The sequence below is a fragment of the Melanostigma gelatinosum genome (genome assembly GCF_949748355.1).
Source record: "Melanostigma gelatinosum genome assembly, chromosome: 7".
Classification (NCBI taxonomy): domain Eukaryota; kingdom Metazoa; phylum Chordata; class Actinopteri; order Perciformes; family Zoarcidae; genus Melanostigma; species Melanostigma gelatinosum.
The window spans coordinates 9,511,197-9,631,937 of NC_136640.1; the positions used below are offsets into that span (position 1 = coordinate 9,511,197).

General features: G+C 42.3%; 6 protein-coding genes across 8 annotated transcripts in view; 4 read left to right on the forward strand and 2 right to left on the reverse strand.

Moving 5' to 3' along the window:
* The window catches only part of LOC306779433 (uncharacterized protein), a 12,236-nt gene extending 7,879 nt beyond the window's left edge, over window positions 1-4,357 (forward strand). Inside the window, exons 15-25 of one of the 3 annotated variants that reach the window (XM_079271351.1) lie at window positions 180-389; window positions 531-604; window positions 762-899; window positions 1,256-1,361; window positions 1,749-1,947; window positions 2,121-2,257; window positions 2,365-2,631; window positions 2,996-3,094; window positions 3,255-3,524; window positions 3,993-4,039; window positions 4,195-4,281. In XM_079271351.1, the coding sequence (XP_079127477.1) occupies window positions 180-389; window positions 531-604; window positions 762-899; window positions 1,256-1,361; window positions 1,749-1,947; window positions 2,121-2,257; window positions 2,365-2,631; window positions 2,996-3,094; window positions 3,255-3,524; window positions 3,993-4,039; window positions 4,195-4,198 (1,551 nt within the window). In that variant the 3' untranslated portion in view covers window positions 4,199-4,281. Of the gene's footprint in view, window positions 1-179; window positions 390-530; window positions 605-761; window positions 900-1,255; window positions 1,362-1,748; window positions 1,948-2,120; window positions 2,258-2,364; window positions 2,632-2,995; window positions 3,095-3,254; window positions 3,525-3,992; window positions 4,040-4,194 lie in introns of all 3 variants that reach the window. The other 2 variants (XM_079271353.1, XM_079271352.1) reach the window with 2 other exon arrangements.
* A 1,101-nt stretch (window positions 4,358-5,458) lies between these two features.
* nlrc3l (NLR family, CARD domain containing 3-like) lies at window positions 5,459-11,704 on the forward strand. Its single transcript, XM_079271300.1, has 12 exons — window positions 5,459-5,779; window positions 6,120-6,317; window positions 6,435-6,527; window positions 6,631-6,808; window positions 7,049-7,196; window positions 7,440-7,532; window positions 7,712-8,070; window positions 8,159-8,368; window positions 8,720-8,895; window positions 9,083-9,356; window positions 9,849-10,064; window positions 10,317-11,704. The coding sequence occupies exons 1-12, from the start codon at window positions 5,754-5,756 to the stop codon at window positions 10,707-10,709; spliced, it is 2,364 nt and encodes a 787-aa protein (XP_079127426.1). The 5' UTR covers window positions 5,459-5,753; the 3' UTR covers window positions 10,710-11,704.
* A 2,202-nt stretch (window positions 11,705-13,906) lies between these two features.
* Window positions 13,907-24,566, reverse strand: naalad2 (N-acetylated alpha-linked acidic dipeptidase 2). Its single transcript, XM_079272695.1, has 20 exons — window positions 24,444-24,566; window positions 23,761-23,872; window positions 22,832-23,018; window positions 21,430-21,531; window positions 21,158-21,283; window positions 20,788-20,868; window positions 20,052-20,157; window positions 19,865-19,958; window positions 19,461-19,556; window positions 18,623-18,708; window positions 18,029-18,148; window positions 17,727-17,809; window positions 17,587-17,650; window positions 17,427-17,494; window positions 17,187-17,278; window positions 16,731-16,821; window positions 16,166-16,430; window positions 15,943-16,024; window positions 15,513-15,605; window positions 13,907-14,693 (listed from the first exon to the last, which is right to left on the reverse strand). The coding sequence occupies exons 1-20, from the start codon at window positions 24,523-24,525 to the stop codon at window positions 14,504-14,506; spliced, it is 2,220 nt and encodes a 739-aa protein (XP_079128821.1). The 5' UTR covers window positions 24,526-24,566; the 3' UTR covers window positions 13,907-14,503.
* Window positions 24,567-27,690: 3,124 nt separating this feature from the next.
* Window positions 27,691-47,714, forward strand: nox4 (NADPH oxidase 4; the record flags this gene model as incomplete). Its single annotated transcript, XM_079271302.1, is given in 19 exon segments — window positions 27,691-27,747; window positions 28,180-28,275; window positions 31,922-32,032; window positions 32,323-32,407; window positions 34,057-34,154; window positions 34,464-34,491; window positions 34,884-34,956; window positions 36,392-36,472; window positions 37,277-37,436; window positions 38,467-38,631; window positions 38,889-38,951; window positions 39,707-39,767; window positions 40,353-40,434; window positions 41,602-41,721; window positions 41,821-41,929; window positions 42,810-42,878; window positions 44,570-44,670; window positions 44,970-45,057; window positions 45,059-47,714. Coding segments are annotated over 19 exon segments (1,680 nt in total). The 3' UTR covers window positions 45,092-47,714.
* Window positions 47,715-47,853: 139 nt separating this feature from the next.
* On the reverse strand, window positions 47,854-53,559 carry tyr (tyrosinase). Its single transcript, XM_079271303.1, has 5 exons — window positions 52,431-53,559; window positions 50,560-50,776; window positions 49,867-50,014; window positions 49,005-49,186; window positions 47,854-48,242 (listed from the first exon to the last, which is right to left on the reverse strand). The coding sequence occupies exons 1-5, from the start codon at window positions 53,256-53,258 to the stop codon at window positions 47,995-47,997; spliced, it is 1,623 nt and encodes a 540-aa protein (XP_079127429.1). The 5' UTR covers window positions 53,259-53,559; the 3' UTR covers window positions 47,854-47,994.
* An 11,923-nt stretch (window positions 53,560-65,482) lies between these two features.
* On the forward strand, window positions 65,483-108,587 carry grm5b (glutamate receptor, metabotropic 5b; the record flags this gene model as incomplete). The annotated part of the gene is made up of 17 exons (XM_079271408.1): window positions 65,483-65,635; window positions 66,179-66,616; window positions 66,809-66,923; window positions 72,709-72,783; window positions 73,441-73,615; window positions 97,417-97,652; window positions 98,402-98,523; window positions 99,224-99,348; window positions 99,471-99,639; window positions 99,941-100,067; window positions 102,754-102,871; window positions 103,084-103,270; window positions 103,574-103,732; window positions 104,098-104,223; window positions 104,701-104,883; window positions 105,315-105,481; window positions 107,507-108,587. 17 exons carry the CDS (start codon window positions 65,483-65,485, stop codon window positions 108,585-108,587), a joined length of 3,756 nt encoding a protein of 1,251 aa, XP_079127534.1.
* Window positions 108,588-120,741: the final 12,154 nt, after the last annotated feature.

The window sequence follows — 120,741 nt, forward strand, 5'->3', positions numbered from 1 at the left end:
TCTATTTAATACAACTATCCTGTCAAAAATGATTGATTGAGATCCTTTCCGGTCGTTACTTATTGTTTGCACTGCAGTTTCCTGTGCATACTTGGTTGGTCTGTCTGTTCGGTGTCTGATGACTAGTTTGGACTCAGAGATTCATACTGAAATATGTTTATATTATCGCAATACCGCAGATGGAGAAGGCAGTGAGTCATTACACTGGGAAGAAACAGCTTCTCCAGGACAGCCATGGGAAGGTGGTTGAACTCAAGCATTCCTTGGAGGTTAAAGAGCGAGAAGTAAAGGCTGCTACCGTGGAAAACACACAGCTTAAACTGGATTTGGACAAGGCCCAAACGAATGAGAAGGCCCTTTTGAGCAGGGTGGCCAGTTTGGAGGCACAGGTTGGTGTTGTTTTTTGAGGCACGAGTCTCTTTAAGTTACTGTAAAAAACAACAACAATGAAACGTTTATAGTTCAAGGACTTTTGATTGCACTTTTTTTTGCTGCGGCTCTGTCATTTTTATCAGTTTTTTCCTTTTTAGCTGTCTTTTGCTGACCGCAAAGGCTCCGACAGCCTGGACCAGAGCTCTCTGGAAGACTCTTTGAACGCCATAAGGTAATGCACCTCTCGGATACGTAAGCATGACGTCTTTTAGGGCCGTGCTGCTCGTAACAAAGTAAAGAAGAGACGAGAAGAAATCTTACATCGGAGGCATTGTGGGAATATATTGTGATTGCAATCTCGCACAATACTGTTTTTCTTACCGTTGCAGGAAACTGTCAGCGCCTGATGAGTCGAGCACACCGCTTGTTCGCAGTTCAGAGCGCTTGGCAGCCAAACGTCGAGGTCAACAGGCGGAGTCTCTGAAAACCCTGTACTTCACACCTTTAAACACCAGGCAGGTCAACCGGTACGTCACACAGTTTCACATAATCGCCACCTTTTTAGGAGGTTTTATAGTTTACAATGAGTGAGTGGAGGGTGTTGTAGAGTTCCCCTAAATTCATTTTCAGTAAATTGTATACCAACTGCGGACGTGAGTGTCTTTGGATCTCTTATATTTACTCAGCCTGCTCCAGGCTTTAACCATGCACAAACTAATCCTGAGTTACTCAAGTCGCAGACTCATTTGTCTATTTTAAATTTATTTTTAAACATTTCCCTGGAGTCTATACAGACACTTTCCAGATTTTCGTGAAACCAGAATCATTGTCTTTTCTCCACACTCTTTTTATTGAGATCTTTGTTTCCTTTGTCATCGCCTAGGACCGGCACGGCGCACACCATGACAGATGAAGATGGATTTTTCCGGGTTGAATCCAGTTCCAAACGACGCAGGACCACACAGGTTATAAACATCACCATGACCAAGGTGGAGGACACTCACTAGCACACTTACTGCATGTTCACAATAACACACACAGTTGAAGATGCTACATTTGAATAATCACAATGGGTTCTTCCTCACTATTTTTCAAATGCAGCCATTATGATGACGACGACATTGGATTATTTGTGTTTTTTGAGGATTCAGCTGACTCTTAAATTCAACTCTTAATTTGTTATCTTTAACATTGTCGTGGTAGGTTTTAACCATCCTGCTATAACTATTAGAGCTCTGTGTACCTTTCATGCTGTTGGGAGTACTGCTCCCAGAACACTCCAGCAGTGTAAAGATGCAGTCAAATGGCTGAACCCAAACATTTCCACACTCCAGTATTACTGTAGCCTTTGAGTGATTGTTGAACTGTTATCGTAGAAAACCCCAGGCGGCGTTGAAGATGATGAGACTTTCTACAGTCTGTCCTCGGCTCGCTCCCACCCAAACCTCGCCAGGTCCCACTCTGCTCTACCCGTGGCTTTGGAGTCGTTTGACACGCCTGCCAGAATGACCGGCGCTGCCAGCGACCAGCTCATCGGTCTTCCAGGTTACAGACGCAGCACAGTCCATTCACAGCGTAAGGGTGATGTATCTAAAAAAAAAAAAAAAGGGACAAAATTGTGATTCGACTATGGATCGACAACATTTAGGGGGCCGATCTACTAATTAGTTACTAATACATGGTGATTGATCCCAAATGGGTCTTACAGTTGGTGTGTATGTAACTTTTTTTTTTTTCTACATCTTCAGCCGCTAGTACGTTCTGTGCGGGGGTAGAGAACGAGCCGGACGGCGGACCTGATGATTGGAGGAGGATTGCGGAGCTCCAGACCAGGAACAAGGCCTGCCTTCCTCATCTAAAGAGCAGCTACCCCGTGGAGTCTGATGTCAGTGGAGAGGGACACTTGCATACACACTGAACATGATGGGAATACAGTCACACACATACATTATACTTATTTTTTATGAAATCGCTCTTTCTCTGTTCTCCTAGACTTGCCGTGGCAGTACATTCCTTTTCACGGACGAAGAACTCCGTATGGGTGACCCATCGGACACGATCCGTCGGGCGTCCACGATGCCCGGCCAGCTGCAAGACGCTCTAGCCTCCCATCGGGTCTCCTTCATGGCGGGACACTCGGGTGCCGCTGCCAGTACTCTTCCACATTGTCTGACCCTGATGCCGGGCCAGCTGCCATCAAAAACTGCCGGCACAAAGCGTTCTGCATCGACGTTGGCCGTACATCACGCTTCACCTGAGGTCCGTTTGCATTAGAATGCACAGGAATATTTGTTACATCTAGTGTAACCTCATGGTTGAGCTTGACTGAAGCGCAGTAGATAAATGTTTTATGGCGTACATTCTTTTTCTTCAACTTTAATGTTTTCCTTAATTTATAGTTATTGATAGTATAAATACTGTTCATTTAGCATTTAAAATTGACGTGTTTTTTTTTTTATAATGCTCATTGTTGCTGTGTTGGTTGCTTATTTCATTGGTAGTCTGAAAGCTTACTCTTTATGTTAATATAAAGGTAATAAATTACCATGACTCTGAAATGTAACTTCCTGAAACCCTCTTTGTCATTTTCTTGACTTGTCTTTCTCTTTTCTCCATCTGACAGAAAAGGGTGAAGGCCAGCAGCTGCTTCCCACGTCCACTCACTCCCAAAAGCAAGATCAGTGGACCTTCAAGCTCTCAGCTTCGCCCTGCCCTCAGTCCAGTGAGTTCAATACACACATACCCACACAGAGAATAATTTGGTCACTTGAAAACAAAGACGATGACTAACTTATTTTATTCATGTTGTCTTAATTAAACACAATCGTACATATAATGTTTTGCATGTATAAATCTAAGTTCCACCTCTATTGTTCTCTCAGGCTGGTCGGAGGGAGTCTATGATGTTCAGCATTGAAAACACCCCGCAGAAAAGCAACTACCTGACGAAAGGGCTGAGCAAACTGCGCAGCTCCACCCGAAAATCCCCAGGCAGGAGTTCTAAGAAGTCGCCTGCTCACACGTCTGCGTGCAACCTTCCTTCAGGAAGTCTCCGAGCAGGCAGAGGCTCAAAGTTACCCCAGGTGGACTCTAAAGGCCAGAGAGCCACCAGCAGGTCTGCAAAGTCTCCTCTGACGGCTAGTGCGCGCAAGGTAATAACTCACACAGACAAAACCACTCCGAATTTTTACAGGCCACACTTAGATAATCATCATTGTTGTAGAGTGGCAGGGGTGGAGAAATCTGCTTAGATGAAGTGCATATGAGGCAGCAGGTATGCTGTAGAATCTCCATCAGCTCATAATCAAACAGCAGCAGGTCGTGGAGATGCTGTGGTACCAATTTGGTGAATGTTGTCAAACCTGTGCCATTAACATTGCTCTTTTACTTCCTCATTGGTACTTTACAGTAACAGTACTGACCCTTTTTGTCCGCACATATACAAGTGTACCTCATAAACTTGTAATTTTGCATTTATTAATTTGGTACAAATGACTGGAGATGGATTATAGTTGTCTGTCCCTCAGTAGTGATCTCACTCATGAAACAAAACGACATGATGGTGAAAGAAAACTTGCTTTAAATGTGTTCAGTCGTTACATCTCAGTAACTGTTTTCAGAAATGCGCGCCTGTCGCTGAAGAGACTCTTGCTGGAAGTCTTAAAAGGTCATTAAAGTTCTCACGGTGTTTTCATTTGTATAACAACCTACGGGGGTGGTCACACAACACTAACGGCATGTGATTTCCACTTAATGTAACATCGTGTTAACATGTTTCTCTGTGAGCTTTGGTTTAATCTGATTTATTTTTTTATTCCACAGATGATGAGCAGGTTGAAGGTGTGAGGACAAGTTCCCAAATTGGGTTCACAATCGTCTACGGTTCTAATGGATTTTACTTTTTTTCACTCCCTGATGTTGTTTTTTGTTGTCTTAATCTACTTATTTCCTCTGTATTATATTTACATTTTTGCGAATAAAACTATTTAAAATGTCCCATTGTGTGAGCCTTTACCAGTTCTTGGAGTCCATGGATGGTCCAGAGCTTCACCTCATGATTTTATACACACATCTGTCACGGCATCAACATTTTCAGACACCATTGCTTGTAACAAAGATGGATTTTGATATCTGACAGGCTACAAATACAGAATTTGTATGATTTATTCATTCCGTTTTGACTGTGCTGGCGGGCCATAAATAATGCATTTTAAGACTGAAGGCGCGGGCCTTATAAAACCTGACCTCGGGCGGACTTTGGACATGCCTGATCTACATGTTTAGAAGTTGAAAAGTGGAGACACTGATGTTCCGTGTGTTTCCAAGAACATGACAGATTCATCTATAATTCAACAATTACCGGTACAATCCGTGTAAACCTTTGTAGAATAGTGCTGTTTCTTTTTAGCCATGGGTGTACTCTAATCTTAATCCTTTTATAATGCGTCCATGCTTTTATCGCCTGAGTTCCTGACTATTGAGCAACTCTTAGACTTCCGGTATGCGCATTAACACCTTCAGAATAAAAGGAAAATATTTTGTTTTGTAGTTCTAGCATGCATATTTCACCGTCGTACCTTGTAGAGTAGGCCATGCAGTATGATGGAACTTTTAACATTGTGCAATGATTACTTTGGTGTTTAAGTAATTTGATATCTGCTATATGCATCGAAAGTAAAGGGGGATTTTGAAGTGAAGTAATTGTGTCAATTCACCGTAGAATTTGGCTGGCTTTGAGCGCCTAACGTTTTTTCTACTTATAAATTGGACAACTACATTGTGACAACATGACTTGTATGCGAAACTGAGTATTTCGTTTGTGCCTTAGCAATCAACAAGGATTCTTTGACAAAAATGCTCAAATGCTTCCATCACACAGTATAGTTTGAGAATATATTTCATGTACATGCTAGACCGTGAAGAATGTGCCAGGATGAGTCATGTGATACATGTATGCATTCTTGTGCCGACTGCTTGTGGATTGACGTTTGTCGAGATAATGCTTTTATTTTGAATTGGGCCGGAAGTCGTACTGTTGCTATTGGCGGAACTCAAAACGAGCAGGAACCGAAAGTTGGAGCTGACAACGAAGAGGAAATAACTTAAAAATCGACGGCTGGCTCACATAGCCTTACAGTTTATAGATTATTTTATTTCTATTCATTATTTGCTGGTTAATGTTAATTTCTAACGCGGCCATTTATTCATAAACGTGATATCATGTAAACGTTATCATAACCGACAACCTTTATTTTACAGTAACGTTCGCACGCTGGATTAACGTCTTTTGGATGTAACGCACGTCAAAGTTATTGCGACACGTAGGATTTACATGAATCCATTCTACAGCTCGTGTGTTTGAGTGTATTGCTGCCGGAGAGATGGACCTGGACACTGAAGTGGAAAGGTGGGTGTTGTCGCACAGCTCTTTGGCAGCAGGAGAGGAGTTCACCTGCCATCTTTAATTCTCTGTCACTTTAAGGAGACGTTTCACAAGCAAAGTTACTTCCGTCGGTTGACGTTAGGCTTATCACACCCACGTGCGTTAAGTTCAACTGTCACGTATGGCCCAAATGTGTCACATCTTGTTCAACTGCTTGGTCTTTAATTGACCTGACTTCATATTGTCCACATGTATTATTTTTGACATGTAGCCCAGTAAAATATTGTCAATTAATAACCTATCAAACTAATTTAAAAAACCGTGTCATACCTCACATTTTAACTCCCACTTTTCGTCCCCTCAGGATTTTTAGGCAGGAGAATTCAGAGGAAGATGAGGAGGAGGAGGAGAAGATGAAGAGGCCTCCCTCCAGCTATGGTTCAATGAAGAGTGACGATGATGTGATGGAGGAGGAGGAAAAAATGGAAGAGGCTGACAAGGTCTCCTTCTCTTTCCCGTTTCCAGTGGCGCTACCTGCATCGACTGCTCATGACGGGACAGGGTACTGTGTCTCTTCGTTTAATATTTAAGCATCAACCGGATGTTTTCGTGGTTGGCCATTGTACCACAGATAACCTGGTCTCACCAAGAGGGCTGTTGTCCCTCATCTTTTTGCCAGGTTGCAGATGATTCGCTCAGCGTCTCCAGAGACCCTCTACACCATGACCACGCAGCAGACCAGACCACCGGGAGCTGTGGTCATTGACACCAGGTGGACACACATACAAAATCAAAACGTGACAAAGCATCATGGTGATCCTTGGAGGATATTTGCAGTGCTCTTTCTTAACCTTTCTTCCTGGTGTGTCTGTCAGGTCTTCTGATCTGGATTTCTCAGAACCCGACGACGATGAGGAGGAGGATGCAGATGAAATTTTGATAGCTAATTCCCCAGAACCACCTGAGCCTGTTGAACCGGAAGACGAAATGCAGGATGAGAACGGCCAGCCAGGTAGACTACACCCAGAGCAGGACCTGCCCCACATATTCAAGGTTGGTGTGATGCCTAATATATGAATATAATATTCTCCTTTCTTAACAGAAGTCATTTTTTGCTCTGTTCTCAGGGCTTTGTTTGACCTGATGATGCATTTCAACTTAGTTGTTTCTTTGATTGTGATACATCCTAATAACACAACAATAATGTAATTGTGACATCTACTTGATATGACCCAAAAGGTGCCCCCATCAACATGTTAACATGTGTTTTTACACGATTCTCTCTGTCTACAGAGCATCCAGAATGTTTTGACGTCGCTCACCAGTGACGACTTACTCAAATTTAAGGTGTCGTTTTACCAGTGGGAACCAAAGATGTCCCTGTCACAGGTGATGGAGGGAGACCTTCTTGATTTTGTGGACAGGAGCCTGGAGATGCTTGGTAAGAAAACACCGCTGTAGTACAAACAGTGTGAAGCTGTGACGGGAACGCTTTGTGAGCTGGATTGTTTAAGAAGTAGAGTTTAGCTGTAAGACAACTGTAAACGGGAAATCTAGCAGCTGGAATAATTATTGTTTCATTAACAGAAAAATGTGTTTATAATGATAAGTACACAGGGACCAATGTGCCGTTAGTGATTCCTCACTGTCTTTATTTTTGTTTTATTGTAATTCTGTTCTGCAGGCCAGGATCGTTCCCTGTTGCATACAATAAAAACCCTAGAAAATATCGCCATGAAACCAGAGGCAGACGAACTGAGGAATAGCTGCAAGAGAGGCAAGTAACCTCTGGTTTGATCTCAACACACAGTCTAGTATTGGTTTGATGAGACTATTATAACTAGGCAGAGAGGTGGTGTTGCAGCTAGATTGTTCTTCCAGTGTGAGATCCAGATGCCAGACCACATGTGGTTTTTTTTTGTTGTAACTATCCTCTTTCTCTCTCTCCACCACCAGCGCTGATCCGTTATCGCCTGAAGCAGTATTTGATAGAAAAACACCATATCATCCGCGAGGGGGTCGTTCGAGCCGGAAGGCAGAATCTCCTCAATAAGATCTACGTCGAGCCGCACGTTACGACCCGTGGTTACGGAGGAGTTGACCCCTCCCACGAGTATGGGAGGAGTCCCATGAGTCCGTCAACTCTCCAGGTCCCCACTGCCGACACCTTCGTGGGCTTGAACAATCTGTTCCGACTAAAGACGTGTGACGGCAAGCCGGTGAGGACGGTGGTGACCACTGGGATTCCAGGAATCGGTCTGACCGTCTCTGTCGGGAGAGTCTGCCTGGATTGGGCAGAACTAAAGGCCAATAAGGTGAATCAAACAACAAAAATGACGTTTTTGGTTTTTTGACAATTTGTTTGTGTGACTGACACCATTTTCCTGTCCATGTTTTTCTAAGGATATGCAGTTTGTCATCAAACTTTCATTCCGAATCTTCTGGCTCTTGCGGAAAAAAGAGCTTCCTCTTTCACAGACGTCGTCCATCGTGGAACTGATTCAATACCATAATCCTGAGTGCAAAGACTTGAAACAGCTGGAGGAGGAGGACTGTAAATTTCTCATCATAATGGACTCATTTGATTGTTACCCAGCCCTGCTGGACTGGCAGGTATCCCATCTGCACACATACACCTGAGACCCATTCACATTTGTGACAGTAAAAGAAATCTAGAGCCTGAATTATAACTACAATCAACAATATAACGAATCTCTTTATCAATTGGCAGTTTTTGAAAAAAAGCGATGGTCTAGTGAGCAATCCAGGCATGTTTCAAAGTCTACTTATTTGTTCCTAATCTAACAAATCAAACAAGAGTGCTCCGATTGATCGGCCACCGATAATCGGCCGTGGTCGGATTGGCCGATTCTACTTCCAGCGATCTGTGATCTGCCCCAAAAATCCTGATCGGAGCACCCGTACCAGAAACTGATAGATATGTATATGTGTCTTTCTCCACAGAATGCTCCAGTGATAAACGACAACTACACCCAAGCACACCCTGACGTCCTGATAGTAAATATCATCCGGGGTACTGTGCTTCGTGGCGCCCGCCTCTGGATCCTGGGGAGACAGGCCGCTGTCTCACAAATACCATCTCAATACATAGACGTTGCCACAGAATTACAGGTCTTTAGGTGTGTGTGTGTCTTAATTTACTTTTTTTATTGTATTTTCTGCTGTTTTTAGCATTGTGTTTAGTGTATATACCATCCTGTTAATGTTTGATTATGTTCACTAATATAATTGAATTAGTTAAATTCATTTCAACTTCTCTGTTTCAGTCCACTTGTGTCTTTTTGTTTTTGTTCCTCTTTCCTCCAGTGACGAGAAGGTAGATAAATTCCTGAGCATCCGCTTCTCCAATGCAGAGCTAAGGAGTAAAATCTTGGCACATTACAAGCGCCTCCCGTCGCTCTGCATACTAGCTCGACACCCGTTAGTTTGCTGGATGGTGGCCACGGTGTGCGAGCGCTGGTTCAAATACCGGCACTATGGGGTTCACCCCCCCAGGCTGACGCCCTTCCATGGCAGCATTCTGATTTTCCAGACCAATCGACACCTGGAGTATTACTACGGACTGCCGGAGAATGATCTGGTAACGAGCGCTTGTCGGTGTCTTTGATTGTATAAGTCATAGTTCCCAGTGACGATCACATCAAATCACATTCTTTTTAAGGATGAAAGTAAAACAGTAAAAAAAAGTTATGGTGCCACACATTTTCTTTATCAACCTTTCATTTTATTTTATTTGGGAATAGAATGCAATTAATATTTTGTAATTTACTTTTTACGAGCGGACTAACTAATAGTTTTATAGAATTCCACATCATGGACACTTGTACCATCTTATGCAGTCTGATGCAATTGACGTAAAATAAATATATTTATGAAGCTTATCATTTTCAGACTGTATTATAACTTCTGCCTCAACAATTACGCCAAGCTTTGAACACCTGGTGATATAGTATCAACAAAATCAAAAATGGAGCTTGAAAGACTGAATTGTTCAAAAATAACAAAAGAGTAATTTGTCAAGAAGCTAATCTAACGTCGTACTTCGTCATTTCGATGTTCTCTCTGCACTCAGAAATGGGGCGCTAATGAAAACAACCGGATCAATAAGATCGGCAAGATGGCCTTAAAGATGCTGGAGAGGAACACCGGCGTGTTCTTTGAAGAGGACGTGAAGGAGTTCGGTATGAAGGTGACGGATGTGACAGTGTTCTCCGGCCTCTGCACTGAGCTCCCCACTGCAGGCTCAGACAGGAAGAGGACGTACTGCTTCCTGCACTTCAACTTTCAGGTAGAACTCTTTCCATCTCACGGTACTCAAGTCTCAATATTCTGTTATACCTTTTTGTTTTCACGCTGCAGATAATAACAGACAATGTAACAATTAAAACAGGGACTCAAGATAACAACTTAAAGAAAGGAAGAAAATGTTTAAAAACATTCGAAAAATCATGCTGCTGCCGCTCGAAATCCACCTACTAGACACCGGCCCTTAGGCCACCAGGACACCCCTAAAAATCTCCCCCCGTCTTCTCTCCTCCAGGAGTTCATTGCCGCTCTGTACGTCTTCACAATGTTTCGCTCAGAGTGCAAGAACGTTCTGGACACGGCGTTGATGCACAAGCCCAAGCCCAAGCTCTTCGCATCCAAGGACCAGACCAAATCCACAGTGGCCCTGGTCCAGTGTGCCTTGGAGCGGACCCTCGCCTCCCCGCCGGGCCACTACGACATGTTCCTGCGCTTCCTGTGCGGCATACTCAATCCGGCCTGTCACGACAGTCTCCTGCGGGGGTGTCTCTACAGCCACCGCGCGCCGAAGGTGGCCGGACTGGAGGACGTGCAGCGGCTGCTTGAACAGACAATACTGACTGCTGAAGAAAACCGCGTGGAGAACTTAAAGGAGTGCCTCAGAGAAATGACCCAGAAGGATGAGTGAGTCGGGGTTAGATCCCATCGTGATAATCAGAGTCACTTTAAGGATATGATGGAGGGCACCGTTCCAGCTCCGTTATTTAAACCTTGAATCCATAAGTGATTAAAGCGTGACGCTCAAAACACTCAACGGTGACGTGTTCCAGTCTGTGTCATTTAAGCTTCGATAACAATAGACCCTGGCTTTCTGTGTCGGTAATGTTCCCGCTGCACCAGACACATTCAAATGTTTTCTGTGCATTCTAGTACAGCGGAGCTTATGCAACACTTAATTATGTCACTTACCGGTATGTCTTACAATGAGCACTAATGGAAAGGCATTCTGGATTTTAATTTGTCCAGCTGTGATTATTTTTTATTCAGATACGTTGGTCTGGGTTCTCGTCCACCAAACAGGTCGGAGAGACAAAAGAAGACGTGTGCTGTTTAGAGAGTTGTTGAAATGTAAACTGAGCAGAAGATGTGATGACACTTGAAGACGTGTGACTTTGTTGATTCACAGTAACCCTCATACTACATTGTGATATGAAACCAATGTGCCTGATCTGTTTATATCCAACATTTAACCATTAGTGCCAACACACCACTATTATTTAGATTGACGGAGGACCCTCAGATTTCACATCTTGTCACTGAGAGGTGTGTATGTGAGTTTTAAAATGTGCCTCTCTTCCTTGCAGTGGGTCTGGTTTCGCAGGGGAATCGGACCCGATGACGAGCATTAAGAATAACTTTATAGAAATAGCCAATATTCTCGCTGATGGTCTTGTTTACTTATGAAGGCCATGGAGAGGCATCAGTACTAATCTGAGACAGTTTGCAAACCCACTCCAAAGTTCCTTGTAGTAACTTTAAATAGCTTCAGCTTTAAATCGCAGTGTGTGTGTGCACGTGTCTGTTTATGTGTCCATATATGCTTTTTGTACTTGCTGAATTTTTTTTAATTGGTTGTTCTCTCTACCTTATCTGCGTCAATACAAACGATGTGGTGGTTCTGAATCTTTTTGCATTTGTGTGCGTTTGTTTTATAACACCTGACACAGAGGTAACTAGAACAATGCACTCAGTAGTAGTAATACTCTGTAGTGTTTGATTGATGAATACAACGAATGCTGTAAAGCGTAGATAAAAACAGACTTCATCCAAACTCAAAAACAAGAGGCGATGTGACGTTTTACAAGCATCGTGCTCGAAGTTGTATACTTAATAATACACTACATACAATCGTGCCAAAACACAAAGGTAAAGTCATCAAGCTGGCTGCTCAGCAGTGTGTGTGTGTGCGTGTGCGTGCGTGTGTGTACACGTTTTTGGCACTTGGCATCATTCTTATTAAGCACGTATAAACCAAAATATGGAGAGAAATGGGTGAGATAATGTGTTTTTTATTGGATGAATGATAACGATGGACATGAACCTACATTACATTACTTACAAAATTGGTTTTACAGGGAAGAAAGGCAGACCAGTCAGTTATTTGAAAGAGGATGCAAAAATCAGTAGCCCAAAATATTCAATTAAAGTAAACGTGTAAATGACCCTTGTAGTTTCCAGATCCCCATCTAGTCTTTATTTAGAACCTGCAGGATATATAGGAGACAGAACACTCTGCTGTTAACCTGGAAAACATAAACAGTTTTCACACATTGGTCCCCAGTGGTGACTTATTTATGGCAAGGCCTTTCATTTAAACCTACAATTTTAAAAATACACGAATTTGATAACAATTTCATGCCAGAAAGGGTGTTAATTAAACAAGTTTCCCATGGCAGATAAAAGGTAGCTCCTCATGGCAGTCGGTGTCCAGCAATCTGAATTCATCTTCTATCAGGATGATCTTTCCACAGCGGTTGTTTAAGGGTTCGTCTAAGCTGCTGTTCCACTTAAAATCCGCTTCCAGGCGACGCTGACGCCGCCAAAGATGGACCGCTCCACACCGCTCCAGACCGCTCCAGACCGCTCCGCACCGCTCCAGACCGCTCCGCGCCGCTCCAGGCCGCTCCGCGCCGCTCCAGGCCGCTCCGCGCCGCTCCAGGCCGCTCCAGGCCACTTTTTCCAAGCCCGTCTGATTTTGCAGGACAGAGTTCACTGCGCTCTGCTCTGTGCAGTTGGTGATTTGAAGCAGGGAGGAGTAGTTACTGCAGCAGTGCTCCAGGGCACCAATCCAGCTTTTGACTTCCTCATAGAACTGGAAACCTGCATCATCATGCAAAAAAAAAAACCAACCACACCCATGCAGGACCTGAAAAACCCACAAGACAACCCCAAATAAATGTATCTTTGCAGGCTGAATTCTCCAATGTAGTCTGATGTTAGCATCAGACTACATTTCATGATTCAACTAAATAAAGATGCATCGCTGATAGTATAACCAACAAAAGCTGCACTCCTGTAAGTGACCATCAGATGGCAGCAGTGTCTCTCCATGAACCGAGTGTAGAACAGCTCACAGGGAAACGTGCAGTGAGATAGATCTGATTTGGATATTATGAAATAACAAAACAACTGTTGTCAGGTTTACTATCCCGACACTTTCCATGCAAACATCTTCCAACACATTGAATATAGTTATCACATTTTACTTTTACATAACTAATTGTAACTTTTTAAAATTGTTACCCAATATTAAACTGGACTGGCTCATTCAACTGTTATTCAGTCACTTTAAATACATTTTCTTCATTCCCATAGTGATGTAGTGCTAACTGAGAGAAACATGCTGGCTCATTATGTTTATATGGCCACTAGTCCACACAGCAGATACACACACACACAGCACCTCTCTCACATATTCTCACATACATGCACCCCTTTACATGTCCATATAACTCTGGTGAATGTCTCTGGTAGTTTCAGGTGTCCAGTGTTGTGTTTGAGGAAGATAAAGAACCCGTTAATAGGGCGTAAGTGAACATCTTGCCTTTTAGTGACAGTTAAACCAAGTTCTTAGATAAAAGAACGGTTTAAGAGGAGATTTAAAGCCACCATGTGTTTGAAAAGTTCTGACTCTGGCGCCCTCCTATGGTGGTATAAAACTAAAACCACTGTGGCAAATGTATGGTCTTTTCTGGCCTCTCCTCATAAACCACGAAATAAAGTTAATGTTTTAATCCTGAAATTGAAAAATCAACAAAAAAAAAGAATCAAAAGAAACAGCTGCAGCACTTAGACAACAGGTTTGACACATCTGTTTAGTGGATTATGTATATTGCTAAATTTTCAATGTTGAGAAAACTATTTTTCTTTAAATATTAACATCTTCAAAACAAATCCACTGTAGTTGTGTTTTTAAAAGTAGAGTTGTGCGCTAGCAAAAGAGCCCAGCTTCATCTTCAGCTGTTCAGCTTACTTGCCACATGAGGACATTGCTCTTGTGAATATTGTTTCGAGAACCTTTAAAGAAATGAAGGGAAGCAATTTATCCAACAAATATCAACATGGATGTCAATGATTTTTCTCAGACCAACATGGACAGGATTTCAGTTGTTTTTTTGCCCACATACGAAGAATAGATTGATTTCATTTGGCTCCCTTGTAGACAGAGACTATTATTTAAAAAATTGCTGAAAAAAATACTGAAACATAAATTATAATTGTATTCACATTAAAAATGATGAAGTTGTATTCTGGTAATGGCCCCCAGATATTCACTGTATCGCTGAGCTCTGGACGATCTTGGAACATGACAGGGATTGTCCATCTGTGTGTTTGTTTTCCCTCTCTTCACATTCTGCCGTTATATAACATAATTATCAACAGATGGCTCAGTCACGTGGCTTTAGACTGTTTGTGCCTGCTTCATGCAGGTGGTGTTAGTGTCATGGCAGCAGCATGAACGGTGAATGCTGCGATGCTGATTTGATGCTTGACTTGGTCCCAGGCCTTCTCCGGATCAGCTGAGTTCTTGATGTCAAACAATGCATCATAGATTCCAGGGAAAGACACCCCAGCATATTTATTATGGCTGCTGGGAGCAAAAATCACATGCCTGAAACAGAGAAGAGGGGGCGTGGCCACGTTAAGGAATGTACTGGCGGTATTACAGATTCTATATTTTGGTGTGTTTTAAAAAAAAAAGCTCAAAAGTAGTAGTAAAGGCACTACACGTGTATTAGGCATGATTGTGAACACTGGACAAGTGGTCTGGCCTCCTCGCTGTGGAACAGACTAAAACTCCACAACATGCAGTTTTAAAGACAATGCTATATACCCTGTGTGGCTTTATCTACCGCTCTCATATGATAAACAAGTCTTTCCCACAGTCTGCTTTGAGTCAGCTGCAAAAACTAGGTCTGCTGATAAAAAAGATCTCAACTATGCTTAAATTAAAAGTGGGCGAGAGAGTGGGAGTGCTTTTATAGCCCTGTGGTTCTGTAGGATGTGCTACCTTGAACTAGTGGACATGGGTCACTCATGGAGGTGTTGTAAATGCTTTGCAGTAGAACTTTCCGTCCAGCACAAAGATGGCGGGACACTTTGCCTCCCGAGACTTCCCAAATTTCCTTTTCTTTTTTTGTAGAGGTTCATCTGGTTCTTTGTCAGTTGAATCAGTTCTCACATTTGTTTGATGTCGATGGGATAGTTGAACTTTTCACCCCGCAGTCAAACAACTTCATTTGCGTCGTCCTTGTCTCTTGCATGTGCACACGTGAGTAAACGTGCAACGCTGTCTGGTTCTGACTGTAATATTAATATTTAAATATCATGAAAAGTAAAATGCAGAGCACAATGCCATTTAGTGGTCATAGTACTCAAGTTGTGTGTGTGTGTGTGTGTGTGTGTGTGAGAGTCTCACAGTGAGACTAACCTGTAGAAGGGTCTGCCAGGTAAGCCCAGGGGGTCAATGAAGGCTCTCTCCAGATACATGAGCTGGTCATTCATGACACGTACCTGCAGAGGACTGATGCGCACGTTCACAGAAAAATGCCGGTCACACACACTTGGCTAGACTGAATTTCGTGGCCACTTTGTTTTTTACCACCTCCCCTTATATTTAAATATGAAGGACAATATAATGTAATTATGACACCACCTTTAACGATGACCTCATTGATATCACTGAAGTTACACATATCAGAACTGTTGTATTTGATTGCAATAGATTGCATTATGTGTATAGTAAAAAGTACACCGAGTGTACATTTCATAGCATATATGAACTAGAGAATACACACCGACATATTTCAGCATTTGTTTGGACACCTAAAACATATGAAACGTTATTGTTACACTCGTACTCTGCTCTGTTGAGAGTCTGCAGGCGCTCATGGAAGTCCCTGGCTGCAACGCTGAAGTTTCCCGCAGCCGAAAACAAGGAATCTGAAAATATAGGAAAACAATTATTGAATTATTATTATTAAAAGTCAGCGGGTTGGCTTTATAATTCAAACATTTCAACTTCAGTTAAACTTGATATTTAATTACCATAGTCTGAGCACACAGGGACCAAAATCAACTCACCCAACGACACCTCGTACAGCTTCATCTCCTCTGGGTGCCTCTGTGCCAGCTGCGCGATGCTCTGTGCGTACTTCACCAGCGAGTCTGCATACTGGTTGACGTCGAGAGGGAGCAGCTGGGAATCGGCCAATTGGAAGACAAGCCCACCTCTCACCTGGGCCACCGCCCGAAGCCTCTTGAAGGTGGGGTCGTAAAACCTCTCCACTATCTCAAAGGTTTCATACACACTGTGATAGACTGGATAGCTGCTGTAGCGCTCTGTTTTCTAAATGCACAGAGGACATTTCAATGAGTTACACTGACAACACAGAGGCTTACAGTAACCTTTACGATAGATACACTCAATCTCCTTGTGCTCTAACTTTAACTCAACCCTTAAATTACACAGAAATCACTTTAATTATATACCGGTATTCTAAGTTTCACAAGTATCATAAACATTAAAACTGATGAAATGCACCGCGTTGTATGCTCACAATACGAACAGACACACTGAGATATTATTTAGCACACACAGCACAATATAATACAGCAATGATCATTCTGTGAGTGCAGCGTGTCTCACCTTGTTCTTGGTGTATCTGGCTCTGGCTGCAGCAATTCCCAGACGGATGAAATAAGCCTCAAAATCACTGCCCGACCCGAGTTTACTGATCCTACAGCACACCAGAGTGGAGGACAGACTGATTTTGTGATTTGTTTCATTCATTTCTGGATCATTTGACTGAACAAATGTTACGTTCAAAACTTGTTTTAAACACAATGCCACACAGAGACACGGGATAGTGGAGTTAATGCTTTGCAATAGGCCCTTTACATCATTGCATAGTGCATCAAAACTGCAATATTTCTCCAACAGTTGCATTGAAGAATTAGTAATCATCTCATTGTCTTGTCTTCTACTAACTTCTGATTGCAGCGTTGTTCTCGTGGCTGCTGAATTTTAGTTTTCCATGACCCGTTTGTCTGTTATTGTTGGTTCTGTTGTTAGTTTGTGTACACCCTGCCTCTGACTTTGTACCTGGGTGCATCGCGGTCATCTGTCCAGTTGTCCCTCTTGTGCCAACTCTCATACAGAGAAACTCCCTCCTCTCCTTCTTCTGGACTGGCTATCTACACGCAAACAGAGAAAGAAAGAGAAAGAAGCAAGACAGAGAGAAAGACAGGGAGGAAAAGACAGGAATACAGCTTAAGATTGAGAGTAAAAGAACAAATTCATTTCAACTTGCACCATTATTTTTGTGTGTATATGTCTACTCACCTGCTTAGTGAGGTCGTACACCAAAGTGTGTAGCGATGGAGTGCAGTCAACCCTCAGCGTGTACATGCCTGGAATTCAAATAGATATACATCCACCCAGTCGTGTTACATCCAAACAAACTATTTATTGAGTATTGAGCTCTGCACTCATACGCACTCACCCTCAATGGCAGAGTCGGCGTTGACGTAGGCCACAGCTCTCTCCTGCAGCAGCTTGGCGTTATCCTGTGGAGAAGGGCGTGGTCAGTGTGTGTGTGTGTGTGCATGTGTTGTGAGGGTGTATGGGTTGGTTTATGTGTACCTCTGCCCATTCTGTAGATCCCTGCAGTCCAAACTCCTCTGCATCCCAGCTGGCAAATATCAAAGTCCTCCTAGGTCTCCAGCCTACACACACACACACACACACACACACACACACACACCTCCTTGATTTTGTGGCATTGTAAGGACACCAGACCAGCGCATGGACAACCCTTGCAGAAAAAAAGAAATCTGACAATGTCCTGGAGTGGACATAAACAGAGATGAAACTACACGCACACTGACTGAGTACTGAGTGACTATTGACACCCTTCTTCACAATCAACACCTGTAGAGACGGACCTTTACTCAGCAGCAAGCCAAAGCTCCTGACTGCTTCGTGGACCACGGCAGCACCAGACATGGGATCAATCCCTCCAAACACCCAGGCATCCCGGTGCCCTCCCAGAATTACATACCTGTCTACACACACACACACACACACACACACACACACACACACACACACACACACACACACACACACACACACACACACACACACACACACACACACACACAGAGACAACAGCACACATTATGAGAATTACCGGCCACACTTTACACCGTTAGTCTCTGTATTGAACACACGATTAGTTATTTCTTTCAAATAGACTGATACATTGTATTTCTTGCGAGTTTTGTTCAAAGCTGCAGCGTATAAAATAGATTGAGCAAGTTTTGTTTTTCTGAATGTTTCTTTAAAAAAAAATAATAATTGCAACATTTTCTGACCAAAGGCCTTTAAATTAGCTGGTCACCCTTTTATATCCTTTTATGATGAGTATTAGTGTCCAGACTGTCATTATTAGTGTTACACACATGTGTTGGTTGTGTGTTCAATGTTGCTGAAAGCTTTACTGAAGGATTAGAGCCGGCTGGATTGTGGTACTGTACCTGGCTCCAGAGCTCCTCTAATCCTGCCAATGACGTTGTAGATCCGGGTTATCTGGTTGTTAGTGTGGATGTTCATACGCACCTTCCTGAGACAGACAGGTGAAGGGAGAGGGGATTCACACAGGAGAGAAAAAGATACAGCGACAAACAAAGAGACAACAGAGGAACTGATCAATAGAGTTCCTTTTGACAGGAAATGACTAACGTGAACAGAATTTGATCATAGAAAACATTCACAAAAGAATGGCATTTTTCTATTGGAATTTACAATGTACATCAGCCTGTTCATTGTGTTCATCTCAAGCAATGACAGGCACACATTGACAAAGTAGAATAGAGAAGAGGAAGGCAGAGAATGGTTCCTTAGGAAGTGTTTGCCGCCTCAAAATTCACTTCTACAGAAAAATAATTCAGGCAAAGTAAGAGAATAACAGACAGTTTATTATATTTGTTGATTTGGGGATTGTTGCTTCTGAAATCCACAAAACGTTCACCACAGTTCAAACGCACAAAAAGACACAGGGGCTGTTCTCCATCCTTAATTTGTGCAGCTTGTTTGTGTGTGGATGTGCTCAGTATGTTTCTCACACACAGGAAGTACAAGTGCCTCCATTGTATGCCAGTTGGCTCCTTGCCACTGGGTCATTAAAGCTGAGAAAGAGACAAAGAGCAAGAAAAGTGGAGAGACATTTTAAACAGACAAGCAGTGAAGCAGGAGAGGAGAGACCATCAACTGGTGTGGAGAGTTCTACTGTGAAAAAAGTAGTTTAAAACAAGGTGAAGTGGACTCAAGTAATCATTGTTTAACTGGACATAAAAGTTGAAAGTAGAGACTTACCGGCTCTTGAAGTCATCCGTAAAGCCTGGACCAATCCTGTAGGAGACATCAAGAGTTCCTTTCCAGTTGTTGGGTGGAATCTGTCCTCCCATGTTCCTGTTGAATGGCAAATAATTCACATGTTCTGGAAAGAAATACAAATCAACAGCCCAATTTATTTAAGGGCCGCTATTAAAATTGTAGTTCAGTTCAGCCTGTTAGCATGCTAACAGGCTGAACTATGGTGAACGCTCCCCGATCATCTGCATCCTATCATTGTCATCGTGTGCACGTTAGCATGTTGAAGTCAGCTTCACAGAGCCGCTAGCGTAGCTGTAGGCTTTGTCAAAATAGCACTGCTCGGCATGATTGAGTGATTGAATTTTGGAAATTTGTGTCGAGAAGTAAAGAGAAATATTTTTTACTTCAGCAGGTGAAATGCATCATGGTAGCCAATTGGATGTACAGGAATCTTGGGAAGACCCACTCCGTCCTCAAGGCTCAATCTGTAGGTATATTCTGAAAGAGAGCAGACAATACGATGTTAAATAAACCGAAACACATGTTAACACTCATACAGGCGCGCATGTATCAGCACGCAGAGATACACACCCTTAGCGGGGTACCCGGGTGTGAGCGGGTCTCCTGCTCCATTCAGGTTGAGAACATTTCCTCTCTGAGCTCCTCCGCCGGGTAGGTTCCAGCCATCAGGGTAGGACTACACACACACACACACACACACACACACACACACACACACACACACACACACACACACACACACACACACACACACACACACACACACACACACACACACACACACACACACACACACACACACACACATACATAAATCATTAAAAAGCTTTATTTGAATCCACAGATTGCATTTGTATCCTGGATTCAAATATGTACAGAGATTATAATTTCTAATTGAGATTATAATATCTAATAGAATCTACTACTGTTTCCAGGCATGATCTGGTTCATCATTTTGTAGTTGTTGTTTGTTACAAGCGACTCTGGTGTTGTTTTCATCTTGTGAGTCTTTCCAGCTAAATGTGGCCCTGGAGCCTGTAGCAGGAACTACCACAGAGCTGGTTTGGACCTATTTTGTCACCATGATAATGCCACAACCGTGCAAGTTGCAGTCACACAACTTTACAGGTGTTGAGATCAATACGAAGGCCAAGGTTGAAGATGATACCATTGCCAGGTGTTCGCTTGTCCATGTCAACATTGTCCAAAACATATGTAACCTCTACTACATTAACAAAGGCTGTTAGCACACACAGAGTTTCATAATCCACACAACGTAAAAATGCTCTGCTGCAGAATACTCTACCTGGACTCCGGCAGCACAGTAATCTGCTGGGTCGGAGAACATAATGATCCCCTTTGCTCCGGCTAACATGGCGTTTTTCACCTGGTGGAGGAAGTCAGACAGAGACGGAAAATATTATTCATTGCCGTCCTTTTTTTGTCTGTGTGGATCACAAAATACGGGTGATTGGTTTGACAACGACGAATTGCTTCACATATTAAAAGATGTGCACAAATGAATGAAATGCCGAACTATATTCAGCTGCTTTTTAAACGCTATCTTCCATTACATTTAACCACAGGTGTAGTCCTTTAAATTACAATACTCAGTGAATGACAGAAATCCTTTAACTGGCGGTTTCATGTAGAATCAAGACCAAGACTTTTCTTACCTTATTGCCTCTGAATATTTTTCCATATCGGACGATGACAATCTTCCCAGTAACACTGATGTTCATCTCCTTCTGTAACTGGAAAAAGTCTTCTGTTCGACCATAGTTCACATACACCAAATCCCCCTGGAGAGAGAGAAGAGACATCTTAGGTTATCAGATAGGTGAGGTAATGTTTGAAATCCTTGTTAACTTCACTTTTACTGCTGCTGGGAAAATGTATTGAAACACCCCGGTCAGTATGATTATGTTGTTTGTATGTGTGTGTGTACCTCGGGTTGTCCTTTGGCAGAGAAGGCACTGTATGGAGGCACAATGTTAGAAACATCTTCATAACCCTCTGGAACTGGCTCAGCCAAGGAAGTGTTAAAAACCTGTGAAAGATGAAATGATCCTTTATTATATTTAGTAAATGCTTTGGAATGTGTAATGTATCCACTCTCAACTCTCTGGGAATTAGGCAGAGGGGGAAAGTATCTACATTTACTCAAGTACTGCACTTAAGTACAAAGTAAAGGTATTTTTAGATTATGTGCATTTCTCCTCCAAAACATGAGAGACCAACATGTGTACTTTTTACTTCAATACAACTGAAAGCTGTAGCTACTTTACAAATCAAGATTTTTGTCACGGATTCAACTATTACTATGATCAATTAATTAGCCGATTGATATCTTAATACAATTCATAAAAATGATGATAGTAATTTTCATGCAAAAATGCCAAACATCATGTCTCCATCTTGTCAAATGTAAGGATTTGAAAATCTAATTTCACCAATTATTTTCCCAAATACCTTGCTATCGCAAGGATATTGTCGGGTTGACCAGTGGTGCTTTTGCATAAATAATCATCAGTACTGTGAATATAATGACTAAGTGGATAAAATAACATAGCAGTCTGGTAAGTTCAGAAAATGACTTCACTTCAGTGTAATGCAGCTTTTAAAACAAGGAAAACACTGATGCCATAGAACATGACTGCGTTTCCTGAATGGATCTGAGCAGCATGCTGCAGTATGGCCGTGTAGTATACCCTGGTCTGTTTTCTCCTGTTTGCCTCTGTGCCGTATCATTATCTGCACTCATAAGACACATACAGAGAGATTTATCTCGCCACAAGGCTATAAAAGGACCTTGGACTTGAATGAGCTGTCTTGCAGTGTTGTGTTGAGGTGGAGCAGGCTGCAGCAGTATGCGGCTGTATTTCTCGTGTGTCTGTATGAGCTCTACCTGCACCTTTGTTATCTCGCCCAAACGGACTGAGAAGTAGTTGGACTGAATTAGTGTTGTTGTTCATGTGAGTGATAAAAATCACAATCCCTTTGAACTCATGATCAGCAGGGGGTTGAGTGTGGAGAATGGAACATTTCATCAGAGAGCTTCAAGTGGGGAAATGAGATTGTGTCACAATAAGTTTGGCAATCATGACACAAAAGCATTCATTTAAATTAGTTTCTCTCTGAGAACACAAGGCATGCAAATGGTCATTTTTAAATAATTGAAGTGGTAGCTGTGATTCCAATAACACACCAGAAACAAGCACAGAGGTTTGATGTCGTGATTACATGTGGGCAAACCATGCTTTGCTTTCTTGTCATTGTTTTTTTTTAATGTATTGATCTTTCTCAGCTTGAGTGCATTTGACTGGATGTGTCCGTGTTCTGTGCGGTACCTCACTGCCAAACTCATCAACTATGGAGATGTAATTCGGCTGTGATTTGTTGGGATAGGACAACAGCACGTCATAGGGCACCATCTCCACCGTGTCCAGTCCAAACTCCAGCCACTCTTTCCTGATCTGCTCTGCGTATCTCAGATTTTGCTCTGTACCAGCCAGGTGGGGGAGTCGTGTAAATTTCCTGTGGAGAGGATGTAAACAGTGCGTCGCGGGGCCAGCAGTCGATTACAGAATGAAATATGTTGTCTTTAGAATGGCTGGGCAAAGTGAGAGCCTCCAATGCATGCAAAGCTGTTGTTCTTGTTGTCTGACTTCACTTGAACACAGCATGATGCATGTATCTAAAAAGCCTTTCTAACAACGATCATTTGGACTTTGACTGGCTCTGCTTTTTGTGTTGAAGTGTCCCAGTAAGTCGTGACAGTGTGACAGTGAGCCAGCGTGCACAATTCCAGGAACCTGAAGCTGAAGCAGCTACATGGAATTCAGCCACCATTCATTTGATGATATAAACCTGTGCTTTTCTTGCATTGACATGTCACAGTAAGTAACATTTTAAGTAACAGTCAAGTGTAAATTATTTTATCCAGGAAAGCCCCAAATTCAATTTGCCTTTTGGCCACCTCAGACAGCCATGGCTATTAGTCGGAGTACTTTTGTTCAACAAACAAATCTTCCATGCGTGCAAGTAAAACGTTTGGCCTGTTGGTGGAGTTGTAACATGAGACATTAGGGGATCACTGCAGGCTCTAGAATGCATCCCTGTACGGCTGAAAGTCTGTGGAAAGGAACTCCTCCATGAGAGTTAAAGTATATTTTCTTTCCTGTCAAAATCTCTTTTAAAAGAAGACTTCCGTGTTTGTCATTTGGTTCACATGTGCTGATGAACATGACGGGTTAAGCGTGTTCGTCGTGCAGTTTACCTGAGGTGTTGTCTGATCTGGTCTGGCTTCATTCCCTCCAGTAACTCCTTCAGATATTTGCTGGAAGTACTTTTGTTTGAAGTGTTTGGATGTGTTGGCTTTGCAGCCCAGCCTACAGCACACGAACAAACAAACACAGTGCAGACAGTTACTGTGACCACCGGGTGACTTTATGATTTGATAGAAAGATCAAATTACAGTGGGAGAAAGGGGGAAACATGCAGGAGTTCCAAGTGTTACTCGCTGTCCAGCTGCTTTGCATTGTGTTGGAAATGATATTTTAAATGGAGTTGTGGTTATGGACAGCATGTGTTAGCCTGCAGTGAGCAGGCAGACGTGAAATGTGTCAGAGTAGTGAAAAACTAACAGCTCACACAACAACAACATACCTTCAAAACTCAACAAAAATAGCACCGAGTAGATTTGACAGTTGATGATAATGATTCTTGCGAAGACATTTACTGAGAAAACAAATCTTCATCATGTGTATCTATTTATGCTATTTCAGCAACTGCCTTTACTTCCATCGATACACTTGTCATAGTCAACTCTCCCCCGATCTTTTCATTGTTAAATAAGGGACTTTCATCCATTACCAGCAAACACACAGAGCACAGTAGATATCACTTGCAGATTGAAACTTACTGCCCAGTGTAAGTTTCTGTCGTGTTATCATGTCTTACCTATGATGAAGCCCAGCAACAGCAAACCCGTCACAATCACGGTCCACTTGATCCACCGTATTAACCTGGACTCCTTCCTCATTGTTGAGCAGTACGTCCCAGAGGCTTCCACACACCGACACGGCTGACTCTGCAGAGCAGGCTCGCAGAGATAGTGATAGAGATAGAGAGCAATTTGTTTAAGTAGTGCACAGTGGAGGCATGCAAGAGAGGGAGACAAAGAGAGGGAGGGAGGGAGGGAGTGGGTGACTTTCTGTGTCTGGCAAAGACAGAGGCGAATACAAAGAGGGAGCCGGTCATTGGTGGTATGTTTGGCCAGTCGACTGATGACTGTCTTTTGCACCCTGGCCATTTATGTGCTGACTCAGTAAAACTCAACACGAGACAAGATGGCCAAGAATCGAGAATCCGGCCAACAATAAGCTGTAAAAGTAATAATTCGTTGCAGAAAGGAGTCAAGAATGAGTTTCTACAGACTGACACTGAATCTGCAGACTCAGCTCATATAGAAAAGGCGTCTTACAGTAAAGAAGACTCATGATGGATCAGCATCTTAATAACACACTTTATGTTGGTTTTTCCTAATAAGTAAGCCGCCTCATATTGCAATTACCTCAAAGTAACAAATTAGACTTATTGCATATCCGTGGAATACCTTTACCAACAAAAGACAAAGCATCAAAATTAGACACAATATCGTGGAAACACTCACATTAACTATTTGGACTCACTAAGTCAAAATGATGAGATACTGAGTGAAACATTTCACGTTGAAACTTAGAAAGTCAACCTTCTGACGCGTCAAAATGGACTCACTCATTTACTTCAAACTTAAAGCACTGGTGTATATAATACTGTAGATGATCAGAAATATTTTCCCACACTAAAAGACACGGGCCGTGGTTATGCTCGACCCCTCCTGGGCCTGTGAACAGCTGTGAACAGCTGTGTGGGGTGGAGCACGGCTCTTTCATGAGGTGGGCTGGAGCGTGAAGCCGGGGGGGGGGGCTCTCTGCCCTCAGGAATGTGGGGAGGACACAGACCACAGCTCTCCCTCATCCTCAACACGCTGTGGAGAGAAAACTTTCATCAAGCCTGCAACCGTGAGCTGGTATGGGGAGTTGGATTTTGATTTCATTTGACATGTGTTGTTTGAGTGTCTAAGTTGTCCTGAAACCTGTGACGGAGTTTATTTACAGTTACATGATCAAATGAGCACGACGTAGGGTAATGATTCAATCACAAAATGTAACAGCAGATTCATATTCCGTGGTGTTTAGGCTCATGCCAGCTGTGTGATTGAAAGTGTATGTGTGTATTTGGTCACAACAGAGTATGACGGACTCTTCTGCTTGATTTAGGAAGCATTTTTTTCCGGCAAGTAAGTTTTACTATATTGAGAAATAAACCAATTTAGAAATGTCAGATAAATGTTTTGTGAAAAGATCACGTTTTTTTTGTAAGTTCACAAAATGTACATGTACATCTATATAAAATATTTCCACAACAACAATATATACCTTTACTTGACGATATTCAGAGGATATTTTGTCTTTTGTGGGGTTTGAACACAGATGCTCAGGGCTTCACACTTCTGGAACATAAAAAAAGCATGTGGTGGATGGAGCTATCACAACACGTGTCAGCAGGGAGAAACCCAGTGCATCTACAGAAATCAAACCTTAAATATGATAGTTACATGTTTAAACCAAATGACACGTTCACTCTGGTGAAGAACGTGAATATTATGATACAGATATCCCAAAGAGAACCCTGATCATGGCCAAGAACCTGATCGGATAATGCTGCCCCTTTTTCCTCCATGGGTTGTTAACTATGTACACTAAATGACAAAAGCCTGATGAAAAACAGCTGCTGAACAGACGAAAGTGAGATTGTCTTGTCAATTGCTAAGGAAAGGATACACTTTGATATTTGCTGTAATTGTGTAAAATATAGTTGAATGCTGTTGCTTTGAGGTTTCCCTTAATGTTGCCTGTTGTGGGTGCAGGTGTCCACATACTTATGATATTTTCATGTTTTTTTCCCTCCAGCGTGTACATCAGTTTGTAAATCTCGGGTCCCATACAAATCTCCTCTCATTACAGCTTCAGCTGCCTTCCTTTCTTAAGACACAGGATGGTGCCGACAGCCCACAGAGATGGCTCGAAGTAGGCTTCTTGGTGCACTTGCAAGGTACTTACACTTGCAGTCATGTGGCTCATTTCCCCCCAAAAATCTGACAATTAATCTACAAATCTATAAACTATAGGGCGATATCAGCGATTAACACATTGGTCAGAAATAAGCATTATCACTTCTGAAGCATTGATTATATTGCTTTTGCCACATTGAGGTCACAGTGAGGCAATCAATAAAGGGTTAATACGGTGTAATGAATGGGTTTATTATGATTAATAAATCATTCAGTGATGCTCTATGGATCAGTTATCAGACATTAATAAGAACAAATTTGTGATCAGCAGATTGTGAAAATCCCTTCGGCAGATATATTCCTTTTCAGTTTGTTGAAACAAATATTGTTAATAATCTGTTAATAAATGTTCTCACTATAAGTGAATAAGTAATTTATAAATCATCCTGTCTACTTCATTAATTCGATGTTAATAACACCTGAAATGAGTAATCATTGGTCTTGCCTGTCAATGTGATTGTTCACAACCTGATTACCAAAAATGAGTTTTTAAAGATTAGTTTTAAAGGATCTATTCCTCATTAGCAATGATTATTTCTGCAGCAGGCGAGGACACAAGCGCGCTTCTTTGTAAGACTATGGCGCCCTCTAGTGACAGACAGGAGCAGCGTGGCGTGATGTTTATTGTTCGGGACGAATAAAGTGAACCAACAAAGTCACTTCTGTTCAAGATGTTTCAACGACGCAGCTCGACTGGCGTGCAGGCATGCACACTGAAACGAGATGAGGGGTGAGATATGCGCTTCAGACGGACCTCCTCACCGCTGAGAGGGGGGGGGGGGGGGGGGCTCCGAGCAGACAGACAGTCAGCGGCGTAGCGAGGGCGTGCAGGGGGGGGGGCAGAGCGCACACCGGCCGGTCTGTGGACGCTGCAAACACAGGCAGTGAGACGGACGCTGAGCTGCAAGGGAGGACGAGCCTTTACCTTCTCAGCCACACACACACACACACACACACACGCACGCACGCGCACGCACGCACCGAGGTGTTGGTGGAAAAGTTCGCGGCAGCTGCTGAGCCAGTGAAGGCATCATGACTGTGTCGTTGCGGAGCTGGGTCGCCAACGAGGGAGGAAAGCACTTTGTCCTGGTGGGGAAACTTTTCTCTGTTGTGTTTTACATCTGTTCGTGCTCCACTCATCAGAGGAGACTGTTTGTTTTGCCCGCAACTAAAACTTCTACCAACTTCCATCCTGAGGAGGCACTTGATGAATTGACTCTCAGTCAGTTTGTCAATGCTCTGAAGTGAGTTCATTGTATCTTATGTGCTGTATCCATACACCCTACTACAACCATTATATGCCATGGTTTTCTTTTTTTGTTAAAGATCAAATGTAAATCCTGAAACATGAAATGTACAGGCACAGCCTGAGAAATGTTGTTTGGAATTTATTTTATTTGTGTGTGTTTCTATGTCTTGGTGATGAAAACAAGGATGTATCTTAGACTATACTGTCCATTCTGTGCTGTGTGTGTGTGTGTGCGTGTGTGTGTGTGTGTGTGTGCGTGCGTGCGCGTGTAGATGCTGTGGCTAGGGGCGAACACCTGGCTCTTCCTGAAGACCTTCCTGCTGTACTTCACTGGACAGCAGTATCACTACCTCTACAAGATGCTCGGGGTGAGACTCTACACATTTACACACTGCACGCTGGATTTATTATCAATGCTCAACACCCAATACTTTGAAAATGATTATCTTTAATCCTAATTTAAACAAAAAGTCTGTCCTACCACCAAACTTCAAACGGTTTGTAACCTGTGCTGCTAAATGTTTTAGGTATCAAAGTTATTGAAGTTTTTCAGATTCTGTCAAAGTTTTTTGGATCAGTAAACTGACAATCTTTGGAGATAGACAAGAAATGCTGTCTTTATCTGCAAGTGAAACTCTTCCTTGACTGTATATTTGTGAAAAGGTTCAAACAATACTACGCGGACCGTTAAATACCTAATATGTACAGAACAAAGGATTTGGTTTGAGGTGTGAAATATTAAGTTCATGTTGTTTTTTGTGTTTACTTATTCCCCCAATACAGACATTTGACTCATCACAGTCGGAAAAGCACAGGCGTAAACAATAAAATACAGGATGGCTGAATTCAGGGTCCTGGTTGTGTGCGTGTTGGCTCAACGTCACACTGACATCGTTAATGTTATGAGTAACACCTGAGTCAAAGTGTTTGCTGTGAAAAAGACCAACGCTGGGTCTGAAATCACCCCCCCCCCCCTTTTCCTATGTCGTTACGATGTTTCACCTCTGCCATCTATTTGAGTTTCTGCATGTACTTACTTTCTCTTAACAAAACCCACAATGCAATGCGTCACATTTTATAAATGCAAAATTGAAGTTATTGTTGGCAAGAAATGTGAGAACTGTCAATTTATTGCTAACTATTGAGTCAAATGTTGAATATCTCTGATATAGGCAGCAGAGAGCCAGTGAACAAGTGAGGGCTTTTGGACACAGTCCTGCTGTCAGATGCCATTTCTTAAAGCCCCTACACACCTGGCCCACTCGCACAGGTGTTTTCACTTGTTATGCTTGATTAGATTTCTACTCAGGACTGTGTTTGTGTGTACACAGTGTGTGATCTGTACAAAGAGATGAATCTAGACGGTTACTTATTAGTTCAGATGGAGGAAAATCAACATAGAACTTCAAATAAATCATAAATATGAACTAAATTGGCTCCCAAATTGGTCATGTGACACTTCTTAGTGGCTTCCTACTGTGGCAGCTATCAGACTGTAAGTGTTTCGTAAGTTAAGGGACTAAATCTTTGTTTTTGGATGGATGGTCGACTGTCACATGCAATTAGCCACATTTGTGTGTGTGTTTGTGTGTGTTTGTGTGTGTTTGTGTGTGTTTGTGTGTGTTTAGAGGTCGGCCAGTCTGTGCCGGTCCAATAGTGACACGAGCTTGGGCACACACTCGCACAAGCACAGAATCAGAAATTCAATTTTGATGTGCACTGACTCATGTGAGCATTGATGTAATTGTTGTCACAAGTTCATGTTAGTGCGTGTGTGTGTGTGTGTGTGTGTGTTTTTGTGCCAGAGAAAATGTTCCTCACCTCCTGAGAAAATCACACAAATGCCTCTGACTGTCCAATCACCTGAGACTTTCTAAGCTCAGACGCTGCCTGTTGCTGTCCACCAGCTATTTGCTGCCTAATTTTCAAGACGTGTGTTTGTATTCAGTCAGTGAAGAAAGTGCGAGATCAAAATTGATTGCAAGAGAGTTGTGTATAGTATGGAATAAAATAAACAGCATGTGTGAGCTATTCATGCTCTGCCTGTACAGTGGGAGGCACCGGGGAGAGAGGGGCAAGTATGGGCACGCCGCTAGGCTTTGACTGAATGCCTTGCCGGAGGCCTTAAGTTTACGTGTGTGTGTGTGTGTGTGTGTGTGTGTGTGTGTGTGTGTGTGTGTGTGTGTGTGTGTGTGTGTGCGTGTGTGTGTGTGTCTATGTGTGCACATGCAAGATTGAGATGTATTTTGAAGCTTCAATGCAGCTGAAGGGAATTTAGATTTATCTTCAAAAAGCATCTTCTCACATTCACCTGTATGGTTCAGTGTTCGTGTGTGTGTGTGTGTGTGTGTGTATTTTGGTTGTTTGGGATCTACAGACAGCAGGATATCAGATATCCTGCTTGTGGATTTGCCGTCAGCTACTTTTGTATGGAAAGCCGTGTTGAGTGAATGTTCTTGGGAGGTTGGGTATTCAACCTCGACTCGCTATATGTAGATTCTCACTCTGACGTGTTTGTGTGCTCCATTCTTATATTTCAGGTACCTTAAAGAATGCCTTGCACCTCTATCTGTTTCAGTCCAGGTTGTTCTCACACACCGCTCGTAGCTGTAACTACGGAAAGTAAATCGTAAATAGTCTCACACTAGTTGTTTGCGTTTCTTCGGGGTAATCAGAAGAGACGGCACCAGCGGTGCACAAAAGAGGCTGCCAAGAAAAGGGTTCAAATGTGCAGAGTTTAGTCGAAGCCAAAGCACATCCAGTGTTTCCGCGTGAAAAGATCTGTGATTATTGAGCTGTAAGCTTGAGATTTGTAAAGACAGGTAGCGGACATCGCTCCCACGTCACTTCAGGTAAACTGGTCAGGTGCCGTGTCCGCTCAGATGTTCTGAGATGTAGTAGAAATGCATAATTAACAGTTATTCATTTGGCAGATGCTTTCGCACAAAGGGACCGACAAATGAGATGCAGTTTACGCCACATTAGATCAAGGAGAAGCCCTTGAGAACAAGTGCCTTGATACTCAGGTCCATGTTCCACCTGACACAAGTGGCCACGAGGCTTGCAGGTACATGAAGTAGAGAAACTACAAGAAAGAGCGACAAAATAAAAACGACACTCTGGGAGGTGAAAGGCACAGGAATGCTGGTGTTTTACAACCGGAGGTGAGTTACTGCAGTGCGGCCCACTGATTTGGCAGTTGCTGCAGCAGCAGTGGCTGTGACACACAGCTCATGGAGGCAATTAAAGTACTTTAGCTGTTTCTTCTCGGAGTCACAACTCAGAAAAACATATTTTTGGATTCAGTGTGACGTAAAAACTTCCATGGGTTGTCATTATTGTATCATATAAATGTTCATGAATCGGCATAGAGAAAAAGATCCCTACAACTAGGTTTTCTTCACTGACAGTTGTCTGTACATCCAAATCAAACAGTGTCCGACTTTAAAATCGCTGGTTTATTGGAGCAGGAAAACAAGGAATTACGCAAACTTTCATGTATCTGTTTGCACAGAGTTTCTTGTGTTGGATGCAGAAACAATAATGAACTAATCTTTTGATATAAAACTTACTTTTGACGTATAAAATGTTGTTTTATTTCTTATTGATTGTCATTTAAAATTGATTAACCTCTGTCGATATCGATTTTTATGAGGATATCTTGAATTCTCTTGAAACAGTTAGTCTTTGTGTGTCATTATCCCAATCAAAAACTAAATTAGTGTTCTGTTTAAAGGCAAAGCCTCAGAAGAGAGACGGATAAAGGAAACCGATTAACAGCCTTCACACTGAGAAGGACAAAGACGGTTTTCAGTAACCCTGTGTGGCGTGGAAGTCATGCCTCAAACCCTCAGTGTGCACTTTGAATAGTCCAAAATCTGAATAGGAACAGCTCAAGAGTGTGTATCTTAATCCGCCAAAGCCTTATCAGGCTGCATCAGGCCCCATTTCAACAACCTGACTAACAGTGTGTGTGTGTGTGTGTGTGTGTGTGTCTCTTTCTGTCTTTCCCAGCTCGGGCTGTGCATCAGCAGGGCGTCTGCGTCCCTGCTGAACCTGAACTGCAGCTTGGTGCTGTTGCCCATGTGTCGCTCCCTGCTCACCTTTGTCCGAGGAACACACACGGTAAGAAAGAGGTGGGGATGGAGTGAGGAAAGAGGGATCGGATGAATGGGTTCATTGAGTTAGAGAAGTGGGCGGCGACACCACGTTTATCTTTTGAAAGACGTCAAGTTGAAGGATTTGTATGTAAAAATGCAAGAAAACGGTTATACTTTTGGTGCATTATTTGTAAAGTAAATGTAGTAAGGGAAAAGGGATAAGTTGAAATTGAGTTGTGCGCGTTGTATTTCCCTTGAATCCCAGCCCAAAAGATAACGCTATTGTCTGTGTTATAACGCCATATGCTCCTGTAGGTATCGAGCAGAGAGACTCGCAGACTGCTGGACAAGAGCAAGACCTTTCATGTGGCGTGTGGTGTTTCCATATGCATCTTCTCCGGTAAAAACTAATCACCACAGCTCATATTTCTTCACGTCTCACAGTGTGTGTGTCAGTATGTGTGTGTGTGAGAAGTGTGGATACATGGACCCAGGCTGCCTCAGCATTCCCGGCGTACCAGCTGTGATGTCCCTTCAGCTATCATGTGGTTTTGCTGTCTAGTTATGTGTGTGTGTGTGTGTCTGTGTGTGTTGTTTCTCTTGTGAGTCTCCTCTCATGACATCATGGGAGCTTCTAGCAGCTGTGTGTCTGCTGGCTCTCTGCTTTACAGGCTTCCTCCTCTGATTCATTCATATCTGTACAGTAACACGTGACTCTCTTGTTCTCACGAAAGAGACGAAAGAAACTGATTTTCAAAGCCTCTAAAATTTCAACAGGGACTTCTGAATTACAATGTCCATCAACTCCTCCACCAGACAGCATGTAGAGGAAGACAGAATTGATTTCAAAGGGATTCTTCAGCGATTTAGTACTTACTTTACTTACATTTAGGGGAATCGAAAGAGACGGATTAAAAATGCACGGTCAAAATCAAAGCAGCAGATAGCATGACTTTAGTTTCTAGTTTGGGTCAAACTCCAGTAATACGAGATCCTACACAGGATGCAACTCTAGTCTATCACAGTATACGATGTCTGCATGGTAAATGTGCATGTCTTGTTGCTAACATCATCATGCTAACATGCTAATAATGACACAGTGAACATGCTGATGTTTAGCAGGTCAACTGTTCACAATGTTCACCTTCTTATCTTATCTTGCGACCCGATGTTGAGGAACACTTTGTGCCAATCCACCCAAAACAATTGGGATTCGTCCTCTGTGCCAAATTTCATAGCAAACCATCAAATAGCTGCAGACACATCATTGCAAGCGTTGAGATATTTCAGGCTGGAGCAAAGCGGTGGACCGACCAAAGAGCATTCCCGTCATTAGAGCCAATAGAACGATCTGGCATCTGTTCTTCACAATTGCATCATCTGTGTGCTTAAGTCGTATTTCATCACTGCCATTCACTTCCTCAACTCATCAACACCACACACGCACACACACGCACGCACACACACACGCACGCGCACGCACGCGCACGCACGCACGCACGCACGCACGCACGCACACACACACACACACACACATACACACACACACACACACAAAGCTCTCATGTTCTAATATCAGAGTTCCACAGCTCTGAGACAACAAATAACAATGAAGACGGAGAGACAGCAGGAGGGAGACAGACACTGAGAGAGGAAAGAGAGGGGGGGGGGGTGTGGGGGAGTAGTGGGAGTGAGAAAGGACGTGAGTGAGAAAAAAGGACCCTTGTGTCTCATGATTACGCCCTCTAATTCCATCAGCTGTCGAAGGGCTGCATGGTTAGCCTGTGATGTCAGGGAGGTGTGTTAGTGTGTGTGTGTGTGTGTGTGTGTGAGTGAGTGAGTGTGCCAGTGAGTCAGGAAGAATGTTTTGCTGACTGTCTGCTGAATAGACAAAGAGATGTTTGTACGAGTGTCCACTAGCAGTTCATTTTGACCTTTATAATTAAATGTGTGTGTGTTTGAAGCAGAGGAGCTGTTCTGGTGGTGTCTGTGCACAAAGATGTGTGTTTTATATCAGCGTTGTGTCACCCTTTCTCTCTTCTTCTGTAGTTGTACACGTGTCGGCCCACCTGGTGAATGTTGTCAACTTCAGTGTAAGCTACTCAGAGGACTTTCCTGCTCTCAATTTGGCTCGCTACAAAGGAGAGGTGAGACACGGACACATGCAGATTTGCACTTTATACTCGTGAGGACCCTCATTGAGTTGATGCATCCTATGGCCCTCGAACTACAACCATCACAACGACATGTCCAACCCCCCATCTTGCCTTGACCCTCAGGCCCAAACGCGTTCATGGTGTTTCACTCAGTTGTGCACATGAAATTTGATGAAAGTAGTTGTTTGAAGAATGAAAAATAAGGAGCTTGAGAGGGAAATATCAATCCTGCACCTCACCTCTGCACAACTGACCAAACATAAAGTGAACAATTCTTTATTGTTTGTGTTTCCTTCTCAGGACCCCAAGCTGATCATTTTGACCACAAGTAAGAATAACTAATCTTTCTTATACAGTGTTGCGTAAAGACAAAAGATGTGTGTCTGCATGTGCATGCTGGTATGTTTTTTTCTTTTTGTTCTGGTGAAGCAGGCTAGGTGGCAAATGTGTTGCAGATTAGTGTGGCTTTATGCCAAGAGGAGAGGAGGTCCTGCTGCGTTGAGTCCTGTCTTTCTCCTCTCTGTATCTTTGCTGTTTAAGTGGGTAAAATAAGTTATTGTAGAAAAAAACTGAATTGCTTGCTTACTATTAAATTCAAGTTAAATTATGAGGAAATATCTAAGCTAGCAGACGTCTCCCTTTACATGTGTCTCACGTGTATGCGTCCTGGGATGTTGGTTGGACTTTGTCTCTGCTCTCTAATTGGCTGATTCTCATTAGTCCCAGGAGTCACAGGCGTCCTCTTGGTTCTCATCCTCTTCCTGATGTTCACATCCTCCTCCTACTGCGTACGGTAGGTCAACCACACCACCATCTGTAAAAGCTTCCTTAAGCCTAACGATCACGTTTTATTTGTCTTCTCAATGCATGCGTGAGAGAAAACCTTTTTTGGATTTGTTCGCTGCGTGAGCAACTTTCGTTGGAATGAATTGGAGCCATGTTGGAGCCTTGGTTTCTGTGCCTATGCAAATGTGTCTCTGCCTCTGTGTTTATCTCTTTGTGTCAGGTCTTTCATTTCTTCTCTTTTTCTTTCTGTCTGAGTTTATCTTGTGAGCGAGAGCGAAGAATATAGGATGGAAACCATAAAGAGACACGCTAACAGACGTCTGTTACAGAGCAAACCCTAGCTAAGTGCTCCACTCACAGCTCTGTCATTACTCAGGTCAGAGTGGGTCACACATGAGCAGCCCATGCTGGTTTGTGAGACCTGAAGTGTGTGTGTGTGTGTGTGTGTGCAGTTGTTGCAGTTGTCCTAATTGAACAGAGGATAAGAGGCTTTTCCAGACCTCTCAAGGCTTTAGATAAGAGTTGGGGTTAGTGTTGTCTGGAGAGGTGGGATGAAGGCCGCCGTGCACCAGAAGAATATGAGTCACAATGATCCAGTGATATGAAGACACCTTAGTATGTATACAGTAAAATAAAATGAAAATTGACATAAAATAACTTTAGTTTAATACCTTTAAACCTCTAATAGATTATAATGCATCTCTTCAATCATCATGTAATTTTTTTTAAATGAGAAAAAGAAAAGATTCAATCAACAATGCCTCTGCGTTTATCTCACCTTTTTAATTAATTGAACTTTGGTTCCTGGAAAATGATTTAAATCGATTGTTTTATGTTCAGCCCCAATCTATGAAAAATTGGACTCGAACCCAAGATCACAGTAAATACAAGGGCAGTTTTAATTCATTTTTGCAACTCCTAATCAACGTCAATGGATGATGAGGCACTGACCACCGAACAGGGTTGAACATACATTTTGATTTAAATTGAACCAAGCCGCTCAGTCCTCGTGGTGCCTCTGTACAGAAACCTGTGCAAAGAAAACAAACATGAAAGAAGTGGCAGTAAAAGAGGATCAATGCAGGGTTTGATGATGTTCAGTATTTGCAGTGTTTATTTGGGGGGGGGGGGGGGGGGTTCGTTGTGTGTAATGACCCCTTTAATATTGACCTCTGATGTCCTGCTTACTCAGGCTCTGAGCCGGGAGTCTGTGCGTCTGGTCCTGAACAAACTCTGACCTCGCTTTGTTCTTTTGTTGTCTGTGCTCTTTTTGTTGCTCTCATTCTCTTGTTCCCTTATATCTTGTTACAATGTTATTATTCATCATTTACATGGATTTTGAGTCATTATCTCTCTTATAAAACATCCTATGTGTGACATAGAAGTAACAGTTAATTTGAAAATAATTACGCATGTTGCTATTTTGCCTTTTTCCCCCCCAGGTTGTCCAACTATGAGATCTTCTGGTACACACACAACCTCTTCATTGTCTTCTACATCATCCTGATGGTGCACATGGTCGGGTAGGTCTAGAGGCGTAGCTGTCTATCTGTGTGTCCGTGTATGTGGGATTGTCTCAACATGATCGGTGAGTTTTTCTGCACTGTTAGTACAGTTTGTCTCCCTCTCAACCACTTCCTCCAGAGGAAAAGATAAGACTTATCTTCATATATGAAAGTCAGCAAATATTGGAGACAGCTGGAGACATTTCCATCAGCAACTTCAGACTCTGACTGAAACGCCATTTCATTTCTTGCTCTGACAAAAGTAAAGCGAAGTTTTTCATGGGAAAACAGTGTGCAGGCATTTCTTTACTTACCTGAACTGTAGAAACAGGGTTTGCTTGCACATGACTGCTCTCTTTTTGCAGTGTGTTGTGTTGTGTTGCCTTGTGTTTAGTGTGGTTGGTTTTTTAATGACAGCCTGTATCTATACTTTGAAGCCGATGTGAAACGGCAGTATTTGTTTTTGATATTTGCTTGCTGGCAATTTCTTGTTTCAGGCTGAACACACAAAAACATACAAACACAATCACACTTGCTTTACAGGAGAGTTTCTACTACACATGATCTGCACGCCTTAGACATTTTGAATGATTGGTATTGCCATTCCAACATATTATTGCCAACTGCACGAGTTAGTCTGTATTTTATTATATCAGGAGGTCTGAATGTGTCATTTAAAAGGAGATCAAAATGCTCCTTTTGGATAATGTGAACATTCGTATTTACTTACCGTAATGTTCTTTTTCTATAGCCACACCTCAGAAATCCTAAATGTTACTCTAAAATAAAATAACAAACGATGTGACTTTTCTTTTGTGTCAGAGGAGCGCTGAAGTATCAGACCAACGTCGAGGCCCACCCCCCAGGCTGCCTCAGAGCCAATCAGAGCAGCACAGAGCAGCAGGGCGAGGAGCTGGAGCAGAGTGAGGATGAAGAGAGGAGATGCGGAGAGGAGGCTCACTTCCAGCCACACTACCCCCAGGTCTGTGTGTGTGTGTGTGTGGTTGCGCACATGTTCGTACCTCTTAAGTATGTTTCTATTTTGTAGAGGGTGTGTACGTGTTGTGTTGAGTATTTGGGAGGTGTTGGAGGGAGTTGGTCCTGTTTATTAGAGGTGCAGTGCTGTAAGGGAGGGGCAGGCATCCTCTTTCTACATCAAGGCCTGTGTTTGTGTGTGCTTCTTCCCGAGTGTGTGATTATGTGTTTGCACACGGTCGTTAAGCAACGAGCTGGTTCCATAAAATCCCCCTTAAACCCGATCGTGCTCTGCAGGGTTTACTGGAGTTGTGAGCAATTAGTCTGCGACAGGGAACTGCCAAGAAAAAGAAACAGAAACACCACGCACGGTGATAGACGGGTCCAAAGAGTTTTTGCACGTGTTCTCATGAAAATACTTTCTTTTGGATTCAGAGCCCGCTTGTGTTCTTCGTGAAACAAGTCGGGAGAATACAACATATAGATACAACATAAGATTCCCAAAGCTTCCAGGGCTAATGTTGCAGTCTTTTGATATCACAGATCGTAAGGGTCGACCAGCCTAGTGGGAACATTTTTTTAGTCAGCCTCCTTTTGTATGTTAAGTAGGATTTTTTGACAATTCCGATGCGTTCACTTAGCAAAGAGAACGACTTAAGTGGGCATAAATCGGTGGCAAAATGGCTGCAATCGGCTAGGGATCAGTCACTGCATCCTGTGCTTAGCGCCGCCCACAGCGTTTGTGATTGGTTCACTGAAACACAAGCAAGCCCAGAGTGTTTTGTCCTCCATAACAGAATCGTAATGTTTGGACCTTTAGTGCTGTCACAGCGCTGTGGAGATATCTCTGGCTATGCGAGGCTACATCTATTTGAAATCCGAATTTAACACTAATGCTATGTTCAAACTACAAGCGTCAGGTTCATTGGTCATGTTCCTGTAACTGTGACTCCCTAAAGTAACTCCTGAGAGCTCTGAACGCGGCGATATCTGAACTGTGCTTTTCAACTTGTCTGTGTGTCTCTGTCTGTTTGTAGACATGGCTTTGGGTGTCCGGTCCTCTCTGTCTTTACTGTGCCGAGCGTTTCTACCGCTACATCCGCAGCAGCGACCCTGTTACCATCGTGACGGTCATCCGGCACCCTTGTGACGTCATCGAGTTGCGCATGCTTAAGAAGAACTTCAAAGCTCGTCCTGGACAGGTGAGAGGACATGACATGTGTCTGTCGCCAAACATTTTTTTTTTGGTACATCTCAGTTGTATTCATCACTTTACGATTTATTTAATCGTAGGATGTTTTTGAGGTGAATATAAATTCCTTCGGTTATTTTAAGTAAAAAGGTTCATCTTATTCTTTCTGATGTGACTCCACCTTTGTTTCTCTCCATGTGCTCCCTTTCTAATCCTCTCTCTCTGTGTCGGCCTGCTGTCTCTCCATCCCTCCCCTCTCTTTCTCAGTATGTTGTTCTTAACTGTCCAGGTGTCTCTTCATTCGAGAACCATCCCTTCACGCTCACAACGGTAAGACTTTATGGAGCACATTCCTCACTCATGACACAATGCAAACACACACACACACACAGACACACACACACACGTCTATATATATACACACACACACACACACACATATATATGTTTCTACAGTTTCTTAAACTTTCTTCCCCACGGCAAAGAACATGCAGTTCTTTGTCTCTCCCGCCCTCCTCTGCTGCTGGCTGGCACTTGAATGACAGCTGGGTCGCCCAGTAATATTCTGCTCCACGTTATTTGTTAGTGTTTTCACATTTAGTCCAGATTGTATGAGACAAAAGCAGAAGACAAACAAACAACTTTCCGTTTCGTCAGCAACTCAGCATTCAGGAATGGACACACACACACACACACACACACACACACACACACACACACACACACGTCAGCATGTGCATGCTTGTGCCTGATGTGTTCTGTAGCTTTGAGGAGGAAGGCAGGGAATCACACTGACAGAGAGCAGACAGACTCCTGAGGCTAGTCTGCCAACAGGAAGGCTTAGTGTGTCTGTGTGTGTGTGTGTGTGTGTGTGTGTGTGTGTGTATGCATTGTTACATTTATTGAAAAGAGTTTTAGCTGTGTACTGTGGATGTCCACTGGGTTGTGTGTGTGTGTCTTTGTGTTATTTGCTCATGTATGTTAGTGTTTCCTTGTACTCTCCAACAACTGAGAGTGTGTGTGCTTGTATACGTGTGTACTTGTATACGTGTGTGACTAACTGTCTGCTTTCTAACTCCTCGCAGTGTCCCACAGAGAACAAGGAAACTTTTGGCATCCATCTTCGAGTCGTGGGAGACTGGACTGGTGGGTACACACACACACGCACACACACACACACACATACACTCACATTACACAGTTAATTAACATTTACAGAGCTTGTAAAATTTCAGCTAAAGAGCTGGGAAAATTTGGGATGTTTTTGACCTTCAAACCTTTTTGCTGTGTTCAAGGCCCAAGCACTTTACACACACATGCAGCATGTCAGAGAAAAGGAAAAGTCAATGACAAAAAACACTAACCTATATCTTGCACTTTTACATTTGACTGCATCAGCTGCATTGGTATGCAGCGGACTCAAAGATGATCACTTCTGGAGGAAACCGTGGCCTTTACGACATATGCACGTTTGCACTTGCTACTGTACACACACACACACACACACACACACACACACAGTTTCAGAACACAGGACAGGAAGTGGGTCTGTTTGTGTTGGCCCCTTAATCTTCCATGAACACAAGTTTTAAGGGAACACTGGAAAGCATTGAGTTGGAATGTAGAGACACCTATCATGTTTGCATGATACTCTTCATGACCATGTCCATTCTTCGAGAGTTAGATCAGTGGGTGAAGTAATGAGAAATGCAAAACCTCTCCTCTCCTCAGAGCGGTTCACACAGCTGTTACTTCCTGAACCAAGGATGCACCTGGAGATCCTTCCCATGATGCAACAAAGGAGATACCCAAAGTACGTTTGTGTGTTTGTGCGTGCGTGTGTGTGTGTGTGTGATGTGGCTGACATGATTTCTCATGAAGGCTCAGAATCACAGAGGGGTCAGATGTTTTGATCTGCAGACCTCTGACCCTGTGCTCTTCCTGCTCTGTGTTTGAGAGAGAGAGGGAGAGTAAGAGAGAGAGAGCGATAGAGAGAGAGATGAGTTTGTTTTGTGACAGTAACCCCCCCCCCCCCCTGTAAAGTGGTCTGAGATGTATGACATTACCCACTTGTGGTCAGAAGAAGGGTTAGGGTTGATTTCCATTTAACTGGTATACTTCAACCAGTGTATAATGCATATTGTGTACATATTGTAAAGCCCTCTGAGGCTAATTTGTAATTTGTGATTTTGGGCTATACAAAAATAAATTGAATTGAATTGTGCTTATTTAATTCTAATAAATTGCCACTAACCTTAAATTAATTTCAATGAATTGAGTCAAATTAGTACAAGTGATATTACTTAACACTGAACTACTCCAATATGCTTTTATTTTGTTTCCAAGCAAAGAGAACAGTTAGACATTTGGGAAAATGTGCAATATCTGCAATATTGAAACCAGTTTAATGTTAACGTTGATGTTAGTTTCTGTTCATCAAAGTCGTCAAACCGGTATTTGTGTATTTTTACACAATGTGTTTTTGCCATGAATAGAACGCTCTTTAGTGTTACTGAGCACAGCGCTTGTGATTATGTGACGGTAACGTTGAGCCAAGCTTCACTTGGCCCTGTGGTGGGTGTCTGGGTGGGTGTCTGGGTGTGTAACGGCTGCTGCAGCAATACCAGCCATGTCCTGGGCTCAGTTTTGAGTTTCATGTCTCGTGTTATCTGAGCAGATTTGGGTATATTTCTGAATGCAGATCTTTTTTTGTGTTTGACCATGCTTGGTATTTTTTATATCTGTCCGTTTAGAGTGTGTGTGAGAAAGATGTATGTGTGTGTATGCATGTATTTTGACGACACAAGTGTTTGAGCAGCTGTTGTAGAGATGACGTGTGTGTGTGTGTGTGTGTGTGTGTGTGTGTGTGTGTGTTTGTGTGTTTGTGGGGTCAGACAAGCTGCACCCAGACTGTGATTTCAAATGCAGGATGTTTATCTGCTGATGAGTGTTTGTGTTTTTGTCCCCACTGTGCGTTCAGGCTTTACATTGATGGTCCCTTTGGAAGTCCATCAGAGGAAGTGTTCAACTACGACGTCAGTGTTTGTGTTGCGGGTGGAATAGGAGTCACGCCGTTCGCCTGCGTGCTGCACGCTCTACTGTGAGTTATTGAAAACTGACAAACTGATAAATGAACAATTGCAGCAAGCGTTCATTTGTTTCTTTCTCTCTCTTCCCTCCTCCCTGCTCTACCCCTCAGTGATGGCTGGACGGGTTTCAGGTTGCAGAGGTTGTACTTTGTGTGGGTCTGCAGGGAGCTCCAGTCCTTCTACTGGTTTGCTGAACTCCTGTGTGCTCTTCATCACAAGGTCAGGACAAAGTCTAACAAGCTATACTGTAGCCTCCAATCTACAATGATTAAAACACGTGGGAGCTAAACTGTGGTTCACGATTAAGTTTGGTAATTTTGTGTGCTTAAATGTCAACATTGTGTCAAAAGATTCACTTTCACAAAGGACTGTTGTAGTTATTTGGCTTTTAAAAAAACAACTAAATCACTGCTCCTCAAAATGTCTGCACAAGCTCTGCTTTTACTGTGAATTAACCCAGTTTACCAGCAAAGATAATCTATTTGACACAGACATCCGGGACTAGCAACCTTCCATTCCTCTGTGTGTGTGTGTGTGTGTGTGTGTGCTTGCTCTTATGCTTGCTCTTCCTCAGGTCAAAGAAAGTTTTCCAGGTTTTAAGGTGAAGGGAAAGGTCAGAGGTTAAAAAGCGTAAAAGGCTGCAGATTAGCAGGGGAGTCGCTACTTTGGCACTTGTGCTTTTAAATACTCATAACAGTAAAAGTTTATATGGAAATATGGATTGATCAAATACAAAACACTCCTAAAGTATCGATCTCTGCATAACTCCAACTCAGAGTTTACTGTCAATTATTTGTTTGTGGCAAATAACTTCCTTACTTCTACTGAAACAGTCAGCAGAACAGATGATAGATTTTATAAACAATATAAATGAACAATTTCAGGTTTTCATAGTGATATTGAGTAACAGACTGTTTGTTGTATTTCACGCCATCTTGTGGCTGGTTGTGACTTTACCTCTCCTATATCAGAAACCAAAGGAATATATACTTGTTATGTGTTATATATTTGATCCCAAATATCACTGTGTTGAACGAGACACAATGCATCACAGAACCACTAAAACACTGAGGTTTCCGTGTCTGTGTTTGTCTTTTAGCTTTGGCAGGAAAACAAACCGGACTACTTTAATCTGAAACTTTACGTCAGTCAGACAGACAACCTGCAGGTGGGTGTGACACACACACACACACACACACACACACACACACACACACACACACACACACACACACACACACACACACACACACACACACACACACACACACACGGTCTCGGAGGTTTTTGTGTTCATCTTTTCATTTCATTGTCTGTTATCTCTTTTTATTAATCCATTGCTGGTCAGTCTTTAATAATTGAACCCACTAGAGGGCAGTGTATGACAGACAGAGAGAGAAGCTTCAGCAGTTCACTGTCTGTCTGTTGCTCTCTCTGAACTGCACAATATTTATTGTTTCAGACGTCCCACCTTTCCTTGCTGTGGCAAACTGCTATTAGAGACCATGACTGGGAGACCTCAATAAAGACAGAGCAATAAAACATGACCTGTTATGAGAATATCATTGATTGTATCAATTGCTTGGCCATATTTTAAATCAGCAGCTACCGAGTGTTTATGAAATTATACGTCATTGAGCTCGAGCCAAACTCTTCAGGATCTATTCAAAATGTCAGACATGTATGTGGATTATGTAGAACCCGAACTCAGGTTTGTTTGACTCACAAGCTGCACTTGCTATTTTTGTTTGGTCATTTGACCAAGTATTATTTTCTCTTTGTTAGTATAGTAGTGAATATCCCCACCTCTCACGCGGGAGACTGGGTTTCAATTCCTCGACCGGGAGAACACCCTTTTCCACAGCACGCTGCCCCCTGAGCAAGTTTACGAGGAGCCTCAGAACCAGTCCGTCCTCAATCTGAGGCTTGTCAAAGGAAGCAGAACTACTGCAAGTGAATTAGCCGCAACAACCCATGTAGTGCTTTCATCCATGTTTATGTTTCGTGCTCCTGATTCAGGAGGGTTCCTGCTCTTAGTCTGCTCAGTGTGTAAGATAGGCAGGAAATCATATAACACCATTGTGTGTTGCCTTACACCTGCACAGAAAGATCCTGACCCGCATCAGAGCTGCTCTGTGAAAAAGGATTGACCAAGGGGATTAACTGGCTGACCACAAAAAGATGATAATACTTTGCCTGACCTTTTTTCTCACACCCATGTCCTATAGAAATGTCTTGAGATACAGTTTACTGGGCTGTCGCAAACGGAACCAGCGGGCTTTGGCTTCTGTCTCCTCTTTATATTGTAGATGTATATTGTGCTTTAGATGTAAACATAGTTAGCTATTAATGGAGACTAAAACGACATTGTCAACACCGTCTTCTGCTATTTACACAATGCATAAAGTAATAATATAATGAAATAATACTTTGCAACAAACAGGAGCTCAGATACATGTAATGGACCTGGTGTCTGATGGCTCTGTAAGGCAGATTGAAACGATTTTGATCTTCTATCAATTCAAGCAACCCATGCAGCTCATTATTATTTACTTATCATGACAGTGTGGGATCTTTAAAGCCATAGATATCAACTGCTTTTCTGATAAAAATAAGATTTTATGTGTCATCAATCTGCTGCTGCATTGTTCAGATGTCCTCAGTTAGGAAGATATTAAATGTACCATGAAGGACAATGTTCCTGAGTTACTGCTGGATTTAAATTTGCTTAAAAACATAATCAACTTAAAAAGAGATAATATGTCAGTGTTGTGTTGGCAGCTTGTTTTCCGCGGCCCTAAAATGACCAAACGTTTCAGGTAACACTGTCATGTTTTTGTTATCTACCGTATTCTCCAGAGCATGTCTGAGGAGAAGTACCGTCCACTCACCTCGAGGCTTCTGGTTGGTCGACCCAGGTGGAAGTTACTGTTTGACGAGATTGGGAAGACCAATAAGCAGTGAGTAGAGTGTGAATGTCCCAACCTGACCCGCCAGATAGTTTGTTACACAGACACATTTGAAAACTGTAAGAAAAGGCACTTTCAAAAAGAATATGTGGCAGGTGATTGGATGAATCCTCTCTCTCTCTCTCTCTCTCTCTCTCTCTCTGTCTCTCTCTCTCTCTCTCTCTCTCTCTCTCTCTCTCTCTCTCTCTCTCTCTCTCTCTCTCTCTCTCTCTCTCTCTCTCTCTCTCTCTCTCTCTCTCTCTCTCTCTCTCTCTCTCTCTGTCTCGCTCTCTCTCTCTCTCTGGTTTCAGTAAGCGAGTCGGGGTTTTCTGCTGTGGACCGAAGGGAATCTCCAGGACTCTCCACAAACTGTGTAACTCAGCCCGATCCTCTGGTACAAACCTTTGAATTCAACAAGGAGTCCTTCAGCTAATCGAACATCAGAGCTGGTCCTACACTCCAACCTCACTGAAAAACATTGACATAATATGAAACTGGCCACAAGAACTTGAATGTTCATGGACTGTATTATTATCTCATATGCATCTCCGCCCATGGTCACAAAAAGGCCCAGCAGGACAAGACCTTGTCCTGGCTTTAGGCCTGTTCCTCTCTACAAACCAGACCGACCCCCAACTGACCGCTCTAAAACCTTCAGCTTCAGCATCTGACCCAATCAACCTCTGAGAATCACTGAAGAGACCAGCCCACTGCTCGGATTCTCCACTCGGGATGCTCTGTGCTGCTGTTGGATTGCATCTGTTCCCCGACACACCCCTCCGTGTAGTAAATTCGTTTTCTCATGCTGGCGTGTAAAGTGTGAAAGAAAAACGTCTGACATAACCTGCAATTCGCCGACCACAAACAGAACAAGATAACGATACAAACAAGAGGGTATTCATCTTAAAGTGCACCAGGGCTGAAACATCACGCACTATTTTCGTGTCAGCGAAACATCATTTCATCTTTACTTGACACCAAACGAGCTCTACCGACCAAAAACATCTGTATGTCCCACTCATGGAATCAGGCTTTGTAGACAGCATCTTTAGACTCCCCCCGCTGAGAACACTTCCTGTGTCTGAAGTATTTGATTGGTGTGTGAGAACGTCACTCATCAGATCATGCGGTGATTGGCTCCTATTAGAGGAAAGGGGTGGAACCAAAACCGACAATGAACACTTGATTTGGTCTTTTTTTATATTTTGTTGTCCATCTGTTCGCTGTTCATGTATGTGCATCAAAGACCTGTCTTCATACAAAGCAAACCTACACCACACCTCAAGCCAGTATTCTTAGTTAGCTGTTTTTTCAATTTATTTATATTTTTTAAAGTTATTTTATGTTCTGTGAAAAAAAAACTTCTGCGGGGCTTTGGCAATTTCTCAACAAAGTAAGTGTCTTGTCCTTATTTTATACATATCTCCATAAAGTCAAGCAGTTACTGCAATAAGACAAGAGGAGGATACTGGTGAGTTGATAACAATCTATTTGTAAGTTTGACAGCACATTTGTAGTAGTTTATGTTTCAGAGTCAACTATTATTTTAAAAAGAAATGTGCCAAAGCTGGAAACACCAGGTGTTTGCAAACAATCAACATCTTGATATTTCTGTTTTTGTGTCTGAAACAACGGTATTCTCCTAAATTGTGCTTAATAACCATTTATTTAGCATTTGAAATTTGAATATATTTACATGTTGCACAGTATGTCTCTTTTCAGAATGGTCTTTTTTAAGAGCAACCCAAAGCCTGACATACGAGACATTTTCTATTCATTATATATTGAATATATATATATATATATTCCAATCCTGGAAAAATGTACATTATTATCACAAATATATAATTCATATTCACAAGCATATACTCAAGAAACAATGTCATTTTGTCAAACAACTTTGACTGTTTAGTGGCATTAACTACACCTAGTTCAGTTCTGTAATCTGCTGACTGAGCGACCTCTACTGTTGTGAAACTGAGTCGGTTTTTGTTCAAATTAGCAATAAGATATGAAGTTGACACAACAACCAAAAGCAACTACATCAGTGAGAATGTGAAGTAGCCATGAATTAAACAGTGGTACTCAATATACAAACTGCTAACAAACAGGTGCATAACCAAGAGCTGACAAAAAAATCACAGAGAAAAACTGGATCTTATTTGTCTGATTTGAATGCAGCGTGTACAAACTCATGATTCATCTTTGTTTTCATGATGCCACCGACATCGTCTTTGCTTGTGGAAGATCACAGTCCTCTGGGCACACTGTGGTCCTTTACCACCATCGCTAACACAAGAGAGTGTGTTGGAAATTTGGTCGGTGATTTCACTTCTGTAAAACCGTTTTGCACTCAAAGACACTTACACTGTATGTGATGAACTGTATACAATGAGGTAAATCTGTGAGTGGTTATACTTGTTCATTATTGCCTCTACAAATTCATAACCGAGGGGTACATAATATACTCTAGATTCAAACAGACTCTTTTTCTGGGCAATCTTGATGTTTATATTACATCTTGAAAGGCAGTTTGGCTCTCAGTTACGACAATGCAGTTTTACTAATGAGTATTAGGGGGCAAATAAACCCGAGCAGTCACTAAAGCTACAGTACTGCAGACCTGAGATTATCTAAAATTATTCATTTCTAACTTTTCCTTGAGCTATCGTCAATGCAGTTTATTTGACTCTACCTATAGTAGACTTATAGTATTTGCCTACAGTGTGTGGCTTGTACACAGAATAACAGTTACACTGTGAATTCATTTTAATTATGTATCAGGATGTTCTGTGTTTGATGTCAGTGAGGAAAGTCAAGAAAAAGGGAAGAATATCCACACCACTGTTGCTGTCATTGACTGCCGAGTAGTTTGTGTAAATATACAGTAAATGTACTCAAAGTCACAAATAATCACAAGAGAATGCTGTACTGCAGTGTATACATCTTCACATTTTCATTTGAACACTAACACGTGTGTTGCATTGTATTAATGAACACTTAATGGCTTTGTTTTTGATCTGTATTCCTTATTTGTATCTGCTGAATGCATAAACTATTAAGGACATCTTCCTGATGTTGGGGGGATGGTTTTTTAAATGTCATAATCATCACAATGAAATTCCCTTCACCTCCACTGAATTTGGGGGCCAAAGTCTGAGCAGTAAAAATCTCAAAGACAACACATCTGCTCGATACCTTACAATTTAAATAGATTTATTTTGGGAAATCAAAAGCAAATTTGATCTTGCACCAGGATTCGTCTCATGCATTTGCTACATGAAAACACTGAGTGTTCCTAACAGTTCATTCAGCTGTATGTACAGTATCTGTGTGTTACAGAGTAGTCTGATATGAAGACGAGCCTTCCTCCGAGCTGCTGTTCAGTAATGGCTGTCTCTCTCCGTAGCTCGTCGCCCTCTTCCTCCTCTGGTTACGCTTCCACTTCCTTCTTGCAACAATAAGCAGTGCGGCGACGATTGCGGCGATCAACGCCCCGAGGATCCCGGCTCCCAGGAGCCACTGCCAGATCTGCTGGGCCTGCTCGAGGTAAGGCGTCAGGAACTCCTGAACAAACCTCTGGCCTGTAGTGGAGATATGATGTTAATCTTTCTTTTTTATACATGACATCTTCAAAAAGGATGCAGAAGAAATGATGAAACCTTAGTTGCGAATATTTGGAAAAATGGCTATTTTTAAGTGAATGACTTATGAATTACATCACCAAAATGATGAGAAAACATCATGTAAACTATGCATAGCCAGAAATGATTTTCTATTTTGCGCTCTCAATCGCCATCTAGCGATATCAATATATCTGCTACACCTCTCTGGAACCGATACAGCTTGAATTATTTAATTATAAATGCTGTTGCCACAATTACCCATGGTAATCGATGCATGTTGCTGCCTCTCGTTATGAATCACATAAATACACAAGTGTATTGAGATTAAATCAGTCTCGTGTATTTCTGAAAGCTACTTTTGTTCACCAACAAACAAAGAACCTTTCAATGCAACGTAGACCTGTCAGCAGCCAAATGACCCGGTTTGATGTGTTGTATACATCATTGTCCCCTTTGAGAAACTTGTCTTAAGGTCACAATAAAGTTGATCTACACTTAAATAAAATAATATGTGAAAATATGATATATAATGAAAAATATATACAGTTAACGTGTGTTTAAATTTGCAGTCGTACAATATTAATGTAATGTTGTAATTCATACTCCAAAACATACACACACACATATATATGTATATATTTATACATATATATATATATATATATAGAAGAAAAAGTAGAAACAATCTTTAACTGAGCTTGTTTGTTATTGTGTACTGACCCGGGTCCAACAGGTAGGCATACTCAAATCCTAGAGCCTTGTCGGACAGGAAGTAGTCTCCGTTTCTGTGGAGAGGCAGGAAGGGCACCATGTAGTAACGATCATTGTGGCCAATGGGAGCATTGGCTTGTGGGTAGTTGGTCCGGACAGGCTGGTGGGCTCTGAGCCAGCGCTCATAGATGCTGGAGAAGAGAAGGAAGGAACAGAGAGATAAACGGGATAAATTGAGGGAGGAAGGGAACTGTGGGTAAAGATTGTTATCATAAAGATAGTAAAAGGAATCAAGAAATCATATAATGTTCATATCAAGGAGGTAGGCAAAGACGTAGAGGAAGAAAATGGATAAAGCGAATAATATTAAATGGGAGAGGTGGAGATCTTTAAATATTCTCAGTCTCAAATATGTTGGTTTCCTTAATAAAATACTTTTCATTAGAAACAATGTTTAAAATATGTTTATGTTTCATACTTTTAAAGAATGGTATAATTGAATTATGCATGAGTGTTCTAAGTAAGTATTTTTTATTAACTTTATAGGACAAATAACTGTGACATTTCTACATAAAGCTACCTGAATATGTGCAAGACACCATTATTCATACTCCCGTCTCACTATTCTTAAACTCCCGTCTCTCTTTTTTCCTTGTATTACTTTTCTCTTTTTGTTTCTGCCTCCTGTAACCCCTCCCTCTTTCTCCTTTCCAACACATGAATGTTTATTCCTCATCACAAACAGATGTGGCTATTCACTGCAGTGAATAGAAACAATTGACCAGATGACGAAGAGATTTTGTGTAAACACACCGTGTGCTCTCTTTGTCCTGTGTGCCATGAGTGGACATGCGTGTGTGCTTCATCCTACCTGTCAATGAAAGCATGGTGCAACAGGAATATGGGGTCGTTGGCCGAACCCTGCACTGAGGACATGGAGCCGTTCATGAAGACATGCAAGGCGTTGTGCATGGTGCTCTGGCCTGTCATTGCCATGCCTGACGTTGGACTGGCAAAACCTGCAGGAGGGAAGAAAAGTACTCACTTGTGTTTAAAGTGCTCTTTGTGTCACTTTTGATAGCAGTCTTTGAGATGGAATTGACTATTTTTGAGAGATGCTCTTGGAAAAATCTAAATTAGAAACAGAAATCCTCCCTTGGAATCTTGTGTCATGCCTTGTCAATACCATGTGACGAAAAACGGTTGCTATTAGTCTCAAGCAACAAGGTATTGCAAAAATAAAACAGTGTTTTATTAACAGAACATTGAATTAGTAATTATAAATAATCCATCCAGGATAGATGCATTTTGAGCATCTGGTGTCTCACCATTCATAGGTTTAAGTGTGTGTGTCTGTATTTGTGCTTGCTTCTCTTTGAATGTATGCACACAGACAGACAGACACACACATGTGACTGTATTTCTGACATTGTATAAACTAAGTGAGCCAAAACTCATCAGACAGATTAGACCGTTGATTAGGTTCAGGTTCGATGGTTCAGCATGGAAGTACATTAATGTTAAAGTATGTGTGTGTGTGTGTGTGTGTTTCAACCACTCCTACCCTCTATGACGTTTCTAAAGCTCATATTGGCAAATCGGTCCATGGGTCCCGTCTCGTACTGTGTGAGGCCCACAGTGAAGTCCACATCAGCTGTTGTGGGGAGTCTCACCGTGCGGTTGGTATCATGGTTCCCAGGGTTCCGCAACAGTGGACCCTCCCCGGTGGCGTTACACAAAGCCTCTCGGTTGTTGTACTCCTCTGGCTGGGTGCAGATCACCTACACACACACACACACGCACACACACACACACACACACACACACACACACACACACACACACACACACACACGCACGCACACACACACACACACACACACACACACACACACACACACACACACACACACACACACACACACACTGTGGTTAAAGAGCTCCACACGTCAATATGAAGTGCAAGAACTTTTGCAAAGTTTCAAACGGATTTATCTGAATAACTCAGAATAAAGTCTAAGATAAATTTTCTGCGATGTGAATACAAAGCCTCTGAAGTAGGATTTTCACTTTGATCTTTTATGCTGACTGGACCAGGATGAATTCATAAAAAAAAGTGTTTCAAAACATTTCATTAATTTCTTTTGATTAAGAGGCTTTAGAGCAGCGGTTCCCAAACTTTTTAGGCCACGCACCCCCTTCTACATCCCGACCGGGTTCACGCACCCCCAACCACCCCCCCCCCCCCCCCCACACACACACCTTAAAAAAAAACAACAACAGAGCCGCATAAAAATCGGACGAATGAGAGAACAGTTTGCTCGCGCGTGGCGTTTGTTTACAAGATAAAAAACACAAAAACTCTTCCTGCACCGTGCCTTCGAAAAGGTAACGGACGTAACGTTACGAAGGTAACGGACGATTGGCCAGATTGGCCACATCTGTAGACTCGTCTACTTGCAGAGAGTAAAACTCACTCTTCTTCACGCGACCGACCAATGTAGCCAGGATGTCTTCGGACAAAGCATCGATGCGCGCGAGAGTGTTGTTGGACACCGGGATCACGCGCAACTTTTTCGCTTCTCTCTCTCCAATCATACATTCCACCATCTCTTTAACATTTTTCCCTCTCCTTCTCCCTATTACGCGGTCAGAATACAACCACAACACGCCGCCTGTCTCCGGCAGAAATGCGCTCATCCACGCACGGGAACAACACCGAGTTGTAATATATACCTCCATAACACCCCGCCACTCTCGGCTCATACCTCCCCAGCAACGAGGCACATCACCCGGTCACAATACCTCCAGAATGTCCCCCGGGTGAAATCCGGGACTTGGTGTTATGGTTCCGAGTGGCGGGCGCTCACCCGTTGGCGCTGGGACGCGAGGTCTCCAGCCGTCCCCGCCGTGAGGCACCCGATCGTCGGGTCTGTCAGCCCTCGGAACAGGCCGCGGGTCAACAACTCGTGGGTGGCGGGGTAGAGGCGAGGCAGATCACAGAAACATAAAGACTAGAGTACAGCAAAGATATGTTGATGAGAAGCGTATTTGTACGTCAAAACACAAACGTAATCAGGGAGAAAATACGTTCGTGGTAAAACGTAATTGAGAATGCATTTTAGTTTTGGGGGAACGTAATTTTTAGGAGACAGGACTGCACCGCCATTACATTTTTCCTCTCGCGCACCCCCTAGAGGCAGCTCGCGCACCCCCAGGGGTGCGCGCACCCCACTTTGGGAATCCCTGCTTTAGAGCAACAGATCTGCTGAATGAAATTGAAATATAAAAAGCCTTTGTTTGTTTGGTGGGTAAAGGCATTTTTTGTCTCTTAATAATGGATAAGAAAGATTGGCTCATATATCTACACATCGATATCCGTACAGTTTGTGCTCACAGACACACTCACTGAGTCAGAGAGAGACGTTTTCTTACCTTCCACGAGGAGAAGACAGAAGCAGGGCTGATGAGGTTAGGATTGAGGGGGCTGCGTCCGCCCATCAGAGCATCGGTGCACACCTCGCAGGACTGGGCATCCCTCCAGTCCCAGTATGGGATGGTGAAGTTGAAATCTCCCGTCAGCTTCCTGATCTCATTCTCCCAGTGGATCAGGTAGACTCGGTGCCACGGCAGAAATGCTGCAGATTCATGGGCAAAGTCGATGTCTCTCCATACGTTCCCTGGCCCTCCCAAGAAGGCGTCCCGGGACACATAGTAGTGTATCCAGACAAACAGGTCATAGCTGTTGATGTCAGAGAACATGGGGTTCTCCCCATTTTCACCCATCTCTGCTCTTGTTGCCGTGGAGATCACATAGTCACGGCTGATGGTGTTCTTTGCCAGGTTCAGATACGAGATGAACTTCTGTTGCTCAGCAGGTGACATGGTCAGGATGTTCCTGCGCACTGACTCTCTGTACTCAGCACAGTTTGAACCCCAGTAACCAAACCTGCATTCACCACAGTTAACACCTCCATAGTTTCCAGCACAGCGACACGTCCGGTTGAAGAAAGCCAAAGGCCAGCGCTCTCTGTCATCAATCCCACTGTGTGGGTACTGTGGCCCATGGGGCTCTTCTGAGACCTCCACCTCAGTGCAAAAACCACGGCCTGACAGGGCCCCGCAGGCTGAGCCGTCACCGTCCCACACCGGGCAACACTCTTTGGTCCGGAGTCCCTCTGAGTTGGCACACGGGCGAGGGAATTGGCATAAAGAAGTCCCAATGAGCTGCAGCAGAACGACAGATACATACAAGCTCCTCATGGTGAAAGTCAGACAGCGTAAACTCCTGCTGCAAAGGTGGACACAACAGGACCTGATGTCCTCACAGACTTCAGCTGGCAAGGTCAGACGCAACTGTGGCACAGAGAAGTAGCTTCACCGCCGTAAAGTTACTGCTCGTCAGTACGAGCCAGATTTCACACAACCAAATTTGATCTAGAGATGGTTTCTAGTGAAAAATACACACTCTTCAGGGTACCTGTATGTATACAAGCAACCAATTACTAACTTTTGAAACTTGCTACCCCGCTATGCTACAATCTAACCCTCCACCGAACCTCCTTCCTCCGCTCTCTTACACCAAAAGACATGTTCTCTTGCCACTCATTGAGCCGTTTTAGGGGCCGTCCTCTGGCAAAGTGTGTGATCTCATTGTGATCTCACGCACTCTGTCAGGCACACACACATACACACACACGCACCACACACTCATACTCAAGAATGTGCACGTACACCATCACATGCTCAGGATAATATTCTTGATTCCTCTTACATTTTGTCTTGAGACCAGTTGGCCCCTGATCCACCTCAGGCAGAAACTCATGTGGTTTCTACCCTTGGCAAAGACCGGGCCAGAGTTCATGCATGATCAAGTGTGACGTTGATGTGAGGTTGAAGCAGAAAAAGTGAGAATTGGAAAAGAAACTGAGCATATATTAATAGGAATCTACCACAGTGACATCAGAAGTGAGCTTCTGCAGGTGTTCAGTCAAGCCAAACTCAGTTTCTCCTCTGGTTGAAGGAGTGCTGGTCAGTGTGCTCAGTGGTTCTGCTCTATTTGGCGTGTTGCATGGGAAATACGGTATATATTAGTCTGGGCAACACACATATTATGTCACTGATATCTTAAGCCATCATTCAGGGTGCACTTTTAGTTCTTTTTAGACAAAAACAATATCTCCATTTGGATTTAGTTATGTGAGGACATGTGAAACATATACAAGTTAAACGTTTTTGGAGCTCATTTCGTTTGTGAGGAGCATGTACAGCTGATGTAAAAAATATCTTGTGACAGTTTATGTTCTGTATTTGTATGAGAACAGACAGCAAAAGAGAAGCACGATTTGTTGCAAAATCCAATATTCAGTTTGTTTGTCAGGTGTTCCATGTGGTTCTTAAAAGTGAGCCAGATTACCAAGTATTTACAACACTCAATATAATACTCAATATTACACAATAAAAGTTATTCTATGGCACCAGAGCTATGTGTAAATAACAAAGCTTCAAAAAGCATCTGCAAAGGGGTGATATCAGTCGAAGCAGAGCTGTACAATCAACAATATGGACTACAAAAGAAACACTGAAAACTGCAATCCAACATGGTTGTAACTTGTGTGTACATCTTATGATCCCTTTATTGACTTGATTCATGAGTTCACAAGTTGTGCAGGCTTTAAGAAGCATTTAATTACATGTAGGCTGTTACAAAATAAGGGTCTCTTTGAAGGTGTCCTCACCATAGCGTGACAATCACCAGCATTACACAAGAATCTATAATATGTGGAAGCTAAGAGGAAGACGGACAGTGAGTGAGTTTTTTTCCTCCTCACTGTGCACTGGCTCCCTGTGATTCTGCAGACTATAGAAGTTTACAGTCGGGCCCAGGGCACGAAGTCATCCGCACAAACCTCGGGATCACAAGCCGGTCACATGCTGCCGTTGCCAGGCACGGGGTGCAGCTTATCCCGCTGCAGGAACGCAGTAGTACGCACATGAATGATCATCACAGGATAAACCTGTCTGCAGGGCTGCTCTGAAAAGTGAGCATGCAGTGCGTGTGTGTGTGTGTGCGTGTGTGTGTGTGTGTGTGTGTGTGAGAGAGAGAGAGAGAGAGAGCTTTGTCTTTGAACTTACTGAGAATTGCACCTTCTTTAAAGCTCTCAGGTTACAGCAGTTCACACCACGAACTCCAGAATATTTCAACAACCACGTGACATGAAGTAAAGCTTTCTCATAATTATCTTATTATTTTGTCCCAACCAGACACAAGAGGGCAGCATGACCCGTTTATTGCCTGAAACAGAGGAACAGCCACAAGGCGACTGGCTGTCACAGCAGGCTTTTAGGCTCATCAATTGTAATTAGACAGGAGGGAAGGGAGCACACTGGTCAGCTGACCAGCTGGTGGTGTTTCTTATGCTTATGTGACTTTTTTCTATTCGTATCAAAATCCACCCCGCAGCCCTGCACGGGAAGATACATCTTACTGGTTTCTACTACAAGGGGAGACATAACTTCACTGGTTCCAGCCTCTCAGGTGTGAATATGTTCTCTTCTTTTGTTTTGTTTTCCTTCACAGTAAACTGAATTATCTTTTGGGGTTTTCAACTTCTGATCAGACAAATCAACATCCATCACCGTGAGTTCTGGAAATATTGCGATGAGTATTTTTCCGATATTCTGTCGACAAAACTACCGTAGTTAAAACCAATGAATTAAGGTAACAATATTCATCAATAATAATCATTAGTTGCAGCCCTTGAATAGATTTTTTTCTGTTTTAAGGGTGGCTCCCTTTTCACTGGGACTGCAAGGTGAAATTGACATGCTGCAGCTTCCCCAGTTTGTGTGCCGTCCCTGTTATCAGGGAGTCCTGGTACTCAGAGACACCATGACAGCCTGTCAACCTGTGCTGACAGTTAACAATCAACGCTGAGGCTGCTCTTAGTTTGTATGCACCCAGACTCTGGAACAGCCTGCCAGCGGATCTGAGGACACTTGCTCTTTTTTAAAGTGCGTTGAATTCGCATTTCTCCTCTTAAAATGTTATAAATAAACAATAAACACAGTGTTATAGATTATATAACATGCTAAACCCACTTGTTCCAATGGGCTTCTCTTTTGAGGGAGATTCACGTCATTCTGTTCTCACAATAACTTTATACTTAGGTATAAATCTGCCAATGAGGTGAGACTTTGTCACCTGGTTACAGGGCGTTTCAACATTGTGAGGAGTTGCATAATGTTGAAGTAGGTGGACAGATCTGCCTTTTGTGTCAAACTGTCGACTGACACGAACATTGTTGATATTGTGACATTGTTCTAACCTAGTGGGACAGATTTTCAAAATCTATTTGAGATGTATTAAACCTTTTAAGAAGGCCGTAATGTAAATAATATTTAGTGAGTGTAAGTACCTGATGATGACAAGAGCAACACAATCAAGATGATGAGGCTTATTAGAAATTAATGTTTGCCACATGTCACAATCGTATTGTTTAGTTCACTTAAAAGTGACATTAATACCCCAATATTTACTTGTTCAATGAAGCAGCAATCACATTACTCGAGACTGAATGTTTCATAACTGACGTCCTCGTTTCTCTGTTGCCATTATTTTGTCTCTGTTTGTCCTAGTTAGAGTAGGAATATCACAGACAAGTGACAACCCTGTAAATCAGCGACGTGTCTGTGGCAACCGACTGTTATTTTGAAATGCCATTGAATAATTGATTTGTCGACTGTGACACTGACTCTGTTGTGCTTGTGATTTGCGGAGGAGTGTGGTAAAAAGTGAATTTTACCCTATGGATGTTTAGATGCATGTGCTGTTCTACACACCAGTCACACACACACACACACACGCACACACAGTGCAGGTGTGTCAGGGTGTCCTGGTTGCGTCACTGTAATCTAATTTTCCTCTAACCTGTCGCCGTGTGATGCACTCCACTGTTGCCCACGCACTCTGCTCAACAGTGTCAGTGTCAGACTACGCACATGCAGTGTGGTAACGGGATGATTTTCATCTGTCATACCTTTCAATCCAGTTCTTCGTGTTGCAACACACTCTGCTCGGTCACTTGTTTCAATCGTAATTTGCTTATTGATCCAAATTTGCATCAATCATGATGAAGAGTTGAATTTGTGTGTCTGTGTGTGTGTGTGTGTGTGTGTGTGTGTGAGAGAGAGACACAGACAGAGAGAGAGAAAGAGAGAGAGAGACAGAGTGAGAGTGTGAGAGAGAGAGAGAAAGTGTGTGAGAGAGAGAGAGAGAGAGAGAGAGACATTGACTTCATTGGCTGCTTGTTTTACTACAGCAGTGAACGGTTGCCATGGAACATTCTGTCATTTCATCCGTTTTAAACATTTCTATTTAGAAAATCAAAGACATGTTGTAGAGCGACAGCAGACAGGAACTGTGTCGGAGTCTCTTGTTCAATCTCCAAAGATCCTCCAAAAGTCTGCATTCTAACATCGAATACATCACACGATACATCAATCAAGTCAATTATTGATGCATCGCATCGTCGGTAAACGCATAATCCAGATCGATCAAAATGAGTAAATATTGGAAATCAGTTAGCAGCCTGGTGGTGATGTTCATGACAGAACTGGACACTATGGACACATTGACACTGATTGACCAATACCAAAGGCTCGTACATGACTACTTTCCCATGGGAAACTCAAACATCACAACTCGTACTGTAACATCTCACGTATTGTCATTTAACTTGCCAGATGTCCACTTTGTTAGCTGCTTGATTGAATATGTGACTTTGTGATCTTAAGACAGCTGCTGGAATCATCAACAGCTTTAGTCTCAGTGAGATTATAGCAGTCTGAGGAGGAAGGTCAGGTACAGGCTGGCCTTCAGGTCCCCTGTGTCCTTCGGAGGATCCAGCTCTTGACTCCAGCTCGAGCTCACACACACACACACACACACACACACACACACACACACACACACACACACACACACGCGCACACACACACACACACACACACACACGCACACACACACACACACACACACACACACACACACACACACACACACACACATGCAGGATAGCCTTACTAACCCTGACCTTTCTGTGTGTGTGTGTGTGTGTGTGTGTGTGCGTGTGTGTGAGAAAAACAGTGTGGGAATTGATGTAGTTGTGTGTGTGTGTGTGTGTAGCCTATATCTATGCTCTTTTAATGGTCTGCTAATCCCAAATGCATTTGGCTGGGAAATGAATCCAAGGCTTGTCAAAGCCAAGCTCTCTAAATCCCTTTCTATCTCCCTCTCTCCCTGTCTCTCCCTCGTTCTCTCATTCTTTCTCCCGGGCTACTCTCAATCGTTAGGCCTGTATCTCCAGATGGTACCTTGGAGGTAGGTGTGATATCGAGGCAGAGGGAAAAAGAGAGAGAGACAGAGAGAGAGAGAGAGAGACAGAGAGAGAGAGAGAGAGAGAGAGGATGACCTGTGACGCTATCGGAGCATCCTCATTGGAGGCGGAGAGAGAGAGGACAGGGGGGTTTGTTGCCATAGTGAAAAAGTAGATGACCCACCGACAGCATGATGCGCTGATGGACGAGTGAGGGATGCTGTGTTTCTCTAGGGGCATTCACCTGTCCTGCAAGCAAAGGTATGTAACTTCTCTTGCTTTTTGGGTCGTGGCGTGGAGTAAAAACAATTTCTCATGCATTTATTTCTCTATACAGCAGTCAAGTTCATGTATGGGGATGCATGTCAAAGTGACTGCAACAAGGGGATGCACAAAACATGACAAACAATCACTTCTTTAATATTCCCGGTGTGAAAAGGTGTCTCCAGGATACTCACTTGGAGCCGATGGTGACATCTGATGTTTTTTAATCTCCTATAATTCCTTCCTACTGCAAACTTTATGTAACATCAGTGACATGGTAGCTACTGTGGTTTTTATCTTATTTTTAAAAGGGAATATTGTTTAGCCCATTTGATGCCAAGACACATTTCCAAACAAAGAGTTGAAGAAAGCGTCTTTTTGTTGTTTTAATCATTGATTCAAGTCAAGTAAAAACAATGAAACAACTCAAATTGAAAAGGCCACAGTTAGATTAAACGTGCCATTACAAGTAAAAACAGGGGACAGCAAGTCTATTTCCGTGCAAAACAGATCGTCGTTGCTGGCAGTGGCAGTCAGTCAGTGACATATTTGAGTGGAGACGTTTGCAGGAAAGCAGGATGTTTCCATTATATTTGTATTGATTTTTTTTTTTTATCTTTAATGATTTGATCTCTGTGGGTATTTTAAGTGGACGCCATGCGAAGCTGTAAGCCCACAGCCTATTGCTCTTTACTCCCGTGACGGCTATGCAACTTCAAATGTTGTCGATCTCCTCCAATGCGTCATTGTCCCAGCGCACAGTGTCACCTCTGATATCTATTTGATCAGATGGGGAGACAGACAGTCCACCTCGTGCTACTAATTAGGCTATAAGAAGAACCATGGATACATTAAGCTATTATTTAACTCATCTATTTAAATCTGCTTTTAACCTGTGAAGCTATATACGTACGTTTTTGTGTCGTTCCTTGCTGTTATATCAGCTCTTTTGTTTGTATTGTTGCTTTTATTGTTTCTGTTTTACCATGTAAAGTGCCTTTGAGTACCTTTTTAAAGCGCTATACAAATAAAGTATTATTATTGTTATTGTTAATTAAGTATCGGCAGAGGGACCAAGACGGTGCTAGATAGACAGAGTGGGATAAAGGGAAATGACAAAACAAACATGTGCAGAGAGAAGAAGACACTATATCAAATAAATCAATATGCTCGGTTTGACCACACACTGCACAGTTTATGTCTATGTTGTTTGTTGTTCCCTTTGCTGGCGCGACTTAATAAAGCCTGCTTACGACAATGTGAACCTTCTACAACACCCGTTGGCAATAGGCTACTGTATATTCACGCCATTCAATCATATTTTAATTTGTTAGAATTAAACCGAACAGGAGAGAACGAAAGTGAATCCCGGAACTCAAGCTCTGATTGGCTGAATCGCGCTGGAGTCCGGTAACAGGTGTTACGTCGAATTATTTGCCCCCATTAAATAAAACCGTGTCTCCTTCACGGCGTTGTTTTAATGGTTGACGACTTGTTGATGTTAAATGGGAGAAAAGTGGAGTTTGGGGAAAGGTGGAATCACAAACTGATGGGGAAACAGGCTTTAGCAACGTATCGTTAGCTAAAGTCTGCTAGGCTAGGCTAACGTCTGCGGAATAATTTAAGCTAACGTCAGTTAAATGTGCGAAATCATAAAGTAGAGTAACACTAGCTTAACATTATTAGCTTAGCACATTTGTATTGATGACATAAATACGTTTTAAAAACATCTTCGCTCCATTGTTTATGGTATTGAGGTAAGAACATGCTAAGCTAAAGGCAAGACAATCAACGTTAGACACACAACAAGGCCCGTTCTCTGACAACTGCTCTCTTTTAATTAGTGGTCTGCAAACCATCTGCTAGCTTGAACAGTCTCATAAACAGGTTTTCTTCTGGTTTTTCTTCTGGAAGACATGAGATGAAGGACAGGAGGATAAGGCAAGATGGATGATGTGAAAGAAATGTTCCGAATCCAAACTGAGAGACCAAAAGGACGTACAAAGGAAAAGAGAGGAGGCTAACGTGATGAAAAGATGGGTTATTTTAGTGAAATTTATTTGAGGGAAAATTAGGGCACACTTGACTGGAGGATAAATTAATAAAGATCGAGAGTTGGAAAGGATGGATGAGAGGGGAAATAAGAGGGTACAACTAGCAGAGAGGTGGGATGAGACGGGGGTACGTGTGGAAAGACAGAGAGAGAGAGATGAGTGGAGGGCATGCGGAGTGAGGGGCTGTGGAGAGGAGGAGGAGCAGCGGAGAGGAAAAGGGGGCGGGACGAAGGAGAGAGGTGTTTGGAGACAGGCTCAGGTGTGCGTGACTGGAAAACGTAGGGAGCTCGGAGGCTGCACAGCAATCGGGACCGCTCCGGTGTGTGTGATAGTTGACATTGGGCTACACCGTTATCGGCAGCGTTGTTCCTCTGTGGTAATGTCACTTGCAACCTAATTATCAAGCGGGACCGTAGCAGTGGCGCCGGAGAGACATAGATTCATATAAGGTAAGGTTTGCAGTAGGATGTTACAGAAATGTATAGACCACCGTGTTTTATTCAGACTTATCCTCTCTACCCTACTTAATATTCTGCTCAGAGTGATTTTGTCGCACTTTGATAACACCTATTGTTCTTGCAGCATTTGTAAAGGGACTCACCTGCATTAAGATCTGGACTAGTTATCCTTAATTTACATTATAAGGTTATGTCCCGTAACGGTGTAACCTAGTTATTAAAAGAAAAGAGCAGCCCGTTGCACTGATATAGACTGTAGGAGATACAGTCATGCCAATAAGACGGAGAGGCATCACAAACTGGGTTTTCATCTGTGCATGCTGTGGCTATGTTCATTTCAGACGGTGTCTCTGTCATGCTTTGCACCATTCGCTTGTAAAAAGAAAAAAACAAATCGCGTGTGTGTGTGTGTGTGTGTTTGATTCGGTGCAAATGACGGACTCTGAGCTCCCATTGCGGGTTGACTGATGCACAGCGCTGCGCCAGTCATTGTTGTTGTCGTCTCTGGATTTTTATTTCTCCTTGGAGAGAGAGGCAGTCCGAGCAGACGCTGTTCGTGCATGTCAGTGATTACTTTTACAAAAAAAAATGACCACAGCAGTCAATCAATTCATGTATTGGGACTAAACAACAGCAGAACAACAAAATCAATAAAAATCAAAGTACAACGAGGTCGCAGAAAAAGGAGGCTGAGAAAGAAGGAGAGAAAAGGAGGCTGCAAGTGATGGAACATTAGAAGTGATTTAAGGTCAGAGCTCGTTTGGGAGAGTAAAGCAGTCGCAGCTGTGTCACACCTTGTCTGTGCTGCTGCAGCAGGTGAAGTCCTTATTAATGTGTTGGCACCCTCTGACGACGTATACATGCATGCATGGATTATTGAGACTATATAATCCCACAGAGTCAACAGTTATCAGCAGCACGTTTACGGTGCATTTTACTATGTGGTGTATTGTGTTTACCACATACTGAATTAGAGAGATTCTGATGCTGTGTAACATCTTCCGACCCTTTATTGTCAGATAAGGTGTGTATCATATCTTATTTATTTAATGAGACTTGAGATAGAATGACTGAGGAAATTGGCTGTGGCAGTGAGGGGAATATACACAAGGGACACACATCTTGTGAGTGTTTGCGTCTCCTGGCCTCAGCCATGTGGTGTGGGAGCCAGGAACAGCTCCTAGTGGCACTTAGAGAATTCCGGAAAACAAGGCAGTGGTTGATGATCGCAAGAAACCTTTAAACTTGAAACATGCTGAAAAAAACAACCTTGTTTCCCGACTCTCAGGTGCAAAAAATAGTACCTCCTGTCCACTCGGGAACAAGAGGCATGTGGAGAGACACATTGTCACATGCCCACTTAGCAAAAGCCTTCCCAGTGAATAACTGAAGCTCCCCAAAAATACTGCAGCTTCCTGAAATTGTGTACAACCGAAAAAGCAGTGTGACCCATTTTAGTTGCCAGAGAATAATTTCGGAAACACCACGATATGGTATCATGGTGCATATTTGCACTGTGCTCGTTCAGGCCCCCCGAGAATGAGTTACATTTGTCTTACTTTAATGTTCCTCATCCTGTCAAAATATGCAGGAAAAAAAGTTTCTTTTACAGTCAAAGTCAAGCTGTTCACATGACGAAAAGAGCAACGACAATCTATTTTGAAGACTCCAGACGCTGCCCCGGCGTCATTAATGACAAACACAAATGCCTGTGCGTCATACAGGGCAAGAAAGAGAAAATAAATGCGTTTGTGGAAAATGGATTGTTTCAGATAAACTGTTATTGTCTCTGTCTAATGCACAGTAAATTAAAGGCTTCCACAACAAAACACATAAAACAGTGTGTCAGCATTAGCAGCACTAATGCAACTCGGTGAATTGAAGCAAGACAGAGAGAAGGAGGGGTGTGTGTCTCTGCCTATGTTGTCTGTTTATGTCTGTGTAGAAGTTGATTTGGAAGGTTTTATAATGCCCCTCCTGCGTAGTTTGGATAGAACTAGAGATACAAATGCCTAATGGCGTGTGCAAGATGTTTGTTCAGGCAATGAGGATTTGATTTTCTTTTCCTTTGCAGCTACAGTTAGGCCTACGCAACAAGAGAGAGACACACAGAGGGGAGCGTGGCAGAGAGACACAGCATGTATGTGACCCAGTGTGTGAGAGAGGCATACGGGAGGACTGCAAATGAAACGGTGTCTTGTCTTATAGGGAGAGAGAGAGAGAGAGAAACGGGCGGTGAAAGGATTTTGGTGAGTGGGAATGTGTCGTAGCTGCGTTATCAGTGTAATCTTAAGTGAGGAGAGTTTAAAAACCATCACATTTTTACATGAATGTGCCAGTAGATATGGAGAATGGGAGACAGAGCGACGATTGCGTCATTGGTAGAGACGGAGTGTGTGTGTGTGTGTGATAGAGAGAGAGAGAGCAGAGTTTTGTTTGAATTGTTCACTATTGGAGCAGCAGTTAGCCCTGTTGCCATCCTGACACTGTTATGTTAATTACGTTCAGCGAGGCTCTGTCCCTTGATGCCTCTCTTTTTTATCACTGTCTCCTTCTTCTTCTGTTTCCTTTCTTATCTCCCTCTCTGGCTCTATCTCTCGTCCTCTCCCTCTTTCTCCATGCACTTCTGCCTTCTCTTCCCCCTCCCCCACCTCTCCCCCTCCCCTCTTCTCGCCCCATCTTCCCCTCATTCAGTCTTTTCATCCAATGCGCTCCGTTTCCTTCTCCTTCCTCCGTGCCCCTCTCGTCCTCTATTTCTATGTTTCTATGAAATTCACTACACTCCACCTTCATTTCTCTCCCTCTCACCCTTTCCCCGCTCAGCTAACATCCCTGTCACAACCTTGATCCTGTTTTGCATAAGCAGTGGATGCCATCGTCTGCTGTCTAAACTGTCCCAGCTCCCCTGCTGTTTACCGTCAATTCAATTTGTGTTGCTCTGAAGTGAAGCAAATTATAAAACTTGCCCCAGGAAACTGATGCCCCCCTCCCCTATTTTACACGAATGCTTGGTTTAGTTCTTGTAGCTATGTGTCCTGTATGTCTGTTTGAATCATGCAAAAGGGTTTCTTCACTACTTCATAACCTTCATAAATCTTCTATAATTTATAACGAGAAACTTGCAATGATCTCCTTTCTGTCCTGGAACAAAAGGAATATAAAATACCCAAATTTGCCAAAATCTTCGATTCAGTATCCAAAACAATTTATACGGAAATGATAACAACAACTGGGGCTCCAATTTGCAGAGAACACCCAAAAGCGAAAGTAATGCCATTACAGCAGCAGGAGCTGAAGATGTAACATGCCAAGTTTTAATTCGGTTCGCGTCAAGGGGCAGACACTTGAGGAATGACATGGAGTTTTCATTTGGTGCTCATCATGACTTTTCAATCTTCAAGGGACCATAAGAACAATAGATTAAAGAAATAAATGTGTCTGCCAGTCGTTTTATGTGACTTTGTTGGTGTCTCAAGTGAGCGCTGTAGAAAACTTGTGGGACAACCAAATATTCCTCACAGCAGCTGTGAAGTGTGATACGCCGCTGCGGTTATGTTGTTGATATTATGCTGACACAGTGGTGACGACGGTGACTCCGCTCAGCTCACAGTGATTTAGAGCTGCGCACCAGGAATAAGAGGGCAAGGCCGTAGAGCCGGGCCAGAGTCGAGAGACGATTCTCTGGTCATCATATTCAGCTTCATTAGGAACCAACAGTATAGCTCATTATGTTGCTCACTGTAATGGTCATTTTGTTGATTTTATTTGCACAGTTTGCATCCCCATTTCAATTAAACTTCAACCTCCGTAAGGTGAGAGGAAAGTATATGAGCATATCAGGCTTTAGTTTCCATAGTTTTCTCTACATATGTGAAAAAGTCTGTCAAGCTTAAGCAATGACTGTCTACGGACTGTGATTATTACAGTAGATGGATCAACGAGTAAACGACAAACAAGCCTGTGTGCCGCAGCATGCTACTAAGATGTGTTTTCTGCTCACAGCTTTATGGGAACGTGTCTGTCTGTCACCTGTTACTGTGAGCCTGAAGTTCTTTCAGCCAATGAGACTTAGCCCAGATTTTGTTTTGAATTTCCCAGGTTGCACTGCTGCACCTGTCGCCGCTGTCGCCGTGATGGTCCCACCTTGAAATCCGAGGGAGAGAACGACAAGTCAGAAGAAAGGAATACATTGTTGTCATCCATTCTGAACAGCTCCTCTGTGCCACAAGCTTGTGCCATGGCCAGGAAAAGTGTTTCTCGGACAAGTAGTTTCCTGTGACGGCTCTATGAAGAATTTCAGATCCGCTTCTCCTTTGTTACCTCAACGGACCAAGATGATTTCTTGTCTGCTGCTAGTTCTGTCCATTTGGGTTGGATCCTATGACGCTGACTCCAGCCAGTCCGAACGGCGAGTTGTGACACACATAGCTGGTGACATCATCATCGGAGCGTTGTTCTCCGTCCATCATCAGCCTCCTGCTGACAAGGTAAGCTCCTGTCCTGTCTGCAGAATGGTGTGTGTCATAGTTACAGTCAATCTGTTTTTGTGACTGCAGATTGTGTGTAAATCTGTAATCCTGCCTGGATTTGAACGAAGCAGAAGATGGATACCATTATGCTCAGAATAATTATTGGAGATCATTTTTGGGCAAATTTGCGATCGACTGGACAGAGAGTTATAACGCTGCTCTGCTTGTTGACAACACATTCAATTTGTACAACAGGTACCTCCATGCGAGTTCATGAACCACTTGCTTCCCCAGGAACCTATTTGACATTTAAGCTTTTTTTCCATCTAACTTTTAATAGTTGCAAATGGCCATGAGAATATAAAACCAACTTTAGCCCAGCAGTGAAGCAGACATGTGTTAAAGCCCAAGTTTTTAAATGTGTCTTAGTGTTCATCCAGGCTGCTAAAACAATAAAATGTGTCTGAAGAATGAATGTCATCATCAGTATTGACAGACGACATTGTTATCTAAAGGCCACTTCAATTTCACTTGATTTCTTCTGCCACCCTGTCTGCACAGGTACATGAACGCAAGTGTGGCGCGGTGCGAGAACAGTATGGCATCCAGAGGGTGGAGGCCATGATGTACACACTGGACCGCATCAACACCGACCCACACATCCTTCCCAACATCTCCCTGGGCTGCGAGATCCGGGACTCCTGTTGGCACTCCGCTGTGGCTCTGGAACAGAGCATCGAGTTCATACGGGATTCGCTCGTCTCCTCTGACGAGGCCGCGGAGTGGGCTGAAAGGGCGTCCTGGGGAGGCGGAGGAGGTGGAGGACCCACGATGAAGTGTGCAGACCCCTCTGCTACTCCGATGCGGGGGAAGAAACCCATCGTGGGTTTAATTGGACCAGGGTCAAGCTCGGTGGCCATCCAGGTCCAGAACCTTCTACAGCTGTTCAACATACCACAGATTGCCTACTCTGCCACCAGTATGGACCTCAGCGATAAGGTGAGCCCGTGTACCTGTAGACAAATATCTAGGCCATTGAAGTTGTACAGACGTAGGTCTCGGAACTGGAGAGAGAATGCATTTCTGCTACTTTAATGTGACTTTAATTGAATTAAACGTTTACTTGACTGAATGTTCTAGATGCTCCCGTGTAACTCTGCCACTCATTGATTTTTATCTCCATTGTTTCAGAGCCTTTATAAGTACTTTATGCGGGTGGTGCCTTCGGATGCCCAGCAGGCAAGAGCTATGGTGGACATTGTGAAGAGATACAACTGGAGCTACGTGTCTGCTATACACACTGAAGGTACAACCACCCACACACTCCGTCTCTGACTTTTAAACTCGTCTTCTAAGCTCAGACACACACACACACACACACACGCACACACACACACACACACACACACACACCGAGGGCTCTTGATCCTGGCCTCTGGCATTGCCTGAGGGCATTACAGCAGTATTTGAGTTGAGCTATGAAGGGTAAGTGTTTGTATTTGTCAACCTTGGTGTTATACACACACAGTGTATGCAGGTATATATGCATACAGTATATAAGGAGAGAGATTGGTAATGTAACGGACTAAACCCCAGTCACAACTTTGATTGATGCTAATTAAACCTTGCCTAATTGTATTATCATTAACTCTAATTCTTCCAATTGAAAATGCAAAGGGGTTTATTTGCAGATGTTTAGACCCTTTTACTAATCTGTCCACATTTGTTTCTGTCAATGATGGGCGACAGACAAATCACCCCGCATGTCGCTCACAATATGGTGTCAGAAACAACATGTGTCTTGTGTGTGACATTTATTTTTACCGTCCTATGAGATCTCCGTGTGTGTGTGTGTGTGTGCGTGTGGTGAGCTGGTGTGCTGCTATTAATCTTAGCTGCAAGACAGGGAGCGTTTTATGTGTGAAGGCATTTGTGTTTGTGAGAGAGTGCTAGTGGTTGTGTGCGCAATTGTGTGCGTTTGTCAGGGAAGTATTCAGTCTTTGTATTTGATCAGACATGTGGGTTCCACCTTGGAACTGGTCCTCAAGGTTGACTGCTGCCTTTTCGAGAGAGAGAGAGAGAGAGGGGGGGGAGAGAGAGGGAGAGAGAGCACGAGAGAGGGAGGAAATAAAGGGTTTATTGAGGAAAAGCTGAAGAAGAGAAAGGGGGGGGGGACAAGGGATGAAGAGAGAATTGGGAAACGCACGCAATGATAATGGCGCCAGAAAACCACAGAAGACCAAGTACTTGGGATAGATATGAGAGAATCTGCAGATTGAGGGGGGGGGGGGGGCTCATCAATTATCTGCATCAACATTTTGCATCTGGAGGCTACAGACAAAACACACCGATATGCAAGAAACTGAATAATTCATGTAATATCAGCACAGTAATTACATCGACATAATGCAATAATATGATTGGAGGGGGCAATACCGTGAGTCGTGCTTTCTCGTTGGTAAATAGTATGTGTCATACGCGTCTGAATTCCTGAATGTAACGTGTGGCTTTTACTTCACTTCCTGTTCCACTTGTAAAGCGAAGAAGTCTCTTCGGCCTGGTTTGGTATCGTCAGACCAATCGGACACAAAAGACAGATTGACGGATAGTCATTGTGCAGTTCATAGAGCAACTCAGATGAACTGTGTTGCATAAAATGTGATTCAAAACATGAAAACAGCATCAAGGGAATTGCATCAAACGTATGTGAACAGGCGTAACAACAAATACTACATGAATTTTCACTGAGCTGTCTGTGGGAGGTTTAGCAGAAACACTGACGCCTATGCTTTTTAGACAGAGGAGAAGCTCTAAAGTCTAACAGTTCCTGGAATAAAGTCTTTGTAGAGCACCTTGGGGAGACCAGCCTGCAGCTGAAGGTGCTCAACAGTTCCACCACCATTACGGCTCGTCCGGATATTCTGTCCAATATCGGTCTCGGCCTGTTGTCAGTCTGATCATAAAACAAACGAATAATAGTTCACACACTTGTTTGCAATTGGGTTTCAATCTTCATTTAGTATTTCTCTGAAGAGAACCATGATCGTCCTCCACTGTGTCGCTCTTTCGCTCTGCCTCCCTCTCGGTGCCCTATGTTCAGTTTAATTCAATTTGGCTGAAGGGGTTTTATTGACACGTGTCACCCAAGCACGCTCCAACCAAAATTGATCAATCTCTCAATAAATTAAGATGCCAACCGTCTCTTCACTCTCGCTCCCCTTCTGTCCTTTTACTCATCTCCACCTGCTCTCTTTTCTCTGTTTCCTTTCCCATCATCCCTCTCTCTCTCTATCTCTGACATGCCCCGTTTCTTTTTAGTTGCCATCGGCTGCACAGGATTGAGGAAGATGAAACTGGGAAGGTTTGGGGAGGGCAGTGTAAGCTACAATGAATGGCGACTGAAAATGCTCACGTATTTATTGTTGTCTCTGGCAGTGTAGCCTCAGGGTGAAGATTCAAAGTGGGCCAGTTTCTGTTGGGTCCCCATATAACAAGAACTTTGTGTTTTAATGAGCCTGGGTTAGAGGACTATATCTACTCAAATTGACTCGGGCTGCGATTGCAGAACTCATGTTCTGGGAATCCATTTGATGGCTTCTGTTAAGAAAGATAGATGGTGTGCCAGTCCTGAGGGAGTTTTAAATAGAGATTTCCGACTGGCACAGATGTTAGTAAGGTCATAAAGAGAGAGAAATGTCTGAGCTGTTGCCATTTTAAACCCCATTTTAAAAGGCTTTACCGGAGGATATGTGTGCTGGGAAATAGTTCACTGAACCATATGTAATTACCTGCACCATGTATAGGATCACATGCATGCATCAGTGCAGATAGTGTGTACATGTTTACATGTTTGTTTCTCTGTATGTGTCTGCATTTACAAGACGGGTTTCTGGGCACAGCCGTGGTATATTTCTAGCTCCAGAGTTTGCTCAGTAGGATAAAAGCATGGTGCAAGCAGAGTTTGTTACGGTTAAAAATAACTGCTGTGCATCCTTTTTACTGTTTTTTACCGCTGAGTATGAGATTTTCTGCTTCTCTGTGTTCAACATAATTGTATCCTGAATATTTTGGCGGGATAGACTCGTGGGAAATAAACAAGTAATTTGAAGACAATCGTTTGGGCTTCAGGAAACTGTGACGGGCATTTCATGCTCCTTCTAGACGTGTTTTAGACCAAACGATTAACCGATTAAAGGAGAAAAATAGTTGACGGATTAATCAATTCGGGAAATAATTGTTAGCTGCACTCCTAAATTAAGTGGCAACATTACAAGGAACAGCATGTCTGTCACCACCTTTACATTTACTTCATACTTCCATCAATAATGTCGACTGATGCAGAAACAAATACATTGCAGAGAGCGTGAGTCTGAGTCAGCCTGTGTGCTGATGCATGTTATGTATTTGTGTTTACGTGCGTGTTCCATTTGCCGTGTAATTCTGTCATCTTGTTTAACTCTGTGTTTGACACAGTGAGAGTGTCAGTGAGCATCTGCCCTGGGGTATTACTGTGTTTGTGACATCGCTGCACATTCTTGGAGACACTCCAGATGTGATATGCGGTGGTGAGTGCATTGGCGAGGAGGATGGAGGCGACCTTGGAGAGGACACGAAAAGGAGAGGGATTGTCAGGAGGCGGCTTTACGTCATGTTTACGTTTTTTTAGTGCGTGTCGTTTTTCTCTGGGTGAAGCCGTGACCAGAGTGAATGAGTGTTGGAAAGAAGAAACGGACAAGGAAGGGAGAGCGGGGAAAGGGAGAGAACATTTAATTGCATGTAATAGACCCGATAAGAGTGACAAGTGGTTGAGGGTGGTAATTGAGAAGGATGGAGGAAGGGCGAGAAGGAGAGTGGAGGGGTGGAAACATCGGGAGAAAAGACACAGCAGCACCTGTCTCTGTGTCTTAAAATGTACTGCCTGATTTACTGCTGCCAGAAAGCGGGCATAGATGAAGCAAGTAGCTAGAGGAGGAGGAGAGGGAGCTCCACGACGGGCAAGCAGAAGACTCTTCAGCTTTGCATTTGATTGCATGTTGTAATTTATTGCAAGATATCAGATGCACAACAAGTTGAGGAGGAGAGATCAAAGAAGAAGAGGGCAGAGGGGCATACATGAGAGGAGCGAGAAAGGGTTTTTGTTCTTTTTTTTCATCTTTCATGTTTTTCTGAAAACAAAAGTACTTGTTTTTGTTCTTTTTTTTGTTTATCATTGAAATTATAGATTTAGACATCGGGATTATATAGACACCGCGTTGTAGAGGAAACCAGCAAGAGGGGGAAAGGGACTAAAGCACAAAGGGGTTAAAGGGTTAAAAAGAAAACAGGTTGACGTTGTGAATGTGCAATCTCAGTGCTGGATGTCCCAGTTGTCTCTGTCAGACGGAGGTGATGACAGATGATGACAGGTGATGATTAGTTAATGACGTGGATGACATACATAGTGACATGCAAGACATATGAGGTCATATGAGGTTTATTTGGGGTTCAGTAGTGAGGAAGAGTGGACAGACTGACTCCCTATTCTGTTTGGCCCACATGATAAACTGATGAATGTGTGTCTGTGGGTGTTTTTTTATTTGCTAGGGATGGGAGCTTTAGTATTTGTGTGTGAGTGTGTGCTGGTATTATAAAGTAGCATGGAGTACATGTGTGTTAGAGAGATTGAGAGGCAGAGCTGGAGTGATAAAGAGACACATGATAGGCTTACCGAGTGTGCATGTGTGAGAGAGTGTGAGAGAGACGTCTCGCACATAAATCCCTTTTGAGGCCAGAGTGAAGTAGGTTACAAGCTTTATCGATTTTGATGATGGTAACAGTGGGAATGTGTGCGTGTGTGCACGAGCGTGTGTGAGTGTGTCAATGTAGGGGAAGGACGGTCTGTACCATCTGTCTCCCACTCCTCTCACTGAGACACTAATTACAGGACTTTACACTTCACTCCACCACACTCATCATTGGCCTGATTACACACACACACACACACACACACACACACACACACACACACACACACACACACACACACACTCACACTCACACTCACACTCACACTCACGCACACACACACACACTGAGATGTAGTAGCGGTCAGGGATTGTGGGATGTCTGACACTTTCTGTGTACATTTCCTCTCCCTCGCTTTCCCCTTTGTCTCTCTGTGTCCCTTCCTTTTGTGCCATGATTGCCCGTCTATCCTTCCCTCACTCTATTTCTATCACTTCTTCTCCTTTGACCTCTTCATTTAGCCTCATCAATTTAAGTAGAGCATAGGTCAACAATGCCTAATTAGACTGCATTCTATCGTTGATAACATACAATACTCTGTAAAAAAGAGGAACCATTAGAACACGTAACAACCTCATTGAGTGAGAAAACCGAAACGCTGGTTTAAAAAAACAAAAAGAAGGTTGAGGAAGAGATCATTTCGATGTTTTCTTCCGTCAACACAGAGAGTAAGGGAAGAGATCAAAGGGAGAGGAAGATAAATGAAAGAGGGGAATCCTATCATATTCTTTGCCAGTGTGTACAACCATTCATTAGCATAAATTCCAGGTCACCCACTTTCTCTGGCAAAGAAACGGGCGCCACAGTGGGGAGATGCTTTCTCTGACACAAATTTGAGCTTTCATGAGAAGAGAAGAAGCAGGCAGGTTACTGCCGTGGGCATGTTTTTGGCATGTTTTTGAAAATCAGAAGGGATCAGGTCGTTAACTGTCATTTTTTCCACTCAACAAATATTGGCTATTAGGGAGAATTAGTCTATTTATGATTGCACATCTTTCGGTTTGCACAAGTCAGTCGAAACCTGAATTAAACCAATTGTGTTTATTGTCACCTATGCATATGCATGCATGTATATATGTCTATATCCATCTACACATCCATCCATGTTCATTTGTTCCTTGAATGGAATCAATCATGCTCATTGGCTACAGGTTGCCCCTTTATCCATTTGTCTATCTTTACCTCTATGTATCGTTACACACATCCATCTATGTTCCCTTGCTTTCAAACTGTTTTCTGAGTAATTCTAAAACAAAACTGAATTCTTTAAATCTCCCTCACCCTTCCCTTTTTTTATGGTTTTCCAGGCAACTATGGTGAAAGTGGGATGGAAGCATTCAAGGACATGGCAGCCAAGGAGGGCATCTGTATCGCCCACTCTGGTAAGATACTCGGCTCAAGACAACCACTGTTAATCAATATTAATACCAAACGCTACAGAAAGTTGTAGTCAAGTTAGAAACTGCATTGGATTGTTGTGGGTGTACAGTTGGTGGAAGGGTTCGTTCGTATTTAACTTTTTGTCAAACAAGTACACCATGGTGTCAGCAGCTAAAACACACTTACCTGCCCTCACAGCTTATAGACATCTACTAAACAAGAAGACATACTAACAATATTTAACAATAAAGATCGGCCTGTTGTTCTGTCGGGTGTCTGACACTTGAGCACAATAAAATAGAAACACTGTGACAAAGAAACCCCAACAGACACTCAACACTTCACAACACATCAAGCAACAGAGATCAGAACGCATCACATCCCTCACAGACCATGTTTGTATTTGTCCGAAATGTTTTTTGTTTTTTTTATATCTCAGTTATATATATCTTAAAGCTGTTTTAAATGGTGGCCCAGAGCTACAAAACTGGCCCTTCTCCCCTCCTGTAACAGTTACTGTGACTGTGCCTTTGAGCAAAACACCTTACCTCCCACTGGTCAGCAGCAGAAATATAATGGAAGCTCTCAAATGTGCATCACATCCCTCACAGACCATGTTTGTATTTGTCCGAAATGTTTTTTTTTTTTTTATATCTCAGGTAAAATCTGGAGCAATGCTGGAGAGCAGAGCTTTGATCGGCTGCTGGAGAGACTGAGGGGCCACCTGCCTAAAGCCAGGGTGGTGGCGTGTTTCTGTGAAGGCATGACCGTCCGCAACATCCTCATGGCCATGAGACGCCAGGGGCTGGTCGGAGAGTTCCTGCTCATCGGCAGGTCAGTGGAGCTACAAAGTCTTACTGTACTATGTAGAGCAGTGGTTTATTTCCTTCAACAGGGGATATACATTACAGGGGTTTCCCCCAGGAAATTATTCATATGATTGAGATGCATCAATGGGTCCTTGATTTCCTCTGTTTACTCTTTGAGTCTTGTTCAGTTTTTAGGAAAGTTGGGAAGAAAATATGTTTTCCATGTGATGTAGTCAGGCAGCTATATTTAAACTGTGGGATTTCAGCCACTGGATGTTTTTGAGGGCAGATGGAGAGGCAAAGCTGTGGCTCCGCACTCTTCTCTGAAATAAATACACGACTAATTTCAACCAAGTTCTGTGCATGAAGTGTGCATCCAGCTGGTGATTATGTAACTTCAACCTGGTCTTTGACCTGCAGTGCTTGTTGCATTTTCCCACATTTTGCAATTATTCTGCACACGTCTTCAGGTGAAGGTGACTGATTGAGCCCCAAATATTGCCCAACTGAAAAACTGGCTATAGTGTTTTTGCTGATTTAGTAACATATTGTTTTATTTTGTATTAATTAATTCATGACTGATAATCCTAAATAGATCAATGTAATTAGCTGAACCGAGTTAGACAGATTCAGACATTTCTTCTTTTGTAATCAGTTTAGTTTCTAGATTGTTTATTTCATAAATGTGCATTAATGTTTTTAGATAGTGGATGAGGTCATTAATTCAGTATAGATGGCCTGCTTCTGCTGCAGAAGTGTGCTAGATAATGTATACTTTTGTAGCCAGGGCTTGATATTACCACTGAACAACAGGTAAACATATATATATAGACGGGTAAACCTTTCGTGAGTCTACTGTGTTTTAAAAACTCCTTTTCAAAGACATTAATCTGTCCAGTTCATTTTGAACCAAGGGACCTCTGGGACTTGTTGGTCGAAAAAGTTTTTGCCACGCCTCTGAAAAACGGTGGAGCAGTAGCCTTTGTGTCACAAACATAGAGAGCCTATTGAATGGTGGTAAATACCCAAATAGACTGTACAGCCAAACCGTACAGCAGGAGACATTGTTGTCCTTTCCACAATAACGCACATGGGCGCTGAATTTCGACGGTGGTTTTCACATTAAGCTTTGTTCTCGCTTAGATGAGTTCCTCCTACATTTCACTTGCAAAAGTCACCTTCCAAATGGGTTGTTTTTATCTACATCTGTGCATGTGTATATATATATATATATATATATATATATATATATATACGTGTGTGTGTGCATGTGTGCATGTGTGTATATGAACATTTCTGCGAAGCCCTTTAGTTGCCATGCCAACTGTGTAATAAACATAAGATGGAAATTTATTTTAGCACCTTTGCCAGCCAATATGCAGAGAACACAATTGACTGTGAATAGATTGGACTCATTATCATGTTTTTAACATTATAATGCCGCAAATGAAATTGTATTCAATTGTATTCTACTCTTCCCGCAGTGATCTGCGCTGCGTAACTAAATTGTAGACGGCATCATTTCTGTTGTCATCGCCACCACGATGCTCATGTCATCACCACCTTCATCTTACTCATCATCATCTTCATCTCCGTCATCATCGTCGTCATCCTGCTGAGAGCGAGGTAAAGTACCAAACCGTACTCCTGGTGGTTGTGTTTTTCTTGCCATTATAGATGACAGTGGAAGGAGAAAGAGAGAGAGCACGAATCAGTTCAACACATCTGTTTTAAATGGTGGCCCAGAGCTACAAAACTGGCCCTTCTCCCCTCCTGTAACAGTTACTGTGACTGTGCCTTTGAGCAAAACACCTTACCTCCCACTGGTCAGCAGCAGAAATATAATGGAAGCTCTCAAATGTGAATATGTGGATTTGGATAAAAATGTTTTTTCCTTTTATCACTTTAATTCTCAGTCAAAATGAGATGGCTGCAGAAACGTGGGCTTTGTTTCTTCACAGAGATCGCTGTAACTCTCATGGTGCTTCATTGTCATTGTTTCTTCTGTTGGTTATTCAGAGCACCTGCATGAAAGAGAGTGGGATCAGGGGTGTAGCGTGATTGTCTCTATTACACTGTTTTGGTGAAGCTCATTGCTGTCAGGTAAAAAAGAAGCAGCTGGCAAAGAGCATGGCTGTTTAACTTCTCCCCAGTAAAATTTGCAGTGGCCATGACTGCATATCATAGGGAATTGGACCAATTAGCAAGACAAAAGCCAAAACATTCTTGGATGAATAAATGTGAATAATAGATGCAAAAGAAAGTTTGGCTCTGTCATTCAGCACAGCAATTTGCTGTTTATTCTAACAGTCGTTATCCTGGACATTTCGCTGACATAACCTGTTGCCAAATGAATGCCAACAGTTTCCTTAAATGATGCAACACCATCTAGAAACCAGTTGAACAGTCGCCCTCATTTCACAGTCAATGATCACTTGTCAACGTAAAATTCCTTTATCGAAGTGAAAAAGTATTTAAATGAACTCAAGCTCTCACACCATTTGTCTTTCCCCTTGTGTTAAAATTGATTTATTTTGCAGTACAGTATATCTTGTAGTCCTCCATCTCTGGCCAGTCTGTCTTGATTCGGTCAGTTCATTGAATATCAGCCTTTGTTAGCGTCAGTATCATAAACGGACTGTTGCGTTAAATTGGAGCTGGTCACGGGTGGGTGCCGTGCTCACTGGAGGTCTGCGCAACGAACTTCTGATTAGCCCAGTTGGGCAGACGCCCGTTTAACACCAGGATAATTACGTTACCACAAGAGCACACCGAAGATTATTCAGATACCAAGGACAGATTAGCATGGTCATTAACAGAGTAGACTACTACAAGATCTCCAGATTACATTTGTGTTGTTGAGATGGGCTGTTAGCAAGTCACAGTCACTTGTCTTTGACCTTAATCCTCGAACCTCTCACAGGGAACTCATTTTGAGAAACACTTACACATAAACACTTAGCCCCGTCCTGCTATTAGTCTGAATGGGTCCTCTGTGACACGGCTCTAGTACCCTGCTCCTGATACGTTTAATGATCAGTGACATTATTGTAGACATTGATAGCAACTTCCCGACATTTCAACCTTAAACTCTTCCTGAATCCAACTCTGTGCTCCTTCGAGGCTTGGCTCCCTCTCGATAAAGTATCTGCACTATTTGTCATTTTGAAATTTCGGAATAAACATTGTCGTGACATTGCACTTTTAATGAACTGATAAATTAAAGTTTGTTCACTCAATGTATTTTTTACAGGCTTAGTGCAATTTTGTCATTCATGAGTGATGCCGACTTCAAACGGCACAACTTTGGGCCTGAATGTTCACTCGCTGAAAGTGCAGTGAAGACCTTAGAATGACATCAGGAATACTGCCATTGCCGGCTATTTACATGAAAGTTTAAAGTTTCAATTGTTTTCAATTTAAAAAGCTTCAGCAGATGTTCACAGTGTTTCTTGTTTTAGTACATCTTGTTTTTTACTGTACTAATAATATAAAAAGACCCACATCAGGTCCCGGGGCTAACTACCACATCACAAGAAAGCTATGAGACACACAGTCTGGATTTGGAGCCTGGGTGTATTGATTGCTTCTGTCCTATAATTCCTCATTGTGCCAGCAGCCTACAGACCCATTAATGAGTAGCTAGGCTGAGATAAATATCCAGCCACATGAGACACACAAAACCAATGCATGTCAATTTGCAACCTTACAATTCAAGCGTGTATTTACATTTCCATGCCCAGAATGTTACCACTGCTGGATTCTCTGTGTTTTCATACGAGGCCGATATTCAGACTGTGCTAAAGAAACGACTATACTGTTGAATGAATTGAAAGAGAATAGTTTGAATCAAAAAGTCAAAACGCTGACTCAGCGACCATCCAGCACAAGTCTGTACCACTTCTGCCTGCTGTTGCCATGGAAATATCCCCGACCATATTTGGATGAATCCAGCATAGCAGCTGGGGTGATATGTGGCGCATGCGTATACGTTTACATGACTATGTGCATCTGCATATGTGTGTGTTACTGTCAGGAGACGTGTACAGGTTTTTCTGTGGAGCTAACAGTCGTACGGAGGGTGGCATTAACTAATCATCACTGTCAGAAGAAAGGCTAATTGACAATGCTAATGGCCATTTCAGTAAAAATTCAGATCAATGCCTGAAGACTTCTGTGCTGATATTCTACGACCCCACTGCCCTCTCATAACTCCCTCAAATGTCTCGTATCATTATTAATTCATCACTTTGTTCCTTTTCTTTCCTCTCAGCTGTGACTTAATCTCATCGTCTCGCACACCGTCACTTCGCCCCTCTCTAAATCCAGCTGCTTGAGATTTGTCAAGAGTGTAAGAGTGTGATGTGTGCGAACTGAGACCCCGTACCGATCGTTTAACAGAGGTCAGATCCCCGCCGTGTCCCACTGCACACCACAGCTGTCCGTTAAGGCCGCACCTCCTTGTGGTTTTAAAATTGAGAGAAATTTGTAAGAGAGAAGTTAAACGGAATCGTGTGGCTCTGAGATGTCTCACAGCTGCTCGTCTTTTGAAATGGACTTTTAGGGTATCTTACACCTGCACAGCAGTGAGAGGAGATCAAAGACACGGTGAGGGCAGAGCAGGCAAACACAGCGAGGAGGGGGAAGGAGAGATGCAGAAAGGCGAGGAGATGGAAAGAAGGGAGAAGATGGTTTAAGAGAGGAGAGATTAGCACTTCAGGGCAGAGTGGAGAAGACCGGTATAGTGTGTGTGTGTGTGTGTGTGTGTATGTGCATTCAAATAGCATGGTCATAAAAGATTTTGTGTCAGACATGAAAATCAAATCGCTCACATTAGGAGTGTAATTTACGCATCACTGCCGGGTTTGGGATGTACCGGTATCTGTCCTTGCAAACACACATTTACACAGACACAGAGGTGCTGATACACACGCTCACACACACTGTACATGCGCACACCAACACGGCCTATTCCCGTCTGTATTCTAGTATCATGTTAATTCACCCTTGATTAAAACAGGAGCTGTTTAGTGTCATTTAATTGGTGAAACGATGGAAATTAAATCTGCACTTTTAAAAAAATTTTTTATAGCTTTGCATTAATAGATGGCTTGTAATTAAACACAGGGGGATATGTAGGAAAGGATGATGGATGGAGATGGAAATTAGTTTAGCATTTGTATTAGAACTTGTGTGTGAATGTGTGTGTGATTATACAACGTCAGTGTTTATGAGTTTGTGCATCTTAGAAATACAAATGTGAGACACTGTGCATGTAGGCAGGTGTGTGTGTGTGTGTGTGTGTGTGTGTAAATGAGTGACTAAGTTTGGTGAGCGAGTGATCTTCCTACGGTGCGATCTGTAAAGGTTGTGAGATCAATACATGGTCTGTGGCTTCATGTCTTCTCTCTGGAGGTCCACTGCGGGAGACATTTCAACACACACACACACACACACACATGCACACACACATGCACACACAGACAGCATTTTCTTGACTCTATTTCTATCATCCTAATCTTGACATACCGTCGAGTATATCTTGATATTTTATTGTTTGTGTCATTACGCATTTGGAATGACTTTGATTTCCTACTTCTGGAACTTCTGGTTTGTGGATTGCTGTTTTAAAACCTTAAATTTGGCATTTGGCCGTTGCTATCTTGGTTTTTGGTGGTAGTCATCTTGTTTTTTTGCAACCAGAAGTGACACAAGAGGGTAAAGCTAAGTACAGCTGAATGCTAGATACGACATATTTAGGCAACCAAAATGTTACAATTAACTTTCATGAACTGAAAGCACAACGCTGTGGTAGCAACCTGTCAATCACAAGCCACGCCCTAAAGCATACTCCGATTTATCGTCTATTTTCGTCTAAATGGACCATCATTTAACAAATGAACATCATGCTGTAGTGAAGAAGACTTGAAACGAGCGATTGAGAACATAAACTCATGTTTACTGAGGTAATAAATCAAGTGAGAAGTACAATCGTACTTCTTCTGCAACCAGAGGAGTCGCCCACTGATGGCCATTAGAAAGAATGCAAGTTTTAACCACTTCCGCATTGGCTTTACTTATGAAATGAAACACTCAAAACTCTGTAGTTATTTGACAAATATGCACATGTTTAGGAATGTGTCAGATAAGGGGCCATCAACTTTCATTGGATGTGACATGTGCTTTTGTCATTGTTATTGACATTCTTTTGTTGTACAACATCAAGCCCCTTTTCTAAGGCAAAGTTCCTTGGATCTTTTCTTACTAGGTGTCATAAGTGTCAACCACATATCAAAGAACTCGGCAGGTTTATGTCTTCACATTTTAAACCCAACAAAGGAAACTCTACCTTGACTTTCATTTCCAGCTGTCAGTTCGGGTGAAGTCCTCTGAGACAGCTGATCAAAACGCTGCTCAACTGAAACGATACAATATCAAAGTTTTTTTTTTATTCAACTCACATTGTATTCCTTCTCTTTCTTGGTTTTTCGTTGGCCCCTCTGTCTCCTTCTCTCTCTGTCTTTTTGACACTTTACTTTTTTCTCTCTTCCTGCTTCTTCTTTCCTTCGACCAGAAAGGAAACCATGAAAAACATTGTTTCCTTTCTAGTCTCTGTTGAACTTGTTTGCTCATGAATGTTTATTACAATTGAGTGGGAAGACTTAAGGCGATATCCAGGATGACAACTTTCCTGTTTTTATTATTTATCATTGTAGTTTACCTTTATTTTACGAGGAAGTCCCATTGATATCGAAAATTGTTTTGTCACTTTTTGATCTGTTGCCCAAACCTGTGATATTTTCTAATACTGTGCAGCCTGAACCTGGTCAACCCGTACATCGTTACAAGGTATAAAAGTTATAATAATGATGAATAATAATGATTAAAATAGATTTCAAAACAGGGTTACAAAGTGCTTTACAAATAATAACAACATAAAAACACAAAAAAACAATCCTGGAGTTACCTGGAAGACAATGCAGGGAGGCTACAAATGATTTGACCTGTTGTTTGATGCAGATAAGAAGGTATCAGCCAAATCACAACACATTAAAGTGCAACATACACAACAATCGACATACATACATTTCATTCGATTCGGTAAAGCCACAGATTAAAGGACATCTTGACGCGCACATGCAAAAATGCATGTGCGCATATTTAGACACACTTAGGCATGGGCTGACAGACACACACCTGCAAACACACATTCATCCTCTTATTGTTCTCTGAGGGATTGGCCTTATCCTCTCAGCACTCCAATGGGAAAAGTGCTGGGAATTAGAGAGGCTCGGAGGTGGGGTCAGACCGGCAGACATAAGAGACAGAGAGAGAGAGAGAGCGAGCGATAGTAGCAAAGTGAGGTAGAAAGAAGGTTAACCAGACTTATTATATGTATTTGTGTCCTTTTTTTGAATTTGCATGTTTATGAATCTGCTTTTTGAGACAACAAATTGTGTTGTTGGCGTGGTTGGTCTGTTGTGAGCTCTCAGTTCGTCATATCGCTGCTCAATTTCTGAGATTTACGCTGTGAGATTAAACCGACCGTTACGTCAGCCGAGTGGCTCAGCATACTCGCACACACACCAAAGATAATCCTTTTAATAGTCGCCGTTATAGTAATCCACACAGGAATCTAAAGGGTTCCCTCTTTGTTTCATTTTTAAGAACTGCTTATGTCCTGCACATTCATTGAACTGTTTTTTTCGTCCCCTGGTATCACGTTGACGGATATAAATGAATTTCATCGAGACACAAATAACCTCTGTGGTTGCTGTCTGTACTCTTCCGTCCCGCCGTTCCATTTCCACACTTGACTTTCTGCCTCCCCCCTACTCTATTTCCATAATCTGCAGCACCTTTTCAGCCTCTTCTCCTCCTCTTCGAAACATACCTGCTTGTCGTCCACCACACATTTGAAAGGCTACGTGTGAAGAATTGCCCTGCCATCTCCTAAAGTGCCTGGACAGGAAATGAATTGGCCTTAATTTAGCTCTGACTCTAAACCAGGCAAAGGTAATTAAGAGAAATATGAACTGTGATGCCTCTGAGAAACCGCGGATCCCGAGTGAAAGATGTGAATACGGAAAAATTTGTGTTTTGTCAGACACCCTGTTTTGAAATTGTTTTTCTGCTTTTGTTTGTATGCACATCACAGAAAAAAAGGGAGCAATTGAACAAATGGGATTGATGACAGGCTGAGCGAAAGAATGCAACTAATTCTGAGTATTTCATTCACTCTTCTCCTTTGTCTATTACACAGATTTTTAAGAAGTCTGCTCTTCCTGACGGTGCTACGTAAAGCAGATGCTTCCATCCATTCATCACATCGGGCAATTTGTTCAGTTGCCTCATGTGTTAATGGGTCACCGCATGAAATGGGTCATCAAATTAAACTAAATGTTAACTGAAAATGGGTTGCCTTGGCTGACTCTTACAAATATATTTAAGAAATGGACCGACTTACTCCGGCTTCTGACTATTCATTGTTCACTTCCAAATGAACAGAGAAATACAGAGAAAAACTGAAAAGGTGGATATTTTGGCAGAAAAACAAGCTTGAGACATTCAGGAAGTTCAATCGTTATAGTCTCTGCCCACACAAATACGTACAGTATTGTATACAACACATAATTGTGCCTATTAGTGTCGAGATGAGATGGTCATGTAATGGCGTTGGCCTGATTCTCCAACACCTGTCTTTTTTGTGCTTTGAGTGTAATGATGGGCTTTACGGGCCAAAAGCTGTTTGGTCTTTTTTTCTTTGAAAATAAGTAGGCGCTGATAACATATAATTTTTTCGAGTCATGTGGTCTGTAATCTGCTGTTGTAGAGTGGCTCAACCTTTGATTTTAACAATGAGGTGAAACTTTTGAAAGAAGAAAGAAGAGGGCGAAGTGAAACAGAGGTCCATGGCTGCCAATTCAAATCCCACTCAATGAGAGAGCTGTCAGTGACTCAGTGACTGTATCTGGGGATTGGCAGTTTGATTTTCCTATCACAAACTGAGCTGACTGATGGTACTACGGCTGCGTGCGTTTAATGATCTCCAATATACTGGAGTTATCTCCGGTGTCTGCTTAGGAGGTCAGTTACAGAAGGGTGGGGAAGAAGTCTCGGGCCATTTTGCTTGATGGTATACACCCTCTGTGTTGTGTTGTGATGAGCCACAGATTCTCCTTCAGTGGGCGTTTAATGTTCCCAAGGGATCCACAGAGCAGTCCAGGCTCCGATTCATACCAGGTGCAATTTGTTGCTTTATGGTGGTAGCTTGAGTTTATAGCCCGACTCTTTATATTTACTAGGATTTCGTTCTACAGTATCTACTCATCTTTTTATTTAGAAAGTTGACAAGTTTGAGTTTTTGATGGACTGTGATCAAGATGAGGTTAATCAGTGTAATCTACTGTAATCAGGCAATACTTAACATGTCGACCAATGAGCTATGACTCTATAATTAACAATTAGGCCTGTGTTGGGTGACTTTATGAAACTATCAGACAATCTGGCTTTGATGTGTCATTATTTGTAAAACAGCGATCTGCAGGTGGTGGCCAGGTTTAGCATCCATACTTCGGTTACAACTTAAAAACTGCAGATGTCATCTCAATTCTGTGCAGGCCATTGCATCTATATACCGTTCACAGCTATTCAACATCAAAATGTTTGTTTCAGCACAATTCTTCAACTGGATGACACCTAAATATGTCAAGGACGTCGTCCCCGGACTCATACAGCGAACAAATACACCAAAACCCTGTCACCCATTTGTCTACGTCTCCCTCGCTTCCCCTCTCTTCCGGTGAGCTCAGTGAAACGGGTGTTATCGTGTGCCGCATCACGGCCCCCGCACAGCTTGTTACCATAGCAACACAGGCGACAGAGCGCAAGAACATCATAGAAAGACAGAGATGGAGTGAGAGAGTGTGTGACGGAGAGAAAGTTTGCGCGCGAGAGAGAGATTAGGATGCTTACTTGTGTGCTATACACCATGCCTCCATCTGTGTCCCCTTATTACAGTGAGAGTGAGTGTCTGACTTCTGCACTCAGATCCTTGAGGTCAATTTGACAGATTGAAGGCTGGAGCAGGTTGTTTCCATTCAGATGGAGACGTTCACATACATGGCAACACATTTGCTCAGGGGCAAAGGTATGCGGTTAAACAACAGTAACACGAATCATTAAACTGCGTTAATGTCTGGATATATACTGCAAACGACCCGATTACTTTTGAGATACAAATAAAATGTAATCTCCAAAAACCCTAAACATTGATGATTTACAGCTTCCCGCTCCCCAAATCTAAGGAGACAGTGTACTCCTAGCTCCTCACTCCAAAAGGAGTGTGGCATATACCTGCTCTTGCTCAAGAATCACTGCAAGGCAACGAAACATCCTCAGAGTTGAAAAACATTGCCAACAGGGAACACCTGGAAGTATGTGTTGCTGCTGCAAAAACAGAAGAGTGCCATCAAATTCTTCCGCTACTGAAGTGAAACAGACTCTCGTCAATGCAGCATGAAGCTTTCATGTGGGAAATCACGAATCCATCGCTGACATTCATGAATCTAAGCAAAACAAATCGTTGAGCGCAAACTGGAGGGACAGAGACCGGCTGCCACAGCGAAAACACTGCTACCCAGAGACCAGAGTATGCCAACGTTGTTAATTAGGACACACAGAGGACACGCAGCATTTTTTGCTCTCATGCTCAGAATATAAACAATATTAGATTACATCATCACCTACCATAAGAGTGAAAACATCTGTCTGATGATAACCTTGTCAGTCCATGTGTATGTACACTGTGTACAGGGATGTCAATTATTATGTCCGTACGCGTACTAATCGCTATATATTTTCCATTTTGGCTTATTGCTGTTATTTATTATCAGTTTAGTCATGTTGTTTTATATAATGTGTCAATGGCTAACGCCCATACATGCTCTCAGAGGAGACATGTGGTACCAATGCCATTAAAGTCCAGAATACTAAGTCTACAGAATTTACTGTAGATACGTCGCATACTCTCTTTCTCTGACACACATGATTCTGTGGGCGATAAGCTGGATGCCTCGTTACCGGGCATTCGCTGCACCTCTCCTTGCTAATCCCTGCTGTCAAACAGACAAGCTGGCTGTGTGCGTGTGCGCGTGTGTGTGTGTGTGTGTGTGTGTGCGTGCAGCCCATCCAGTATAATTATTGCCATCGTGTAAAGCAGGGAATAGCTCTGACTGCCGCTTCTAAGCCACCGACCCATCATTAGGTAACACAAGATTGTCCATTGATGGCTGTGTGTGTAGAGAAGAGTGTGTGGTGTGTGTGTTTGAATATATATATATATGTGTATATACATCTGTATATACATCTAATGCCACATATATATGTATATATATATATGTGTATATATATATATATGTGGCTTGAGATATTGTCTTAAATGTTGATGGCGCCACTGATTTGACTTAATTTTAAATGTAAAGATATTTAACTCTGCTGTAGTAAAGTTATAATTGTATAGTTGAATATTGGTGTATGGAATATATTGCAATGTAAATCAACTTTCAATTATTTGTGTTATTTAAAGGTCTTTAGCACGACCTTTAAAGGTTGTTGGTTGACGGTTCAGATGAGTCAGCGGTCCATGTAATCGATCCTCACATCCTGTCAGTAGCCATGTTTCCACTCAATAATCAAGCTTCAACTTTTGTAAGCAAATAAATGAGCAGGAGAAGTAGGCTAGACGTTGCAAACCAGAAACAAAACAAGTTGGCGTGGCCATCTAACTCATCTACAAGAGAGAAATGGAGAGAGGTCTTTAAGGTTTTGTTTCAATTGTGCAAGTTGTGCAACAGTTTTTTCATGTCAGCCAGTATTGCCCATGTTTAATGCTCTCCGGAGACGAAGACAAGCATTCGCACGTTGCAGGAATATCTGAGATGGTGCAGACAGTGGAAACAGCTGATCAGTCATGTTAAATATTCAGAATTTATTCGGCAATCTGTTTCCATAAACTCTTCAACTGTTTCTCAACGAATTCAAAACCACCTCAAGCGATGGGAAAAAAAAATTGTTTCAGATTTTGCCATTTCCATTGACTTTTCGAATACCATAGTTCAAAATGCGAATTAAATGTTAAATGGACACTCGGCTGGTTTAGCATGTGGAGTATTGATTAAGATAGACATGAAAAAAAACCAAACATCTCCTTCAAGTGTTGAATCATTTGGCTGGTTTTAAAATGGAAATGGCGAACAGACTGGTCCCTGGCTGGGACGTTGCCTTTGAAAGTCAGACCACTTGGATGTGGCGAAGTGGTCTTCAATGGTAGAAACTGCTGCGTTTCTTTGCTGGGAAGAAAAGGAAATGTTAGAGGGAGGGTTGGCAAAGCAGAGAATGACAGAGTTACAGGGAGCGAGATATATGCACCGATCCAAGATCATATTATCAAATCATGTATCGGCTCATTTAGGGTACAAAGAAACAATACCAACAACTGTCACTCGCTACCTGATCCGTACATCCTGCCCGTTCGGTACTGATATACAAACTGGTTAAACGCTCTCATGCACCCTATGTTTTCCCTGATAATGCCCTGTTTCAAACAACAAATCCATGTTAAAAACCGGCAGGAGGAGAGTGATGCAGCAACCGGTGTGCAGCACAGTCCTGCTTGGCTAAATCACTATCGGTATCGGATCAGCACTCAGTATCGGCCAATACGCAAGTTGAGGTATCAGAATTGGTATTGGGGAGGAAAAGGTGGTATTAAAACATCTCCACTGCTTCACTCACTTCTTCACCTCGAACATTAAAGCTCTTCTTTTTTCTCAACCTTGCCACCAAACACAGTTCCGTCTCCTTTGATCCTCTCTTCTCTCCCTCTGTCAGTCACTTTATCTCTCCCCCCTAGAGATCATATCTGTGTCACTTTATCGTCAGTCCCTCTGTCTCTCTCAATCCTGCCTTATATATATATATATATATATATATATATATATATATATATATATATATGGATTTAGTTGTCTTTAACCTCTCATGCGTTTCATTGTCTATCGCTTGCTGCTTTTGTTCCTTTTGCCATTTGTTTCATTTGTATTTCTTCTTCATCCCCACTGCTCAGTTTCCCTTTTTTTGTGACCTGTATTTGTCCAAAACATTGAGATATAAAAAAAGTCAAAAGTCAGTTTTTTCCACTCATATACTCACACACACATTCACACTATTCAACTGATTTTTAGACGAATCAATGTCTGCATATCTGTATCCTCTACATTTCTTTGTTACTCCCACAGCTGACTGCGTCCAGACAAAGACCCCAGCTGGAGGGGAATAATGTCTGTTATCTGCACTCATCCATCTTTCTTCCCTTGTACCCTCCTCATGCTCTACCCTACCATCGAGAGTTATTTTCACTCGTCATCTCCCTCTTTACTGCTAATTTCACTGCTTTCTCTCTTTTATTCACATTTCTTCAGTGCCTCAGTTTGTAGGGGGGGGGGGGAGTCAAAGGAAAGGGGGGGGAGTCAAAGGAAAATACAAACGGACAATTGTTTCTCGTTCATCAAGCACAAAAGTCAGTCGTAATTTAAATTGAATTAAGCTGCACGTCTACTCAGAAGGTATGCAGACCGTCTGCCAATATTAAAATGGAAATCCATGGTCCACTTCACAGTCAGTGTTCACGCACTCTACAACACAATCCTCCTTGAACGTAATATATTTATCTGTTTTTGTGGCAGAGTGGTGTTAGCAATGGCATTATTTTTGTGTGATCACTCATCCACTTTTTCTTTTTTAAATATGAGCTTTCCTTGGGATTTCTGTTTTCAGTTTCAAAAAAGTAATTCATTTACAAAGTCAGGAATTTACAGGAAGTGCAAACTTTGTATTTGAATGGAACTTAAATTCCAGGCGCTCGAGATAGAATGTTTCCAATTATACTTTAGTCGGTATACTAGTGCATGGGAGGTTTGGGAAACACTGATCAAAAGATATACACACATGGTCTCAGACATGAGATGTGCCTTAGGAAGGAAGTGGAATTTACTGTAGTTATTTGTTGTTTTCCTCGTTCCTCTTTCTACTCTTTGTCTTTGTCTAAGCCATGGCTAATTACTACTTCTATCTGACCGCCTAACCCCTCTTTTCTATCTTTATCCACTCCACACTTACAGTGATCAAAAGTGAATTGGTTCATGAAAACAAATTTAATTGGATATTTTCCATTTGATCAAATGTGCTTGTGGACTTAACATGAAAGTCATGAACCACAGTGTTGTGATGTTTTTGCAGCAACTTCTGTTCCCCAATTCTCCCACATTGCTTTTGGCATATTTTCCAAGAAGGACATTTTCTCGCTGACAAACAGTGAGTGAGTTTGAATAAGCCCTGAAGGTCAATACACTGTGCTGAAGTTAGATTGCTAAACAAATGGAACTGTCATTTTTCTCCAATAGGAAAAGGCTTTTTGTTAGTTTTCATCACTTCTTCTTCTTTCTCGTAATCCCTCCCTCTCCGAGTGACCTTCTCTGAGCTATAGTTTGCGTCAATGAGTCAGTCCAGAATGAATGAGAAGGAATGGAATGGCCGATCTCTCCATCGCGTTTCTGCTATGTGCGTATAATGAAAAGGAGGACAACATTAATCTAGGTTCGGCTGTGAATGGTCTATCCTTGTCTTCTGCCGGTTTGTTTCTCTCTACCAGTCAATGTTGAATATTTTTGTCTGTAACTTTTTAGCATCTCTGTGTTTCGCCTCTGCATTGACAGTCTTGTTTCTGTCCCCATGTCACATATCAAATCAGCGTCTGTTGTCTGATGGTCAGGGGAAATCAGTTTCGAAAAATTTGAAACACTTTTCCTGTTTGCCTAAACTAGCCTGAACAAAGTGTGTGTGTGTGTAGGTGTGTGTGGGTGAATGTGAGAAGGAGGAGGGTGTATGTCTAGCTCTGTGGTCTATCTGTATAGACAGTTGAGGAAGTGAGGGCATTTCTAATGTTTGTGCACACTAATGTTGTGACGCTAAGGAGACAAGACAATGTCCATATTATGTCTATTTTGTCCATGATAACAGCATTACACATTAATTAACATTAAATATTAGAATAATGAGCAAATGAAGCAACAGAGAGAAAGAATACGATTGAAGATGGAAACTATGATGTTAAAGATGGTCAGCCAGTGATCTGTTAAGAAAAATACACAGATTGAAGTGATGGATAGATAGAGGGATAGAGAATGCACAGCAACAAGAGAAAATGAGGAAATCACCGTGAGAGAAACAGATAAGGAGAGAAGTATGAAGTGGAAGAAATGGGGTGAGAGGGGAAACAAAGAGGATCCAGATCTGGGGAGAAAAGAGAAACCTGAAAAAGATGAGAGGTGAGAGACTGTCAGAAAAATAGAGCTGGAGGGTAATGAAGTGTGGCATCGATAGATGAGCAGAAGTGATCCTGCTTCCAAGGTACTCAGGCGTAGGCCGTTCTGCTGCGTGTGTGTGTGCGTGTGTGTGTGCGTGTTATTGAATGACGGGCGTGTAAAGTGGTACGATCACTCGCATAATTACACAGTTATACACGTGGACACAGGCCTTGCATCCGTCTCTCTCTGTAACACACACACACACACACACACACACATTTACAGTTTAGCGCCACTGTGTCCGAGACAGTTCTGACATTTGGCTTAATGAGTTTTGCTGTCGTCATGGTGAACTTTGACCTCCGTTTGGCTGTGGCTGTTTATAGATGAGGTGACGAGGGCCGAGGAGGACTGGATGATACTTTTTGCAGTTTGTCAAAACAAATGCCAGAGTGCGTACTATTCCTTTAGCCTCACTCTAAAACCTTCATGTGATTTGTCTACGTGCTGAATAGACAATGAAAAATATAAAGTGTGACTTGAACAAAGGTTGTGCCAAGTAGTCTGAAAACCACAGTATCCGACAGCAGTGGGCTTTTTCATCACAGTGTGGAGGCCTGTCCCCAGTGTGATGAAAAATCCAAAATCCATGAATCATTGAGCCACAAAAACTCTAACATGCATTATTTCAGGAGGAGCTAATGCTTATTACTCAACTAGTCAGAGCAGAGTGTTTTTGCATGTATTTTCCTATTTGGTGGAAATAGTGTGCTGCAGATTACTTTGTGTGCTGACACAAATCTACAGTTGCCGTGTTGTGGCGCTACCTCGACATAAATGTGGGCTGATGAACAGATGCATTGTTACTGCATTAAACAACGAAATTCACAGAATCCTTTGGACAACACCTGTTTGTTTGTTTGTTTGGTTTCTGGGTTTGAATTTTGACAGCAGAGCTTGTGCTCGTAAATGTGCAGCTGTTGCGCTGCCGACACTAAAGTGTTGGATGTCCACAGACATGCAGAGGAGCTTACATTTGTTTTTGCTTTCATTTTTTCCTCTCATTCAGATCGTACCCGTCTGTCTTTGTTCCCGTTCCCAACTCGTGTTGTCTGTCCAGCTAATTAATGTTGTCAGGTTTGGTTGGTGGACTGCTGGTGTGTGTGTGTGTGTGTGTGTGTGTGTGTGTGTGTGTGTGTGCAGTACGTATAGTTGTAAGCAGCAGATGCTCATCTCGAATCTCTGCCAGGTTTCCATGGCAGCTAGAGAGTGGGTTGGTTGGGGTCAGGTGGCATGATATTATTGAACTTAGACATTCATTAATGAAGTGACCTATTGGCAGCACAGCTTCAGATCAGATTCAAATATTTTGCCATGTCGAAAATCACATTTCCCACAACAAAGCCAATCTCAGTCCAGCGATTAGAGAACAATAATGAGCAGGAATTGCAAAGCATGCCTCCACGCTCTACTCCCGCACAACTGAGGTGACAGGGAAACAATAACACAAATGAACATTTGCTTTAATCTGCGGATCCCCAAACACTGTGGTTCATTCACTGATCAAATATTATCTACTCACTTTAATTCAGATGGAATGCTCGACAGAGATGGCCCTGTTTAGCTGTGGGGAACGGGATGTAATGAAACAGCTCTTGATTTTATTTTATTTCCAATACAGAGCTCACACGTTGATACTGTGCTAATACTTTTAACCGTGACCTTTTCCATTCTTTACTCTTTTGTCTTCTGTGATTACAATACAAATGTCCTTATTTACCTACTGCTTAGGCATTGCACACTTTTTCTTAAATCTTAAATGGAGATAAATTCTCTACAAGAACAACCAAATCACATTGTCTTAGATGCAGATCTTGGTCTCCATAAAATTAAAGATAAAAGAATAAAGAACAATAATAGCCGCAATTTTCCAGGGGTTCAAGCTTGCTAGAAGTTGAAAGCTGTGAGTGAAAAAACTCATTCATTTGTGGCCAAATCTGTGCCAGGTTACGCCCTTCTTTTGCATCGCTGTTGCCCACTATTGGTCGTATTGGACTCGGCGCATGCATGTGTTTGAAACTATTCGATTTCAAAATAATTTAACAGTTCAACAGCATTTTGAATCATATCGTGTGAGTTTTTGTGACGATAGAACAAGTACATTTGAGGAAATGAAAATAATGAATCAGCACAAAAACAATAGGGTTTCAGCCCCTTAGAGGTTTGAACCCTGAATTAAAAAAAGAGATAAGAACAGACTTATGAACTTGGGCAGATTAGCAGCCTCCAAACTTCAAATTTCTGGTCACTTGCATTTTATAATGCACAGCAATATTTGAATGAATGCAGGCAGAGTCAATGGAACAGACAAATAAAAGTAGATTTGTACTCGATAAACCATAACCATCTAGATACAATGAGCTGAAGTTAAAATGTTACAAACTTTACGGTGTGTTGGTCCTTAAATGTTGTCAAAAAAGTCTGAATCCACTTTGCTTTGTATCTAAATGCAACCTTCTTGTTTTCCCAGAGAGAGCGAGAGAGCGAGAGACTCTAAGGCTCACCATAGCACCTTGATTCTACTTTGCTCTGCTCACACAGGCCATTGACTGTTACACATTTTAAAGAATTTAGTAGACAACATATGAGCAAGTTGCATTTGATTGTGTTTTTAGTTTTCCTGTAACCTAATCCTACTGGCCAACCTTTGCTAGAAAACTTGAGATGAAGTTCACAACCAAGAAAGAACCGAATACAAATTAATAATCACTTGCAAATGAGTTCCAGTTTCTATTTATACCTTGAATGAACAGAATGGGAAGGCATTCGCCCCAGGCCACACTATGTAGAATTGGTTTGTAAAAGTTCTGCTTAAGGTAGCGCGTTGGCCTACAACACTGGCATACTGTACTGTTATGCAAATTGCATTTTCAATGTTGGTAGAGACGGGACAGCTAATGTTAATTCAATAGTGAATAGAAAAGTGAGTGAATGAGTGTGTGTGTGTGTGTGTGTGTGTATATGCATATGCATACACTTAAAATCCGGTTTGCTTTAATGAGACACAAAGTACAGACAGCAGGTTGAGCGTGGGCTGGAAACCATGGGAACGGCCTTGAGCTCTTAGACATGTGAAGACGGAGGGAGAGAAAGAGAGAGACGGAGAACCAGGATGACATTAAGAACAGTTATATTGATCACAGATAGGGCTCGTGATTGGCCAGCCTGTATGTTTGTTCATAGCTTAATGTTGATGCTACTTCGGGGGCGATTGCATTCACCCGTTAAAAATCACAAGTGTTCATTTGAGAAGAATATCGTGCTGAACAAAACGTGTAAGAGCAGGTGATATGCCTTCAAGTGAACTGAAGATGAATTTACGAAACAAAAAGACCGCTCACCGTGTTTTCCACCCCTCACAGGTGGTTTGAGTTTGAAACACTTATTAACCACGCGTGCATTTACTGTCGAGGTTTTTTGTGCTGCAGTTATACAAAAGACCTATTTCGAGCATTGCGTTCAGCCTTGACACCAAGATTGCAGTTTGCTGTTTGACAGACGGTAGCATTCGACCCCTGCTGTGCCTCACCACCTACTTAGAGAGACGAGTCACCGAGATACCAAACAGGCGCAGGTGACGACTGACGTCACTGTGCGTTAGAAAAGTGCATGTATATGGTCTTGTGTCTTTTTCAGGCTGCTATAAGTGAAAGCTGGTCTGTGGCAGTGATCCTTGCTTTCATCCAGCGATTTCAGACAATTCATGAATGAGGATTGCTGTTTGAATATGGCATTTTATGATACTTTGTCCAATTAAGCACAAGAGTGCCTGGAAAGAAACCTGAGACCACAAGATTGATGATTGATATACACGTTAAGAAACAATTGTAAATATTTGGGATTCGGAAGAAAATGTATTGTTGCTTCATCTGTTGTTCCAACATGAGTGGGAGTTACTGAACTAACTGGGAAATTATTAAAATCACATTTCTTATGCTGTTTGTGCTGGACAGAGACGAAAGCAAATATTATTTCAGAGAGAGCTAACGAAACATTTTACTTCCTGAAGTGCCAATTATACATTTGGAAATAAAACACTGCATATTTTTTGACAAGTGTCTTTAATTTCTGATATTTGATCACTGAGCGTACAATTCAGTGCGAGTGAAGGTGTTTGGTGAGACAGTGAGACGATGAACATGGCGAAGTTCACCGATAAAACCTCAGCAGCACAAGCAGAGTTAAGACACATTGTCTAGACATGTTTAGACTTTCAGTTGGTTGTTAATGCAGGTGTGGTTAGGAGTGTATTTGTGTATATGTTGCCGTTGTTTTGTACTTTCGGCCCGTAACGGGCTGTAAGTGTATGGGGTCAGATCAATCTGAATATCACTGAATGCCCACAGAGGGATTCACAAAGATATTTTGGGATTCATATATAAATGACAAGTAGCTAACGTTACTTACTCCACGTTGTGCTCGGGAATCAATGCTTTGGCTTGCAGTGTTGATGTTACATTTGTTAACGTCAGTCATGTGTTTGATTACCAGTTGACATTAGAGACTTGGCCATGATGGCTACAGTGCTGCTACCCTCAACTTTGGCAAAAAAAATGTTTGACACATTATGCCAGACTCATGCAGCTAACAAATAATGTAAATATAAAAAAATATTAACTGTTAATAAACAAAGATATCGCATTCGCCAAGCCAACATATTCATAATGTAAATCTGAACTGTAGCAATTTTAATTAAAACAATTAAAGATATCTACAATTTATTTCTCACTAGTCAAATATTAATTATAGATATCAACAATTCATTTATTACTAATGGAAAATATTATTTGCAGATATCTGTATCTTAATTTCAACGCGTCAACTTTTACCGTTGACTTCTACTCAAACTCAATTACAGATATCTGTAATTCAATTTTGACGTGTTATAACTCCATGTCCACATATCCATAATGTCATTTTTTTTGTCGCAATTCTAATTAAGGATATACAACTCAATTATCACGAGTCAAAATGTTAATTACTAACTAGTGGCAATGTTCATTGCAGACATCTAAAATTGTTATGATATTAAAGATATCATAAATGGAATTCTTTATCTATAATTGTATCATTGATATGTCAGCTTGTAATTTAAGGTATCTAGAATTGTACTTCAGATATGTGTACAGTACAATTGTAACTATTGGAAATTATATTCCTACTGACCGACTGAAATGCAACTGTTGTCTAATAAATGGAAAATTACATTTCACAATCCTTTTTCAACATGTAGAAATTCTATTGTAGATATCTGCAATCGTTCTTCTTATTAGTGACAAAGGAATTCCTGATATGTATAATTCAATTTAAGATATCTAAATGAGTTTTGACTGGGAAAGTAAATGTAATTCTCTCCATATGAAAATATATTTGAAACACGTCATTATAGCTCGTCGAAATGACATTTTGACTCGTGAAAACTAAATTGCTACTAGTCTGCCCTACTGAATGAAATGTTGAAAAGGCTTTTCATAGATGTATGTGTTGTGTATTTAAGAAACAGTAAAAACAGAAGAGGACATGTTGGCAGAGGGATGCAGTGGAATGTGACAAAGTGGGAGGATGGGGAAGAAGAGGATGGTGGAAGAACAGAGCAAAGCGGCTCAAGGGAAAGCTGAAGGTGTTAATGAGAGAGGGCGAAACAGACAGATGGGCAAGAAAACTGTATGAGAGGGAAAAAATAATAAATCTATCGACAAGATGGGAAAGGATTGATTGACGATCATGGATCGTTTACATGAATCTGTTTCACTGCCTTAGATTTTGTCTTTATTTTGTCTCTTTTCTCAATTTCTTTGTTTTTCACTCTTCCACCCAATGTGTCGCATAATGTCAATACAACATTCTGTTAAACGATGACTAGGAGCAAATACTCACGTGAATACCCCAAATCTATACTCAGTCTGCCTTCAGGGGAGCTACTGATGGATCCATTGCGAGGACACTCAGTGCGATGGTAGTACGTTGTCCTCTGCATGCCACCAGACCCAAAACGGCCACCGGTTTGAACAGCAGGGCTGGGACGCTATGCTTAGTTCCCAATTCAATACTATCACGATACCTGGTTGCCAACTCAATGTGTACTGTGATTTATATGTATTGTGGTTCTCTATTACGATATTGTAATTTTTGTTGACTTTTTTGACACTATGGCCATGGGAAAAAGTAAATATAAATATGAGAGGAATGTCAAAAAATAATTACAAGTTGTTTTTTCTGTCTTTATCCCATTAATTATCCCCTCAGATTTATATTTGGGACAATTAACAGGATGTCAGTGGTTCCAAACCATAAGTAATATAATAATAATAATAATGATTAATAATAATTACACACACTTCTTAATAGGTCTGTGTCCACTAAAGTAGCGTTTCCTATTTCATCTATGACAACAAGCCAAACAAGCATTGGCAACAGAACCGCTGCTCACCCCCCAAACCTTTCCTCCGTATACCCACACACACACACACATCACACACATCACATACATCACATACTTGCACACATTTATTTGGATGGTTACAGGCGTGGTCTATCATGTAATTGATCACCGTCTAGAAATGCTTCTGTCGTGATTCATGACCAGTGCTTAGAAGCAGAGGGTGACAAGAAGAACGACAAAAAAGAAAGACGGAAAAAAGAGACAGAAGGCAGTTTACACACACGCACACACTCACTCACACAAACATTTTCATTCTCCAATCAGAATGAGTCCTCTGGAGGCACGGAGGGGAAGAAAGGAAGGCAGACAGGAAGAAATGAGCGTTTCCACTGGAAGAACCGGGGATCATTGTCCTGCTCGGGGCCATGTTGGCAGTCGTGGTGAAAGGAGGAGAAAAGATTTGTCATTCACATCGACGCCTCTCTCTTTCCCTTCTTCTCTTCATCTCTCCCTCACACACACACACACACACACACACACACACACACACACACACACACACACACACACACACACACACACACACACACACACACACACACACACACACACACACACACACTCTCTCTCACTGTGCCATCTGTGCTTCCTTGAGGAGCAGTAAACCCAAATCCCCCCCCCCCCCCCCCCAAATAAAAGAATGCAAACGACATTATATTACGATATATCTCGCCACAGTTTGTCAGTGTGTGTATTGTGAGGAAGTTATATTCGTCCTGCTGGTGTCTGACGGGGCACGGCTGCTGAGCTGCAGCCAAAATACTCCATTTGACCGAGTTCATCTCAGCACACGGCTGGTGTTTGTGCGTGTGTGTGTGGCTGTGCGTAATGTTTATGCCCATTTGTCAGCGATATGATGAGTTTTGGACACTGCCCATAATGATGTAAGAGCTCCCTCCCACATATCCTCTCTGCTCATCATTCTGTTTGTACCTCCGTTCGTTTTTTGTTTTTTTCCTTCCTGATTTGTTATTTCTGCTTCTCGTCTCTCGCTTTCCGTTGCTCCTTCTCTTCATTTGTCCCTTTCTCAAAGGAAACTGGAGCCCTCGCCAAGTAAATGTCTTCATCTGTGCGTGTGTGTGAGTGGAATCGTGTTTATTTGTTATGGTACCATGTTGTTGCCCTCGCACTTCATCTCTCAACCCCAAAATGTAATTTCATCCAATAAAAGGCATGTCAGCTGTTCACTGCATGCAGACACACACACACATTGACTTACATTACTTTCCTGGAGAATTATCTTAACCCTAACCATAACCTCTACCAGCCTAATCCTAACCATTACCCTGACCTTTAACCAAGTCTTCACCCGAAACTGTAATGATTTACGTTATGGGGACTTGTATTTTTATCACCATTTACTTTCCAAAAAGGAAGGCAGGTCCTCCCAATGTGACTGTGTAAACACATTTATGTCCCCACAAGGTGGGTAAAACACGCCCACACAATTCCGCTCTTTTTCATGTACAGAATACGCACAGCTAATCAGGCTCATTAAAATCCTATAGGGGCATGCCCTATAAAAAGGTATACAGACAGCACACCTGCAAGAGGGTTCCTTTTAGATATCGGAGGCTCTCATAGAAACACAGACTCTGAAAACAGTAATGGAGTCCAGATAAGGTGTAAGAGTTAGCTGCTGGGAGGCTTATTCTAGCAGGACAAACCTGTTATTTCAACCTTCAATTATAATAGTAGGACCCAAAATCACAGAGGCAATTTGCCCACCTCAATCTTTTCCACCCAAAATAGTGTCCGTTTAAGTTCTCTAAATGGCTTGTGCAGCATAATCAGCATAAATATTTGGGAATGATCAAATGATTCCACCACGTATTCAGAGGAAACACTGTACATTTTGTTTTGATTGTGAAACAGTGGAGCGGGTATTTTCATTCTCACGGATAAATTGATGCAGTGTGCTAAACCTTTTTGCTTTTCCTTGTTTTTCTGTGTGTGCAGTGATGGATGGGCGGACCGGTATGATGTAACAGATGGCTATGTTAGGGAAGCGGCGGGTGGTATTACCATCAAGCTCCAGTCGGCTGATGTGAAGTGGTTTGACGAGTACTACCTTAAACTTCGCCCTGAAAACAACCTCAGGAACCCCTGGTTTCCAGAGTTCTGGCAGCATCGTTTCCACTGTCGACTTAAAGGGCACCCGCAGGAGAGCCTCAAATACAACCGCACCTGTAGCAGTGAGTACAGACACAAATAAACATACCATTGGGACAAGACCTGCAATTTACTTCTTGAACACCTGTAGTTGTGAGTACGGACGAAGACAACACAGGCTTTCCGAGTTACAGCTGTACTGGACTTCTGTTTTGAACAGGACCATCTGTTGTACAGAGAAAGAGAGAGGCTACATTGTTTTGGTTCAGCATAACAGGCTACAGTAACAATCTGCATTTTTATTGAGAGGCTTTCATAATGGCCACTATTAATGCAAATGACATACAAACAGACTGTCTGAAAACACACACACACACACACACATCGTATGGATACACACAGGTTCATCTGGAGATATCCCTTGTGGCTGTGAGTGCACCCTCCCTTTATTTCTTTGTATTCGTCCTCCCCCCCCCTCCCGTCTTTCTCTTTCTGTTTCAATCCCTCCATTCAAAGGCAAAACTGTGAGTGGGAGCTGCATCAAAGGGAGTCATGTCTCGTGCATCCGAATGAAATGGGACATGAAATACAAATGAACGGGACGCAGAAAGAGGCAGACAGAAATGAGATGTAGAGGTGGGAAGTGGTCGATGAGAATAAATGAGAGGAAAGCGAGTGGTCTTTGATGTCAGGAAAAGAAAGCACACTGTTTTTCATAAAACCTAGAAGGGAAATTAAGAGTTTCTCTGATATACCTGCCTTTCTCTTTCCATCCTTCCTCACCAACCCAATTCTCCCTCCCCCTCCCGACACCAACCACCCGCCTCTGCAGAGCGAGAGTCGCTTCGGCAGCAGTATGCACAGGACACTAAGATGGGGTTTGTCATTAATGCCATCTACTCGATGGCATATGGCTTGCATAACATGCAACGGGCACTCTGCCCAGGCTATCAGGTAGGTAGCGCTCTTATGGATGAATGGAGGGACATGCTAGCACGAAGAGATGAAGGGGTGGAGAGGGGGAATGTTGCTGCCATATTACACTTGACCTTGTTTCCATGGTGGCCTGTTTTGACTCATTGTCACACGACATAGACCTCACCGGGAACGTGCAAGATGGGAACCTGGATGATTGCATGAACTATATAAACAGTACTTGCTAATTTGAATTGAAAGGTACAAAACTGAGACAGGAGTGAATACATCAGTGCAGCTTAACTTTTCCAGATTTCAGCTCATGTTAGTTGCAGCTTTGAAAACTGGAATGGAACGTTTCAGACACAGGGGTTGAATTCTAACTAACTTGGCACTGATTGGCCATGGAAAGTCATGGGATAGAAAACAATACCTGCCACACTGCACGTTTGAATATTCATGAAACTTGGAGCATCCCTGCTGGTGTTGTGATTCCTTTAAGTTTATCTTCATGTTAGTCTAACTCACTGTACAGTAATCCACGTTTTGAATACAATAGAGTTCATACTCAGCTTAACGACAGTAAAGGAATGACTGTTCATTGCATTCAGTTCTTTGACTTTTAACTTGGGTGGCCATAAAGCACCATTTCCAAAGTAACTTAGATGAAACAGTGTTTGTTGGGCTGTGGGTCAGGACATTTCTGTTGGATATGACAGGATTGTTCATGTATTTTAAGGGCCTGTGTGATGCCATGCGACCTATAGATGGTGCTACACTGCTGGACTTCTTGATGAAAACCAACTTCACAGGCGTGTCAGGGGAGGGAATCCTATTCGATGCTAACGGGGACTCACCTGGCAGGTACGCGCTGTAACTCAACAAAGCTGTCACGGATTAACTTTCTTTTGGGTTAAATGGTCGTATGACACGACTATGTGGGTGTTAGTATGGTGGATGTATCCTATGTGTCCTTTCATCCACAGGTATGAAATAATGAACTTCAAAAAGATGGGGAAGGACTACTACGACTACATTAACGTTGGCAGCTGGGACAACAGAGGCTTGAGGATGGATGATGATGAAATCTGGCCGAGCAAAGACGCCGTGATCAAGTCAGTCTGCAGTGAACCCTGTGACAAAGGACAAATTAAGGTAAGAGGATTCATACAAATACATATCTGGTTACACGGGGAGGTAAATGTTATAGAGGTCATTACAGGCTATATTGTGAATCCAGTGTTTACCGTACATGACACGTTTTCACATGTGGAATAGACAATAACTAAAAATGTATCTTGGGCCGGTTAAATTCTGAGTGAGATGTGTGCACGAGGCATCGTCATTCTGATTATTGTAGTGGAACAAAAGGCTCCACGTAATACAGTGCCTGGTGCACATCAGGTGCATGCATGTGCTACACAAAGACAGACATTTGGCATTCCGTCCCTTCCAGGTGATCCGTAAAGGTGAGGTGAGCTGCTGCTGGACGTGCACTCCCTGCAAAGAAAATGAGTTTGTGTTCGACGAGTACACCTGCCGATCCTGTGAACTGGGCTTCTGGCCTACTTTTGACCTCACAGGTCAGTCTGCGTATGCTTGAATGTATGTGTGGGCATGTTTATGTATAACGTATAAGAAATTTCCAGTTTACCAAGAAAATACTTGAATAACTCTACAGTATTTGCCCATGCTCCTTGAGGAAAATCCTGGAATATCAATGAACAATGTGTGTGTAGGGTCATAGGATAAAGGATGTTTAGTAGAATGAGATAGTTGTGTTTTCCCTGATACAGCATACCGTTACAGCATAATGTTATACAGTAAGTCCTGCACCAGTTACAGAGAAACTGAGAGACGATTTCTTCATTTCACCCTCGCCTCTTCTTTCCCTCCCCTCCCTCCCATTCCCTCCCTCTCTCCCGTCCCTTTTAATTCGTGACCAACATGGTCACCAATGTTTTAATTGTTCTTCATCAAGAACAGCTTTCAATGCAAATGCGCTTCAGTTGCAAGGGCAATGTATTTCCCCTCCATTGCATTCGAAGCGGTTGAATATTGCCAAGTTATGCTTACAGCTGCTCATTATACCGCTTTCTAGCTCCTCACCAGGCTCAATGACTAAAACATGAATCGAGAGAGAGAGGCAGCGAACGGGTGAGAAAATGACAAAGACGAGGTTGACAGTGAAGAAAAGAGGGAGATAAAGAATCAAAAGAGTGATTGGGGTTACCAGTGTATCACTTTGTGTGTGTGTGCCTGCGCATGTCCATGTGTGTGAGCATGCGACTCATTTCATCAACAATAAGTGCTGCGTGTTCCCTAGTGGGGCTATATGGAACAGTAATAATGAGGTGTAAACAAACCGCTTGCCCTGTTCCTCCAGCAGACATTTTGATCTCTCTCCCACAAGCCAAAAGAGAGAGTGGGAAAGATGAAGAGAGGGAGAGATAAAGAGCCAGAGGGATAGAGGAGATAGAGCATGGTCTCATCTGGCAGGGACAGAGGTGTGACAGTGGGTGTGAAAATCATAGAAAAATGCAATAAGAGAGTTTGTGCGATAGCAATCGAGCAAACGCTGGAAAAAGAGAGGGAGAAAAGTAACTTCGAAACATAACGAGAAGGAATGAGTGAGTCAGAGAGAGAGATGGAGGAAACTACCTCCATGATATTTAACAGTTACATTTACATACAAGTAATTCCTAAAATGAAAAAAGAGTTTCTGATCTGTGATTTTGTTGTGAAGCTGCTCCATTTCAACTTATTTATGTATTTATTTAAATACAATTATCAGACAGATTGTTCTGTTTTACACACACTGCATGATGTTCAATACCTCGTGCTTTTTAAAAGTATGATTTACATACGTTCTATCCAGTTGTAACTACGACAGCACTTCAACCTTAATATTGCCACACGGGCATTTTGGGCAAGACGCCCCTCATCAGCAGGTATATTAAAAAGTGAAATTGGAGTGCTTTCCTGGACTCGCCTTTTTTATCATCTACATTAAGGATCCAGCACCCAGTCTTACAGGTTTGATTGGGGGTTGAGCGTGTTGTCTCTCCATATTTATCCAGTTTTACTGAAATGACTTTACAGGGATATAAGCCTGCAGGTTTCTGTTTGTTTCTGTCCCCTTGGCTCCCCAGCTATTAGGCTGCTGTTTATGCCCCCTAGACATAACCACTGCACTGATTTGATCAACTTCATTGACCGTGTTAAAGACTTAAGTCATTAGATTACTTAATACTTTTTTAATGACTATTCTTCTCTCTGCCATTTGCAATACTGTAAGAATAGTTGCATGTACATGCATGTGTGTGTGTGTTTGTGTGTGAGAAAGGGAGGAGAGAGAGTAAGTGAACATTAAAGTGAACATGTGTATAGGGACAGAACGTTTAAGAAAGAATCTTCGTGCGTCCCTGCTGCTACAATATTAATGAAACTTTATCTCCTTGCCTAGAAGGAAGACATAGATGGAAGGAGGGAGAGAATTAGGGTGAAATGTGGGAGGGATGAGGATGAATAAAGATAAGGGATATATTAAGGGGAAAAGAGAGAGACACAGGGATGGATTTGGCATTATGTAAGAAAAAGAGAGGGACAGGAAACGGATACAAAGATTGACTGACAGGGGTAAAGGAAGAAATAGAGGCACAAATGGAGGGATAAGGAAGAAGGTGTGGACAACAGAGAAGTGTGCGTTGCAAGGTTAAAAGGCATGCAGTCTGAGGTGAGCGACGGGGCACTTAGAAAGAGAGATGTGAGAAAAAAAGTGCAGTCCTCATTTTGATAATGGATGGATTACAGATTGATGATGACTAAATACTCGTTCAGTTTAGTCAAATGTACACACACACACACACGTTCACTAAATACTAGTGAGTTTAACCAAAAGACAGGCTTTTACTGCAGTTAATTAACAGTTAATTGTTGAGACTTTGCAATCTGGACACTAGTGAGTCCAACATGCGCGCCTCGATTCCTAACCTGTGCAGGTTGTCGGTCAGCAGAACAAGCGTTGCACACTGACGCTCAACCTGCGTCAGATGTGAGTCAAAGCTTGATGTCAAAGGTTATAAGAGTCACGTAAAGAAAATGAAAGACATAGAAGGTAAAGAATACAGATAAATATGTGGTTAGATGTTTGGCAAAAGGCAGCCTCACTCGATAGTATCTACAGTCACCGGGCTTCACACACATAAACTGAAAGTCTTTGATTCATTTTGTTTCATGAACCACATCTCCACATACTTCTATCCCCAGGCTGTGACCCAATCCCAGTGGAGTACCTGCGGTGGGGGGACCCTGAACCCATTGCTGCTGTGGTCTTTGCCTGCTTCGGTCTCATGTTCACATTCTTTGTCACTGCAGTCTTCATCAGGTAACAAATCTCTCCTCTGTCTCAGAAAATATTTAAACTGAGAAGAACAATGCAAACAGTGCCAGAGATAAAAACGATAAAGACCTAATTTGCGATTTATACATTTTTCTCAATCACTGCTTTCCTGAGTGTGTGTTTAAATTCTTGCATAAATACTGGATTGTCTTAACTTACAAGTTTCTGCGCATAATTGTTTGTTTGAATGTGTTCAGGTTCCGCGATACCCCAGTAGTGAAATCTTCCAGTCGGGAGCTGTGCTACATAATACTGGCAGGGATCTGCCTGGGGTACATGTGCACCTTCAGCCTCATAACCAAACCCCATGTCATCCACTGCTATCTCCAACGACTGGGAATAGGCCTGTCACCTGCCATGAGCTACTCTGCGCTTGTCACCAAGGTAAGGATTGAGTTCAGGATTCGCGAAATAACGATAATATCAGTGTGAAAAACAGACTTGGAATGCCCCATTAGATCTATGCGAACCTGCCATGGTCATCGGTGGTGTTGTAGGGATGAGCCACATCTGTGGGATGTGGCTAATCAGGAAGATACAATACTTTTGAAGTGTTTCTTATGTCTGCATAAAGACAGTGACGGCAGTTTGGAAATGCAGCAAGCAGATGGCCAGAATGTAGATACAGTAATGTTCTGTATATATTTTATTAAAAGGTCCTGATCGTGTTTTTCCATCTGACCCTAGACAAACCGCATCGCTCGGATCCTGGCAGGCAGCAAGAAGAAGATCTGTACAAAGAAACCTCGCTTCATGTCTGCCTGCGCTCAGCTCATCATTGCCTTCCTCCTCATACTGCTGCAGCTGGGCATCATCGTGGCTCTCTTCCTCATGGAGCCACCTAAGGTAAGCTGTGTGTGTGAGTGAGTGAGTGTGTGTGTGTGTGTGTGTGTGTGTGTGCGTGTGTGTGTGTGTGCGTGTGCGTGTGTGTGTTTTATATTATGAGTGGGAGAGTGGCTCGCCGAAAGGCTAAAGAACAGGTTAACATAGAGCTTGGTGATTAATACTTTTTTTTTCAATCACGATTTTGTCTTCCAATGGTTATGTTAAGTTTATTGAGGTACAACGTTTATTATACCGCGTTCCGTTATGTTGTGATGCTCTCGTTTTGTCTTGTGTTATAAATCAGCTGTCTATGGTGCCTGAAGCAAATGCTTTATTGAGCTTTTTTTTGTTTTTATCATTGCCTGTTTCATTTTCTGTCTCTACAGGTGATCCAGGACTACCCCAGCATCCGCCAGGTCAACCTCATTTGCAACATCACTAACCTGGGCGTGGTTGCTCCATTGGGATACAATGGCCTGCTCATCCTCAGCTGCACCTTCTATGCCTTCAAGGTACAAGCTGAAGTCTTTGTAACTATTGTACATTACTACCTCAAAATCAAATGGCATTTTTTTTCTCCTGCGATACAGTATTGACCGAATGATTTAAATGACAAAGTCACAGAAGCATCAGTTAGTGCTTCACATCGACAGCCTCAACGTCACACATTGTTGGAGGCAAATGTTGTTATTTGTAGGAACATTCGCTCTCACTACATCTGTCCAATGATTGACCCACTGTTTGTGCTCGGTGATCTACCGCTTCCAACAACAGTAAATTAAATTCAATTGAACCAAACACATTATAAAGTCAGTGTTTGATTGTCGGTGGCCTGCAGCCATCCATTTTCTGCAGAGTGTGAGAGTATCTAAATGGAGACGAAAGCGTTGTTGATGAGAACACAGCAGCAGAGAAAAACAATGCAATTCACTCTCTCTCTCTCTCTCTCTCTCTCTCTCTCTCTCTCTCTCTCTCTCTCTCTCTCAAAGACTCGCAACGTCCCAGCTAATTTCAATGAGGCTAAGTACATTGCGTTCACCATGTACACCACCTGTATTATCTGGCTGGCCTTCGTACCCATCTACTTTGGCTCCAACTACAAGATCATCACCATGTGCTTCAGTGTCAGCCTCAGTGCCACTGTGGCGCTGTGCTGCATGTTCGTACCCAAGGTAAGGCTGAAGCTAATACCACAATAAATATCTTTCAATAAACATTCAATGATTTATGGAGATTCATTTTACGGCTGTTTTCTTATGTCATCATGACACGTTGTTGAGTATTTAAAGTTAAGCAACTTTAAGTAAGCCTGTCATTAGATTGGTGATGTATGGGCAGCATACCCAGTGAACACCATGTTATTGAAAGTGTGTTCAACCCAACTCCATTTTTACACATATGATTCGAAAATTGATACTTTCACTGAAGTGAAAACGTGAAAAAGATGTATTGAAGGACAGTTTTGTGTCCACAAATTATTGCCAAAACAGATGCAGTGGTATTTACTTTTTCGACACAGGATTCAATTAAGTGTTTTTCTTTTTTTTTTTAAGAACTGTTTCGCAATATTAACGAACATGTATCATGTTTTATTTCATGACAGGTGTACATCATTCTAGCCAAACCAGAGCGTAATGTGCGCAGTGCCTTTACCACGAGCACAGTGGTGCGCATGCACGTAGGCGACGGCAAATCGTCCTCAGCCGCCAGCCGTTCTTCTAGCCTGGTTAACCTGTGGAAACGCAGAGGCTCTACTGGAGAGACACTCAGGTACATGTGTGTGTGTGTGTGTGTGTACACAAGAGGCTCATTGGCCAGGTTAATGCCAGGTTCCTTCTCAGTTACAGTCCAAGGCACCATTTCTGTAATGGCCCCACTCTGAGACTATTTATGATGTGTGTGTTCGAGCTCTCTGAGAGATTGATTCTCTGAACTCCCCTGAGTCTGCTTGACTGTTTCTCTGACCCAAACATGAACTGCAGACAATTGCCTAATGGAGACATGGCAAAGAAGGAGAGAAGTGAACTGAGGAAAGGGAGAGAGAAATCTGAATACAGTAAGAGGATGGAGGGAATGGACAGAGAGGTGATTGTAAAACAAAGAGAAGAAAAGGCTAAAGGGATAGTGCGGACAGGAGAGACATAATAGCTTTCGCACCCAGCTTAAGGCCACCCACAAGCCATCTACTGTGACAGGGAAGCGATCAAAGGATACAAAAGGAGTGACGCACAGCCACTTGCCAAGAATGAAAAGGGAGGAAAAAGGCAAGAAGACATTTTCGTTTGTCAGCACGTTACTCCAGCTCACCCCGCTTAGCAAGCAAGATTTCAATCACGCTCTTAAGAGAAATGTCAGGAGCGCTTCCGTCTTGGTTCCTTTTATTCCTCTCTTTCCCTCTCCATCTCTTTTGGTCCTATCTCCCCCTGTGGGTGGTGGTAATTGGCAGGGCTGTCTATCTCCTCAGGGCTGGAAGCTGTTGCCTTTTGAGATGCTGTCATTGTGTCGTCTGAACAGACGCAGACAGACATGAAACCAGCAGACCAGGAGGGGAAAAGAAGAAATATTAAAAAGTATAAAAAGAAGAAATATTTGACTGATGTTTGAACCAAATGTTTGCGCTAATGAAGACATTGAAATCAGCTTTAGAACTGGATGTATAAGATCAGTAAAGCACTCCTTAAGTAGGTGCAACATGTGTTACTCCAAAGCCTTCTGAGACTCCTATGGGATCAAATGAGTAGATTACAGCACTGTGTAGGTGAAGGTCGATGTGCAGCATATGGATCTGTGTGTGTGTGTGTGTGTGTGTGTGTGTGTGTGCGTGTGTGTGTGTGTCCCCGGGGTGATTTGAGTTCTTTTCACCCCGAGCCACGGTCGTGTGAGGTTTAATCAGAAGTTCCACTATAGATTAATCACACTAATTAACCTGACAAAGGGATGAGAGGAAGGAAAGTGGGGGGAGGCAGGGGACAATGCTGTGACTGATGTGAAGCAGAGGAAAGTGGAGAAAATTGTAAGATAGAGAGAGGAAGAGAGAACCTGACAAAGAGAAATGAAGAACATATTGTCTGGAAAAAATAGAACGAGAAGTTAACTGCAATGGAATTACTCTGAAGGCCTTTTGTAGTCCAATTGATCTTTGGTTGAGTCAAGGCCCCAATGAAATATGTTTGTATCTATTAAACGTCATTGTTCATGTAGGATAATAAATAACGACTAAAATAGAGCAGCCGCAGCTGATGTAATGTTTTTGTCTTCATTGCTTTTATTGCGGTGAAGATTTTTTTACCTTCATCCAAATTGAATTGTAACAGTTTCACTCATAATACTAATTCATTACTCACAGGTGCGTTTAGATTTTCGATTAAGAATAATGAATGATAATAATGAACAACACACCAAATTTAGTATTAAAGTAAAATTTAAAAACTACAAGTTCTTAATGACAATAAAATAACTTAATTAAGTTAGTAAGGAATTCCACATCTATGTTTGGGATGTCATATGATGTGACACAAAAACAAGTCCTAGACTAGAATATCAAAGAAAAACTGTATATTTTATTTGAAAGAAAGTAATTACTGTTGAGTTTGCATATAATTCCCACATTCAGTTATGGAAATGGTATAAACGTGTGTGAACCTTCTCATTTTATCTCTAGTCAGACATTTTTCCTGACAAAAACAAATCAATAAACTACAAATGAACTGAAGGTGGTGAATCCACCTCCATGCTTTCTAAACAACCCCCTCTTTCTTTTCTCTCTTTTCCTTCCACTTCCTCCCGGCTCTCCAGCTCCAACGGTAAATCAGTGTCTTGGGCGCAGACAGAGCGCAGCGGCTCACGTGGCAACCACCTGTGGCAACGGCTGTCCTTCCACATCAAGAGGAAGGAGAACAATCAGACTGCGGTCATCAAGCCCTTCTCCAAAACTTCGGAGGAGCGTTACTGTGGAGGGGGGGACCTGCCTCCACATATCCCTCTGCCCTCCCTTCCCTCCATGTCCTCACTGTCCATTCATCCCGACTCAGACAAGACCCTGTATGATCTCTCTGAAGCCGAGGAGCGCTACTCCATCACGTACCGGCCGCAGACGCCCTCGCCGATCAGTACGGTCAGCCAGAGGCTGGGGGCGGGTGTCGGGGAGGAGCCCCCGATGATGACCGGTGTTCCAAACTACCCGAGCAGCATTTGCAGCGGCAGCAGCGGCGGCAGCGGCAGCAGTTGCGGTCCGGCCAGCAGCGGCTCTCTCGTCATGGGGAGTGACGGCCGTTTGGTCATTGTGGACGATCACCCGGGACCGGGTCAGAGTTCACTGATGGACCAGATCAGCTGCGTGGTGAACCGCTTCACCGCCAACATCAGCGAGCTCAACAGCATGATGCTGTACCCCTCTCCGACGCACTCGCACACGCACAAACCTCCATCTCCTCACCCCGCCGACCCGTACCTGCTGCCCCGTGAAGTCCAGATGGCCCCGACCCTCACAACCTACGCCGACATCCAGCCCCTCCCCCCTGTCGAGTCCAGCATGGGGGGCCGGAGTGGCTGTCTCGTTCACCCGATCCCTCATTCGCCTTACCCCCTGCCGCCTCCTCACGCCCAGACCTCCCCATCTCTCTCCCCCATGCCAGGTAGCCTGATCACCTGCCTCAACAACTCCCCTCTGAGGAGGGGAGAGTTGGAAGAGGAGCTTATTGCTTTGACTCCGCCCTCGCCTTTCCGCGACTCCCTGGCATCTAGTTGTGGCTCAGTTATCTCAGAGACAGATCTGTGTCTCCCCCCAGTCCCGTCCCATCCTCCCCCCTCTCCCCCTTCGCCAAGGTACAGCAGACTGACACTCGGAAACTACAGCCAGAGTTCATCCTCACTGTGAGGCAGAGAAGACGCGTAAAGAAATTGCAGATGTGAAGGGGAGCGCTCAAAAACAACACGGTGAATCTGAGTGAAGAGTACGGGAGGATGGAAAGATGAAATCCATTCGTCCCTACGTGGAGTAAAAACCTGAAGCAAAGGAGTCGTTGAGGGCTGGTCGGTGAAGACATCAAGCTGTGACAGTCTGCTGTGTTTGTGTTTACATGTTTGCAGTGAGATCCTCGTGCAGTTTCTCTCAAGTGGGGCGTGAAGAACTGCAAAACGGGACCACTATGACTTTGCAATGTTTTGGTGTCTGTAAAGTCACAAATCATTCTCGAAGGTCTAGAGCTATGTGTCATTTAGGTTTGGGTAGTGGCCTTAAAGTAACATGGCTATCAAGTAATTAGAGATTGTGTGTGTGTGTGTTTGGTGCGTGCGTGTGTGTGAGTATGTTTTTACTGTATCTTAGTTACTGAGATGTATGGCAACATGACATTGAAGAGTATTGTTGGGGTAAGACTCCTTAAGCCTGTATGGACTTAACAAAGGCTAGCAAGGGCACATATATATATATATATATATATATATATATATATATATATATATATATATATATATATATATATATATATATATATATATATATATTTGCTGATACACACACACATAGGAGTGAGCACACACAGACAAATACAATGTAAGGGAAAACACTGTAAATATAAGAGAGGTTCTGGATTTTTCTTTGGTGATAAAATCCGTCATGCTTCTGACAAAAGTGCATTGTGTTAACATACCAGACTGTATGTTACTCTGAAGAACTTTCTCACAAAAGCATCATTTTCCATTTATTCAGCTCTACAATCTCTTCCCTCTACATTTTTGTCAGTCCATCTGTCTCTCGCTGCTTTCTTTTATCATGCCAGTATTTCAGTGTTTTCTACTCTTCCAGTTCGTTTTCTTCAGAAGTTTGAATGTATATTTTCTACATGATTCCTGAAGCAGTTGGGACCAAAACCTTTTGTACCTCTCTGTCCGTGACTCGAGAAAGAGGGGGAGTAGGGATTGACAAGACCAGAGCATGTTTTTCCTCAAACATCTTTCGTTAAATCTTGTTCAGATGGATTATTGGCAGAAATCTGACCTCAAAACGTATTGTTCGTGTGTGACATTTGACAAAGCGTAATGTAAGGCTCAGCTGGATCCCAGTCATGACATGTTCTCTGTACAATGTGTCGGCGGGACACAAGTGTCTGCTTCATCAAAGACAGTGCTTTGAATGGGATGAATCCGCATTACCACCATCTTCTTATGTTAGTGGGCACAGATTGATGGATTCAAGCTGGGAGAGTTTATCCCAGGGTCACCTGTTGCACAGGTGAAAATACCTTTTTGAACTTCTCCACTCTTTTCAGACAAAGATGGGCAGAACAACAAAAGAAGTTCATACTGAACGAACAGATGATGAGAGTGGTGTCGATCTTCTCGTCTCATTCTCAGCACGAAAGCCAATCAGTAAGCTGCTAAAATGTCAATCTGCTGCTTTAAAGTAAGAACATGGCCTCACGAGACCAATCCCAAATGTCACACTTCCTAGATTTGGAAAAATGTTGGGAGTGGTAATCATATTTGATCTAAAAGGTATTATAACAATCGTAGTATATCATTGCAAATGCAATATTCCATTCATAAATGTAACACAACTTGCAAAACACTGCAAAACCTGAAATATCTAATTTTACTATTTGAGATTCTGTTTAAAATGTTTGCCTTTAAATGGAATATATTGTTCTTACATGTGCCAAAAACAGAGCGAAATGCCTTCACTAAGATGCTTTTGAGAAATGGGGCCCTGGCCTTGTGACAGCTCCCTCCACAGAGGAAAAGCCCTCAGCATAGCAAAGAACTGACAAGAGTCGTTTTTAGACATTTTATACAAGGAATGTTATCTGCAGCGAAGACATGGATTAGTTAATCTGACTCGATTCAAGATAATTGGACTGTTGGTATTGCAACAAAAATCAGTACTTCATTCTGTTTCCTGTGTGTTATTGTCCATATTGATCTCCATGTTTTGTGCTGACTGATGCAGATGCAGTCCATGGTCTGATTTCTCCTTGTGAGTGTCGTATCTCTGCTCTACAGTAGCCAGCAAGAAGAAACGCAGACAAAGGGATTCTGTAAATAACAAGGGCATGCAAAGACCGTTCTGTTTTGTTTCAGATGAAAGTCAATTTATTTACATATCAACAAAGGTGAAAAAAAAAATGAAAAAAAGATGTTTTTGAACTATGTTATGACATCATACAGTACCGATATGTGTTACGACTACAGAAACTGTGTTACTACTCTGAATGTGAGTGACCATTCCTATTCAAATGTCTTGTAATTCTACAATATAATAATGATGAATATTAATATGATTATTGTGCCAAAGGGGATGGGGAGGGTCTAGCTTATAGCTCGTGGGTAAATAAGTGGTTTCATAAAAAAGTAACAAAATGTAAATGTAAAACTGTTTCTATTGTTTTGGATATTTTCTATAGAAATATTCCATAGTTTCCAGTGCTAAAGCAATATTATCCATATGTATACAAGGTGCACATCTGAAACAATGTTTTGGATTGTTTTTTCTTTTTCATCCTGCTGTCATTTCTGGTGAACAATTCAGCAAGGAAGACAGCAGGTGGATAAGTTGACATTTTTCTTTATGTCATGAGGGATACATTTTGTCATTTCTAGTGACAAAGAAGGTGCGATTCCCAATTTTTGCAGTGTTGTCGTCTTACTTTGGGCTTGTAGTTCCACTTCTCCCCCCCACTTCTTCTGCAATGTATCCCCGGTTCAGTCTCTGATCTTAACGTTCAGTCGGAGTCCATTCCACTGTTGACATAACTGCTTTGTGAGACAGTTAAAGAGATGATTTGTGCTGTTTTTTTAAAGATGTATGCCAGTTAATTAAGATGCCAACCTGGTAAAAAATGTACACAGAAAAAAAAGCATGCAACGAGAACTGTTGGTCATAATTGTTGACATAATTGGCTCCTGTCTCCAGCGTGCTGTCTGTGCATCATAACCGCTCCATCTACTCATCTAAATTTAACAACGGAGGCCCTGACCTGTTGTCAGAAAATGAGCCAGTGCTATTGCCGAGATGTTATCGGGGAGGAGTTGTTTTGTGCGTTGCTGTCACCGCCGACGTTAAAAACATGCTGAGAGTGTAACAGGGAGCTTGCTTCAGCACTTTAGCTGCGTGTTATCAGCCCCCCCCCCCCCGCCCCCCCCTGGGTGAGGCTGGACAGTTGTGTGCTACCTCTGCAGAAAAAGACAGGATCGGTGTTCACATCTACTGCTCTCTTATTCTCTTCAAGGGCTCAGTTCTGTGACAGCATCTCATTTTAACAATCAAGTTGTCGTTAAAACGGATGTCAATCATAAGAGTACAGCAGGCTTATTGTGGTATTGCAGGTTGAAGTAGCGGAGAATCCTGGTCTCATAGATTTGGGGTAAAGAAATAAAGCAGATATTGACTTGTAAGCCCCACATAAACTCACAGGGAGAGAAAGATTCATCTGTCATGTAGCATTTTGACAAAGTACAATTTCAGGTCCTCTCGCATTTGAATCCAATCTCTTGAGCTCTTGAGCAGGATTTTTACACCTGGTGAACTTTCCAACATTTTCCATGAGAAATACATGGTTAATCGTCTCTGTATGGAAATGAAAGAAACGAGCTGCAGTGCTAATGCAGACAAGACGTTTAGTTTTTCTGCACTAAATAACATTGCTCCACATTTTACCTCCAGGATAAAAAAAAACTAAATTTTCCCCCCATATTCTAACCAAAACATGCTGATGCTCGTGGTGAGTAAAATCTTATGCTCGCCAGGAAGATGATCTCCTGATGATTTCTACCCAAAATGCTGTTATTTTCGTAAATGCACTCTAAAGAATTGGATTGATAATCCCTCTGCTCAAAAATACTTTTAATCCAGACACGCTCATCTGCTGATCGGAGCAAAAAAAGACACAATGTCATTTATTTTATACTTTGTGAATGAAAATATTAAACCAGTCCTGGTTCGGAGCCAGATATACGGAATCATGTTTCCCTCTCGCGCTAAACTGCATTTTAAACGAGCCAATTGGCTTGGGGGTGCATTATAATTTAGTTTTGGATTGCTATATGCATCTGTAGGCAGATTGGTGATGTACTGATCAGAGAGACTGATGAGGCTTATTCAATCCAACTGGCAGTGCTGTGATTGAGCAGCCTCTCCCACTGCCCTGCCCGATTATTTGTTTGATTTGATGCTGAAAACATGAAAACAGAGCTGTGTTTACTGTGTAAACACCACAAAAACATACGGTTGAATCGGCTTTCAGGGCAGGCTGGGAGAGGTTTGTTTTGTCTGTCGACCGTCAAAGGCTCTCACATAATTGTTATTAATAATGCCTCATGGTGAACACCTTTGTGGGTGTAATTTGGTAGATATCACAAATTGTTTCCCTGCCCTCTTAACAGTGTGAATGAAATTGGTAAATCACAAGATGCTTGTGTGGAAAAGGAAACGTGTTGGCCTTACGCACACTTTGGGAGGTGTCGAGTATGGCTGGGTATTGGAATTCTTGTATACATTGAGGCTGAGATCAACCAGCCAAGCAGTAAGTCCTTCCACATTTATGTTCATTTTGTTCTTTGTTTTTCTCTTTTTGCTCACTAATTAAAAGAAATCGATGAGCAGTATGGATCACATCCTAACGATACACATCCCTACGGGTAAATGCTTCATGAAAAAAGAGGGTAAGAGAATATATGAGATCGGCACACTCTTTTGCTGCAGCTGGTTTAATGCACCTTGTGTCCCCGGGGCTGACAGTAGACGTCTTAAAAACCATCAACAGTATTTTTGTAAGTTTGTCCAAAGCTGCTTATTTGAATGTTGCTTTTTATAACTGAGTAAAGAGCATGTGTGTTTAAATACGCTGTTGTTTCCTCAGCCAATAGAGTGAAATGATTTTAGGTCAGATTCTATAGTAGAGGGGAGAAGGAGTTTCCTGATAAGAAATTAGGTTTGTATTATGTATTGTATTGATTAGAAGTAAGAGAGCAGTTTGTAGATGTGTTTATTGGGCTTCAGGAATAATGGCAAAGTGGAATAACGTATTAAGCAGATCTGTGTGTGTCTTAAGGGCATTTTTGTTTTGCATACAGAGCAGGCAAGCTGCAGAATTTACAGTATTGTGTATTGATGGTTTGTGAAATATATTAAGTTAAACTCATGTTTCTTTTGAGAAGAGAATTAAACCAAACTGAGCTGTGACTATTACACCATATAACACAGCGGTACCCTTGCAGGGCATGATGGGGAATCAAAGAATAAATGAAAAGTCAGAGAACATGGTTTTCTGCTGCGTGCTTTTTTTTATATGTTTCATACATCATCTTGTTTGGATTACTGCTGTGGACACAAACACAAACAAAATCCCCAATAATACCCCCTGCTTTAAATTCTGATGAGATTACATTTCAGTAGAGTGTTAGCGATATCAATAAGTACGTTCACGTTCCTACTGCTCACTTGAGATGATCGAGATGATCATGTTTAATTACTGACTTCAGTTGGTGTGACATTTTACAAGCTTGTAAGCAAACACAAACGTTTTGTGTTTTTAAGGAACACTGAGGTTGAATGATCTGAGCCGAAAACTAATTTCTCTTGTTCTAGGCAGCTCATCTGCATTTTAATTAGGACGCTGCGTTGTCTTTTAATCGCTTTACAGTCCAGGTTTATCAATAAAAAGACAAATGATCATGGGGTTACCGTAAACATAATTAAAGGGAAGTGGAATTGGTATTCATATAATGAGTATGTAGAATGTAATTTATTTTTCTAAATTCATTCATCAGTATTTATTCACTCCAGGCAGAAAATTACTATTACTGAACTGAAAATGATGACAAATGTTTACTAGTTATTTATTTTAAAATATCAGCGAAGTCGGGCTTGAATTCCAGAGTATATCCCCGGACTCAGGTGGTCTTTTATCATTTTTAACATTGTTAACATAAGCTTCTCCACTCAGTGCCAACTTCCTCTCATCTTCTTAACAAGTGCTTCTACATTTGTTTTCAGTCAGGGGTGGATAAACACAACAGTAATTTCATTAAACTAGACACACAAACATGACCTGTGGTGGGAATTTCAAATTCAAAATGTTTTTCTTAAGCTGTTAAATATTGCCATAATCTTGTAAATGTAACAAAGAGCTTTAATTCATCATCTTTTAGAGGAAGCCCTGTTGTGTTCATCCACCCTCATGGGCATTAATAGTGAGTCACTGTTAATAAGCATGTTTTTTTTATAGCTTTGTTGTTTGTTTTGCTCTCTGATGTTCAGAACTGTAGAATGTAATGATGCTTTATATTTGTGTTATAATGGAAGGTGGTTTTATATTTAGATATTTGATTCTCAATTTAATAATATATTAATATTCTGTGTAGCTCTAGCTGGAGGATGCAGAGTGTTTCAAAGTGGCTTCGTAGTGGGGGGTTGATGACGGGTGGGGGGGGGGGGGGTGGGGTTGTAGACAACTTCTTAAGGCAGATTTTATGTTCGATCACTGTTTTTGCCCACAAATAAGCTTTAGGCTGGCAAAAAGAGATGAGATGTTTTACTCCAGCAAAGGTTTCTGGTACTTAAGATTCAAAATGGATTCCACACTGTTTTGTCGCAGACACTGGGGCCTCGTTCACAGGCTTTTTGGAGGCTCCCAACAGACCTGGCAGTGAGAACAAGAGCAGTTCTGGCCAAACAGAGTTCGTCTCATCTCCCAATTAATGAATCTTTGTCTCCTCACTCCAAATTGGCCCTCGGCAAAGGCCTGTGAAGGCACCTCTCTCTCTGTGGCCATGGGGAACAGTAAAGAGAACGGAGAGTGGGCAGTGTTAACAAGACGCTCCCTGTGTTTTTAATATCACAGTGTTTTTGCTTATCAGGAGACACAAGAAATGAGGAGTAGGAAGCTTTTTTTGGAAGAGCCCGGAGCAAGGATTTGCGTGCACATGTCCTTTGTGGATGTGTTTTATCGAATTCGTTTAGTTGTCTTGGAGCAATAAAAAGCACATTTAGCATTGTAAGATTAAAAGACTAGCCAAATGAAATTCCCCAAAAACGTAAACTCTGGCACAATTGTGGGTATCACCAATCCATAATTCATATTCAACAGATGAACATTACAAGGCTGGGATTGCAGATGCATTCATGGGATTTGAGGAGAACCACACGCCTCCAGAAGCCTGTGTAAAAGGAGAAACAGTGAGCACTAGAATGTAGACGAGCATTCAGCTGCAGCTCGCCGCACACCAGGAAGCAGGGGGGAGAAAAAGAAGGGGTTTTGCTTTTTGATTCATATTTTGCCGTTGATAAATCTTTGTGTAAGTGTACTACAAAGTACCTTTGAATCATTATTGAAATCATTGTTAAAAAAATGATAACTATGATTGGCCTCCTTGTCTTTGCTGTCGTTTTAGTCATTTAATTAAAAAAAGTCAATTTAAATACAAACCTTGTGTACTAAGATACAACATACAGAACATGCAGCCAACCAATCTTTGACGATGGTCACTTTTAATCTTTGGTCAAAAACATTTGGTCAGTTAATCTCTAAATAGATCAAAACTAAACCAATCTATGTACAAATACTGTATCAAACATGATTTTAGAATATTAATTAATTAACTGCAACATTAATACTGCAATTTAACATGGCTTATAGCGCAATTAAGTAGTAAACATACTGAGGATTTTTGTTGTCTAACTCATCTTTATAAACTTCAAAACTCTGTTCACTCCCGTGTTTTTAACTTCACATGACTGAGACAATAATATAAGCTATTGAACAGAGTATGCATAATACAGGTATAAAAAATATTTGCAGATATCCTGCAACAATGATGCATGCATATATCCATGCAGTCTTTTCACACAGCATCATTCAATTCCATAAACATGAATAATTGTTACAGAAATCACTGAAGCTTTAGACCTCATGGTTCCGGTCTGGGGAAAGAAAAGATGTTCACGGCTTACGTTTCCAGTCTCCACAGGTTTTTATTTCATCCAGCATTTGGACAAAGTCCCAGTTTTATCGCCCACAATAAATGAACTCGACAGTCTGTGAGTGTCTGACCTACATGTTGAACGCAGTCACTGGAAGCTAGTAGACCACAGCTTGACAGCTCCTGTGATATTTGCTTCCTCCTCCATCTCCTTCAGTGACAGCTCCGCTATGAATCAGGCCCCAAAAACGTTTAATTTAACTGAAGGCATGCAGGTGAAAGACAATGAAATTACCCTGCCATCTTTCATTCTCTTTCCCTATCATGTCTCGGTCTCCCCACTTTACCCTCTTTTATTTCCCTCTGTCACCATTCCTCTCTTTCTCCAGCTCTCAGGGCAGAAATTGCTCTCTCAAAGATGAAATCTCCAAATTGTTGCAAATTACCTACGATTCAAATAAATGGAAAGGATGGAAAGGCAGTGAGGAAACGACAGGAATACAAAAAAAAGAGGAACACATGAAAGGAAAACAGGTAAAAATTGGTTTGTTATGACAATGGAGGCAATTTAGGCAGCACATGTAATATCTTCACAAAGACGTTCATCAGCTCTGCTCAGTCATTGACGGGTTTATTCGAGTATGACCGCATCAATATTTTGGTCGTCTCCTGTGGGATGCTCGTGTGTGTGTGTGTGTGTGTTTGTCTTTAGAGAATTGTATTGATTTAATGCTTTCTACACTTGCTATATTAACCTCTTTCCAGTTTCCAGAAGAATGAATTAGGTTGTGCATCGTTAGGCTTATTTTTCGTAAGTGAAAACTGGAGAAGAATTCAGTGAAAGACAATAAATGAACCCGGTAGCAATAAATAATCTGCTAAGAGCATCATGGGTTGTCGTGGAAGGATGTTGCAACACTACGATAAGAAGAAAAAGAAGTACAAGATAAATTAAGCGCATTTCAATGTGGAACTATTCCTTCAAACGCAATCAGTGATTTGCCACGTGGTCATAAACAAAGGTCACAAAGGTCATCCGTAAATGCTTCATGTCTCAAGTGTATAACACCCAGAATGCACGTGATATTAAAAGGAACAGAAAAACCCAGAGGTTCCAATTCTGTTGCCTTAAAATATATCTGAGGATGTTAGATATGATTTTTTTTACCAGTGCTCCTAAATCCCCTCATTTTCTTCTCAACACTCTTACAGCGTCCCACGGCAGTTACAGTAATCAGTGTTATTTGTTCCCATGTAAATGGCATGCTGTGGGCTCTATATATAAGAAGTGTGCGGGTAAGGGGAGTCATGGTAACATGTGGTTAGCAGTGAGAGTCAGACTGTGCACGCGTGTGCATGGACATGTATATTTGCTGCATAGCATGCATGTGTGGGCATGTTCATCACATAAGTATGAGGAAGGTGAAGAGATTTCCTTCTGCAGCGCACAGTTCTTCTGTGTGTAGGTGTTGGCGTATGGCTGAGGTAACTGACCGTAGAGGGCTTAATTTAAATGTGAGTGGGCCAACCCCACTCTCCGACCTAATGAAATGCTGATCTTGCATTGTTTTTCCAGCTGATCAATGTGGGTAAAGCAAAGAAAAAGTGTGTTCTCTCCCATCGAGTGGAACTAGAACATGATTGAACAGCTAAAGTCTTAAGGTAAGCGACACGGGGAATCTAATGGCTTTCAAACAGCATGTTAAAAAAATAATTAAAGCAGTTTAGTCACAGATGTTCAACAGGTGTTTAATAACAGCTTCGTATATGACTCAACCAGTCTGAGCTGAGGACCGGAGAAAATGGTTACATAAATTACTTGTATCATTACATTTGCAAACATTTCTATAATTTATTCGACGTTTGCATTTCATTTGCATGAATGTAGTCTGAACCAAAAGACAGGATTGATCACGCTCCAATGGCTGCTGCCGTTTCAAGGAAGGGGATTTTTTTATGTGGTCGGGAGTGAGGGACTGTGCGGAGAATACAAAGAAGGAAAATACAGATGGTCACACACATACTGTTCACTTGTAAATACACAGGTACCTGCATGCAGTCTAGAGCTCAAACAATGAGTCTTTCAAGCAAAAATACTGAATATTCTGTTGTTCAAGTTTCTCAAATACGATTGCTGCCTTTTATGAACACATTATCTTTGTTTTGGACAAAACAAGATATTAACAGACGTATAAAAAAAAATCAAGGAAATAATTGAATCGGCGTATAAACAGGTTCACAGGCTCTGTGTCACATGATGTCTGTTAGTGTGTACAGTGGCGCAGATCCCGAGCATGTGCGTGTGCGCGTATGTGTTAAGGAGACAGGTTTAAGAAATGATATAACACAAGTCGGAAGTATGGGAAGGAGAGAAACCAAAAAGGCACGACAGACGAAGAGGACGTGTGATGAAGAGGGAGAGTGAGGAAGCCATGCAAGCAGGGAACAAATCTGTGGGTGCCAATATAGCAGAACTGAAAGTCACTTGAGTTTTAATTTCCTGCCAGTGGAAGCGAGAACAATATCAAGATTGAAACACGAGTTTCAATGAGTCTCAGTGGGTTCAGGCTGTTAACATTCACAACACCACCCCTCCGTCTCCCTCTTCCTCTCTTTTGCGTTATTGCATATAGACACACACCCACACACACACACACACACACACACACACACAGTCACACAGTCACGTAGACATAACATGCACATGTGCAAACTAATGCACACTTCCACACACTTCCACACAAATACAGTGTAATGGCACTAATGAGACTGCATGACTAATACCTCTTCAGTCCCTTCTTCAGATGAGTGCTTATTATGGTCTGACAAGGAGATGAGTCAGTCTATGTCATGGTTACTATGGTGATCAAAGCCTCCAGCACTTGCCTTAAAAACCCACCGGAAAAAATAAAGCTCTTTAACCCCTTTAACTACAGGCCTATCAGGATGCAGTGACACATGCACACGCACACACGCACACACACACACACACACACACACACACACACACACACACAGGCAAGCTGACTCTAATCTCCCTCAGATAACAAATGAAAGGAGAATTCCTCTACAGGAATTATTAGAATACCACAACGTTATAAACACGATTATAAAGTGTCAAACAAGAGCTGAACAGCGGAGTCAAAGACAGAAAGACATGTCAACAAGACCTGATTGACCTATTTGCACCAACCACATTGGAAGCGGTTACTTTTAGGGCTCAATATGTTCCACTTCTTTGGGCCTCAATGGCAATCTGCTGCCGCTCTTGATGTGATGTCATTTGGTCTTTCTGGCTCATCACACAAGGCATCACATATATACCCTGTTGATGTTTCAATGTTGGTACATGACCAGATCACTGATAAAGGTCGTTTTAACCAAACTGCAAACCCTATAGCTGAGTGTGTTAGTCACAAAATGGTAGATCATGAAGTCATATGAACAGTTAAGATAACAAACGTGGACGTAACTTGTGCGAAATCACGATCTGGTTTAGACACTTAGTAGATTACTCGCGCAGTGAATTGAATTTCTCATCATTTTGCCTCATTACTGACAGGTGAAGTGTCGCACAACTGCAATTTCAGTCGGACACACATTAAGAAATTGACAATTTAAAGCAAACAGTAACAGCGTTTGGTGGAAAGGGCTGTGCTGAGGGAGCTCCTATAAAGAATCTGAGGATTATGGTTCAGAGAGCCAATCCCCCCCATAAGCATGAACAATACGCTTCAGCTAAATCAACAATACAAAAGAGCAGATAAGCTGGAGTAAGCAGGAGGTTTGGGTGCACGAGGGAGCTGTGGCAGAAAACACGGCATTGGCATGAGCGTGATCATCAAAGTAACAGCGAGAATCAAGATCCACGGTGCACACCTGCATGAATACGACTTGATGTTAATAGCCACGCAGCTGTCAATGAGCCAATCATCGTGAAGCATTCTGCAAATGCCCAATCAGCCAATACTAATGAATTGACACACTTTGGATGCTCGAGTTAGCCATGCCAGTGGGCCTTGAAACTGGCACACCTAAACTGAATAATTAAGAATAATGGCTGTGCTTTTTTTTTTTTTAAACAAGCCTACAGTAGACTATGTGACCACAGATAC

Bases quoted from the DNA above. Each gene is read 5' to 3' on its own strand.
- naalad2 (XM_079272695.1), bottom strand. From the start codon at position 24,525: ATGAGGAAGGAGTCCAGGTTAATACGGTGGATCAAGTGGACCGTGATT. The intron at 21,532-22,831 runs GTACCGCACAGA...CATCTTTCACAG, and splicing joins TTGATGAGTTTGGCAGTGAG to GTTTTTAACACTTCCTTGGC. The intron at 20,869-21,157 runs GTAAGAAAAGTC...TTCCTCCACCAG, and splicing joins AAATATTCAGAGGCAATAAG to GTGAAAAACGCCATGTTAGC.
- tyr (XM_079271303.1), bottom strand. From the start codon at position 53,258: ATGAGGAGCTTGTATGTATCTGTCGTTCTGCTGCAGCTCATTGGGACT. The intron at 50,777-52,430 runs GTAAGAAAACGT...GTGTGTGTGTAG, and splicing joins CTGTCTTCTCCTCGTGGAAG to GTGATCTGCACCCAGCCAGA. The intron at 49,187-49,866 runs GTAGGATGAAGC...TCTCTTCTCCAG, and splicing joins CACCATGCTTTCATTGACAG to CATCTATGAGCGCTGGCTCA.
- nlrc3l (XM_079271300.1), top strand. From the start codon at position 5,754: ATGGACCTGGACACTGAAGTGGAAAG. The intron at 6,318-6,434 runs GTACTGTGTCTC...TCTTTTTGCCAG, and splicing joins ACTGCTCATGACGGGACAGG to GTTGCAGATGATTCGCTCAG. The intron at 7,197-7,439 runs GTAAGAAAACAC...TCTGTTCTGCAG, and splicing joins CAGGAGCCTGGAGATGCTTG to GCCAGGATCGTTCCCTGTTG.